The sequence below is a fragment of the Thermobia domestica genome, chromosome 9, assembly GCF_964235325.1.
Source record: "Thermobia domestica chromosome 9, izTheDome1.hap1.1, whole genome shotgun sequence".
Classification (NCBI taxonomy): domain Eukaryota; kingdom Metazoa; phylum Arthropoda; class Insecta; order Zygentoma; family Lepismatidae; genus Thermobia; species Thermobia domestica.
In genome coordinates, this window is record NC_137462.1 from 129,783,561 (window position 1) to 129,927,739 (window position 144,179).

Here is a 144,179-nt window from a genome sequence, read left to right on the forward strand (position 1 = left end):
TGTGGAAAATGTGGAAGCAGCACTTTGCGACCATTTTATTACAACCAGAATTGGCTACAGCTTAATTATTGCTTAGATTCTATTTAATCAATTTACAATTCTGCTATGAATCTTTAGAATCTATGTTCTTTGTTTGCTACTCCGAACAATTATCTTTAATAAGGAATGCGCGACCACCTAGCGAGTATCGAAATAAATGCACGCAAATTGCTCTGCATAAACCAGTATAGGTAGAAAAATAAAACGTTTATATCACTGAAAATATTGACACTACATAAAAATAAATGCCGGATTCGTGTTCAGGGGGTCAAAATACAAAAAAACTAATAATAAGTAATAATAATAAACAAAATTTTGTATACAAATTAATTAAATAAGCTAAATACTATATAAATATTTTAATAGCTTATACAGGGTGCTAATGAACTATATCGACAAACTTTAAAAAAATTACTCCTCACATCAAAATAGGAAAGTATATATGTAGCTCTGGAGAAAAGTGCATAGTTTTAGATCTAGGGATGTCCAAATGCGCCGCAAAAATAAATCGGAACACGCGTTATTTCGAGCACTATGAGTAACGGTCCATACCGACTTAAAGCAAGTTACACATAGAAAAATGAATATTTCAACAATGTGCAATGATTCGAAAGTGTTTCCCCACAGGGTACAAATTCTAGATATGCATGGACTTAAATGTGGATCCAAAGTGCGCAAAAATAATAAATCTTGACAGCAATGAACATGGGATGCCACAGCAAGAATTCTAATTGTTAGAAACCGCCTACTTCGCGATTCCTCGTGATTGGAATAATGTGTGCTGCGATGTGCCGTATTTTTCTACGCTTTGGACTACCCTTGCTCCGAAACTATGCACTTTTTCCCACATGTCCTCAGGAACTTTTTTGTTTCTTATTTTGATCTGAGGAATCACCTCTTGAAGATCGTCGGTGTACTTCATTAACACCCTGTATACAAAAGCAGGTGTACTATTAGAAAATGTTCCTGATAGTTTTTAATTATTAAAAAAAAATTACGTGTTTTCTTCTATTAATGTCAGATGCCAAACTATTTTAACTAACAAAATTACCATTTTAAAAATATAGATACACTTGGAACATTTTGCTTTCGAAGGGACCGAGAGTATAGGGTGCGTAGAATAGTCTGACTAGGAATGGAAGTCTACACTTGGAAAACGTTTAAGACACATAATGTAATACAAATATTGTCACTAGGCATACTTGTTACTGTAGATTGTAGCCGAATTTCCTCTCGGCTACGTGGTTACCATATATCCATTCGTCATGGAAGACTTCGATTTTCGAAGGGAGTTCATACGTATACTTAAGATCCCACGTTAACCTGAAGATTGATATTTGATGTAATAACCTCACTACTGGAAACGGATGTCAAACATAAATCGACAAACCAACTATAGATGGGAGTCCATCTGTAGGTATGAGCACTGTAGTGCTACACACATATACTTAATAATAACACGTTAAGCAATTTATCATAAATGTTGCTAAGAAAAAATTATACATACTAGTTTCGAAAATTTGTATATAAAAGTCTAAGCAAATGAAAAGTAGAAATAATATAAATTAACTTTTACAGTTAAATGTTAGTAACAATTAATGTTCATCATGGTTGATCATGTTAAAAACTGATGCAGACAATTCTGTTGTATCCACTAAGGTGGATAAACGAAAAGAACGTCGTTCTAAACCAAGTCCTGAACGTTCACGATCGCCTCATTCTAAAGAGGACCCCCAGTCGCTTTCACCACGAGCTAAACGACATCACACACTCAGTGAATCATCATCATCAACTACTTCTGGTCATTTCAACATGGATACAGACTTCCCATCACTACCTATTCCGCAAAATCGACCTCCAGTCACAAATCTACAGGCTCCAGCAACTACTTCATTCTTACTCACAAATTACGACCCGAAATATCAAGATCTTAAGCAGCTCTACTTTCGCCTTACCAAGTACGTTCCTCGCTCACAGATCACCCAAATCGTCTCGACCCGTCAGGGTATCATCATTAAGTCTCCTGATTCCAATCTGGCTTCTTCACTTCTTAACACCCACTCATATGAGGTCTTTGGCAGAAACGCAAATCTTTCTAAGCTGGCTCCCTCTCGCACCAAACAACCACCACCACCTCGACGTTCACCAGCACTCTCTGTCGTTATTAGAGGAGTTCCCCCTGACTACACAGATGAAGAGATTGCGGAGGAACTCAAACTCGACGGGCACTCTATTCTTAAATGCATCCGCATCAAAAACGCTTCTGGTAACACCTACATGGTCCGTGTGTTTACTAACTCATCAACAACTATCGACAATCTTCTCTCGCACGGAGCCTATATTTATCGCAAAAGACACAGGGTTGAACCATCTAAATCTCCGGCACCACTCCCTGTCAGATGCGAAACCTGTCAAACGTACAACTCGCACCATACTTCTCAATGCCCGAACACACCTAAGTGCGGTTTCTGCTCCGGACCTCATACTACCAAAACCTGCACGAATCTTCAGCAACCTCCGCTCTGTAGTACCTGTGGTTCTCATGAACATCCCACATACAGCTACAAATGCAAAGCCAGACCCACAGCCGAACCTTTCAAGCCAGAACTCGTTGTCCCTCTGCGTCCTCACGGGACTCAGGATACTACTGTTCCTCCGCCATCATCTGTATACCAACCGATCACTATTAATCAATTCCTGTCTTTCATTACTGTTACTCTTCAGAATATCCACCCTTTCCTTCGACATCACATCTTACAACAGGTTCAACAAACAGCTAAAGCCATCCTTAACGTCGACTTCCAAGCAACCTATTCTGGTCCAACTGTATATTTTCATTCTGATGTGCTCCAGACAGCAGTGTAACCATTTTACGTATCCCCACCAGAAATTCAAATTTTTCATTGCCTTTATCATGGAATTGAACTTTCTATTTTTGAATATTCGTTCCTTGTGCCAAGACCAACCTCTCTTTGAACAACTGCTCAGAGAAGAACATGTTAGTACGTTTCTCCTCAACGAAACTTATCTGACTCCACGTCTCCATCCCCGCATCTCTGGCTATCGGATAGTTCGCCATGATAATGCACTCCAGGCACGCCGTGCAAATGGTGGGGTTGCCATTGGCTTTCCTCCCAGCATTCCTTTCCGACAACATACTTCTGCTGTTCCCAATCTCCCTGAGCATCTCATTCTCACTCTCTATTTTAGAAATATATCCGTCACTGTCGCTACTCTCTATGTCCGCCCTGGCCATCCCATTCCGCACGACTTTTTTCACTTCATCTCTGGAAATTTCCGCTCTTTCATCATTATGGCCGATATCAACTTTCATAGCCGCTCAGCCCAACAACAGCAGGATTTTCGAAATTATATTACCACTCATACTACTGGGTTTATTCATACTCTTCCGAAACCAACTCGCCCTGTCAGTAATACCACACCTGACGTGGTGATCACATCATCCAACCTCTCTCACCGTTGCACGATCTCAGTCTTAGATCCGCTTGGAAGCGATCATGTTCCCATTAAACTGTCTCTGCTCCTGCAACGCTCTCCTGTCAATTATCAATCTCTTCCCGCTCGCACCACCCCTCGTTTCGACAAGGCCGATTGGGTTAGTTACCGCTCCCACATTGATATAGCTCTTGAACCTGTTCTGCCCCCGACAAACGAAACTGAACTTTATACAACTCTTGATACTATCACCGACGCCATTCATCTTGCATCTACGAAATACATACCTCAGTCTACCATTCATCCACACAAACCGCCCCTCCCGCCTCAATACCATCCTTTAATCAGGCGTTCTAGACAACTCTATCGTGATTTCACCCGTACCGGCAATCCCGAATCCCTTAGGCTCCATCGTCAATACCAACGTACTGTCCATAATTACCTAGTAGCTTACAAACGCCGAAATTGGATCAAAACTTGCAATTCTCTCTCTGATAACTCCCGCCCCACCAAATTCTGGAAGCGTTTTCATCAACTTACCGGCAAATCCACACGTACTTCCTATCCACTTCTAGATGATACACTACCTCTTCCCGACGATACTGCTAAAGCCAACGCTTTTGCCACCTACCTCCAGGATATATTCACACCTTCTGCACCAGATCCAGTATTTCGCCGACATCCCACTGACACTTTAGATCTTTCGTCACCCGACCTTCAACTTCACCCCGATCATCCATTACCTCTTCACAATACACTTACAGCTCCTATCACCGTTTCTGATATCCAGCAGACCATCTCCCGAAAGAAGAACACTGCTCCTGGCATAGACAAAATCACCTACCGCCACATCAAGGAAGGTCCATATGTGTTGCTTTACCTTCTCTCTACCATTTTTACTTTCATTCTTCGCACTGGCTTCTATCCTCTACCTTGGAAAACTTCTACTACCTTAATGTTTCTCAAACCTGGCAAACCCCCACAATCTGTCTCTTCCTACCGCCCTATCCAGCTCACCCTTGTGTTTAGCAAGATTCTCAAACGTATCCTCGTCACTCGCCTTCACACCCATCTTTCAGCATATAATTTACTCCCTCTCCATCAAGCAGGTTTTCGTCCTTCCTTTAGCATCTCCGATCAACTCCTCCGCCTTACTACTTTCATCACTAATCAGTTTAACACATCCAAACCTTCCTGCCTCATTTTATTTGACCTCGAGAAAGCTTTTGATAAAGTCTGGCATCTTGGCCTCCTCTATAAACTTTTCTCCTTTCACCTACCCTACTGTTATATTCGCCTCATCTATCAATTTTTCTCCTGCAGACTTAGCTATATATCAATTAATACTCACCTTTCCTATCCTATCTTCCTTCATTCCGAAGTCCCCCAAGGATCAGCCCTATCCCCCCTGCTCTACCTTCTATATGTCGCAGACTTTCCCACACTTCCCCCGAACGTTACCCTCTTTCAATATGCCGACGACACTGCCTTTTTAGCCACAGGGAACACGATTCAACGCATTAATTCTTCTCTCCAACCTGCCATAGATTCATTTCTTTCTTGGTGTCAGAAGTGGCGTTTTACCATCAATGCCGCTAAAACGCAAGCGATTATCTTCTTACCACCTGGAAAGCGCTCCCGTGTTCATCGCAATCCTACCAATCTCCATCTCCGAATATCCCGTACTCCTGTCACTATCAGCAAAACAGTCACGTATTTAGGCATTACCTTCGACCAACATCTTAAATGGACTCCATACCTCAAGTACATCTGTACCAAGGCTTACTCACGCCTTAACCTTCTTCGCCGCCTTACAGGTACTACTCGGGGTCTTTCTGCTGTCACACTTCTTAATACATACAAATCCTTCCTCCGACCAGTCCTTACATACGGCTTTACAGCTTGGATCGATGCTCCCTCTTCTTTCTATAAACGCTTCCAAATTCTAGAACGCCACGCACTCCGACTTGCCTTTCGTATCCGTCTTCCCAGCCCTACTCGAGATCTGTATGACCGTACTCCATTTCCACATATTCTCTACCACCTTGAAACACTCCGCCTACGCTATATTTCTCAACGCTTCCAGAACCACCACCCCTTACTTTTTGACACCATGCACGCCGACGCCACTTTCCCAAAACGAGAACTCCTTCGCCATACACCGTTGTCTCTGCTTTTCTCACTGTATCATTATTCACTGCCACCTGACAGCATTGATCTTCCTCTCGTTGCCGATTTCATCACTCATCTCGATTCACCTTACATTTTCCCATCTACTGCACAGTAGTCCTACTGTCTCAACAGGCCTCCCACTGTCTTCATCACGATCCAGAGTAGCCCTGGATCAGAAGATAATCAGCATTTGTCGAACTAACCAAATACCTTGTGTTGTGACGTCTTCTGCACTCCATCCTCATCTCATCATCACCTAATAGTATGATCATGGTTAAAGGCCATGATGTCCTGCAGCTCCTCCAGTCAATACCAGAGCTGAAAATTGATGCTTCCCCCCTAATGTTATTATGATTTTGAAATAAAATAAAGATTTAATAAATAAATTAAACCTCACTTAACCCATCTATCTTTCTCCTCACCCGAGATTTCCTTAATTCCTCATCCCCTAATAAAGGGTATGACCCTTTGGGCGGGGCTAGTCGTGCGCGGCTAGCAAAAAAAAATGTTAAAAACGATTCTGCATCTGTTAATTCTTCAGTTATTGTATAAGGTTTTGTCTAAAATTTCCTTAATAAGATGGAACGCATTATTATATTTAGTATGCTCAAGAATGATTTTAAGAATACGATTAAGTAGTAAAGAGACTTTCATTACCACTATCTTCAAATTGTGAAATGTGTCAGTATCTTCATCTTCTAAACCTTTTTTCCCAGTTAGCTTGGGTGTGCTTTTCAGGTTGCTGTACCTCAATTGTTTCTATCTTGCAACACTGCAACAACAATATCGTTTTTCACACTATCTTCCCATTTCTTTGGTCAGCCTCGAATTAGCTTCCCGTTCAGTTTTACAGCATCCACACGGTGAGCTACGTATTCTGAAGCATTCTTCTTTTTACATGCTCAAACCATCGGTGTTCCTTTCTTGCAGTTTTTCTACTACTAATTTCACCTCTTCCATTCCTCGGATCACTTAATTCATAATTTTGTCCTTCCGCGTTACTCCACATATCCATCGAACATCTTGAACTCTCCAACTTAACCTTCTGTTCTTTCCTCTTCGTCGTCCAACATTCAATTTATTAAAATATGGCAATTCGCACTATTATTTCGTAAACCTTTCTTTTAAGTACCATTGTTATCTTATGGCCTTTTCTCTTCAATTTGTCCAATTGCTGCTATTTTTGCAGTTTACATCTTCGTCTATTCCTACAGTTTCCTGTAATATTGATCCTAAGTATTTCAGTTTCTTAGTTTTTACCACCTTTTATTCTTCCAGCCATATTCTTGAATTTGTGATTATATTCTTGCTGAATGAACAATGTAGATATTCTGTTTTGGTTTTACTAATTCTAAGCCCTTTTCTCTCCAGTGCTCCTCTCCACGAATCCAATTTCTTTTGCAGTGTTGCCTTGTTCTCATTTACCAGGATGGTGTTGTCCGCGAATAGCATATTTCAAGGTGCAAACTCTTGGATATCCTTTGTAACCTTGTATATAACAACTACAAAAAGGTAATTCTAAGACTCGATCTCTGACGAAGTCTTACTAACTAGGACCTCTATTTTGTTTTCCTCACGCTCTCTTCACTTATGTCCTTCAGTCATCATAAATATATATCTTAAATAAAAAGATGTATGTTCGGGACACATTTTTTGTTCAGTACTCACCAAATAAGATCCCTTGGCATTCTATTATACCCTTTCTCTAGGCAGGAGATCACGTCACATACTTTCATGTATGACATATGAATTGAGTATTGACCACCGTTAACAATTAAGGTAGTAACGGATTGTCTCTTAACGAATTCGGACTAATTAATCGCTCTTGGTATATGTTGCGAAAACCACAATTCAAGAATTCTTTTAGATGTATCTGATAAGGACTATAGACAATCATCATTAAACTCAGGTAAATATGTTAACGAATTAACTCCATTGATAAACTTGGTCGAGATAATCGCTCTAGCTATATTTTACAAAGAAACATAATTCAAAAATTATTTTACATGTATGAGATTTCGTCTATAGGTAGACACACTTAAAGTCTCCGTTATCCGTTAATACATTAACGTACTTACTCCATTAACCTTTTAAGGATTTATGATATATTTTTATACCATGGCGTACCATCTTTTTTGACCACTCATTTAGGTTCTATAACAGGTATTTAAGACGGTTTTTCTTTATTGGTCAAGTCAAGGATGGGCACAAAATCACCCCAGATGAGTTTTGGAACCGGATGGTCAACTTGGCTGCGCCAAATGGGGCGGAGGGGCTTTACATTTTTTTTCTTTTTTAAGGCAAATTAAAAGAAAATCATGCCTTTAGTTTTCACGATATCAGATTGAAACTTTACATATGGATGTGTGTACATTTGGGTATTTCTCATTTTTTTTTCTTTCTTTGAGATTCCTACTTGAATCCGACGTTGGGCTTGAGGGGTGCAAGTGTTCCGAGGGGATGATTTTTTCATAAAAAATTCCGGTTTTTCCCGATTTTTTCGATTCAGATGTACGATACGGATATGTGAGTGATACCTCTCGAAAGGGATTGTTATACTGAAGAAAATGGTGTTTGAACCATGACTCTAGGTTAAATAGTAATGATACGGTACATTTTTGTAGTATTTTGATATATATATATATATATATATATATATATATATATATATATATATGTGTGTGTGTATGAAAAACATGGGCCACCTTCAGACTTTCAAACAGATCAGAATTTCTGTCTTAAAAAATGCTTTTTAAGCATTTACTTTTTAAAATTACTTTTTAAAAAATGTTTCTACTTATTTTGTAATAACTTATTTATTTTGTAATAATTTATGTAAGTTTTATAAAATAAATAGAAATGTTATTTAAAAAGTAGTAAATAAGAAAGGTAGACAGCATGATAAGTCATCAATTACCGTTGAGTTCATTTTTCTAGTCGCTGCCTTTACCTAGATTTTTGAGTAATTCAAATTCTGGTCACACTGTAATTTCTATGGATGGCAACACTGAAAATTCTTCCGATTCGTATTTTCGGATGTAGAATAACATTATCTATTATTGTAGTAAGTTACATTTTATTACCTCTTTCCACTTACGAAAAATGGGCAAAAGAAAAATTATTAGTTTTTCAAAAATATTTAGTAGTCTGCCGCCTTAATACATTACTGTAAATCTTACTGCGTAACCCTAATAAGAGGAAACGGTCCCAGCATTTTCTTTTTAAGTTCCCATCTTAAGAGGGGTATTTTTATACTGTTTTTGTCGCATTGCAATCAATGCTGTCTATTGTTTGTGATTGCATCACGGGAAAGCAGCTTATAAGTTTGAAATTAATTTCGGAACATAGTATCTACCTCAAATTAGATTTTCGTCATGGTTCTTTATCAGAGGGTATCATAAGGAAACAGAGTACCAAATTTATGTCAAAAATAGAGTATCTTACGGGTTTTTATTATTACAAGCTCATTGTGAAGAAACATGACTTCGAATTTCCGGTATTCGATGACAGTGATACTCATACACGTCGAAAATGTTGTATTAAACTTGAGACATTCGAAGATCTCCAAGTCTCTATGTAGCATATGTTTGAACACACATAAACAACTAATGGCGAAAATATTCGAATTTACTACCATTATTCAATTAGTGAACTATGAAATTATTATTATTATATATATATATATTTTATAAAACCCTGTCAAGTTTTTATGCCATGTTTCATATTTTTGATTATGGGATTTCAACTTTATACAGTTGCGAAAAATCGCAAATTCCGAAATTTTTACATTTTGGAATTCGGAAAATGAATTAATGACTTCCTAATGCTAACTATTCGACCACCACTGATTCTTATACAGGATATGTCACAAAACCTCTGGTTGGAAGTGTTTAAAAAATACAATTACGTATGTTTCAGTCTCTCGCGTAAAGTGTAAGGTGGAATGCAAATAATTTCAAAAGAGTAGAACAAATCACTTTACTCAAATTATACAATAAATAATGCATTTTACTCTGCATAACTGTCATCACGCATTAAACATATAAAGCGCATATACAAGTTGGCTCAAATGTAATATACAGTCAAGTACTGAACAGTCATGACATTTTATATCATTTACTTATTGTTATCAATACAGGTATTGATTTAGTTCCTTCCTTATTTGTTCTTAATTTATTTTCACTTATACCTTAAGCTCGGAACAAACCAAAGCAAATAAATTCATTATTTTAATAAATTAAAATGTCATACTTGATAAATGCTAGTCTGTATACGTTCTTTTGGACCACCCTGTATAATAAACAATATACAAATTTAGCAGTGAAGTTGACCTCCCGAATTTGATTTTGTATCTCTTTATGTTTTGAGAAAGAAACATTAAAAAAAACAACCAATAACAAAAGAAAAACATATGATTGATATTGGTTTTGATTGGAAACAAATTTGAAATTTAAAAGGCCAGGGTGAAGTTAGCCACAACCTGAGCTTAATTTTCTAAGCATCTATTTACGTTTTTCGAAACAAACTATTTTTTCTTCAATGCAATCAATTGCAAACAAAGAGCAAATGATTGAATTGGGTTTTGAATTACAATTTGAAGGTGGGGAGCCAGTGTGAAGTTGGCCGTCAACTTTATTTTCCAAATATATCATTAATAACAGTTTTCGGGACAAACTTTTTTCTCAACAACCAATAACAAATGAAAAACAAACAAATTGGTTTTGGTTTTGAATTTAAATTTGAATTGGGGACAACACACATGCTTGTTTTTTTTTTTTTGTGTGTGTGTGTGTGTGTATGTGTTTCGAACACTAAAACCATGCATAATTGTCAATGGATCTCTTTGAAAGGCTGAGAGTAATAGTTTTATTTATTAGATATTCGTTTAATTTAGTAATTTTAATGTAATATTTTAGTTTGGCTATGGATTACTTTTATAAAACTCTAATTGAATGTGGTCTTCAATTGTAGGGAACAAAAGGAACGTTGGTTTCTAAATAAAATCACTTAGAAATTTGTGATGGAGTTTTCAAGTAGTGCAATTTCATGTTTGCTTGGGGGTGGGATGGAAAATCTAGTGGTAGACGGGGTGGAAACTTTAGTCACTTAAAAATAGTTTCATTGTTTATTATTCAACTATTGATTAATATGGTGGAACATTTTACCTTTGTTTAAAATTCGATAACGGTTAGTGCGGAACAGGTGCCATTAGTGGCACCGACCTTACTGATTGTTTGAGGACTTTTTTTCGGACAATCCTTTATCCTGCCCTAACGGACTTAAAGTTTTTACCGTGTCTGGTTATTCAACACGCACAACACCAATGACAGAAAAGCTCCTTGGTTAGTGTTTCGAGTTACCTGATGGTTGTACAATTATTGTATTAAAAGAAACTTGTTGCAATGCCAGTAAATAATTTACTGATGTTTATGACTCAAAGTAAGCCATATTAGCTCAGTTGTTGGAATGAATGTCCTGATTTTGTTCGAAATGTCACGTCAGAGATGATTGTAGACCTAGTCTTTGTCACAATACGGTGTTTTGTACACCTCTTTGCTTATTTTGCTCTGTACGCAAAATAACACAGTACTCACCACGGGAAAGTGGTTGCACATCGAGTTTCGCCCACACACCCACCCGGTAGGTTTACGTTGATCTTTGACACTAGGTTACGTAGTTCATCTTGGTCTCGAAGCAGGGCATTCTTGTTCTAGACTTCAGTTTTACTGTAACGTAGATATCTCTTGCGTCCAGGTCGCAGTTCTTCGACGTTGTCTCGGACACTAGCTTCACTAGGCGTTCCACAGTTTAACTACCGCAAGTGAATGTTATTGTTAGAGTAGCTAAAGTTTTGATGTTTTCTTCAAGCTGCTGGTCCGTGTGATTGGCGGATCTGTATTATAACCATCAGAAAACTCTAAAAGCGATCCCAAGTAGCTTTTCTGTCATTGGTGTTGTGTGTGTCGCCTAATTAGGCATGGTAAAAACTTTAAGTCTGTTGGGGCAGGGTGAGGGGGTTGTCCGAAAAAGCCCCTAAAAATTCAGTAAGGTCGGTGCCACTAATGGCAGCTTTTCCGCACTAACCGTCATCGAACTTCCAACAGAAGTGCAAAACGTTCCACCCTACTGATTAATGTCAAACTCAGGATAATTTCGCCCCTTGAACCTTCTAAATGGCACGATTGATTATTTTCCTGTTGGTAAAGAGATGTCTTTTTCTTAATTTCTCACTGGGTTCCTGTTATGTTACTTAAAGATACTTATAACAAACAATATAGTTTCAATACAAGGTAAAATCTACGTACACGTAAATAAAATTATCATTGGTGTTAGGTGTTATTACCTGTTCGTCTAGTGGTCACAGTAAAATGGCTGTAAAATAATACGGAAGCAATGGGAGCCGAAATATCTTTTTCACACTTCAGATAACTGAACAAGAATGAACTTTCTCTAATCATTTTAGGGTCATAAGCTACAATTATTATGTTATGCCTTTTTTTACTCTCATCGGTCCATAATATTTTGTTAGCTTACAATCGGGAAAGACAATGGCTATATAAATAAAAATGATTTCGTGTAAATACAACAATTACACCATCTTCGGAAAAATTTTTTTTCTTTCTTTTCGAAAATCATTTCGTAGCCGTCAGAAGCAAGAGAATTCAATGTGTTCCATGAAATGTATGATTAAATCTCTCTGAAAACATTTTGTTGTTGTTTCCTTATTGCAATACAATAGTCGTAGTCAACAGTGCGTTTTCAACAATTGTGGTCTGTCTGTACTGCATGAATTGATCTTGCCTGATGGTCTGTGAACCTGCCAACTTTACTGCGTTCACGTGCCGTTGTAGTTGAGAGCAGTGTTCATAGTTCTCAAGGGAAATTTCTCTAATGTAGGAAAATTTCGTATGTAGCTTTAGCGAAAAGGGAAAATGGGATTTTTTTCGATAACACGTGAAAATCCAGGGGAATTCTCATTCAAACTGGCTTACCAATAAAAATATTTAAACTTTTCTTTCTTCTTCAGAAATGAATCAATACAATAGGGCGTTTGTCTGTTCAAAGTACCGTAATTTGTACCAATTCTTGGCTGGGTGTATTTTTCTCTTAAGTTAAGGAGGAAAATGAAATAGTAGCAAAAAACAAATGTGGTTCGCATTTTCTTTAATATAGCTAAATTAATCATATTACGTAATTTGTATCATAGGACTTGGACGCTCAATAAAATAGGGACAATTTGATAAGAAAAGGAAAATTTTGTATCAGTCGAGGGAAATTTTCTTAAGGAAACCTATGATCACTGGTTGAGAGTCCACGTTAATAGTAGATCCTTTTCTTCATAAGGAAAGAAATATAATTTTTACCTATAGATATTGGTTTTTACGTATGTTAACATGACTGCTCGCAGCGGCGAAAGGGGAAACCAGTTGCTGCCTCTGACTTTTCGAAGGACGTACAGCTCTTGGAAATACATATGGAAACATAATAATTTGCTCTCTCATACTACAGTACTTAATGCATTGTTATTAAATATTATAGTACTATGCTATCCCTAATTTCAGCCCAAGTATCCTCAAACACTACTGCACTTCGAAGCTTCTGAAACGGAGAATCTATTCGACACTTCAATCTGGTATTCCTCTCTCGCCTAGCTTCTGTCTTACTCTTCTTTGGATTAGATTAAACCTCTTCGTTTTCAGATGTTGAATGCTTCCTTGTGACGTTGATATGAGCTGTTATATGATATATTCATGTTAGACCGTATGATACATCTCATTGTATAATAAGAAATGTTCATTGAATCTTGAGACGAATATTCGGGCTCAAGAGGAATAGGAATGGGAAATGACGGAAACTTTATTACGAGGAAGTACATAATTTGTACCGTTTACCAAACATTGTTAGAGTCATCAAATCTAGGAGGCTCAGGTGGGTAGGTCATGTAATTAGAATGGAAGAAAGTAGAAACGCTTTCAAAGTTTTAACTGGAAATCCAATCGGAAAACGTCCATTAGCAAGTCCTAGGCGTAGATGGGAGGACATTATTAAGATGGATCTCGCAGAAATAGAAATACAAACTAGAAACGGGATCCAGTTGGCTAAGGACAGAAGTCTATGAAAAGCTTTTGTGAACGCGTCATTGAACCTCCGGGTTCCATAGACCATAGAGTTAGTTATTATAGCACTATAGTTTATTTATTGTAGTTAATAAGGATATGTGTATAAATAATTGCTGTTTTATATGATGCATTGAATTATGGGCACATGTGGATCAGAGTGTGTGTTCCCAAGCAAGCTTTTCTTCCCCTTGGAATCAGTCTGTTTCATTTTAGGAAAAAGTCTTGTGAGCGTTCTTGCACACTCAATTTATAAGCAGAGGGAGAGAGAGAGAGAGAGAGAGAGAGAGAGAGAGAAAGAGAAAGTAACTGATTATAAAATAACAGTATATTAATACAAAAATATTTTTAGGAGATACCAAAATTAAATAAAAGAAGAATACTCAGAAATTGGATAAACCAAATGTCCTTTATTCACGTTGTTCAGTCTCGGGTAGTGTAACTTGCAATATATTAATTCGATACCTAAATATGTTTTTTCTTTCAGTTCCACAAATCATTGGAGGACTACAGTACATACCTCGATATATTGTTTAATCATAGAATCTTTCTTGCATACAGCCTGATTTATTTATCGTATTAGAGCTGAGGAAAATTCGTCATTGAAAGAGTAACAAAATGTAGGATCCAAGCTTTGGGGGCGAGTATCAGTACTACAAGCCACCTAGTCTATGTAGTATTGAACGGGTATTTATTCTCCATCCGAAAACGCGATAAATAATCGTAAAATACTTCCACCTATATTTTCAGGAAAAAAAGAATTGCTAAAAGATTGTTTTTATACGAGAAACGGTACAGATGAAACGTAAGATTAAATTTTCATGCTACAGCAATCATTTCCCTGTTAAACAAATAAATTGAGAAAGTGTACAAATGAGGGGTCCGAAGGTGCGACCCTGCTACTATGAGTAGAAAGACACAAAAATTAATGCTGAAATCTAAACTACCTTCATCTATTCAATAATAATAATAATAATAATAATAATAATAATAATAATAATAATAATAATAATAATAATAATAATAATAATAATAATAATAATAATAATAATAATAATAATAATAATACTTAGTAGTACTTAGATTGCAATTAAGTCTTCACAATAGTTTTAAATCTTCTAATTGACAGCACACCGGTGCCATCTACTTATGTTAGGCACGCAGCGCATTTAACGGAGCTGAGACTGTTAACTATTAGGAATTAGTGTTACTTACAAAATATAAACAATTTCCTTTTATAATAAGAATAATAACACATTTCTTGTAACATTCAAATTTCATCGGAGAAGGGGCTAAATGGCGTACCTTGATTTTTACAATATTTTACAGGAGAGCACTTTGAAATTTCTCGTTGAACTGTACACCCTACTAGGCCTACTCATTGTAAGTTATGTCATTTCCAGAAGGTTCTTATCTTTGTTAATGGGGCTATAAGGAATTCAGGTATGAAATTTTTATGGTTGATAGAGCAGGTTAAATAAGAATAGTTATCATAATTGAAATCACGATTTTTCAAGTTACGCCACTTCGCCTATTCAGCGACGACTTGCCATTTCCGAAGTGCAAGTGAATATGGATAATCATATTAGTATTTAGCGCCGTGTGGACTTTGTGGTGGACAAACACCGTGCTCGTGGGTTTTCTCGGGGTTCTCCCGTTTCCTCCCACTTTCTTCATTCCACCATTTCACTCATCTCTCATCATCACCGTCTCCTTTAGTTTAACCGGCATAACCGTGTGACGTAAAACTTAAAGATTTCATTTCATTTCATATTAGTATTTAATACATAAATAAAAAAAAAAGTCACGGATTAATACAAATATCAAGAAGGCAAGTAACAATTTCATTGTCATACTTTATTAGTTGGGGTATTAATGTCTGTGTGAGTTCGAAAGTATTAAAAATGTACATGAGAGCAAGGGCGCCGATTTCTCTGTAAATTTGTGGGGAGAGCATTGAGATCATAAGGTATGTATACGGGGATTTCAAGACAAATTGCATTCAAATTATGCCAAATATTGTATATTCATAAATACAATAGGGGGCCCACATGAGCTTTGGTGGGGCCCGCCCCCCCCCCCCCCCGCCGCAACCAGGATCGGCGCCCTTGCGTGAGAGACCGTAAAAGTACGCCAAAAAAAGAAGAAACAGAACCTGATATTAAGTTGTAATCCTTCACGAGAATGGAGGAGCAGTGTTCGTAGGTTTCCTGAAGAAAATTTCCCTCGACTGATACAAAATTTTCCCTTTTCTTATTAAATTTTCCGTAGTTCGTCATGTGTCCAATTCCTATGCGATAAGTTGAAATAAAATGAAAATGAAATCTTTGTTTTACGTCCCACGGTTATGCCGGTTAGGCTAAAGGAGACGGTGATGATGAGTAATGAATGAAATGGTGGAATGAAGAAAGTGGGAGGAAACCCGCGAGAAAACCCACGCACACGGTGTTTGTCCACCATAAAGTTCACTTGGCGGGAGTAGGGTTTGAACCCGAGACCCCTATGCGATAAGTTATGTGATAAGATTACTTTAGCTACATTAAAGGAAGCGCCATTTGTTTTATTTATTTGGGTTTTGTATTTTCCTTCACTTATTTTTTAACAAGAGGCCTCGGTGACTCAGTGGTAGAGTGTTAACCTCCGGTGCGCGAGGTCCGTTGTTCCATCCCTACTTGCATCAAGTGGACTTTGTGGTGGACAAACACAGTATTCGTAGGTTTTTTATGATGTTCTCTCTTTTCCTCCCACTTTCTTCATCCCACCATTTCATTCACTTATCATCACCATCGCCTAGTTTAGCCTAGCTAGCATAAGCATGGAGCGTAAAACAGAAATATTTTTAACAAAAAATACACACAAATACACAGAACCAACAATGTACACAAATTATGCTACTTTGAACACACACAAACTTACACAAACTATTGGTATTCTATTGGTTTATTTCTGAACAACAAAGAAAATTTTAAGCATTTATATTGGTTAATCATTCAGCACTAGAATTTCCCTGGATTTTTCAGGTTTTATCGAAAACTTCCCTTTTTACCTTTTTGTTAAATTTCCCTCAAACTACAAACACTAGAGGAGCAATGTAAACATGGTGGTACTAGTGATAAAATATATCCTTAAAAAAAAAAGAGAGGGAAGAGCGTTCTGTTATTCATTTTCTTAAGCAGAAAGGGATCAATTTAACGAAAAAGCCTTGGTCAAAGAACAAAAAGTACACTATGGTCATTCTTTCCTATTAGTTCAGTCAACGTTCAAATAAAGTTTCGAAATTGTATCCATTTTGTACCACAAGTTGGTTCTCTTTGAAGCATGTTGCAAGTATTGTTGGCACTTTAAAGCAGTTTGGTTTAACAAAATTTCTTTTTTAAGGATTTTTTTCCGGAATCGAAAATTTCACTTTCCGGATTCCGGAAAAAAATCCGGAATTTAGAAAATTCCGGAATTCGGAAAAATTTCGGAGTTTGTCAGAAATCAGAATTTTTTAAATTTCCGGAGTTTGTTTATTCCGACTTCGAAATTTTTCCGAAATTCGCAATTTTTCCAATTTTACTTTCCGGATTCCGGAAAGCAAAAATTTCAGAATTGACCATCCCTACTTTATATACTATTTACTTGTCCATCCGAAAGACAAAATAGTGGGAAGAACTAGTCAATTTTAGCCAGGAGGATATAGAAGGTTAAAAGATAACGAAAGAAATGAAATGACATGAAAATATTTCAGTTTTAGATCCCACGTTTATGCCGTGTAGGCTAAAGAGACGATGATAATGAGAAATGAATGAAATGAAGAAAGTAGGAGGAGACGAGAGAACCTCGAGAGCCCTCCCCCTACACACACACACACACACACACACACACACACACGGCGTTTGTCCACCACAGAGTCCACTGAATGAGCTTTTATGCTTAAAATACCAAGAGTAACCATCTGGAATCGAATCAGGGACCCCATGCATCAGAGGTGAACTCTCTACCTCTGAGGCATCGGGGTGCTGTCAAAAGATAGGAATCCAGTTAGTTAGTAGTGGTAGAAGTCAGTCATGTCTGGATTTTACACTGATCACCATAGACAATAAACAGTAGTAGACAGGAAGAAGCTATTTCGATGAAGCATTCCTAAATATATTTCTCTCAGTCTACAAAATACGGAAGCAACAGAAATTCGCTATTACTTCCGGTTTCAACTTTGATCTGGATAGAACAAAAACGAAAAAATATAGCGAGAAGTTATTATTTATTTATTTATTTATTGAATCGATTTAGTGGCCTAGGAATAGGTATCATCTGTTTTAACTCTCTATTCCTCTTCTCTCTCAACATTCTGTTTAAAATTAGAAACCAACCACTTGTGGTTTTAAAGTTGATTGCTATAGATTAAAAACGGTAATAGATAGCGAAAAGCAGTTTTTCTATTATCAATTAAACATACCAAAAAATATATTCCTTCTCCACTCTAATCTCTCTACTTAAAAAAAAAAATATCTACTACCATATCTGGTAAATTCACGTCCATAATTCTGAAAATATCACGTCAAACAAAACAAATTCCTTAAAGTTCTGTACACGTGACACTGCTACTTTTTACACTGCTTTCTTCGCTCTTCTGTAGTGTTTCAACTTGATATCATTCGGTGTTCCAAAGCTCCGTTACACATTTATGGTCTTCATTTGGTTCTCCCTCCTACTTGCACACAGTGGGCGTAACGATAACATGGAAAATGTTTCTTGTCTCCCGAAAGTATAATAAAAACTTATAGAAACTATCAGAAATGTGTTGTAATTAGTTCTATCGCATTATGATAGCCTAAGTAGCAAATTTATGTTATATTTGTCATTTAGCAATTATATTCAACTATTTATCACAGTGATGACCACTCTTTTCTAGGGGAGATAGAGAGAGAAAAGGGAATCCTTTACGTAGCTCAATATTTTATTAGAAACAACGTTGAAAGAGGAACAATTCTCCTAATCCTGAGCATATTAATGATAGACGTTTCTCATAATCCGGTTCGAACTGAGATGCACTGATCCTCAGCAGAGAAAAAGTAAGCGCTATCTCTTAGTCATTTTCTGAAACAATTTTTACGAAGGAACACCATTGCTTTTTTTTTTTCATTCACCCACTAGCATCATTTCAGATTTTGACCGGGGGGGGGGGGAAGGGAGATGGTCCACTGGCATAAGAGTCTCACGATTTTTATTAGTATATTAGAGTACATTTTTTAAAAAAAGCATCTTTTTGAAACTCATGGGGGCAATTGCTCCCCTGCACTCCTCAAATGATGCCCCTGTAATCGTCAGATGAAGAATCATGCCGTGGGCTGGAAAAAAAAATTCAAGGAGCCGCATATGACCTCCAGGCCCATGTTTGTTTATCACTAATTTAACATATGATTTATTAATATTATTTTATATTATTATATAGGACAGAAATTCAAGTGAAATTGAACGAAACGATGCAATTAAGCAATCTTTATTTGCGGCTTATTGAGTCTTCCTCACGCCATTGTTACAGTACAACGATTTTTGAAATCAGACAATTTCATGAAAACAAATTTAAGGAACTTCTTAAGCATAAAAACAGTATGTAGCATTCTGTACATGATAAAATCCCAATGTCATTCTTTCACTGCCACAAAATATCTCGTAAAGTCGATTAAAAGCTACTTGTACGGAAGTGAAAAATATTGACAAGAGATTGATCTAGTGATGAGCGTTAGAGTTTTTGCAAGACTCATGCATGCAAGACCAAGACCAAGACCAGAAATCCCGATGCAAGATCAAAACCAAGACCAAGACTCTTGCGCAAGGGTCTTGCACAAGTACCGGTACTACTTTTTTTAATATAGAATGTAAAAACGGGGAAAAAATCATTACATCTTTTGCTTGAATTTCTTGGCTTCAGTAAAAATGCTGCTGTAGTGAATGTGTTCCCAGTAGTTTATGCAATCCGTATGAGTCGATCTGCCCCTGTAGTACCGGTATATAGCTTCAGTATGTCGTTTTCTGAATTGGTTGTTCGCGTTTTCTGTAGATATTGCTCGTTTTCAAGCCACAAAGGTGTCATCTTGCGCCATGTGAGCTATCTTAGTGGACAAACACCATGTGCGTGGGTTTTCTCGGGGTTTTCCCGTTTCCTCCTACTTTCTTCATTCCACCATTTCAGTCATTTCTCATCATTACCGTCTTTCTTAGCCTTGGTGCATAAACGTGGAACGTTAAACTCGATGCTTCATTTCATTTCAAAGCATATTAGTGGTGTTCTTCCAAAACTAAAGAGAAATATAGTATTGGACATCGGTAATTCCGTACACCATAGGTGCCGACTACATGGGTATGGCCTTGGCTCCGAGACTCAAGCATCCGTTGGGAATTTTTAATGTGTGCTCATAAAATTAATATCGAAATAACATTTTCATGACATTGACAAAAACTTAGTGCATCTGACCGCAAGTTTGATTTCGTGGGCGGATGCTTATACGGTGAATAATTATTTATCAATATAACATTTAGCCTCTTTAGGTATACGGCATATCGAGGATTGAGCGATACAACAGTAAACCTATATTACAAAATTGAAAGTGACTATGTTTGTGACTCCTAATTTCTTGAACCACCCACTCGATCTTGATCAAATTTTCAACATAGATGAAGTTTGGGCCTAGGAGTGTTTTCATCATTTCACTTTGACCATAAAACTTAGGGGAGGGGAGGTTATAAAAAAAATAAATAAAACTTAATAACTCTTGAACCAAACGACCAATCTCGATCAAATTTTTCAACATAGATGAGGTTTGGACCTGAGATGATTTCTGTCATACACTTTGACGGTGCAGCTTAGGAGAGGGGGAAGGGAAAGATATTTTAAAATGAACGAAAACGACCGATATTAGAGTGGAATCGATAGTTTTGGAGGTCGCTGAGATAAAGGTGCATTTCGCCAGCCCCCCACCTTGGAATTTTGAAACAAAACCTATGACAATTGTGTACTGCAAAAGTTTTTGTATTTACCACTTCCAGTACAAAAATATATGAGTTTCTAAACTGAGTTTCTGCCGTTTTCACAGGCCCTCCACCTTGGAATTTCGAAATAAAACGAATGTCAATCGTTTGTACTACGTTTGTACAGGAATGTACCGCAAAAATTTTCGTTTGTACCACCTCTGGTACAAAGTTATAATAATTTTAAAATGAGGGGCTGTGGAAACGGCAGCCCTCCACCTTGAAATTTTGAAACAAAACCTATGCCAATCGTTTGTACTACGTTTGTACCGGAAGTTACCGCAAAAGTTTCGTTTGTACCAATTCCGGTACAAAGATATAACAACTTTAATGTGGGTGGCTGTCGAAACGACACCCCTCTTAGAGTTTCGAAATAAAACGTATGTCAATTGTTTTCACCATGTTTGTACCGAAATATACCGCAAAAATTTTCATTTGTTCCACTTTTGGTACAAAGATAAAAGAGTTTTAAACTAGGGTGCTGTCGTTTCCATAGCCCACCACTTTAAAACTTTTATATCTTTGTACCGGAAATAGTGCAAACGAAAATTTTTGCAGTATATTCCGTTACAAACGTAGTAAAGTCGATTGACTTACATTTTGCTTCAAGATTCAGAGGTGAGGGCTGCCGTTTCTACAACCCCCACTTCACAACCTTTATATATTTGTACCGGAAGTGCTATAAACGAAAATTTTTGTGGTACATTCCAAGGCAAACGTAGTACAAACGATTGGGATAGGTTTTGTTTCGAAATTCGAAAGTGGGGGCTGCCCCCATTTTAGATTTCTTATATCTTTGCACTGCAAGTGGTACGAACAAAATATTTTTCGGTACATTTCGGTACAAGTGTAGAACAAACGATTGACATATGTTTCATCTCGAAATTCCAAGGTGGGAGGGCTTGTGGAAACGACAGCCTCCTATTTTAAAAAATCTTATATATTTGTACGTTTTTTCGAAACTCCAAGATTGGAGCTACCGTTTCCACAGCCCCCCACTTTAAACCTTATATATATATTTAACCGAAGTGGTACCAACGAAACTTTTTGCGGTACATCCCGGTACAAACGTAGTACAAACGATTGAGATACTTTTCATTTCGAAATTGAAAGGTGGGGGGCTGCCGTTTTCACAGCCCCCACTTTAAAACTCTTATATCTTTATACCAAAAGTGGTACAACCAAATATTTTTGCAGTATATTCCGTTACAAACAAGGAACAAAAATTGACATACGTTTTATTTCGAAATTCAATGGTGGAGGGGCTGTGGAAACGGCAGCCCCCTAGTTTAAAACTCTTATATCTTTGTACTGGAAGTGGTACAAACGAAAATTTTTGCGGTACATTCCGGTATAAACGTAGTACAAACGATTGACATAGGTTTTGTTTCGAAATTCCAATGTATGTGTGTGTGTGGGGGGGGGGGGAGCTGGCGAAATGTACCTCTGAGATAAACAGTGACACTTTCGATGCTGTTAAAATCCAAATTCAGCCCCGTAGCTTGGGGAGGGGAACGAAGAAAATATATAAAAACTATGGAAAATGACCATTATCAATGTCGAATCCATGGTTTTCGAGGTCATTGAGATGATCAGTGACATTTCCGATGCTGTGTCTTGCATCATGGGGGAGGAGGAGACATAAATTTATTGAAAATGACCGATATTAGTTACAAATCCAAAGTTTTCGGGGTCTTTAAGATGAACAGTGACATTCTGATGCCGTTTAAATCCAATTCAGCCCCGCAACTTGGGGAGGAGGAAGGGAGAGAAATATAAAAATCACCGAAAATGACCGATATCAGATAGCCCTTTATTAATAGTAAAAAGTGACTGATTAACGAAACCTTATTTTAAAAAAAAATTAAACCCAACGAAATGGTTAATTGATGTTAGTAATCCGTATTCACAAGTGAGACTGATTTTGTACAGTTATTTCAAATAACTTGGAGTTTGATGCCGTTATTTTGTATTTTTAAATAGGTCAAAAGTATTTATATAAATTGAGTTTACAGAAAAAACATAGACAGTTGAGTCTTTTTCACTCAAATTATTCCAAAATATTAAGAGTTTTGATTATAATAATTATTTTTTCTCTCTTTTTTGGTCAACATTGCTAAATATATCATCATCATCATCATAGCTATTCTGCCATTATTGGCAGGTTACTTGCTGCAACTGAAAAACTTCGATGTACGGTGGTCCTCAGCTAGTCTATTTGTCTTGACGTAGCAATTTTCTGTTTTAATACCTTCCTTCAACTAGTCTCCTTCGCTCCCTCCCTCTCTTTCCCTCCACCATTTCCTCTAGCACGTCCTCCTCAGCTAGTATCCTAACCAGTTCCTCTTCCACCTCTTATCAATATCTAAAATTCTTCTTTTTCCCCCTACTGCTAATATTTCTTACACCTTCTCATTCGTTTTGCATTCAACACAGCTAATTCTCTCCTTTTTTCTCCATGCCCAAGTTTCGAAAGTCTGAAATTTTTTCTCGCTTTTGCGTAATGTCCATGTTTCTGCCCCATACAGTAGATATTGGATTCAGTAAAACAAAATTTCAATATTTAATTGGAAGTTTGTTTAATACAAGGATTAGCTAACCGAGGTTGAAAAGAAAAATCTGACGCCTTTAGAGTGTAAAAATAATTTTGCAATTCATGGTATTTCAATATTCTCTGCCGTCTTGATTTTCTTTCATGCGTCTCAGGGGTAGCCTCCCCAGTTTGGGTACCAGTGGAGTGTTGGATCTGTTAAAAAATATAAAAAGATTAAGAAACGTTGTGATTTATCTTAAAAGTAGTGAAGCATAGGCACGAATTAAAAATAAAAAAATAAAGGTCATCGCCTATGTTGTACACTATCATCATACACGAAGATAAACTATCTTGGTCTTGGCCTTCCATTTGCTCATCACTAGATTGACAAGAAATTTCTAAGTGGGTGGAGTAATGTGAGTGTTATATATATTATAATTTTGTATATCGTTAACTGAATTGATACTTCAGTATTCCAGTGGAGACGCGGTGGCTCAGTGGTAGAGCGTTCACCTCCGGTGCTTGGGGTCCCTGGTTCGATCCCAGATCGCACCGTGCGGACTTTGTGGTGGACAAACACCATGCTCGTGGGTTTTCTCGGGATTCTCCCGTTTCCACCATTTCACTCATCTCTCATCATCACCGTCTCCTTTAGCCTAACCGGCATAAGCGTGGGACTTAAAACTTAAAGGTTTCCTTTCACTTCATTTCAGTATTCCAATATAATTCTATGGACCTACTGTACTTGCTTTTGATGTTGAAATCCCTTTACTTATGGCTGGCATGTGTGGCAATACTGCTGGAAGGAAAGCAGTTTGCGCACAAATAAACCTATATGTGATACGATACTCGTATTATTGGTTATACTCGTCGGCAGGGGCACATCCACGAATGTCTACAGGGTACGAACCCTCAAAACTTCCTAACTTTACATACATCTGTACACTTTCTCAATAAAACTATATTTGTTTAACAGGGAAATGATTGATGTAGCATGAAAATTTTCCTTACACTTCATCTGTACTCCTATAAAAACAACTAAGTTCTATCATTTTTTTTTCTGAAAATAAGTTTACAGGTGGAAGTATTTGGCAATTATTTATCGTCTTTTCGAGTGCAGAATATCAGTTCAATACTACACTAACGTAGTATTAGACCCCTCCCCCCCAAAAGCTTCATCCCCTTCCAACAAGAATTTATAGGTGCGCGACTGCTCGTCGCTTATTTGAGACCGTGAATACTCTTAGCAACTGACCGATCTTAGCACATGCCGGTAACTAAAATATCGAATTATTATTATTTAATTTTGATAATTTCTCTGTTTTACTCACAATGAACATTTGGAACTTTTTCCTACAAAACCATCGTAACAAATAATCTGACCTTTCTCATTTAAAAAAAAAAAGGGGGACATTCTGCGAGCCTCAAGTCAAGACGGTCCCCCTGCATTGCAGACCTTGCAGATTCTATAGTTACGCTGCAGTTTACTCAAAAGTAATAATGATTCTACTTATCTTCTAGATATTTAGTAGTAAACAAACAAATCATTTTTTAAACTTGGTGATGACACTCATGAAACCATGCCTCTCGTTGCTGCAAATTTTCAAGATAATTGACTGTTGTTTATAAATTTTACTTCAATTTTAGGACGTATGTACTTTTAAAAATGTAATATGTGCTTCTTTGGCTTTGTATCTATGAAAGTTCACCTCATTTACCACTCCACAAGTTCAGAGTTCTGATAAAATATTATCAAAAAGATGAAAGTCTCACGGAGAGAAAAAAAAAAAAAAACAGAACAATAAGAACAAAACTTCCGAAAAATTACATTTACGTGACAAATGATCATCGGATCGCGTGACCGAGAAAATGTAGCTTGACCTGTAAGCATAAACTGTGAACAACTTAAATCAAAATAACAATATACGAAAAGTGAGCCAAGTCGGACGATATTAATAAGCTACTGATGGTAGCCTTCACTGGATTTCACTTATTTAGCTACTAGTTAATTACCATTTAATGGTATTACAGATTACTTTTAAAATAGTAAATTTAGAAATAGCATTTAAAGAGCAAAGGGGAAGAAAAGAAAAAATAAAAGGGAAGAAAACAGAAGGACCACTATATTTTTATAATATCTCTACTTTGAGCTAAAATTCTTTTCTTTTTTTTAATAACATCATCTTTTGTATGACATCATCCCAAAATGTTTTCTTACTATTTTTTTATTTCTTCTACTTTTTTCTTTTAATCTGATTTAATCTTCATTATTTTTCTTCTGTTTTAAATTCTATTTCAATCTTTTACGATTAATTCCATTCCACGATAATACATACGCAAACTATAAATCTATATATGATTTTATAAATAATACAATTACTGTAAGCATATGTTTGCAGCTTGTGAAATTGAAATCATAGTGTAAAACTCGCTTATCCTTAATTATGCTAATTTAAAAACACAATTATTTGTGTCTTACAAAGTACAGCTGTGCTCATCCAAGGTTCTCAACATCAAAACTTTAATGAATACCGAGACAGGATACATATTCAAGTAATTCCCACTCAACGCGGCATGTTCCTTTCTTTTTTTATTCTTTTTTTAGAGAAATTTTAAATTATATTAGCGGCAATTACTCGATTAGCTGGGTTAAAATACGAAAAATAAGTTTTATGTTTTGTTAGTCACTTTTTATTTTTGCTGAAGCGCTCTCTGATATCAGTCATTTTTTAAAATAATTTTTATATATATATCCCCCTCCCCTTCCCCTAAGTTTCACCGTCAAAGTGAAAAGAAAGAAACCGTCCCAGGTCCGAACCTAATCTATGTTGAAAATTTGATCAAGATCAGTCGGGTAGTTCAAGAGTTATTAAGTCACAAACATACTCACTTTCATTTTTATTTATATAGATAGATACAGTGAAACCTCTCTAAAGCGGACAGCCGTGGGGAATCAAAAATTGTCCGCTATAGAGGTGTCCGCCTTAAAGAGGTTTCAATATTTTGTTACGGGAATTAGTAAACAAGCTAATATTTCAATTAGAAAAGATATTTTTGCATGAATCATGTATTTACGAATATTACCAAAATGTTACGGTCCTGCATTATCCTACCCCATCCAACACTCTTATGTTCGAGGTACAACATGGAAATAAGATGTTATAGTTTTCTTGACTTTACACTTATCACTACTTACTTACATTTTCAGTATGTCGCTTTAATTTGTAGGTTAATTGCAGTCCAGTAGTGTAGCTTTTGAGACAATATACGTACCCACGGGCAAAAAATACCTAACTTGTCTTCTCCTTGGTTAGATATTCCAGCGGGACAGTTGAGTAACGTGCCATCCTAAACGGCGGGTAAATGTCAATAACTTTTGTGTCTAAAACAGGTTGGGTGGGAGTGGAATGCAAGCAAAGTACATAAAAGTGTTGTTAAACAGAGAAGCTTTGTCTGGGTTGCTGAGCAGGCAGTTGAGGAGGCAAAATATTGTCACAATGCCTTCTTGGTGACACATGTATGAATTACTAAAAATGTATTTTACAATACTTTTCAACTTATTTTTAGAGAAAGTGTCCGTAATACGGAGGTAAGTAATACATATAAACGACAAAAAAGACTGTCCTTGTCCGTACTAGAGAGTGTCCGCTTTAGAGGGGTTTGCCAATAAGTCTTCTTCCTATGACTGCGTTCGAGGATTGCAAAATACGTCCGTTACGGGAGGTGTCCGCTTTATAGAGGTGTCCGTTAGTAGAGGTTTCACTGTAGATTGTTGTGATTATCCATCACTGGATAAAACATTGTACATCATGATGGCTTACACAGCTGTAGACAGAACAATATAACGAAACATTTGAATATCTCTGAAAATAGAAATACTATACTTTTCCATTCTTTCTTCACGTTAACTTCATAAACCTACCGAAGACTTTAAACTATTACAAGTCTTACTTGTAAGCTATATTCCAACTACATAATTTAGTCCTTACTAACTGCGATTATGATTTCTATGAAAACTAGTGTTGGCCGCGAGAGAAGAAATACCTTTTTTAAATTCCAGATAAGATGAGAAACATGGTATCGTTTTCTAGGCGAGATGAAAAAAAATCCTCGAGTCTTGTGAGCAACATTTAGTTCACCAAAGTTTAGATCTCAATCACTGTCTTAATTTTTGTAGTTTAGAAACTATAAAATTGATAAAGTAATTGTACGGAGCACAATGAAAAACATTTATCAATGATTAAAGATACACAAGTTGTCACACATACATACTCCAAACATAAATATGGTTTAAATATTGTTATAACACCCTTCGTAGACTTCTCGTGATACTGAAGGATTCTGACAACTTCTAAATTATTATGTTTTTTCTTAAAGTCAGGGCATACTTTACAAAACAAGGTGACAAAATTTCGAGATGAAACGAGAAAAGCTTCCAAGAATAGAAATGAAACGAGGAAAGATTCCAAGAATCGAGATAAAGCGAGAAAAGATTCCAAGAATCCAAGTGAAACGAGAAAAGCTTCCAAGAATAGAAATGAAACTAGAAAAGCTTCCAAGAATCGAGATAAAACGAGAAAAGCTTCCAAGAACAGAAATTAAACGAGAAAAACTTCCAAGAATCGAGATGAAACGAGAGAAGCTTCTAACAATCGAGATGAAACGAGAAAAGCTTTCAAGAATCGAGAGAAGCTTCTAACAATCGAGATGAAACTAGAAAAGCTTTCAAGAATCGAGAGAAGCTTCTAACAATCGAGATGAAACGAGAAAAACTTCCAAGAATCGAGATGAAACGAGAGAAGCTTCTAACAATCGAGATGAAACGAGAAAAGCTTTCAAGAATCGAGAGAAGCTTCTAACAATCGAGATGAAACTAGAAAAGCTTTCAAGAATCGAGATGAAACGAGGAAAGCTTCCAAGAATCGAGATGAAACGAGAGAAGCTTCTAACAATTGAGATGAAACTAGAAAAGCTTTCAAGAATCGAGATGAAACGAGGAAAGCTTTCAAGAATCGAGATGAAACTAGAAAAGCTTCTAAGAATCGTTATGAAACGAGAAAAGCTTCCAAGAATCGAGATGAAACGAGAAAAGCTTCCAAGAATCTAGATAAAACGAGGAAAGCTTTCAAGAATCGAGATGAAACGAGAAAGAATTCTTCGAAATTCGATATGAGACTAGATTTGTACCAAAAAAATACATAAATAAATATTAAAAAATACGAGATGAGATAAGAAAACTTCATTTCTCGTCTTGTGGTCAACAGTAATAAAAACATTAATTTTATTACGGTGTGTGTAGTGTTACAGTTACCTGATATTTTCTATTTTAATATCCTCCTTCAAAAGAAAAAGTAATGAAAATGAAATGTAATTTCTAGTCTTATGTTCCATAGAACAGTTTCATATGCCATTTTGTCTAAAGGTTACTGGATTATTAATGAAGTGAATAATTATGAAAGAATTGATAGAACTAGAATGCGGAAGGAGGCGGAAGATTCTCGAGAAAACCCATGGATACGATGTTGTCTATAACTAGCCCCTATGTCCTGGAATCGAACCAGAGACCCCTTGCATCAGAGGTGAGCCAAGGTGCTGCCATTCAAGCCAATACTCGAATATATTCGTACAATATTCCTGTTTATTAGACAGGGTGCAGCAGTAGATCGGGTAATTTAAAAAAAAAACGTTATAACGAGAAAATGATTAAATTTATTTAGGTGTAACAAGTTGAAATACACACTACACATAAAAAATTTATTTATTTGTGAATATAAATCACCGAACAGAAAGCAGTGTTGCAGAAAATTAAAAAAAACAGTATTGTTCCATAAAAGAAAATTATCACAATGTTTATTTTTTCTTAATAGAGTTTTCTTGTGTCTGTATGTCAATTTCAGATCTGAAACGTTGCATTCACGAAGAAATTCCAAGAATTACCTTAAATATGCTGCAAAGGGTTACTGTATGTGCACAGTAGAGTGGCGGTCATATGCGAAATATCATTTCTAGGCAGTTACGATTTCGGTGAAACATTATTTTCTTTATTGTGTGCCACACTGTTTAGTGACTTAAACTCACAAATAACTAAATTGCAACTTGTATTCCAACTTCTTAGACCCAAATAAATGTAATAATTTTCTCGTAATAACGTTTCTAAAATCGCCCGATCCATTACCCTACCCTGTACATGCATATCTGTTTTTAACTGCTTTTATTTGGCTCTTTTTAAAACTTGGAATTGACACACCTATCATAAGCTCTTAAATATGTGTGGAAAATAATGCGTTATACAAAGTATTTCTATATATGTATTAATTTATATTATCTTGTAAATTTGAAAGAAAAATATTATTTTGCATTTTTTTTTATTTTTTTTTTTGATTTGTTAAACGTCTTTGTATGATACTCAAATATATAGTATGAAATCCACTTTCCTTTTTCTCCACTAGCTGCAACGTAATAATGTCATTATTTATCCACATCATCACACGTGTCAACTTTGTAGACAGAAACTCAGTATGTGGTAATTCATGAAATTTACTATTCGTCAGAAACTTTCCATGTATATCACTTATATTTCTTTTTATTAGCATTAATCAGCTTCTCAGTGTAATTTAGCTCACGCGTTGAACATCAAGCTGCTTTTTTATGTGTTATGATCATGTACGCTCGAAATATTCATACACACTCATGTTTGGATAATATATGGATGCGATACTGCAAAATTATTCTTTTTCAGCAAACATGTTAATTCATAAACTTCATTCATTCAGATAAATCAAACAAAACAGCTTCGCGAAGTATATTATTCAATGTTTAGAGAACAGTGCCGTGAAGACTAAATTACAAGGTATCAGTAGCCCATATTTTTGGTGTTTCGATGAGGAATTCTACATATGTAAGTACATAAATGTCTAAATTTAGAGTAATTAAGTGAAGGTAAAGATTGTAACGTTATATTTATATTTTATATTTTAACTTGTTACAATTATTAGCCCACAGTTCGAATCACAAAATTAGTAAACACGATTAAACACCTTAATTGTTAAATGTATTTTCTTTAATATCTTGAAAATCAAGCATATTAAATGTTTGAAACAACTAACTATTATTATTCTTATTTCCTGAATTATTCTGTTGCCATACCAACAACAGACAAATACCTATTTTTTTAACAACTGACATTACATGATTATCTATATAAAATTAACATATATTCTACATTTTCTTCTTCTTCTTATCAATAAATTGTGCGCCTTTAAGCGCCGTTGCCCAAAATAACTACAAGAAAATGGAAGTAATTTACCGAACATATATACCGTACAATTTCGTTGTATATATGGCTCCCGACGAGGACTTCTTAAATTGTTTACAATTTAAGAAAGGATACTGGACCGTTACCTATTTTACATACATGGTTACCTTACTTTCCGAATAGCCCTCCTATATAAATTACAATACATATATTAATTTCATTTTATATCAACAATAATCTTACATTTATTTAATAATCAATTATATTTTAATTCTATAAATTATCGTCGAAGAGGACTTATTCAAAATGCGATTAACTTATTTAATTATTCAGGTTCTAAAGAATATTCTTTAGTTCAATATCGTGGGAGCTCATTGACGAATCAACTCAATATACGTTGACATACTATAGAATTTATTTCTTCCATTTGGGTAAAAGCACAATACTGATGAGTAAAACGAAATACAAGGAAATCATAACAATAATCAAAGTGAAACAAAATAATCAATATCGTAACAAGGATTAATACAAATGAATAAATTATCATATTAAGAATCAATCTGAAAACTCGATGGTATCTATCTTAATCTTGGATAAAACTTCTGAAGGAACTAATGTCTTAACTAACTGTATCCATTTACTTTCTTAGGATGAAGCAAAGAATTATGATCTGTATAGAATTCAAACAAAGTACGAATAACAAATGAAATCATTAAGATATTTAAAGTGAAATGAAACAAAAATCAATTGAATATGTTTTCTCGGACGCCACTACATTAACTTAAGTTACATTGCCAAAGAGTTGGGTTAAGTTGCATTGCACGCTACAATCTTGTATACAGTTCTACCTATTATTTACTTCAACGGTATTCTTATTTCTATTTTGAGAATTTCTGTCACCTATGAATCTATTATGAAATCTATTTCGTGGAAAGTTAAACTTATTGTTCGCTTGATTCCTAAATGTATTACGATTATTGTTCCTGTTTCTCCTAAAATTGGATTCGGTTCTATTACCGGTAAAATTGGGTTCAGTTCTATTATCGTTATAATGGAACTGACACTAATGTTGCGAACAGGTACATAAGTAACTTGATTACGATTAGTATTGGCTTGATTCCGATTACTATTAGCCTGCAACATAGATCGACTTTCAAAATTTTGCACTATCATAATAAGGTGATTGAAATAAACGCATTATACAGAAATCAACATTTGTTGCAACTTAAAAGGTAACAAGATTCGGATTGATGCTATTACTCTTGATTCCTGTCAGGGACGTACGGAAGGGGGGGGACACGGGGGTCCGGACCCCCCCCAAAATTTCGACTTTTTAAAAATTTAGCCTAATTTTAGGGGCAATTTTAGCAATTTTAATATAAAATAGCTTCATATTTAGTTTGAACCCCCCCCGAAATAAATTCCTGGGTACGCTACTGATTCCTGTGCAAAATCAGTGAGGCTCTTATCAAATTTTGGGTTATAATGTCTATTTCGAACTAAGGCGTCTCTATTGGTCAACATGAAATCGTTTTCAAAATTAGAAAGTAGGGCATTTTTAAAATCTAAATAATTACGTAAATTACTTCTGATCGCTTTGAACCATACGGAACAGTGGTAGTAAAACACGCGGCAGAATTTTCAAAATTTTAGATTTGTCTACTCCAATTAAATCACATTCTTCCTCGAACTTTTCTAAGAATGTGCTGGCCGGGATTTCTTCTGACCTTCCGCTGAATTTTGTTAGAGATCTAATTTCATAAACCGAAAATGATTATTTTTACTGGTATGCTTACGATGTTGGGAATTTACATGAATGTTTTTCGTGCGGTGAGATGAATGATTTCTTCTCCCATCTCTCACGATATTAGTTTCACTATCGTCTTTCTCTGAATATCCTCCGGATGCATCACTATCTTCCACTGCTATTCTGGATTCATAGGGTATATGTTCAACGTTGACAGTACTAAGCTTCTATTTGATCGCATTTACTTCGTCCTGCAATTCGCTGATCTGATTAGTATGTTCATTAACTAAAGATTTTACAACTTCTACGGAACTTTGTACATCAGTAAATCGGTATAAAATCTGTTCCATCTTATAATCTGTTTGTTCTAGTTTAGAATGTATTTGTTGGTTTATTTGCTCCAATTTACTATCCATTTTAGTGTCCATTTGATAAGTTTTCTGCTCAAACTTAGCATCCATTTGCTGAAACTTTAATGCAAATTTAGTGTCCATTTGTTGCATTTACTGCGACAAAGATTGACCTAATTGTTTTATAAGGCTAGCTACATTTGTTGATGTCTCCAAACCTGACGTTCCACCAGCTTCTACATTATTACTTTCAACATCCATTTTAAGATTACGATATATTTTTCTTTTACTTCTCAACAAAATGTACTCCGTTTTGGCGTCTTTTTGAGATTGCTTAATTTTCTTCACGCAACTCTCAAGGTATGTCCTGGGGAGATAACACATCTGATAATGTAACGTTATATTTATATTTTATATTTTAACTTGTTACAATTATTAGCCCACAGTTCGAATCACAAAATTACTAACACCATTAAACACCGTACTTGTTATCTGTATTTTTTTAAATCTTGAAAATCAAGCATACAGAGAAAAATACGTTCTCCGGACAGCGGTATATTTTAGAGATATACGGAATCCTCTTGCTTACTACAGAAATCAGTACGGAGCATAAGATATCCGTACGCTACATAGACACTGCCCTTAGATGTTTCATCATGTCATTGCAGGATGTCTGACACCTAACAGTTTTCCATATATCACATGCATATTCGTATGTTACATTTCTCAGTTATATGTTTTATACGTCCATTTGTATATGAGATCCTGACCGCCTATATTGTTTCGTACGGAAAGTAGAGGTCTGCAGGGGCTCGGGCCGAGACCGCAGATCTAAGCCCGACCCGTCCCGCGGCCAGGACTCAGGCCTACAAGCATATATAACTGCGGGCCCGAGCCCGCAACCATATTTCTCGGACCTTTTCCTGCCTCACTTTGTAAATATACTGTACAACGATATATATATTGCACCGTTCTTTCTGGAGAACTTTTAAAGCACAACTGCAAACAATAAAAATACAATTTTGCGTTAATTATTAAGTTCCTGTAATTCGGGCTTATTTCGGGCTCATTTGATTATCACGCGACCTCGGGCCGGGCTACGGGGGTAAATTCTAAAACATATTTCGGACTCGAGTCGGGCCTCACATTGTAAATTTACGGTCCGGGCCATGCTCGAACTAAAAATTCTGGCCCGTGCAGACCTCTAACGGATAGCACGTATAGATGGAACACTTATACGAAAAGTATTATAAAACATGCGTTTTCAGGTATACTTTTGCTGTACGTTAAGTCCAAAAACTACAGGAATTTTGCATGTAACCTACCTTTTTAAGTACCCCACCTACAATTTTTCTCTCAGTGCAGAGATTAATAAGTAACATAGATGTTTCAAATGATTTTTTGATATTACAATTTTTTAGAGTTGATGGTTTGAATGTCCCTCGCAGTGGCGTATTTAGGGGGTGGCTATCGGGCCCCACCGAAATAAATTTGTTATATGCACAACTTCATTAAAATTTGTTGGCACCCAAAAGGAAAAATATAAGTGCTTATTCACGTGTAGTACACCACCGAAACAAAATCCTAAAAACGCCACTGGTTCCTTTCCACCATCTTAGACGAGATGAGATTAGGCAAGATGGGAGTTCCTAACTCGCTCAAATTGACGAAAATTCTTATCTTGGAGAAATCAGAGCCTGATAAGCCGTTAGACAAGATGGGATTGAACCAGTTTGTATAGTGTGATGTTTTCTCATTGAATATGCAAACTGGACGTGGTAGTAGTCTTCTAACACTTCCGGCCTTAGTAGAGAGATTAGAGTGGAGATGGAGTATATGATTCCAACGCTTAATCAACTGCAGAAAACAGCTTCTCACTAACTATTACCGTTTCACTCTATAACAATCAGTATTGAAACCGGAACGATTTGATTTCTGCCTCTTCCAATTTGAATAAAACGTTAAGACAGAAGACGCTACCCATTCTTAGAACGCTAAATCGAACTCCAAGAAACTGCTTCTCGCTAGTACTTATCATCTATGCTTAGAAACGAATTTTTTGGCAAAAATTTTGATATTTTGTAGCATTAATTATCACAATTTTCGCATTTATGTCGCACTTATTTTTTAATATATATTTTTGAAAAATATGGTACATGTAAACAGTATATACATATTTGGTAGTGAGGTGTACAAAAATGACGATATACCTTGATTAGGTGTACATTCTAGCTAACATGCACACCGACTACATGGGTGCTTCGGGGCTCTAGCACCCACACAAATAATCTTGTGGTTGCGGTGCACACACAAGATTTTTAGTCTGATAGAAACAAAACAAAATAAATATTTCTCATCTGCCATTATCAAAAATTAATAAGCAACTAAAACATTGAAGTTAAAATTTCTAACCTCTAGAACATAAGTGTTTCTTTCATTGGTTAATTGTTGTGATCAATGTGAGATCCAAGAACATTATCTGTGTGGATTTTGTCTGAGAGTGAGGAGGTGCCTTTGATTGACGTTTTTGAGTTGTATGTGAAGGTGCATGATGTGTCCCAGGTGAAGGTAGCGAAATCCGTTTCAAAATTGGTTTTGTGGTTGTCCTATTATAAAGAAATGAAAGCAATAAGCCTATTGAACGTTATAACTCCGAAACCTTCTAACAATGGAATTTAGTGCAACGGAAATATTTTTAAAATTCTTATAAATGGAAAACAATATTAATCAATTAAATTCGTTAACAGATATCTCCATTCAACGGAAAATGATGAAATTTCTTGCCCTCAGTGTCTAAAAAGGTTTCCAACCAGGAAGGGCTTGAATATACACAAGGCGAGGAAACATGTGATATCAGAATCTCAAGTTACTACGCAAGATTTTGCTAAAGAACTTGCAAAATTAAAGTCAACCATATGGCTAATAAAGAGAATTCCAAGAGGGGCTCGAAATGCAGTCGCAAAGAAATTAGCATCTATAATAGAAGCATGTGTAAATAAATATGATTTCCTCTCGTGGAAAAATTTGTTAACCTTTTCGTTTGCCCATCTAAAAATCCCTAAGGAACGCAGCACGAAATCCATTACACAGATTATTAAACACAATTTAAACGAACCTATGTCAACAGATTGTTCATCTCGTCTAGGGAAAAAACACACTCCAAACTTAGCGAAAAGAATAGAAGCAAAAATTTCTGACTTTGATACCAGATGGGCCCTAAAGTTGTTAAGTTCTGATGATATTTTGGCTCCAATAAACGAGGAAACATTTCTCGATCTCAAAAACAAACACCCAGCTCCTTCCAGGGATCTAAATTTACCTGATCCTCTTTGACGACCTTGACCCTAAAATCATAGTGGATATTGGAATGGTGTCAAAAGCTATTTATAGTTTCCCTAGTGGTTCTGCATCAGGGATTGATGGTTTGTCACCTTAACATTTAAAAGATCTTATTTCCAAATCGGCAGGTGATACGGCATCATATCTGCTGGAACAAATCACAAACTTAATAAATCTCATACTGAGTGGAAATGTCAATCTTGAAATATGTAAATACTTTTTGGTGCAAATTTATGTGCACTTCGAAAGAAGGATGGAGGACTTAGACCCATAGCTGTTGGGTGTACAATTAGACGTTTAGCATCTAAGACAGCAGTTTTCTCTGTGTATGCCAAATGCGACTCTTATTTGCAACCTCACCAACTCGGATTTGCGACGAGAAAAGGAAATGAAGCTATTATACATGCCACCCGCAGCTACATACAAGCACATCAGAATTCTAATAACGTAATTCTCAAGATCGATTTCAAAAATGCCTTCAATTCCGTGGAAAGAGATATGCTACAGCAAGTGAAACAAGTATTGCCTCAATTATATCCATTCTTTTGGCAAAGTTATGCTCAACCATCAATCTTATTTTTTGGTGAACGAACGATTCCATCACAAGTTGGCTGTCAACAAGGTGATCCAGCTGGTCCAATGCTCTTTAGTTTGGCCATCCACCCAATAGTTCGCGCTTTATCGTCTGAACTAAACACCTTCTACTTAGATGACGGTAGCTTAGGTGGTTCTCCACAGTCAGTTTACAAAGACATGAAGACTCTAATAGAAGAATCTAAAAAACTTGGTCTTGAAGTTAATCCGTCTAAATGCGAACTTTTTTTCATGTCTGGGAATCCAAGCAAAGAAGTTGAATCCCAGTTTCAAGAATTGTTACCTGGGATACGGACGGTACTTAAAAATGAATTATCTCTCTTAGGATCACCCCTCCTTGAGGATGGATATGAGGAAACTTTTGATGAGCATTTAAATAGATTAAAAATAGTAACTCAGCGTCTGAAGACTTTACCAGCACATATCGCCTTTTTTCTACTTAAGAATTGCCTGGGAATACCGAAACTGATCTATTTTTTACGCACCACTCCCACATGGTCCATGCCTTCCAAGGTACTTCAGCTTGATAATTGTATGAAATATGCATTACAGTCAATCATCAATTATTCTTTGAATGAAAATCAATGGACTCAAGCAAGCTTACCAATTCGCTTAGGAGGTTTAAGTGTAAGAAAAGTCTCAGATCTAAGCCTTCCAGCTTTCCTGTCCTCATGTTTTGGAGTGAAGCCACTTGTCTCCAACATATTATACATTCCAGTTGACAAAGTGGAAATTCATCACCTGGCGGAGGGATTGGAGATATGGAATGGTATCTACAATAATGAGACTCCCGCTGTATTGGATTTACAACAGCATTGGGATAAAATTATATTAACAACAATAATTGATAAAGAATTGGTTCCTGAAAATACATTTGATATTGCCCGTTTTAAATCCTTACAAAGGAAAGAATCTGGTGCATGGCTACAGGCTACACCGTCAAGAAACATTGGCACTCTCTTAGACAACAACACGTTTCAAGTTTGTGTCGCTCTACGTCTCGGCTTAAATATCTGTCACAGTTTCAAATGTACATGTCAAGAACAGGTTGATGAAAAAGGCTTACATGCACTAAGCTGCTCTAGCAATGGAGGTCGAATTTCTCGTCATGGAGAGCTGAATAATATAATAAAACGAGCCCTTGCCAGCATTGATGTTCCAAATATTTTAGAACCATCTGGAATGTCCAGAGATGATGGGAAACGACCAGATGGAGTGACATTAATCCCTTGGAAAATGGGGCAACGACTAGTATGGGACGTCACCTGTGTAGACACATTTGCACCTTCCCATTTAGCTTCATCATGTAAAGAGCCCGGAAATGCTGCTGAGACTGCCTGTAACCGGAAACACACGAAATATTCCAAATTAAAAGAAGATCATATGTTTATTGCCTTTGCTACGGAAACCATGGGAGCTTTTAGCAAGGAAGCTAGGGAATTCCTAAAGGAAATCGGATTGAAATTAAATCTGAAGACAGGAGATCCAAGAAGTGCACAATTTTTATTTCAACGCATTAGTCTAGCAATTCAGCGAGGTAATGCAGTTAGCATTTTAAGTTTCTTCCCTTCTTCTAAAATGGAAGAAATTTTTTATTTGAAATGAACCAGAAATTATGAACATTTTGGAATGAAAATTTTGTAAACTATTTAAGTTTTGTTAGCTGCATGATATTTCTCATGCTACTTCCAAAGATGAGGAAGATGTACTTATTCGCTCTTCTCAATTATGAATAGCCTAGTTTCTAGGTTTTACATTTCAAACAAAAGAATTAGTGTAATGTATCTTCTGTCCATAATTGTCTAAAAAAACATGAAAACTTCTTCGAAGTGAAATCAGAAAACAAAGTATTGATTTTAGAAAATTGAATTGCAAGTTAAAGTGTGTTTTAGGAATAAGTAAAATTTAATATTTCCTTGCAATGATACCAGAATATTCCGTGATAGAGTGATTTAAAGTAAATAAAACAACAGTGTTTCTTTTAAATATGTTTATCCAAAGGCACCAAGCAACACACTTAAGTTTGTCATTTTGTAGCTTATGTTCACAACAAAATCCTCTCACATTTCTTTCCTCAATACCATTAATATTATTTGCTTTTATTATTTAAAAAATTAATTTGTATGAATGTGGTATTTACTTTTTAGGAACTTGATAATATCATTGCATCTTGCAATCATTGTGCATCATGAAAGTTGTTTAAAGTATACACTTAATGTTACGATAACATATGTTGAGAATATTCATTACAGTAACTTATCCTTAACCTATGGGTCAGGATTTGAACCCGTTTCTCTTGGTTTAAGTTAACCGTGTTACTGACTGAGCTAGAGCAGCCCCAACTTTATTTGATGCTGCACTTAACTTGATACCTTCTCAAGTAACTTGAGAAGATATCAAGTTACGTGCAGCATCAAATATTACTTATAACATCACTTTTATAAAGCGAAAAATCTAACCAGGATACTGTTTTTCGCTTCTCCTGCAAAATGCACATAGCTGCAAATTGCCGACGACGAAATATATATATATATATATATATATATATATTAGGGTGGTCCTTAATTTTCGATTTCCAAATTTCTTTGCTCAAAACCCCTAAACTGATTCCATGTCGGACCAAGTTAATCCATGAAAAAAAATTGGCTCAATTGAAAAATATTTAACCGACCCCCAAGCGACCTAAACTTCTGATTACATTTACAATATATATAATAGTATATGGCAAAAGTTTCGAATAGATCCTTGTAACTTTGAAACGACAGATAGGAAAGGGATCATATTTTGGATAGAAGTAATGGAGGTAGATCCACATCTGAAACTGGGTAGTACCATGATGGCGACCATCTTGAAGTCCGCCATCTTGGATTCAGAACCAAAATTTAAAATAGAAATGGTGTCACGTGACATATCGTTTTGTGGTAGCTTTCCATCACAAACACACATCCGTCTTTATTTTCCACTTATATCTGATCATGTAATAATTAACGTGTTTGGAATATAAATATATATGTGGGTCATTTTCTGTAACGATACCAAAATACGCTAGTGTCTAAGGTTTTGGTACCCCAGCTGCAAGTAGCATAGAGAAGGTTGACAGACTAGCAATATTGGTAACTTTTAACGGCAACGAACAATTATGAGGCATTCCTGAAATACCATCATCTACAGGAGAAACACAAGCTACAGCTATTTACGAAGCAGTGGAGAATTGGGGTATAGAACACAAAATACAAGCGTTCTGCATGCTTCAGTACAACTACAAAGAACACCGGAAGAATAAATGGCGCTTGTACAAATCTTGAGAAGAAGTTTGATCGTGATTTACTGTACCAACCGTGCCGACATCACATATTCGAATTAATTCTTCAAAGTAGTTTTCACGCAGTAATGGATGGTATTATTGCTACCAGTACAAGTTCCGGGCCTGATGGCTTTTGTTTGAAAGATTTAGACAATCCTGGTTGTCCATCGACAAAAGAAATTACCGCACAATAACGCACGACTTCATGCAGCCCAATGGAGTCGTACACACATCATGAGTTTCAACTGAAAATTTCTTGACCATCCTTCATATAGTCCTCATGGATGATGATGAGGAAGATATTAACATTCATTATAATATTTATGTAATTTCATTTCATATAAATAATTTAAATATAGGCTGGTGTGTATTTCAACGGGATGTAATTATATAACAACATACACAAATATTTCCTTGTTACATGTATGTAATAGTTAACCTATAAAGAAAAAAAAACAATATTGAAAGATAATAAACTATTATTTCAAAGCTAAAAAGAATTAAATGACCAGAGATAAGTTGAAAATATAGGAAGATATGTTTTTATAATGAAAGGTTACCCAAAAACGATGTCACAAAATATCATTTCCATTTAAAATTTTGGGTCCGAATACAAAATTGCGGACTACAAAATGGCCGCCATCATGCTATTTCTCAGGGTCAGTTGTGGATTACTTTCAATCCTTGTATCCAAGATTTAGTCCCTTTACCTTCAGCCGCTTTAAAGTAAGAAGGGTTTATTCCAGACTTTTCCTATATATGAACATATTTTATATGCATTCAAACTTTAGGTCGCTTAAATATTCTTCGATTGAGCCCATTTTTTTCATGGATAAATTGGGTCCGACACGGAACCAATTTAGGGGTTGGAAGCAAAGAAATTCGGAAAAAAAATTTCGCCATGTAATTAAGGACCACCCTAATATATATATATATATATATATATATATATATATATATATATATATATATATATATATATCAAGAGTGCCCCGAAAACATATAACACATCCTGCCATTGATCTGCACCCACATAAATTTTGAAAAGTCGGAGCCGTTGCTAGCTAATGTATTCACTGAAATGTAGAAATTAATGCAAAAATTTAAACACTTTGTCTAACCTCATCCTTAGTTAAAGGATAATATGCAGCAAGACATTACCAATTCTTTTTAAGTTTGTTCTCCTGTCAGTAACAATCATATTATACTTGGAAAAGAATCTCTCGGCATCAACACTCGAGACTGGCAACCATATTAAACATAACGAGCTGACAGCAAAAAAATCTGTGGTAAACTTTTAAACTGTTTAACAATCATATAATGTCAACTTCCATATCCTCACTGTTAAGAAATTGAGTAACCTTACTTTTAAATCCACGGTAAGCAACCAACAGATCATGAATAATTTCACCACAAAACACAGTCAACGATTTAAACAAACGTTCAGTTTTGTTGATGTCTATGTATTTATAAATTGAAACAGTTTCTGGATCAACTAACTCGCAGAACTTTTCGTAAAGACTCCAAACTGAGTTGTCGTCACTTGGTTGCTTGTAATTTTAATTATTATTAGCAACAACTAACAAGAATTCCACTTTTTCGTTTTTATTCGCATTTATCGCAAGTAATGCCGAATTTCGCAAAAATTCGCAATAATATAAATGTGATTTCTGGTTCTGAAACGAAAAGTTTGAGGTTTCCTGGAACATATACGCATTTTTTTTAACATTTCGCACATATTGCATTAGATAAAAAATGTTTTGTCTCTATCTATGCTTGATGTAGATCAACTTGAAACCGATAGTTGTAGTCCATTTATATCACTTTCAGAAAAAAATGAAACTCGATTTTTTGAAAGCTGAAATTAAGGAGCTCCAAGATAATAGTAAAATGAAAACATTCGGGATAAGTATAACGGCATCAACAAATTTAAAAAAGGATATCAACTTCGTGCTTATACGTATATTAAAGAAGGCCGACGGAACAGTTCTCACTGATACAGATAGCATCTTAAATAGATGGAAAGATTTCTTTGACAATTTGCTTAATACGCAGCTAAAAGCTAATATGCCTGGAGAAAGGGAAACACACACTGCAGAACCGTATATTCCAAAACCTAACCGAATAGAAGTAGAAATTGCTATAGAGAAATTTAACACAAATCATCGGGTGTAGACGAAATTCCGGCTGAGTTAATTTTAGCTGGAGGCGAAAAAAATATTTCTGGAACAAGATACACAAACTCATTCTCCTTACCTGGAACAAGGAAGAATTGCCACAAGAATGGAAATAACCCATCATTGTTCACATTCATAAGAGAGGCGACAAAACTGACTGTAATAATTGCCGAGGCATTTCTCTTCTGTCAACATCATATAAAAATCCTCTCAAACATTCTATTGGCAAGATTGATTATATAAATTTAATACGGGATGATAGAACAATAAAAAGAAGTGTAGAGGTCTTCTTAAACGCTTGCAGGGATATGAGTGTGAAAACGTAATACTGCAAATTATGGGTGCGTTAAAATATCAAATAATAATCTAGATAAAAATAGATAGTTTCAAATATCTGTGATCAATACTAACAGATCCAAACCATATTCACGAAGAAATTAAATGTCGACTGAAAACAAGGAATTCGTGTTATTATTCAGTTCAAAACCTTTTTTCGTCGCGAATTCTGTCCAGGAATTTGAAGCTTAAAACATATATGTGAAAAAATAATCATGCCTGTTATTCTGTATGGTTGCAACTTGCAAGACATGGTCTCTTACTCTGAGGAAAGAATATAGGCTGAAAGTATTTGAGAACAAGATCCTGAGACAATTATTCAGACCCAAGAGGAACGGGAATGGAGAATGGCGGAAACTTCATAACGAGGAACTACATAATTTATACGGTTTACCAAACATTGTTAGGCTCATTAAGTCTAGGAGCCTCAGGTGGGCAGGTCATGTAGCCAGTATGGAAGAAAGTATGAACGCTTTCAAAGTCTTAACAGGAAGACCAACCGGAAAACGACCATGAGGTAAATCTAGGCGCAAGTGGGAGGTTAATATTAAGATGGATATCGTAGAAATAGGATTTCAAAGTAGAAACTGGATAAGGCCCAAGGATAGAAGTCAATGGAGAGATTTCGTGAACTCGGTATTGAACCTCCGGATTTCATAGTCCATAGAGTTAGTTAGTTATAATCAAGTTCTAGATTATTGTATTAGATGGTTCAATAATATATAAATTTATGTAAATATTTTAACTTGATTGGTAAGTCCTTTCCGAAACAAGACAAGTTTACTCAAACCCATTTTGTGTTTCATTCTTAATCATTAGCATCATAGGTATTCGGCCATTATTGGAGGTCTCTTGTTGTGAATGAGAAGCCTAAATGCAGCACGTCGTTTAGTTAACAGTAAGGCCAAATGTCTTTTGTTGCATAGTAGATGAACTTCTAGAGATTTTGTGCAATAAATATTAGATACACATTTGTACTTTTGATGGACCATACAAGAAAAGAAAGTATGGAAGTCATTTTTTTTTTAAGTGAATTTCGTTTCACAGTGTAAAACTACAGGAGGCTTCCAAATGGGAATTCAATATTGAAACTGAAAGTAGTACATCTATAATTACTATTGCAATAGATTGATAAGATCAAAAATAGAACCTCTTTATCGATCAGTGAAACCATATCGAAAAGGTATTACTCGCTATACCTTACTATTTTTTCTATGGCGATAAAAGTTAAAACCGGAAAGCATTAATTTGAACTAACTTCAAATTGAATAAATAGTTAAGGGAGAAGATAGAGCCTACTCTTGCGAAGCTGAATCAATTGAAAAAAAAAAAAAACGCATCTTGATATCTCGTACCGATTTTGCAATACGGAAATCACTACTGAAACCAGAACTAGTAGTAAATTTCAACCACTTCTGGTTTTGGTATTGTTATATATCAGGGCGCAAAATTTCCGGTCGCCAGGTCGCCATTGGCGACTTGAAATTTAAAGCTGGCGACCAGTGTTCAGTAGAAATAATTTCTGTCTAAACTCACAGGGCTGCGCAGTTTCTGTTTCGCACGAAAATAATTGTCACTGGGTGAGAGAAAACATAAAATGTGAAGTCTTCACAACGGACACGGAGAGCGTTACACAAACATGAAGTCTTAAGGTATTTTTTAATATGTATATGAATTATCCAATTCGAAATTGATTATTCTGAATCTAATTGTCTGATTTTGGAATTTTATGCCCTGATATAATCTCTTCCTTTGTCAAAAAAAAAAAAAAAAAGGCCAGAGGGGGGACCTCCCATAATTTGTACGTGAGAGATAATGGCGACCATCATTTTTGGATTGGCGAGTGCGTCTGACTTTGAAATTTCGCGCCCCCGTTATATATGCTATGTACCCTTCCGACCCTGAATCTATTACAGAAAACCGGTTTCGCTATTTATTACCATAAATGTTGAAACCGGAAATGGTTAATTTGAACCACTTCTGGATTTAATGGAGAGTTAAGGTAGCAAATAGAACCTATTCTTGGGACGCTAAATCAGTTGCAAAACACAGCACCTCGATATCTCTTACCGTTTTCATTCTATGAAAATCAGTATTAATTACAGAAGTAGTAGTAAATTTTAACTACTTCCGGTTTTGGCCGAGTGTTGTGACTTGTGACTATATGCTCTTTGAGACATTGAATCGATTGCAGAAAACAACACACCGCTATCTATTATCATTTTTATTCTTAGATGATAAGTGCTGAAACTTAAAATTACTACATTGAACCACTTCCGGTTTGAATAGAGAGTTAATGAAGAAAATAGAACCTATCCTTGGAACAATGAATCGAGTACAAAAAAACACATTTCGACATCTCTTACCGTTTTTGCTGTGTGGAAAATAGTATTGAAACCGGAATTAATATTAAATTTGAAGCACTTCCGGGTTTGATAAAATATCAGGGTTATAGTCATGGTTCGTTGCGTTCTGACGCTGATTTGTTTGCAGAAAGCCAGGTCTAGCTATCTTTCACTGTTTTGGTTCTATGATGATAAACCTTGCAACCGGAAATGACTAATTTGAGTCACTTCCGATTTAATAGAGAGATAATGGGGAAAATAGAATCTATTCTTGGGACGCTGAATCGATTGCGTAAGACCACACCTTGATATCACTTGCTATGCTGTTCTGAAACCAGTCGACTGACAGATGGATAAAGCCGATCTATAAGACTTCCGACACTTATGCATGGCATTATTTAGAAATCTAATATCAAATTAGAGATACGTATCAACGAATTTACACGTTTCATAGCATCTACATACAGAAAATCTGATTTTTCAGACTTCCAAACTATACTATGCATAAGTGTTAGAAGTCTTATAGAACGGGTTTGTCTGTCTATCTGTCTGTCGACATGTATCAGAGCAACATTGCAAGTGAAATCGAGATGTGGTTTTTCGCAATCGATTCAGCGTCCTAAGAATAGATTCCATTTTCTCCATTATTTCTCTATTAAATCGGAAGTGACTCAAATTAGTCATTTCTGGTTTCAACGTTCATCATCATAGAACGAAAACAGTAAGGCATAGCGAGTAATGGCTTTTCGGTATGGATTCAGCTTCCGAGGAACAGGTTCTATATTTCATCTTATTAATCTATTGCAAACAAAGGTAGTAGATGTTCTATTTCAAGTTTGAGTATTGCATTTTCATAGTGTGCAAATCTACCATAGTTTCACTCTGTGAAACGAAATTCACTTGTATATCAATCTGTTTGTCTCTTGGTCTGTCCGTTCTACAGATGTAAATAAATCCACTCGCCTGGAGAGCATACGGTTCAATGTTCCAAGCCCAAAATTTAAGTTTTCAATAAGATTCTCTATAGGGATTTTTCGAATTTTCTCTCTATTCCCGAAGATAAGGATTGTTTACTGTAGAGTGAAACTCAAAATTTTCGTTTTTCTCGGAAATGACTAACGATTTACCGGTAGTTTATATTTCTAAATCAATGTTTTATTAATAAACTGAGAGTGTGGTATAACTCATTGTTGTTCGAATGAAATCCACAACGGGTAGTTTATTCTTCGAGGTGAATTTGTATGATGATGATTTTCTCAAAAATGACTAAGATGATTTTGTTAATATTTCATAAATAACTATTTCTATTAACCCTATAATCATACAACCCCGGTAAGATGAGTAAAAGTTTTTAGCAAGAAGAGTGTAAAAAACTTTCAATAATCCAGAGATTAAATATGATCAGCTTCCTAATCGAATCTAACTGTGATGAAACTGATTTAAGTATCGACCAGGACAAACATCCAGAACTTCTATCACTGAAGACAAGGAACAAAATAATATTTGTTGACTTCAGCTGAAGGAGTCACTTTCGTAACAAGAGTAACTTGTCCGAGAGTGGGTGGAATTTTCGAACCGTAACTTATACTTTTTTCCAAGAACGTAAAGCAGGAACTCACTAATGCTGTTATTCCAGGATCAATCTTAGTACTCATACGTCCGTGCTGGATTAAATGGACATGTTTACTACATCATTCAAACATTTTACAACTTATTCAAACCCACTACTGAAGACCCTCTCCTAATTTTGGATAAGCATTTTTTTTTTTTTTTTTTTGATATGGAAATTTAGCAGTTCTATTATAAGGAAATCCGCATGTCATTATAATTTGTTTAGGAAAACCTCCACTTCTGCTACAAGCTGCAAAATTTCAATGTTAGCACTATGCATCCTTTGAAGCATTATTATTGTGAAGAATTGTATCTACATTTAGGTGCTCACTGTAACCCCATTCAACCCTTATAATGTTTCAAGTTTATGTATTTCTTGGAACAATATGTAAATAGGTTAAACTGATAAAACGAAGTTAACGGATTTAAAATAACTAGAATATATTCACTAATCAATACTAAGTTTGATGAAAGTGAATTATTAAATTCTAATATTTCCACTGCCTTGTGAACTACAGAGCAAAGAGAAAAAACACCACACTAATACCAATTGGAATTGTGAATCATCTACTATACCTACAAGGAAGGAATCGAAATACTTGTTGTAGGCTAAGCTAAAATGGTGTCAAACACTACACACAAGAACCATTTAGAAGCATCTACTACATCACTACAAAGACCAAAGTTCTCAGGACTACTTCAAAAACGTTTACACTTTCGAAGTCAATTAAAACAGTCCACCTGGCAAAGAAAAAAGTAATTAAGATGAGTTAGTAATACTAGACGGCAATACTAGATATAACAGTTCAAGTGGTGCTGGTGCTTATGATGAATGCATATACTGTAATAAATAGTCACTAAGTACAGAAATGTGAGACTTGTTGCAATGTATAGTTTGCCAAAAATGGTCTTATCATAAGTATACGAAGTTTCATTCTGATCCAAGATTGCTAGCTTCAAGCCTACCTTGAAAACATTTTTATATTCACAGATTTGTTTTTTCATAGTTGTTTTTCTTGTTCATCTCTAGTGAATTACTTCTCTAGAGAATTTACCTTTTCTATATTTTTGCTTTATTACAAAGGATTAATATATAAATCCAAGACAAAAGTAATTGATTTGAAACAACTTTGAAAAATGTAGTGAATAAGGCAATTCAATGTAGATAATTACTTTTGTTTCACATAAAATCTTATGTTTGTACTGCCCCTGCTCTAAGTGTTATTTACCCTAAGAATATTGTTTGAAAATATTTCTTTCCTGCCTTTCACCGAAACTGACCAACCATTTTATATTGTTATTATGTTTCATTCTAGTATTCCATGTTAAGATTATGTAGTGTTCCATGTTAGAAGCAGAGTATTCCTAATAGCGGAAACTGAGACTCGTTCAATGTTCTCTTATAGTGTAACACGATTTATATTTGTAATGAACCTTCATACTTATATTTTGGTTGGCAGAAATCTCCCAGTTATCACGATAAACAATGCTTAGCCTAGATCTAGAATCTTTTTTTTTTTTTTTTGAAAATAAAGGAAAGAAAAAAGTACTCCATATTTGTTTTTTTTACCCTACGTTTGATAATGAGAAGTCTTCGTTATTCTTAAGATTAATTTTTTATCTTCATATCCGTAAGTAATTAACGACCGAAAAATCGTAAACCTGTGATTCACAATATGTTCCATCATTAGGCTGATATCTCTGTTTTCAAAATAAATTTTTAAGATACGCTTTCCAGTTTCCATATCGGCACTACGCTCTGACAACCTTTGTGGGCCCGCTAACGTTGATGTGAGTGGTCCCAGGTTCGATTCCAGGTGGGGACACTTGGTTAGAAAAGTGTAGAAGCTTTTTCAAACCAGCCATCCTGAGTGAGGTATTCCTGGGTTTCCCTCATTTATACGAGGCAAATACCGGGATGGTACCTAATATACTGGTCTTCCTTCCTTCCCCATTTCTTTCTTTCTCATCAATTCACCAAGCAGTGTGATCACCGAGGGATGGCATCTCTCATGCTTGATGAGATAACATGGCAATAGCTGCCGAAAGCCCAAAAATCTAATTCCGGCCATCTTTAATATAGAACAATAACAATTGGCAGAGCATGCGGTATGATACAACGCACTGGGACGGCGAGACGAAGAGGCCCTAAACGCGCTACTTCACATTCATTATATTTCCCAAAACTCAGATTACACTGTTATTCATTTTATCTATGTCAGATTTATACATTATAATATTTAAGATTGATAGAAAACTTGTGTTGATTCTCTCCCTCCCTCTCACCCTACCCCTGCTTAAAATGCAATTAATCAAAAGGTAAAAAAAAAAAATCAATTAAATATTAAAACTATGAAATACACAATTCTTGCAGATAGCCAGTTTAGGCTGGGCCTTTGAAATTAGAGTAGTAAAAATGACAAATGATGGTAAAACCGATCATCACCTTATCTCATTGTGATAATAATCAAAGAGTATATGTAATATATTTTTTAAAGCCGACAAATCTGGTAGGCTCACTTGTTTTGTTTTAATGGTGTTATCCGTTCAGTACGCCCAGAATCGATGGGCCAACTATTGCTGCAGTATTGAGAGCCGAAGAGAGAAGGCTTCTTCGAATCAACCGAGAAATTACAATATAAATCTATTCAAGAGGGCCAGTTTTATGGTTTTCGGTAAGGTGATCAAGCATCAAATATCACTCACTGATTGGAGCTACCATGTATATCCTCCGTCACTAGGGCCCATTCACTGATTGTGGACCTTCAAAAACCCTCCAACACAAGGGCTCCGAAGAAATTTGTTACGGCACTGCTTTAGTCTCAAATTTCTCCACGTACTGTGTGAACACCTGAACTCATTTCGAGAGAGAACTCATCGAAAGAATAAATCCCGCTCTCGCCGGGAATCGATCGTAGGTTGCACGCTGCAAATAAACAAGATAACTCATGGATTAAGAAGAAAGTCTTTCTTTAAAAAAAAAAAAAAAAAGAAATAATAGGAAAACGAGATTTTTAGCTTACCGGAGTGTACATGAAAAACAATCTTTTTCGCAAACTTTACCTTGTGGCAATGTCATCAGAAGTTGTCGTGGCTTGTTGTTTACCTCAGGAGACTACGAGAGAAATTAAAAGACATGAAGATTAAAATAACAAAAGTGTCTTTGAAAAGAAAAAAACATGTGAAAGTACGTATATATTAAGAAAAAGCCACTCTATGACAAGTTTAAACGGTTGTTGATCCAACTTTTTTTAAAAATCATCTTATTCCATTGAGGGTTGTTGGTAAAGATTCTGCGTAGTTTCAACAACCATCAAGAAAGGATTCCCTCTAGCATCTATTTCAAGATCTTCAACCTCACTTTTTTTTTTATTTGATTGCTCTCCCTGGTAGAAAGTAAAAGAACCTCTTCAAATATAACAAGAAGAGGATGAAGTACCAGTTAAACCAGCATAAGAAGCCATCTTCACATCTTTTGTCGGTGATGCAGAAGGAACAGCTTTTAACTGTTGTTTACCATTTGCAAAGAAAGATCTCTTTTAAGAAAATGTACCCACAACCACTTCGTTCCAGTGTGTCTTTTATTGTTATAATTTGCAGACAAGGTACTACAACAACTGGAAACGTTTCATATATAACAATCAGAAGGGTGCAGTTATGAATGCATTAAAAAGAAAACTGTATCACAATTGAGAGGTAAATTAAAACACCAGGAAAAAAAAAAAAAAACAGTAATAAGTAGTGGAAATCTGAATTGTGTGGGAAGACGTTCTTAGCGTCATGAATGAAGTAAATGGTTTTATGTTGTGGATTATATCGTAGTAACTGTCAAGATACGAATGGAAGGAAGAGTGATTCACAGTTATTCTTGAGAGAGTTTCCTTAAAACATAACAATAACAAACGGTCATGAAAAAAAAAAAAAAGAATGTTACGAAATGATACCTATCGTCAATTCGACCATCGAGTTGGATATTACGCGTTCTGGAAACAAGAATAGGGAATTGTTTTTCCTTTTTTTCTGAAAAAAAGAAGACAATCGTCTACCTTTTTCCTGACTGGCTGTTGGTGCCTTGACGTTGTGGGTGGGTGCACGTCAGTCAGTCTCTCTCTCTTCGCTCCTTAATACGGTATACACGAGTGCGAGGATATGTAGTATGTGATTGTATGTGTTTGGAGGGAATGATCGTGAGTCCTCTAGCGTGTCGGGAGTGGTTCGTGCTAACCTCCTGATGCGGAGAAATTTCTTCGTTTTTTTTAAATGGCGAAAGTAACGCACTGAAGTGATAACTATAAAAAGTATAACAAGGTCAGGTGGTGGCACTTAGTCGCGCCCAAGCTTTTTCCAGTGATATTCACATTTTAGTCGGCGACGATGAAGTCCTTGGTAAGTTATTATTTCTCTCTTTTTATGATATAAATTACGTATTTTATAGCACATCCTATTAACAAAAGTAAATATTGGTGCTGCGGTATTTTTGTATCAACAAGGCTCATATTGTACAATATATATATATATATATATATATATATATATATATATATATATATATATATATATATATATATATATATATATATATATATAATGCACATTTTAATTAAGACCTTACCTTGCTTACAATTCATGTACCTCCAGGTGTACTAACAAATTTTACACTCTTATCAACAGAGCACAATTTGAAATTTTATAAAATTTTATAAAAATTAAAGCCTCATTTAATACCTAGGTAAAATTAGGAATCCTAAACTAATATAAGATTGATTCCCATGCTATTTTGCATGACGTAAAGCAATATATTGTTGCTAAAATCACTAAATTTTGAAACACTAGTAAGAAATCTTTAGTTATATGTTTTTAAGCTATAATTACCTTATAGGTTTAAGAAGGGAATTATATACCAGATGAATTACAATGGAAGAACTAGTATAATGAGAAGGTAGCAAAAAAGATTGGATAACCCGAGAAAACTCATGAACATAACAAGCGCACATGGGATAGGTTAGAGCCAAAGATCCTTACGCTGTAGATAAGATATTCATCACTGAGTTACTTTACCCTTACCCCAACGTTCTTTGCTTTGGGTTAAAATTTCTGATATTATGCAGTGCATATATAAACGTGTAGCTCTAAATCGTTCCATAATATTTCGTAGGAGTCAGTGCCTAAATTTAGTAAAGAAATGTTAAAATACCGGCCATCTTTTTAAGTGGTGTTAGACGCTTACCTAACAAGCACGCATGAGATCTGTCATCGGGATTTGAGTTCCGATGAATGGATTTGAGCAAAAGAGTGGATTATATCAATCTCACAAGTAATTAAACAATCCTACATTAAACAATCTTGTGTCCTACATGAAATACTCCTAAGACATATGAGTAACGAACTCTTTAATGTTGTTAATGAACTTTATAAGTTATAATAAGATTATTTACTACATCAATTTTTTAAAATGTCATTTAGAGCAAACCAGTTTCAACATAAAATTGAGGATGATATCGAATGTAAGATATGTGGTCATTTTAAAAGAATTCCTTGGCTGAACTGCCGTGTTTGAGCCATCAATCAAACTTCATTTCAAGTTCGATTCTCAGTCCTTAGATACCTCCCCCCCCCCCCATTTACCACAAAGAACTGTAGTTTGTGAGTACTTCAATTTATATTCCCATAGTCAAACACCCTCTATAAAAATTGTTGCGTTACTACCTTAGGATTTTGAAACACGTAATTTTGGAAAGCGTACATATTAGTTCCTAAGTGAAGTCTTGACCCGACTACGGTAGGTCCCATAGTATTGGAGCTACTGACCTTTAAAGTTCATTTTTTTCATGTTTTTGGCAGCCTATAACTCTAAAAGGAAGCATTTGTGCACACCCAGACTAGTCTATACTTTTTTGTCTTATCTTGGTATCAGGAATCATGTCTCAAACGTTGTCGGTGCTGTTTTGAAACACCCTGTATAATACTCTGATCCAACAACATTGCAATGACTTCTTTATATTACATATTTGATTAATTGGTTTTGTTTTATAACATTATGCGACACTGAGTTTCTCAAAGTAGTGTTGCTCACGAGACGTAAAGTTGTCTCATCTCGTCTCGTAATTTATTTTGACAAATTATTGTCTCATCTGGATTCTCGAATAATTATTTCTCGTCTTGTAAGTTCATGTACAAAATGTATGTCCTGACTTCTTTCTTAATTTCATCTACAAGTTTTCAGAATCCTTCCGTGTCACGAGAGGCCTATGAAGTGTGTGATGTAACAACATTTAAACCATATTTAGTATTAGAGAATATTGTGTAATAACTTGAATATCTTTAGCTCATAATTATCTTCATAGTACAATCACTTTATCAGTTTATAGTTTTTTTTTTACTACGAATCATATAACACTATAATAGTGTTTGAGATCTAATACGTGGGTGAACTTGTGTTGACTACGACGAGACAGGGGCGGATCCAGGACCGACTTCTGGGGGGGGCGGTGGGTTGTCATACTGCTACTTTTAAGGGCTCCAAACTTTGGGATTAGTTTTATTTATATATATATATAAAATAAGAAAGTTTCCTCTTCCGGGGGGGGACAATCGCCCCGATCGCCCCCACCCCTGGATCCGCCCCTGCGACGAGAATCGTAAAATTTTCTCCTCTCGAAAATGAAACGAGAATTGTCATGTTTTTCGCCTTGTCTCGAGTGTGAAAATGCACTTCTTGTCTGGTTTTCAACGACGATAGGTATAAGTTTCTCATCTTGTGTGCAAACACTATCTGAAAGACGGGAATGCGCACAAGTCAAGATTTTGAGTTTGTCTCGTTTTTTTTAAAAATGTGCTGTAAAAGTGATGTCTCAGCTCGAAAAATGTATATTTCTCCATTGGAAGAGCTCTGTCTCGACTAGAGTTTTGTCAGGAAAATTCTGTCTCGTCTCGTCTCGTGCACATCCCGTGATTAGGGATGATTATTTTCAGTAAACTCTGAGCTACAATCGGGCTTCACAGAGAGTAGGCTCCTCCTCACCAAACTCCCTCCTTTCCATGGGAATATTCCGGCCGTGACTCAATGGTTAATGTAGATGTCTTCTGTGGGTATAGTGCCGGGTTTGATCCTTGGTCAGGTTACTTGTTTTGGATGAAAACCTTAATAATAGTTCAAAAGTTTCACAGATAACGTTGACACTGAAAAGCAACGTTCAAATCCAACCGGCAAATTCAAAAGGGCTCGATTACTGGACAAAACCCCCAAAAGACCCATTCTATCTTACACATTAAGGGACATCGAAGGAAATCAAACGAAAACAATGCCATTTGGTCAAAAAGCATTGAAAGATATGACATAAAACTTGAAATGAGTAATATTAAACGGTAGGTATCAATCTTATGGAATCACCTCGGTGTTTCTTTGGACCAACTAACTGCACAAACTGCTGATCTATTCGTAACCAAATTTCGTACAATAAAAATAGTCACTGAGAAAGGGGTATGCTGATAAAGTGATAGGAAGTTAGGTGATCTAGACTTTCGGACAACGTATTTAGCAGTGATTCTGGGGGTTAACGAAATCCACTCTTTCCCGAATGACGTTTGTTTGTTTCTTTAAAAGTTAGATGGCATTAGATAATTATATGCAAATTAAGAACTGACAGATTTATTTCGGATAATTTTCATAAGAAAGAATTCGAGAAATGCATATAAATTTTATTTTGAAAATAAGTGTATTGAACATTTATTTATTTATATATATAAAGTAGGTTATTTTTAGGAGCGAGGACAATCAGTTACGGGTAAATTTTAGGCCTTAGCCCATATAAAGTTAAATTTACTTGTAATTTTGTGATATAAACCAAAATTGATCAACGAATGAACAGTGTGACCACCGCTAGCACTTTCGTACTAGATCTAGTACCTTTTATAATATTATAATGTTCTAGTCCGTTTCAGGCCCGCAACTAGAGGGGTCCTGGTCCTCCCTAAACTTTTCGTAGCCCCTTCAGACATCAACACACACACCAAAAAAAAAAAAACACACAATTTAGATATGTGCAAGAGAATTTTTAATGACTTGGCCCCCTGTAACATCCATGCCCCCCCCCCCCCCACCAAACCTCTGTGGCTGCTTGCGGTCCTGGTACGTTCATTAACAAATCTAGTACTTTTCTCTTCCTCGATTCTCATAAAAACATTTTGGAGAGAAAAAGTAATCTCATGAAAATTTATCGATTTTTTGCTGTAACTTATAGTTCATGCTATTGAGGAAAATAGGAAGTACAAAAGTTTCAAAGAACAAAGGGTTAAAACTAATAAATGATCACAGTAAAGAATATTACATATTTGATGATCCGTTTAAACAGCAGGCTATTAAGCAATTAAAACTCGATTTTCTTAATAAGCCCATTTTATGATATTTCTTGTTTTCTCCCTACATCCTCTATATTTGTCAAACTTGTATTACTTTAGTGGTTTTACAGTGAGTTCTAATACGACAATGAAGCAGGAATTCCGCCAAGACTTTTATTTTGGGTATGTAGAGTCAAAATTGGGAGGGTCTAAATGGTTTGCACGGTTTGTATCAAATTTTGACTGTAAAAAATTTAAAGTTCGGGTTGTTTCAAGAATGTGGGAGGTCACTCCCCCATCCAGGTAGGGGGAGTTGGTGGAAACCTTCTAGTAAGATATTAATATCGTAAAATGTCAAAAATAGGTTAAAACGGAAGCAGATAACATTTTAGTACTTTTTCTCCAGATCTAGTAGTTTTTTCTGCATAGGTTAGTACGAAATATTTTTGCTGGGTGGTCACACTGTGAATGAATCCTGTAACCAATGCCCATCTTTCAATGTAAACTTCAATAAATAAATACTCATGACCCAAGAGAAGGTGTTACCTTCTGCGGCCCGCTCATCTTCAGATGGGAATAAAATTGCATTTTTTTAATTTTAAAAAAATGATAATTCAGTTGTGCGTATTAAATGGTGTTACTTCTATATCTAACCGTCAAAATCGAATTTATGGGTAAAAATGATCAAGTAATCGGAAAACATGTAAATATTATCAATTATGCGTTTTGAAGAGAAATCTTTATATGCTCAAGTGGATGAACTTTTAGTTGACATTCTCATTTTGAATTAGTTTGTACAAAAATACTTTCTGCATTCGTTTTTCATGGAATATGAAGATTTTCAGCAAAGTTATCGTTAAACATCCCTTAGTGACATACAGTACATCATGGGTGTTCCAAATTCAGTTCCGCTTAGAAATCACAAGCACATACGTATATTTACGCTGTAGTGAATATTACGGTAAAAGAACAAGAGAAAGAGAAGCCAACCCCAGAAGTGTTTCCAGGAAAGCATACACGAAAATCAAGATTAGGATTACGGGTCAGAATGTAATTAATGCTCTCTCAGACAGACATAATCACTATAGTACAATTCATTTCGATTTGAAGAGCTTAATTGCATTAGAGACCTTACGTTTACGCGCTGGAAACATGGAAAACAGGAACTTAGTATAACTCAAATACTAAGGAGTATATAATACGCATTAAAATCTGAGTCGAAATAATGAAGATAATGTTTTATTGACACATTAAAACATAAGTAATGTTGTACGCAGTTTTCAAATAATCTAGAAACATACCTGCGGTTGTTCTAAGATAATTGAGTATTTTAAAGAAATAGATCACTTTAATATTTTAAAGAAATGAATGCCAAGTTGCCTATCTCTAAAATTGAATTTTATTCCAAATTTGAAGCTCCATTTTCTGAAACAATTTATATTTCTGTTATGTTGGCTGCAAAATGTTTACAAAAAATATTTTAGAAAATATACACATCTATAGAAGTAAATGAAACAATAGTTCTTTTTTTTTTAGTTAGGCCACTTGGCACCAAGGGGTCCAAATAAACACTAAATCCTCTCTTTATATACATATATATATATATACCTCATAAATAAATTATTTACAGCACTGTATCATAACAATACGAAGTATTACTTTACATACGACAGTCCAAATAAAGAAATTATTAGTGACTTTAAAATTAGTAGAAAAACTATTAAATATAGTTATAATTTAACACATTGTACCAGTCAATCACAGGGGAATTGTGATTATCTGTCTAATTGGGATTGCACACAACAACATGTTTTTCTTTTTTTTAATGTCAATTGACGTATTGTTTACGATCTTCCAACACATTTAAAACGGTAAACAATCTTTCTACTTCTATTGATGTAATTGAGTAAGATTTTTTTTCCTTACATGATGTAAGAACATGTAGATCAAACTCACTTAGTCACTTTGTACATTTTCACCTGTTAGCACTTGTTGAAAATCGATTTTAATTTATAAAATGAATTTTAATTTGTCAGATTCCTTATTTGCCGCTATACTAGCTCGCCTTTCTCGCGGAAGTATTTTTCCGATGCATTGGCTAGAATCTTTGGACATAAGTTAGTTTCTATTATTATTATTATTATTATTATTATTATTATTATTATTATTATTATTATTATTATTATTATATTTCTCGAAACAAACAGGAACCTTTCTTGAAACAACAGAGCAATGTAGTCATCCTAACGTACGGAATAGGCAATATATTACATTTGAGAAATAGTATAGATAATATGTCAAATAGAAAATAAAAGTTTTGATGAAATTGAAACAGACATCCTCCTAACGAACTGTAGAGCATTCATTTTTATTATATCTCTTAATAGTGAGAAAGAGGCATTTTGCCTAACATCTGATCTCTATATATCATGAAAGAAAATTCGCATTAGCATAAGGTTGATTTTTTACACATATCAATATTAATTCTTATTCGACTAAATTATTGTTATGAACAAATGTAAATACGTTCTCTAAAATGCAGAAATTGATTTTAAATAGATTAGTTGATAGTTGTGGAGGGAATGATCCCTGGTGCAAAGAGTCCCAGAGTCCCAGATTCGACTCCTATCCATGTTAGTTCGTACTCAACAAACATATGTTCTAGATATTCTTGCTATTGTCATGTTTTTATTCATTTTATCATTTCATCACATGATCCGTAATAATTCTTTTGTATTTGTGAGGCTCGGTGGCTCAATGGTAGAGCATTCACCTCTCGTGCATCGGATTCTTGGTTCGATCCCAGCTCGTGCTAAGTGGACTTTGTAGTGGATAAGTGCCGAGTTTGTGGATTTTCTCGGGGTTCTCCCGTTTCCTTCCACTTTGTTCATTCCACCATTGCATTCATTTCTCATCATCGCGGGACGTAAAACTGAAAGATTTCATTTCATTTCTTTCTTTTCTTTTCTTTCTTTTTTTCTTTTTGTATTTATCTTCCTGCTCGTTTAGCCTGCAACACTTAAGAGTAAGGCGTTAATACTACTTTGTTTCTGTGCTATATAGCTTTCTTAGCCCATTGATTTACACACAGAAGTATTCTGTTTTCTTTGAAACAGTGAGTTTATTTCCATTCTATTTTCTTTAATACTACTTTTATTTTAATAATACTTTTAAAGGTTTACGTTCTACGATTCTACTCTTTAGACTGAAGGAAACGATGAGAAGTGAATCACATTGATGAAATGCGTAGTGAAAGATAATATCTAATGTCCTTGTCCAAAGAGAAATTCAGACCCTCCGACAAAGGAGGCAATCGGAGCACAGGGGAACCAAACCCAGTTACCGAAGTTGTGAGAAAATGAGATATAAATGTGAATATTACGTTTAATTATGTGGAACATATAACGAAATACTTTAGTTTGTATAATATATACCTGTACCATGGGCAAAAAGTGCTCATAAATATGTAATATACTTAGTAGAATGTTCATTTTAAATTAACAGAAAAGAAGAATGTTTTTAATATATGTAAGAGATTATTATGGGATAGTTGTGACTATGTACATGTTATGTGTTGACCTAGTCAAGTGAATTTATGTATTTCACGGTTTTAAAAAGAGAATATTTAAGACATAACAAGCAATAAAGGTGAGACTAATGATCTTTGAATATCTGAGTTGATTTTTGCATAAAGAAAGGTAATTATCGCTTCGTAACTTATATTTTACAAGACGAACCAGGTTGACGACGCTTTTCTATAGAGTCGTTATAAAAATTTGGTTTACCAAACCCGGGACTTTTGAAAATTCAGTTCCCGAAGAAGGAAAGTAGGGCTGAATTTACTTGGATATTACCATTTATGAATACAAACTTAACCGTATTACGAAGCGGTAAGGTCATCAAAAGAATAATGGATAGTGAAATAGTGCAACAGGAATCAAATACCAGTAATCAAGGTGAAATTAGTGCAACACCAAGTTTGTCATCTGAGGATCGACTTTTGTTAGCTGTGCAGCGACAAATTATGCAAATGACGACCGAGATAAAACAAACCATGGAACAGAAGCTCAATGAATCTAACACAAACATGGAACAGAAGTTCTATGAAGCTAGCAAGACCATGGAACAGAAGTTAAACGAATCTAACCAGACCATGGAACTGAAATTTAATGAAACTAACCAGACCATGGAACAGAAGATAGAACTGAAGTTCTATGAAGCTAACAAGATCATGGAACAGAAGTTCAACGAAGCTAACCAGACCATGGAACTGAAATTTAATGAAGCTAACCAGACCATGGAACAGAAGATAGAACTGAAGTTCTATGAAGCTAACAAGACCTTGGAACAGAAGATAGAACTGAAATTCAACGAAGTTAGCCAGACTATGGAACAGAAGATAGAACTGAAATTCAACGAAGCTAGCAAGCAGTATGAAGAATTAAGTAGACGGATAGAACGGATAGAACTGAAATCAGACGATACGAAACAAACAATCGTCCAGGTGATGAACGACACATCCTCACAGTTTGAAGAGAAATTAAAAAGGATAGCCGATGAGTGTCAAGAAAAGCACGATCATCAAAATCATGAAATCTGTGCTGTTAAAAAAGATTTAACGTTAATAGAATCTTCCGTTAAACAGCAAAAGATCCAGTTGGCTACTATGCAGGAAGAAATTAAAACGTTACAGGCTAGAGACAACATTTATCGCAATAATCTGGGCAGTGATCGCTTCGAGTTTCCCCAATCACCGGATATAAATACGCCTTCGCCGGAATCTGAGGAGGATATTATATTAGAGGAAAATTGTCCGAAGATCACTGATGAACGAAATATTGATGGTATCATGACACAGCACGCCACGGATCGGAATTATCCTACCACAAGAACAAGGAGTGAGAAAAGAAAGGTAAAGTTAAGTGTCAAGATGAGCGAAATCAAAGCCATGAGTAAATTTAGTGGTAAGTGCAATGAAAATGCTAGTTCTTTCTTAGAGAAATTCCAAGACGAATGCAATATAATGTCTATCGACCGATCACAATACATGAAATTAATACCCCATGTATTACTCCCACCTTGTTCCTTATGGTTTAAGGCAATACGTGATCACATTAGTACATATGAGGAATTTAAAGCGGCATTGATCGCGAATTACGAAAATGACTTTTTGCTGGCAAACAGAGATGCCACTCTTAGAAATCAACATTTCAATCCTCGATTGCACAAATCTATTGTAGAGTTTGTTGTAAATGTCTATAATGAATTAAAGGTTGTTAATCCCTTGCAATCGGAATCAAGAATAATTGCATCGATTCGCAATTTGCTTCCATTTAAATTACAGCAGATCTTATTTTCCACCCAGTGTATGAGTTTCAGTCATTTATTAATGCTTGTGCAATGCTACGAAACTCAATATCACGCTATGAATCTAACACAACCAGGAATGGGTAAAAATAAGAATACTTCAGATCATTTGGTCCCTGTTCGGAATTTGGATATCCGAAGTGTGAATAATACTGAACCGAACCTAAGACGAGTATACTCTAGCAATCAAAATGAACAAAATAGACAAGGCTATGTAGGGAATCCGCCTAACCTAATCAACCGAAGTAGACACAAAAATAATAGAAATACATATCGAAATCCTAGAAATGCTACCAATCCTATGTATAGACATAATCATTGTTCACGAGATGGTACTTCGTATCCAAATGCAAATCACGATGCAAGACATGTACAACCTAATGTAGAACCTAATCACGATTGTGCGGTACAGTGCACTTTATTAGATTCATATGCCAGTGCGAATGTAACATGATTACCGTTAACGAAATTAGGTTAAACCCATGTTGGTTATAGATTCTTGTGAATTTTCGTTTTAAAGTTTGTGTTAATATTAATAATGAAAACGATTGTTATAAATATTTGAAATGCATCTAGTTAAAGAGTTAGTAGCACCCAACATTCTTGATCAAATAAATAAGAATGAAAAATAATAATAATAATGAAAAATGTGTTTATATAATAACAAAAGGGTGTCTTTTGTTTCTGTAAAATAAATTTATTTACTTCTATTTGATTATTCAAACGTAGGTTATGTTTAATTTTTATTCTTTCTTATTAATGTGAAGAATCATAATTCAATTTATAATTAGTTAAAGGCAAAGATTATTTATATTAGATTGATTTGTGTTTAATTGTCAAAGATTATGTTAAGAATAAGATCCATCCTATAAAATCAATTATTCAATGACTACCTTGAATGAAATTCTCCTTTATTTATGACATCTTAGTGCTACTATGTATACATTAAAATTGCAACATCTAACTTATTTGTTATACAATGCGCCCTAAAAGAACAAATATTATTTGTCATATCACCGTTTGTAATAATGTTCAAAACTAGTAATCTTCATAATTTGTGTTTCACCCTCGTTAATTATATTTATAAGCGACGATGTTTTTAATAGTAATAAAGAATAAATAATAATGTAATAAAAGATAAATATTAATGAAATCAAAGATTTATTGTGAATGATAATAAATAATATTTTATATATATGAGGGTTAACCAAAATGTAATGAAGATATATATATGAGGTGTGATCAAAATATAAAGAACATATGTAATGTACGAACATTAATGTAATCAGACCAGCGGTTCTTGAATATAAAAGCCAAGCCCACTCATGACTTTTATATTCAGTCCCTTTATCGGGCGACATTTTCTATAACGAAATACTTTAGTTTGTATAATATATACCTGTACCATGGGCAAAAAGTGCTCATAAATATGTAATATACTTAGTAGAATGTTCATTTTAAATTAACAGAAAAGAAGAATGTTTTTAATATATGTAAGAGATTATTATGGGATAGTTGTGACTATGTACATGTTATGTGTTGACCTAGTCAAGTGAATTTATGTATTTCACGGTTTTAAAAAGAGAATATTTAAGACATAACAAGCAATAAAGGTGAGACTAATGATCTTTGAATATCTGAGTTGATTTTTGCATAAAGAAAGGTAATTATCGCTTCGTAACTTATATTTTACAAGACGAACCAGGTTGACGACGCTTTTCTATAGAGTCGTTATAAACAGTTAACACTGTTTTACATTATAAGAGTTATTTACTATGACAGGAGCTCCATTTCCTGAAAGGAACCACAGATAGAGATCTTAAAGATGAAATATGTCCAAGACGATCAAAAGTGGACTTGATTCCTTTGTTTCTTACATTATAAATGTTATTTACAATATCTGGGAATGGAGCTTTTAAGCTCTGAAAGGAGCTTCAAATAGAGATCTTAAAGATGAAATATGTCCAAAATGACCAAAAGTGGACTTGATTCCTTTGTTTCTTACATTATAAGTGTTATTTACAATATCTGGGAATGGAGCTTTTAAGCTCTGAAAGGAGCTTCAAATAGAGATCTTAAAGATGAAATATGTCCAAAATGACCAAAAGTGGACTTGATTCCTTTGTTTCTTACATTATAAGTGTTATTTACAATATCTGGGAATGGAGCTTTTAAGCTCTGAAAGGAGCTTCAAATAGAGATCTTAAAGATGAAATATGTCCAAAATGACCAAAAGTGGACTTGATTCCTTTGTTTCTTACATTATAAGTGTTATTTACAATATCTGGGAATGGAGCTTTTAAGCTCTGAAAGGAGCTTCAAATAGAGATCTTAAAGATGAAATATGTCCAAAATGACCAAAAGTGGACTTGATTCCTTTGTTTCTTACATTATAAGTGTTATTTACAATATCTGGGAATGAATCTTTTAAGCTCTGAAGGAGCTTCAGATACAAATCTTAAATTATGTCCAAAATGACAAAAAGTGGACTTGATTTGCTTATGCGTGTCAAATTGATGTTGTGATTGTCAAGTCTAATTCAAGTCTACTTAAAGGCTGGTCTTTACTTTACAAAATAATGCATTTATATGAATTTAATATTAGTTTAAAATTAAATTTGATTTATAAGTAATAAAATTATATATTACTTTTTTTGTACACAAAATAATGCGTTTGATGTAGATTTGAAAAGAAAATCAGTAAAATTAAGCCATTATAAGTTTCTGTTCATATCAAAGGAAGAAGAATGTTTGCACATTTAAATCAACAAAGAAAGTACAAATAGTGAAAGTTTTAAATTACATATTTCATTTCATTTCCAATCCAGTCAAAGCTCCCACCGAATGAACTTCACGTGACGACACTGATAGACACGTTCAAATAATTTGTTTAATCAAAGATGATGGTACCTAATCTGGCCGGTTTTTCAATAGCTTTTATCATTCTTGAAATATGGGATGAACGAGCCATTATGCATTTCTCGATGGCTCTCTTTTCTTTCTCAAGATACAGAGGCTTACATACATCATATGTTTCTCGGTAGCTCTTTTCGTTCTCGAGATCCAGGTCGTTACATGCATGATATGCTTTTCAATAGCTCATTTTGTTTTTGAGATTCAGGGCGTTACACACACACACTTCTTGAAAGTTCTTTTCGTCTCCGAGGTACAGGGCAACACATACTTCATACATTTCACAATAGTTGCTTTCGTTCTCTAGGTTTTCGAGATAAAGAGCGCTACAGAAATAATAAGAACATTCAATCGAATAAAGAAGAAGTATTTCTTTGTGAAGCATGCATGTGGTAGGTAACTCCACCGACAAACTTTGGGAGGTGATTCCTTATATGAAATGAAAGAAAAAAGTTCTTATAAACATAGGTCGAAAAACGTCTCATTTCAGAGTTATGAACCGCCGAAAATTCGAAAAATCATATTTCGAAACGCCCTGCCTTAGAAACTATAGGACCTATCCCAAGCGGTTTAAGGAATTACACAGGAACTAGTATGCGAACTATCTAAATATCCATGTTTTACCATCGTCCGTTATCTGCGAAACGAACGCGTTATTAGTACTTAAAGGAGTATCCCTATACCTCAATTTCCTCTTTACAGTTCGTTTCGCCAACTCTGAACTCTGAAAGGAGACGTTTTTTGTCCCATGTTTATTAGAACTTTTTTCTTTCATTTCATATAAGTAATCACCTCCCAAAGTTTGTCGGTGGAGTTACCTACCACCGTGTATATGAGCTGAACGAAACAAACTACCTTGGTGATAAGCTGCATATCTAATTTGTGTTTACACAAATATCTTCGGAATTTTATCTTCCAATGTTCAGATTTTGTGGTTGTATAAAATAAGTCAGAAAAAAGGAATGTAAATTTGTACTGCTTGTAAATTGGCTAAGATTGAAATACAAGGAGGAAAAATTGTGATTATCGTAAAACTAGATAGAAGTCAACGTAAATATAGTAGAGATCGTTTGCGTGTCTAGGTTTTAATATCCATCTGTTCCACTGAGGTTACACTTGTGACATGAGTCTAGAAGGATTTAACAAAATGAGTATCCAATGAGATTTAAAACCGAATTCCACGAGATAAAGCAGCATTAATAATTTAGCCACAAGAACTTGCCTGAATTTCTGCGTCATCTTATTTATTACATTCACTCATAATAATTTGCTCATTATGAGGTTTAGACTAGTCTTTTCTAGTGGTTGATGTCTAATGGAATCCTATATTTAACCCTTCAATGAAAACTTTTTTTGTGAAGTGATAGTTATGTCCTACCTTTTAGTTATTTTATAGTGCAATATATATACATGTCTAGAACTAAAAACAAACGATATCCACAAAGTAAATATTTTAATACGGGTTCGAAGTGTAAATTGCATTACATAGCTACAAACACTTAATAATGAATTATTATCCTAAGTTTTGATCTTAGTGTTTTAAATTTGTTTTCCTATAATTTACAACATTAAATTCTACTCATGGTATTTTTTTCAAAATAAAAAAAATAAAAAACATGCATTCAAGGGTTAATACTTTTACATTATTGACAATCAATTATCAATTAAGAAGCAAAGAGGTTGAAGCCCATTTTTAACTAATATCCTAAAGTAGGTATATATGGGTCTTTTGCAAGCCATAGAATGATTTTCTGCAGATTTAGATCAATTAAGATTTTCTGGGGGGAGGTGAGTCAAAATTTAACTTTCGTAATTAAGAGTACTTTTCTCAATTCTCAACGTTACGAACAAGGCTATTCCAGGAAGAAAGCTATCACGTTCTCAAATTTAAAACACCATTAAATATATGTGAGTCGTTTCGATGACAATACCATCCTTCACTTCTATATTTGGTTACCGTACTTTTCAAAAAGATTTTTGTAAACAGTAAATTATGAAACTGTTAACTACATAATTATGATTTTGGTTGCCAACATAACAGAAACATAAAATTTTCATGAGACGTTGAACTTCTAATTTCTCTCCTGAAAATAAATAAATTTTGGACTTGAGGCACTTGCCACCCAGGCAGCTCATAATGTATGTGCATAGGCGGACATAATATAACCAAATTAGAGGCAAGACTTCAGGAATGAAAGGAAATAAATTTCCCTTAAATACCTAACACTTTCTCAACCGAGTAAGTGACTTCTCATCAATTTCCAGACAATACTATTGCTAAAAACGTCAAATTTTGAAGAAATAAAAAACTTTCGTCACGAAAGCAAGGAATAAAAAAGAGTTTATTTTTTCAAATACGCATCGTAAGCTGGAGAGTAACATAGCATTCTTTCTTCTTTTTCTTCTTCTTTTTTGCGTATTCACGACAGGAGAATGAATCTTTAGATATAAACTTTCATTTAAAATAACTAGAAACATGTTTCAGCATTATCGAGAATTTGACTTCTTGAAAAAGCGAAGTTAGAGCAATCTCTACAATATCTAAAATTTCCAACATGAGAAATCGCTTAATTTTGAGATATGAAATTCGGTGTATAAATTCTTTATTAAAAACAAGAATTTTAGGAATGATTTTAAAAATGCATAAAAAAGTTGCAATATTGGCCAATAATTAGTTTTTTGATCAGGGGGCTACAAAAAAATTTTTGAACGACCCCCCTAAATCGAGTTTTCGTATTTACTATGGAATATGGACATCATAGTGAGTTAAGTGATAGTTTGGGTTTAGCTACACTATATGTGGTTCTCTAGAAATAAGGCATACAAGATTTTTTTTATTGAAATATATTGGATCTTGTGATTCAATCAGAGAATACGTGTTTCAGATGTTTTTTTTTTTTTTTTAATTCCTTTCGAAAGAGGGAAAGAAATGCAATTTCTATACTATTCATATTTTCTGATTTAATATTTATTAAACCATATTCTTCCTGTGTGAAAAGCAACCACTTCTGTTAGTGCTCAAATAAATTAGAGAAGTATGAAGTCAGTGTTTCTCCATTTCCCCACATTTTCACTTATCTATATGTGATTTTCCTTTTAATCAAGTTGCAATCACTGTTATAGAATTATGGATATGCTATTACTAAAGGTTTATTTAATATTACTCGTAAAAGTTTTCTTTAAGCACCTTTCGTGGAGTTCAATGACAAACTTATATCCATTTGTTATAGATTTTTGTTACAAATTAATTAAAAATAAATTACTTGTTTGGAAAAGATAATTTGAATTCCCAAGTCTTTTGCATACTAATGATTGTCTCTTTTCACATGTGTAATCTTGTCATTCAAATAACAAATCATTGCTACTGAGCCCAAGAAAGGGAATTTCTTTCATTACGTGATAATAAAGTTGACTTTAATGATGGATATTACAAAGAATTTATCAGCATTTGTGGGAACAAAAAAAGAAAGCAAAATTGCTATAAAAAGTTATACAAAAGAAAAATCGATTTAGAGATTTCCGGAAACAAATGTTATATATTTTTATACCCGCCTTTCAGGACTTTCAGGAAATAATTTATGTTTGAAATTATTATAAGTGAAAATACTCTACTGAAGATACCCATCTTGGCTTAATTCTCTTAATGTAACCAATATGAGAAGGTTCTCAGGATATGTCATCATCATAATAACTGTAAAATGATTTCAGTTATGTATTTACTGCTGATGAGAAAGAAAATTATTATGTTTCTCAGCATAATTGAACATTAAAGGCATTACAACAGTTACATTGTAGCAAAATGAAGAATGATGTGATTGTGTCAAGGTGCAATTTAATTTCTGGAATGCCCATGTAGTGTCACTGTGTGGTGATTTGCTTAAAATCATATGCTCAACTTGTTACCTCCAATTACTCCAAAATGAAATAATATTTCCAGTTTTATGTTCCAGATATTATATCCTGAAGTCTAAAAGACACGGATGATTAATGAAAATAAATACATATAAAATAATTAGTCGAATCAGAATATAGGGAAAATTTGGAAAATTTCGAAAAAACAAAACCACGGGCACGATGTTATACAGTACAAATTTACATGGCCTAGAATCGAACCAGTGATTCTTTGCAGCAGAAAGGAATGCACTATCACTACCATTGCAATTTCTTCAATATAAGTTGTCGTACGTTGCAGTTTTTTTTTTTTTTTTTAATGTAACTTCAAGGTTGCTGAATAGAAATGAAATGAAATCTTTGAGTTTAACGTCTTACCATTATTCCTGTTAGGCTACAGGAGACGATTATTAAAGCAAATGAATGATGATGGAAGAATTGGTGGAATGAGAAAATAGGAGGAAAACGAGTGTACCCCGAGAAAACCCACAGAGACGATGTTGTGTACCATAAATTTACTTGGCAGGGGGTCGAACTAGGGACCCCACGCACCAGAGGTAACCTATCTACTACTGAGCCACTGTTCCCCCAAAGTTGCTAAATAGAATTCAATGATGCTTGTATTCTATCATTGTATATCTTATGGATGGAAACTGAATATAATTATATATATAAAAAAAATTCTATGCGGCTAGTGTTGACCACGAGACTAGAAATAAAGATTTCTTGTCTTGTAATTTTGTCGAATTCTCGTCTCATTTTGATATTGAGAAGACCTTTTCTCGTCTCATCCCGAAATATTCTAACAAACTCTAAATGAACACCACATATACGCTATTGTCTAAATATTATCAATGTGAATACATCATCCCAAAATCCTAAACTTAATGTATTGTGTGTAGTATAACATTTTAGTAGAAATCTTCTTAACATCCGAAATGTTGTCACAGACAATTTTTACAACCTCATTCTGCCAGGTATATATGCGTTACGTTCCCGTAACGCTTCCTAGCATATAACTAGAACTATCCAACAGGTATTAGTCTAAAATAGTGATTTCCAACAGGTGAGGCGCGCAGTCCCATGGGGTATGACTGGAAATTTAAGAATGTAGAAATAAATTTTCTGACGTACAATAAGCATATAAGCTTAGACTGTGTGTGACGCATTACACCCCGCCTCATTAAACCTGTATTCCGAAAACGTTTGTTGAACTCTAATCAATATATATATATATATATATATATATATATATATATATATATATATATATATATATATATATATGTTAAAATGTTAAATTTATTACATATATGTGTGAACAGTGATGCTATGATGCTATATGAGACGCGAATCTATAGCTTAATGCAGTGGTGCCCACCCCCCCTTATGTCCATGACGCACCCCCCCTCAATTGTCTATCCGTAGGTGTTCTTCCATGAAAAAATCTTCTTTTCGATTAATTTTTACACCCCTCAAACATATTTATATAGATTTTAACCCCCCCAAATATTTCATTGACGGAGTTTGCGTCATAGCCCCCCTTTGTGGGTACCCCTGCTTAATGGAAAATCTGACTCAGATGAGCTCCTACAAGAAATGGAACCCAGATCTCCCGCATCTAATGCGCATATGGTAATTAAATGGCCACGGTAAACGTTCTACTAGTTGCTTTGGCAACGTTTGTAATTTCCCATATTAGGATACAGAATATAAAACTTAGCCTCATATATGTATTTTACCAATTCATATAATTTGACCAATGTTAGCGTTAAATTTACAACTACTACATTTATACTAGATATATAAAATACTAATTATTTTTAAAAACTACTTCTATATGTTTTTGGCTGATATAATATAATGGTCTGTGCTTTGGAAATATTTAATCCTTTACAACTTCCTGTTATCTTTTCATATTTGTTGTTGATGTTCTTAATTCAGGTCAAAGACCTATCAATCAATCGGAAGCACAAAAAAATGCAGTGTACACAAAGGTCATCATGCTGAACCATGTATTTTATTTCTGAGCCAAGACGTATCAGAAACATATTCAAAAGAATACATGCCTACCGTTCTTTTATAATGTATCCATTAATGTGCCACCTTAGTATATTGCCTAACATTTGAGACGTATAGAGATAATATAACGTTCTTCATGTTGAGTCATAACTTCCAATAGAAGTCTTGGACTGGGATACAGCTGAAGCAAACTTCTGGACCACTCGCTTTAACGTATCAGTCACCGTAGATCCAATTAAATGGAAATTACATAGTACTCATAATCAGTTTCTTCTTCTTTTTCTTTCTTTTTTTCATTAGTTAGTTAGTAAATACGCTTACTACGTCGGATGATTAGGTGCAAGAAACTTAAATATCATAGACTCCCGTCACTTGTGTCATAGCTTCTAATTTTTTTTCTTCTTTGCGACATGTATGACACATGGCTTAATAGCGGCTACCGAAGCAATAGCTTTTGGGAGGGTATATCATGGCTCTTTTCATATGCACTTTAGCACTTTCCGCATGGTAGAACAGTGTCATAACAATGGATTTATGGTGGGATGGATAACTGGTAATATAATTAAACACCTACTCCATAACCCACATTACCAACATAAATCGCGTCGAAAGAGAGAGTCAGTGGCTCACAAGACATACAGTATACGTACTAAAGAAGATGTGGGATATGGCAACCTGTGAGAGTCCATCCACACAGAATCTTATGATCAAACGATTACAAGTAGACCGATCAACAGTAAATTGTGCAATCTATCAAAAATTGAGGCTGCACTGTCTCCAAGACCAGCGAACAGTATATCGCGGAGCGACATAGCAAGTACAGAATGCTGTGTGAGCACTAGTTTGAAATTTGTTGTGACAATGGAAGAATCATATATTTACATAAGTGACTGGAAGAGTTCGGGTCATTACCAACAGAGATGCTCATGTAAAAGACCAGTATACCTTTGTACGTCGATTCAAAGGAAGTTTCTTGAAAGGTTTGAAGCTTCTTTTGTTACAGAACAAGGTTCTAAACTCGGAAGGTCGAAGAAAATGTCAAAACTAGTGCTATTTATTAGAACAACACGTCCTCTCTATAGTTTAGAGAGAAGATATAACATTATTGTATAGCGGCAACACCCATCTTGTGGAACTGTTAGGACAAGCCTCAAGCCGAACGGCGAAAGCTTCACTGTCCTTGTACCGATGCATGGTAGATGCGACTAATATTCATGCTATTCAGTTCGAGGATATTCCCGTTAAGTGACTAGATATTACTCCCGTTAAGTGACTAGATGCAAACAGAAAAGGGAAAATCCGTCCCTAGCACAATTGCATCGAAGTTTGCTGCAGCAACATAAATTGGTTAATACCGAGGCCATCACCTCGAGCATGCTAGATGGTGATGTAATTTATTATTTTACTTGGCAAGAACTGAAATTTGTTCTGATTGGAACAGATCAGCCTCTATAAACATCAATGGCTGGAAACTCAGAAATTCAGATGTAGGGTACCCGTGAAAGTGTCTTGTTCAATTTCTACTCTTGGAAATAGCAGGAAAAACATCGCATCGTTAGTATTGTTTCTAATTCTTTCATTTTCTCAACGCTTTAATTACCACGAGAAGAAACAAAATTAATTAGTTATTTAAATGGAAAAGTTTCTTATATATATATATATATATATATATATATATATATATATATATTTATTTATTTATTTATTTATTTATTTATTTATTTATTTATTTATTTATTTGCCAAAGTTCCAGATACAGCAAGGCAGCCATTTTACACTGAAACTATATAACATAGAATATAAAATTAACAATAACAAGTATAAACAAAAAGCTATATAAAGGTCCATAAGTGTAGCAATAACAAATTGAAATAAAACTATATATAATATATGAAATATATATGAAATATATATAAATTTTGAATGACAGTATATGAGAATTTTCTTTGTTTGTAGATTACTCTTTAAGGTACGAAAATTTAAACCGCGTGCCTCGATTGGCATGCGTGAAGTACGTTGTCAACCCTTTGTGTACAGTACACTGTATATTTCCTAAACTCACGCGGCAAGTCACATGTGATAGAAAGAGGACAGAAAGAAAGTGAGAACAGTGCACGTGTAATGTGTCATCAGGGAAGGGAAATAAAAAAAAGAAGAAGATAAATGCCTTCTTTCTTTTTATCAGCGAAGGATTAAATGTTATTGAAACTCGACCTCAAAATAATAATAATAATAGTAATAGAAAAAACTAACATGAACAAGAACAATAAAAAGACAATTACTTTAGTAGCTTATGAACTTCTTTTTTATATTACATTTCTTGAAAACACAATCAGAAAGCGAAAAAGAAAGGGATATTGTTTCCTGTACCAAACTATGTATCATTGTTTCCAGGCAACTGCAAGATTCATTCAGTTTTCTTAAGAAGGGAATGATGCTCAGCAAAGAGTACTGGTTTTGGTTAACAGCAAGCAGTAATGGACATGGATGAATTAACAGCTTTGATTAACATGGAAATGATATCTTTTAGTTTTACGTCCCACGCTTGTGCCGATTAGGCTAAAGGAGACGTTGATTATGAGAAATGAATGAAATGGTGGAATGAAGAAAGTGGGAGGAAACGGGAGAATCCCGAGAAAACCCACGAGCACGGTGTTTATTCACCACAAAGTCCACACGGTGCGAGCTGGGATCGAGCCAGGGACCCTAAGCACCGGAGGTGAATGCTCTACCACTGACCCATCGCGCCCCCTTGATTAACATGGATCATAAACGATTTTTATTATAAACCTGTATATCGGGTTTAAGAAGTTTCTTTCTTCCTTTCAACAAACTTAAAAAGTTCGTTACTGAATTCTCTATGTCTCTGTGTATGTGTGTGTCTGTTACTTGCAAATTTCTCAATTTTGAGCTCTCCATTGGATAGAGCATCAATTTTTCGCATCACTCTTACCGTTCCCGAGATATTGGCCAAGAAGTTCCGATTTTGGGAGATTTAAGAAGTTATATCTCGGAAACCGTAAATCATAGAGAGATCATATTGGGGTTGATCAATACCTAAGAGGATAGTGAACATCTTGGTATCAAATAGTAACTGGTGGCCTCTGGCTAACTGACCACTGTTCCACAGATATATAACCAAAATAAGGTCGGATTTCGGGAGATTTAAGGAGCCATTTCTTGGGAACCGTAAGTCATAGAGAGATATTTTGTTTTTTTTTTTTCAATTTTGATCTCTTCATTTTGAGCATGGGTCTTCATAAAACAACACATCGTAGAACGTTTTAACAGAATTTTTAAATAAAACATATGGAAAAAATTTAGTACTCAAGGAAATTATAAAATGGACTAGCTGAACCTGCGCTCTCCACATAGCGCATCATTCACATATAAGCATGAATCTCCTTGTCATTCCTCACAACATTTATACATGTTCCTTTACAGCCACAAGTGAAAGACGTCTTGATTAAAAAAAAAAAAAAAAAAATCGGCAAGGGGTACCATAAAGAGGAGATTTTTTCGATTATTTTTTTCAATATCTCGCACCGTTTGCAAGATTGAGCCTACTTCCGGTTGGAGTTTCTAATTCATGTATGATCAGTGTTTTCTTTCTTCTTGGATGCAGTGTGTAATAAGCAAATACATTACATGCACAATTAATTATAATGTCGGTGATATATGGTGTTCATTGGGCAAAGCACTTCAAACGATAAAGATTCATCTTATCCTGAAAAAGTGGTTGTCCTTCGTTTTCCATTATCTTTTAGCCATTAACAAACACCTGAGAGGTGTACAACCCCTGTATACAACCATGTTGTGTTGGAATGTATAACTCATAGGATATGATTTTTTTTAAAATTTCAACACTTTTAGTGTATCCCTAAAAATGTAATAAAGAAATAACGGTTACGTTTTTTTTAAACATTCAATTAGAAGTGGACAATCTACACAAAATTTGGAATCGACCAGCGAAAACGGCACCTTTCTAGCAGTTGTGGTTTTCGAGATCTCATTGTCGAAAGGATTGGAGACAAATATATAAACCTTTCTTTGGAGTCATGTAAAAGCTGAATTACGAGCCAGAAGCAATATATAGATAGATAGATAGATTACAAGAATTGTTTAATGAGCAAAATAATAAAAAAAAAGTACATAGAACAATTGGTATAAAACCTGAAGAAGTTAATAAGGAAAAAATAATTCTTTTTAAGTTCGTTCTGGCAATGCTCTTGGAGCATTCTCAACTGGTTTCTTCTGAAAAAAAAATGACAAAATAGTTTAATGTAAACAACAAATACATACCTACCAAAATTTTCTCAGTTATATAGAAAAGTCGAAAACTGAAACGTATTTAAAAAAAAAAAGCTAGAAATGGGGAAAGATGTATTTCTGTCTTCATACTCTCTAGTTCCCTTCTTTTTTTGACCCGACTAATTCTGTGTTAAAAGAGAGTAATAATTGTTGCACAAAAGTTAAGACATGTCCGTTATCTGTGGACTGTAACGTGTACAATACAAGAAATAATTACAACGCACTGATTACACAAGAGAACTGCAGCGCATGTCCGGAATAAAATTCTTCATATCCTGCTACTATAAGAAGTCATGTAAAAGCTGAATTACGAGCCAGAAGCAATATATTGTGAACTTTCGGCCACGGATTAGTGATCTAAAAAGCTAAATTGGCAAACTCGTTGCATGTTGGTTCATGAAAAAAGAAAGGAAAGGAGCTGGTAAAATAATTGTAGTACCTCAGATCCTATTAATATAGAACATTTTTAGCTTTACCAGGAAACAAGTACAGTAAAATACAAGTATATTGAAATTTTGAGGGCCTCCGAATATAATTTAAGTTAAATATGTAAAATGCAATGTAGTAATATTACTTCCATATTACTATATTACAAAAATTTAAAATATGAAACAGATGTAATTTACCTACTAAGATGTAATGTAACATTTTTAATTTATTATAGTGAAGTTTTATTACTGAAAATATTTCAATTTTCAAGAACTCCCTGTTGTTACATCCACTGCAGGATCTGCAATACTTGCACATAAATTTACAAAAAGTACCTTAATATTTGTAACAAAATTTTGGACATACATATACACGAAGTAATATGGAATTCCCTCTATATGATTAGTGTACGTGCCTTGGGCGTGGGAGGCCCGGGTTCGATTTCCGATGGGTACTCATATGATCCGAATACCACGTTGAGTTGTAGTTTCACGTCTCATATAGCCTTGATGCTAATTGGAATGCTAAACTTCAAATGAACTAGCCAACGATGTGATATGATTTATCGTAATTGCAAGAAGTACAGTATTTCTGTGATTTTTCATCATATCGTATTTTTACATTGTATGCAATGATTTGGAGTTTAATTTTGAAAACAAAATCTGTGATAAGACACAAAAGATCATTTGAGATAGGCGCCAAATTAGCACGCGAATTTAACACAGATTATGGCCACTGCCTTCTACATCCGTCCGCTCCCTCTAGCTGCCTGCTCAATCAGCCAAAAAATGCGTGTACCTTTCGTCACGAATTCGCCACTAGATGGCAGGTCTTACCATGCCATCCTACCGTTTGACAGTCAATCCTGTAGCGTTGCAGTTTGACATTTGTACGTATACAATACATGTTAATATAAAGAATGTAAAGAAATCTAAATGGTTTGCGTAAAGGATATAATATGCGGTAATCATTGAAGTACCAAAAAAAAAAAAAAAAATGTTCAAATAGGAACACATTTGTTGATGTTACAGCTGAGGCACAAAAATGAAAGAATACGCACAATCATATATTGGCCTAAATAGAATATATATATAATTTTATGCTCTCGTGTGAAGGAACTCTGATGCTATAATCAAGGGTGCCGATCCCGGGGCGGGGGTCCCGGCCCCCCGCATGGTACTTATGAATATGCGATATTTGGTATAATTTGAATGCAATTTGCCTTAAAATCCTCATATATGTCTTCTGCATCTGAATGCACAGGGTGGCTCAAAAGTAGGTATACGCCTACACCCCGGAATCGATCAGGTATATCATTCTAGCTTATAGGTTGATTTGTTTCGGCTGTTCCGAGCTTAAGATATAAGTACAAAGACATTAAGAATAAATAATAAAGGAACTAAGTCTACCTTATGGATAGCAATAAGAAATGATATAAAAAGCAATGGATTGATCAGTAAGTTACTGTATACCTACTTTTGGGCCACCCTATATATAATAAGGAAGTTTAAACCCCAACAGTAGTCATTACTAATACAAATGTGAAACACAAAGAATTGTACATTTTCCAATACACTTTCCAGACTTTGGGCTATCGCAAACCACACCACAACATGTTATATAGATTGTTTTTACTCTAAGCTAAATTGTACATTGTTTTAGTATTAAAATTAGTGTTGCCCACGACACGAAACAGCAACTGTCTATGAGAAACGAGATGACAAAACTGTCTCACAATATAGAACAGCTTCTTGAGATGAAGTAGCTTAAATCTTGTCTCGAGAGCAACAATATTCAAAATTACAAGTGAGTATCGTTTCAGACAGTGAAACTACAGTAGACTTCCAAGCTATGCAAATTGAATACTATATTGAAGACATGGAGTACATTCTTGGGACTGAATCGATTACTGGGAAACCTTTCGCAAAATCTCTTACCGGTTTTGCTATATGAAAATCAACATTGAAACTGGACGGAGTACTGAATTTCTTCAACTTCCAGTTTTACTAAGATATAGGGGTGCAGATGGGTTATTTCCCTGAGACCATGAATCAATTTCCGAAAACAGTTTGTGGCTATCTATCACCGTTTTGAGCTATAAGCTTTACTGTTGAAACCGGAAATGGTCGATTTCAACCACCTCCGGCTTAAGTAGAAGGTAGTCCAAGGAGATGGAAAATATTCCTGGGACACTGAATCGATCCCCGAAAACTGCATGTCGTTAGCTCTTGCCGTTTTTGCTCTGATACCTGTCAACCGAAGGACATAGCCGTTCTATAAGACTGCCAACACTTATACATAGTATAGTTTGGAAGTCTAATACTGGAGATCTTTTTTATTTCATAACTCCTCATCAATATACCCACCCCATTGTTCAACTCATCAAATGTGGAGTATACAGTTAGTTTATTGACTTAGAGAGTTTCGTATATGCAACTGCCAAAAGCTTGAGGAAGAAACGGAAAATCTAGTATCCCTCATGTATTCCCCTATTAATTTTCTTACATAGTTCATTATCGGATGGTATTTCATGAAATAACACTCCATTGTATTCCAACTTGCCTTTTCTTGCTTTGCAGAATGATACCCAACAATATAAGACCATTTTCTTTTCTAAACTATTGGAAAAGTGTGGTCATTCCTATGCAAACCATAGAGATTTACTCACAAAAATGGGCAGTACGTGCTGCACTCTAGCGTCGAAATTAGAAAACAAGCGTTCACGCGGGAGGCAATGGTTTTTGAAAAGAATGAACAGGCAGGTAAGTGAATCGAGGAGGCGGTGATTATGGCACATCATTTCGTCACAGAAGAAAATCTTGACTATATGTCACATTCGTTGTTTGCACAAGACTTAGGCTCTGTCGAATATTTTCCTCTTGCAGCTTATCATTACGAGGATATCAACCAACATTATGTCTAACATGATTTCGTCATTTTATATTACACATCAGGAACATACCCAGGAATTGAATTTGGTGGGGGGATCCCGAAGATTTTCGTGGCGATCCAAATTCAATATGAAGGTAAATTAATTAAAATTTGTAAAATCACCCCTAAAATTACACTAAATTTACAGAAAAGTTGGGATTTTGGGGGGTGAGTTCCGGACCCTCAGAATCTACCTACTGGACATCCCTGATACACACGTATTGTGAGACAGGACCATTTTTAAATATACTTTGAAAACTCAAAGTTAAATACAGACCAAAAGACAAAATTCCATTCATTATATTGAAAGTTCAAAATTCGTTAAAATGAAGTAGCTATTATAACACACATTAAATAAGAAACAGGGAAGAGGCCTAAAATAGGGTGACCAGACGCCTCATTTTTAACGGGATTGTTTCTTTTTCGGAAAGTCGTCCGGTGTGCCGGGAAAAGTACGAACAAGACGTAAAATGTTTGTTTAAAAGAGGAGAGTTCAGTTCAATTGGCTCGTAGTTACGTATAGTTTTTACGTGTTTTCAAACTCCATGGTTTAATCTTCGTTTCGAAAGGTTCGAAAATTTTATTAAAAATTTCATATTTTTCGGACAATTCACGTAGTATACTGTATGTTTTGATATTTGATAACCTTCCGTAATCGAACGTTACGCGTTATGCCAGTGTACCATGTGTCCGTTCTTTATTTTGTAAATTTGGTAACCTCAAAAATAATTGCACAATTCTCAACATTTAGTTCTACTGGCGTTCGTTACAGCGACTTTTCACTATATACTGTACTCTTTTCATTATAAAAACCACTTCTCATAACGAAAACTATGATACATCATACATCTTTAGCTCATCGTAATCCCTACTCCTTCGTGGTGACCAAGTGGGTAAAATCAAGTTCTTTCTTTGCATGTGGTCCTGGGTTCGAATACTACTGGAATTACTTTCCTCGAATATAAATCCAAGTAGATGTTAGGATCTCAAATTAATCAGTAGATACTAATATATATAACATAGATATTGAAAAGCAAGACATCCCTATTAATCGATCAATCATAGAACGACAAACCAGAAATAACTTTCTCAAAACACTTTACGCCCAACACTTGCTCGTTTTCTTAGCGCCAGAGAGTTGTTAGACGACTGTGTTGACATATTGGAATGAGAGATGTCGCGAACTTAGTTTAAAGTTTAAGGAATGTTACAAACTTTATCTAAAACGAAACGGTTGGACAATACTAGAAAGCTTACTATTTGAAATAAGTTGTTTATCGAGAAAGAGCCAACCCCTAGGGTCTTAGATGTGTTCGGGGACAATTTAGCATACACTAAGTGATTTATTACCTTTTCATGTTCTTACCATGTATGCTTATTTCTTTTCACTCTTACTACATATAATTTATATATTTTTTCTTGCAGTATTAATTCATTTGTAATAGCCGTTTCCCATCAGCCTTCAGTCAGCTGTATGCTATAGGTTAAAATTGTGATTAAAGCTCCATTATATATTTCACATAATTTTCACGGAGATATTTGTAATTCAATGAACAAGACTTTTGATATTCCATGATATTACATAAAGTTAGATTTCGCGCTCGCTCCCCCTGGTCACTTTCTGACAAGGTGTGCCCTATTAGTAGGACCGTCATGCTTCAGCTTTAGAACTCCAAAAGCTGCACTTCGTGGCATATTTTTAGGGTGTGAAGAGGTTGAGTTGAGTTGATTTTGAGTTTAACTCCCGTTCAGCAGCGAGGCTATATGAGACGTGGACCTACTGATTAACGTGGAATCCGAACCACATGAGCTCCCGCCGGGAATCGAACCCGCGCCTCCCACGCCAAAGGCGCGTACGCTAACCGCTTAGCCACGGATGAGCTCAAAGTATGAAGAGGATATAAAAATTAAAATAATGAAGGCAACATGAATTTGTACTTGGAAGATATAATTCAATAACAGAGAACAGGACCAAGAACCAAGAAAGCACATAAAAGTTGATAGAGAGTTATTTTATACTAGAAAATAACATTATAACATTGCGAAAACTAGTATCATTGCTTTGAATATAATAAACCTGAAAAATTAGCATAAAATAAAAGAAATAATTTGATGTAATGCTTTAGAAACACAAAGAAAACTTCTCCTTGCCTTTCATGCGCAAATTTAATGTAGCACCAAGATAAAAGTGCTGGAGAATATGTGGACGCTGTTACCTCACTTCCAGAAAATATCTATGGCGTCCCTCCACTTACTAAAAATTACAATGGGCAAAGATAGGCACGGGGGACTTCTTGACGTCATGCGTCCACCTGCCTTTTCAGGTCCACTTTTACCCACCCCTGTGTAGCAAAGTTTCTTATAGGCACAGCATTGCGAGTTAGATGAATTAAATCGCAATGAGAAACTTAGTATGTCTTCTTGATCCGAAAATGGTTCTATTCTCTTGAATCTGAAGAGGGAGCAAGGCCATGTGATATGTTTCAGTGCACAACTTATGATCATAGCTTTTCTTTTTTATTCTTTTTCTTTTTTCGTAACCTCCCATTTTCGAGTTGTGTTAATCCTTCCACAATCGTTGACGTAATAATAATATTCTTTGGTTTGGCTTATAGAGTATAGACGTGGACTATCTACAGAAAGAGAAGGACATCTTTACTTGTACTATGGAACAAATATTTTTGTTGACGAGTATCGACGAGTGATGAAAGCGGGACTTTTAAAATATCGTACGAATGATTAACTTGTTTTCGAGAAATACAGAGACATTTGAGATTTCGAACAATTCCTAGAGGAGCAGATGATATAAATACAGAACTGTCCCGGCTGAACCAGCACGTTGAGAGCTTTACACTGATGAGAAGAAAGTACGGCGCTCTGATTCGAAATTGTATGCGTAAGAAGGGATAATTACCGAAAGCCCACTTCCTCCCATAAAATTCAGTAGAAAGTGAAGAATGGCGTCAAATCACGTGTGTATAACCGGTGCCCACAGCAGAACAAAATTTTCGAACATAGAAAAAAATGTGAGGAAACTCATTTCAAATGCTTCTGTGAACACAAAATTTTTCTTTTACGGGAATATTAAAGATACTTCCAATTACTTCTGTTAGTTATTCTCGTTGCTCGTGGATACAATCTGCCAAACACACTTAGCATTTTCATTTTCCCAATTGAGAGATTTTTTTTTTCAATTCATTGTATTATTTAGAATCAATGAACAGATTTTTCTCATTATTGTTTGTCATGAGTCGCAGTTCACTTCAATTTTGAGTTTTTCGAAACTTGCCTAGCACTAGATAACTATACGCAGAAAAATTGTAAGTGTAATCTTTAATTCTAGTATTGTTGTGGAAAAGGTGGAAAGTATGTTGGAGATTGCATTGCGTTTGAATTTTGTGTTTTACTTCGTTATGCAACACCGAGATTACAAACAAAAACAACTTTGAATTACATTTGAATTTTACGTCGTTGTATAACACTGAGATTATAAAAGAAGACAAAGCTTTGAATTACGTTTGAATTTTTGTGTTTTATGTCTTTATGCAACACCAAGATTATTAAAAAATAAAGCCTTGAATTACGTTTGAATTTTTATGTTTTACGCTGTTATGCAACACAGAGATTATAGAAAAAACAAATTTTACTATTAACGTGGACTCTAAAGCATGACCAGAGCTTGAATTTGATGTAGATGGTGATGTGTAGATCATAAACAAAGATCAGCCTTGAGAGTATACGCTCTTCCCGTATCACACTACCTAGCCTACAAGAGGACTCGATTACAGAACCACACCATAAATCCTGGCGTATTAGAGATTGGTTCACAATGCAAGAAATGCCTGAATAATATTTATCTATAATTAGTATAACAAAACTAACTGAGTGAAAATAACTTGCACTCATCCCTTAATTGGTAACTTCAAAATTTGACACGATTACTGTTGTAAATCAAACTTTCATCTCGTCCCTTATTTGGTTACTTCAATACTTGACATGATTACAATTGGAAATTAAACTTTCTTACCTTTTTTTAATTGGTAACTTCAATATCCGACACGATTATGTTGGAAATCACACTTCCATTTCAAGTTTTTCAATTTGTGATATTAACTCTGTTTTCACGACTAAACACATTAATTAGGGATATGTTAACGGTATTGAAAAAAAAATCATAAAAAAGTACAGTTGTTCTGTTAGTAATGAAAAATTGTTTGTAGGAATCTTATCAAGTATTTCATTGGAGGAAATAATAATAAAAACAATTATAAACCATAACGAGTAATTAAAACAATAATCTGTAATTATTACTTTTTTAATGCTAACAATTTGTTTTTTCTTCTCACTCAATGCGTAGAATGTGTTGATAACTTTTCATCCATATAACTTTCTTCTCGTTATTTGTGGATCTCTAGAAACATATTTACATATGCGTGCGCTCAATTGTTGTTTGTTGCAGTTAAATTGTGAGTTTTTATTTTATTATTAACAACACCAAATGACCATGTATGTTATAATGATTTTTTTTTTTTTTTGCAAGACTTTTCAATTAACTATATTTTTACGTTGACTTTCACCTTAGGCACTTGGCATGTTTATGCTTTATTTTCGTATCTAGAATTTTTTTATACCTCATATTTCCAACTTTAGAGGTCATATACCTGATAAAGTAGGCACAAATATAAACTTCAATGAGCTTGTCAGTATAAATATTAAAAAAAAAAAAAAAAAAACTTCCCATCCACTATAAGAAATGAAACGAAATCTTAGGTAAACGTCTTCGAATTATCACTTGCTGGCTATTGGAAATAGGTGACAAATGCTAGTACCGTATATACTCGAATCTAAGACGCACTCTTTCTGCCAAAGTTTCAGGTATAAAATAGGTGGGTGCGTCTTGGAATTGCATACAAAACCGCTCCAGTAATGGGGTTGACTAAAGTGTGTGCCGCCGCTCATTTCCTGGAACGCACACAGCCAATGATTTATCTAGAATTTTGAACTTAGGGGGGTGTTCAAAAAATCTGGGAGGTGCAATCTTGCATTTTTTTAATACAAATTTTAAAATTCGTTGATGCAACGAACGATTTCATTGGATTTCCATCCTCAGCCAGAGCCGATTAGCGTCGACTTTCTCATGTTTGGTGTGACGTCGGGATGAAATCGTTGTGAATCGATTGATCAAACGTTGTTGTGACGATCACAGCTTTGTAAAGGTTGATTTCCATTCAATCTTGCGTTGCGTGCTTTGCTTGAAAATTTATCTTGTCGAAAGTAAGTTGTTTTATTCTATTTGCACTTAAAAAGAAAATCAAAATAGTAAGATTTTCAACGGTGTCTTCCCGTTCTGCCTAATCTTTCGAGACGGGGAATTCTGTCCATGGAGGGATTTCTTCAAGAGAATTTTTCGTAATTAAAATGAATGGTCTAACTGTAATATGCTAAACGTATTTCAAACGTATTAAAGATATGATAAATAGGAATACCCATAACTTTTCATATGAATATGTGTGAAAGTAATTAAAGCTAATCTGTACTTTTAGTACAACTTTTTTTACGCATTTTACGAGTTTTCAGCATTTTAAAAGAAAGAAAGAAAAAGTTATTTCAGCTGAACAAATACAGATAACATTTTAGAATACATGACAATTAAAGGGAAAAAATAATCATATAGGGTGTGCACTGGTACATCCAATATATACTCCTGTGATTTTGTCCTTTGGATTTTGTCCTCGTCAGAATTCTCCTTGCATTTTGACCGTTTGGATTTAGTTCCCACACTCGTTACTACAGCCATTTTATACATGAGTTCCGATCTGCATACAAACACGCTAGGAGTCATGGTTTTCGGTACTGCATTTCCCTAAGAAGTTCCTCCTCTCATAGAATTCAATGTCTACAAAGTTTAGGCAGAATGGGAATTCCCGTGTAGGCTTGCCTACGCAACGAGGGTTCAGGCTAATCTCATCTCGGAAAGTGTCTCTGCTACTATTAAGAAAAAATAAAACTGTCTCATGTCGTCACACGGTTAACTCTATCCTCGAGACAGAATGTTGGTGCTCTTTTAATTAAAGCAGATACACTTCCAAAGACGAGGTATCACTTTCTGAATATCTTTTCGAAACGAAATAGCCTCAATTGTAATTTCGTCCACAACTAGGCAGAGTAGTGTTAGATCTCTTCTTTTTCCATTCCGTTAAATGTTGCCTATGATTAACTTGCAACCTACTAGTGTATAGGCCGCTCTGGCCTAGATCGATGATATAATTAATTGTTGACTGCATATAAACGCGTAATCTGTCCCCACTTAGTATTCTAGGGAGGAGGAGTTAGGATTTACAGATGCCCATTTGTTCAAAGTTATCATGTATTGCTGAATATACATAAATTCTGTCACTTAAAAGTGAAATTGGGAACTAATGTTTCACTACAAGAAGAAATTCTTAGAAGAACACAACTAAAAATTGTGCGATCTTTTGTGTATGAACATTTTAAAAAAAGGTAGTGAGTGCTCTCGTTAATTATTTACAAGTTCTGTCATATAATAAACAACTCACAAATTTAGTTCAGTGAAAATATTTCGAAGAACATCAGTCAATACGTGCTAACTTAATTTCTCACTTTGCGAAAACAATACTTTCGTATTTCTGACTTACAAATCCAAAACTCATGCTAGGTTGATTGAAATGTTACGCTTATTTCAAAAGAAATAAACATTAAGTCAGTGACGAGGAAGTGATAGCTCAGTGGTAAACTACTCATCTCTGATATGCTGAATCTTTGGTTCGATACCAGTTCCTATCAAATAAACTTTGTAGTGGACTTTCCCAATTCCTCCGTAAAACTATTATCATCTATCTCATCATAACCACCTCCTTTAATCTCGTATCAAACTTAGAGACGTTAAACTTAAAGAAGAATCAAGTCAGTGGTGATACTCTGATTTCTAGGCACCACCATCGCAGCAAGGGTTTTCTATGGGTCATCAGTCTATATGACTAAGTATGATTACACCAATTTATAACTTTAAAATATAACATACAAAGAGGTATCAAGGGCAGATATCTCCACTGAAAATGATCGTGAGTTTACTCACAGTTTTAACAGAAATTTGTCTTCTTTTTAAAGTATTTTGAAACAGCAGATAAGAATATTACTTTTTGTTAAAAATATATATTTCCGATATATTTTATTGATAGTTCTTAAGAAAAGTTAATATCGGTAAATATTAAATGTTATTACTAAGAGGAAAAAACTTGTCCAATGTACGAGACTTAGCACGTCAGGAATTTTTTTTCTCCCTTAGTTTGTAGCTATAATTTTTTTTTTTTTTTTTTTTTTTTTTTTTTTTTTTTTACCGATGTGACTCTTTTTAAAAGCCACCACTAGTTTTGGTACATATAGTATTTACATCACTGCTTAGACAGTATAATTCAAAGTAGAAGGCTACTGATGATGACATACTCTGTTTCCTCATGTTGTTCCCCCATTTACAACTAGGGGCTCCTCCGTGGCTAAGCGGTTAGCGTACGCGCCTTTATCGTGGGAGACCCGGGTTGGATTCCCGGCAGGAGCTCATGTGGTTCGGATTCCACGCTAATCAGTAGGTCCACGTCTCATATAGCCTCGCTGCTGAAAAGGGACGTTAAACTCAAAATCAACTCAACTCCATTTACGGCTAAATTTTACTAGAATTAATTCGTGCGATAACTACCAGATATTGTTTCGACTCCAACATTTTAAACAAAATTGTAAGGATATCAAACAACTGAACAAATTCAATTCTTAAGATTTTCTAAAAGCAATCCTTCAGAAACCGAAAAATGTTCCACATCATATTACCATAATTTCCATCGCGATATTATTTTCTCGTAAAAATAAGTTATTTTCTAATGCGGTACGTCCAAAGAGAGTTAAAGAGCTCTTCAGAAGTTTGGGCTTTGCTCTCTCATATAGCACAAATAATTCCGTTGGAAGTCAATTCTGTGGGACGTCCCATTCTCGCCAGTAGACAACCCGTGGATATTCGGTGAGAATCTAGATGTCCTCTTTTGTCTTCTGCGACATTCCTGTCAATAGACATAAGACGACATTTGGACATTCAAATCTTATTATGGGACGGACACATTCCATTGAAATCCAAGCTACATTTTGTGGATATTTCCATTATCCTTAAAGTTTCTACTGAGAACACTAATGTTCCGTGACAGGCACTTAATGGGATATCCCACTGATCGAAGGGAAATCCTGTGGATATTTCCATTATTCTCAAAGATTCCACTGAGAACTCTAATGTTCTGTGACGGGGATATCCCATTAAAATCCATTTTCTTTAAAGTTTTCACTGAAAGCCTAAATATTTCATTAAAAGCGAAGGGAAATACAGTGAATATTTTCACTATCCTTAAAATTTTCACTGAGAACTCTAATGTCCCGTGATAAGCATATGTCATTGAAATTCAAAGAAAATTATGTGAATATATCCATTATTTTTAACGTTTCTTACTGCGAGCCTGTATGTTCCAGGACGGTAAGAGATTCTTTGAAGTGATAACAGGACCATGGGTATCATGCGATTATGTAGGCTGTTACGAGACTTTGTGCTATAGTAGGTCCGCCACTGAATTCTGCTTACTCCTTCCGAACACACACACGCAGGACCAGATTTATCACTAGACACGGGGCTAGGGCCGGTGTTGGACAGAAACTTAATAAAAAAAAGACGAATAAATTGCGTAAGATGAATAATAATAATTTACACGATTAAAGTAAAAGTACGTCCTCCAGGAAATAATTCCATTAACGAATCTACTGGCTTTAATCATTGTTGGTTGAAATGTCGTGGAATTCTAATGCTGTACTTGTTGTATTGATAGTTGCATAGAGCAAAGAGAGAATGCGTAATGCTGTTGCGTGACGTAGGTGCGTGACGAACCCTCGCAATGCTCTTGCGCATGTGCGCCTTACAACAATCTATCATACCAAAATTCATTAAAATTTATACGAAAATTTTGAAACAAAGATATGCATAAAATAAGTTTATTTTTTAAAAAAGGTTTCTATTGTGTTAAAATTTTATCGATATGTTAGGGTTAGGGGCGGCAAACAACTTTCGACCTAAGGGAGACAGCACATTAAATCCGGCCCTGTATACCACGTACAATCCAAAAGAACTCACTTGCAGTATTACGAACTAGAGCTGATTGCAGTTGCTGTTAATTCTACACCTTACTAACGGCTTACTACGAGAGAAAAGAGCACGAAGTTGGGAAATCCATCTTACAGAAACTACATGACTTTTGTCCATGTTTCTGTCAAAAAAAAAAAAAAAAAAAAAAAAACTAATTCCGTAAGTCACTGGGGAGAATCCTTTACACTTCGTCACCAAGCACTTGCTTTTATTTAACTTTTTCCCCTTCGTTTGATGATGAATTTCTTTTGTTTCCTGCGACGATTTAATTCCTCACGCTGCTGCATCACGTGGCATTTAAGGATAATTCGATCTGCTTGGCTGCAGTACCGAAACTTACAATACAAAGCAACGGTAATCTTATATGTTACATCCGGTTTTCATTTTGGCATTTAAACCTCTGAATGAAATAAGATAAATCTTACCAAAATAAATAAATAAAAGAAATTGTTTTAATAATTTCTTAACAATAATTTCTGTGGCGTCTCTTGAGGGAATTGGTAAAAATTAAAGCTTTTGTCACCACGAACCAGAGGAAGAACACTTACCTGCAGTTCCAAGTGTATCTCCTTATGATCAATGGTGAAAGCGCTTGCTGTCTTTGCACTTGGACTGTGGTTCGGATCTCGCTTCAAACAGCAGGTCTCGTCCCTAAAAAAGAAAATTAAAAATCCAATCAATCAATAAGGAGCCCGAAAGTTTAGTGACGAGTGAAGAAACACTTCTCACAGAATTTAATCCTGTGAAAGCCAAAATTAATGCTACCAACCTCTCTAAAGATTCTGTTTTATATTCTTCTTTCATTTTTTTTTCTGGTTGGGGACACGATGACTCATTGGTAGAGCGCTTTCCTCTGGTGTGTGGGGTCAATGGTTCTATCGCCGGTCAAGTAAACTTGTGGTGGACAACATCGTGTCTGTGGGTTTTCTGGGGGTACTCCCGTTTCCTTCCACGTTCTCATTCCACCAATTCTTTCATCATCATTCACTTGTCTCAATCATACGTCTCCCTTGACCTAAACGGCATAATATTATGAGACATTAAACTTAGATTTTAATTTAATTTTTCCTGGTGGGAGCCTATCAACGACTTTTTCCCCACAGGGTTTCGAATTACATATACTGAACGTGTTCCAATGTGTAGCTCAGTGGCACGATAGCTCAATTTAAAGTAAAAATATCTTCTACAATTATCTTGTCGTTTGTAAATTTAACTATTAACACCATGGTATCGTTCACACTAATACAAATTTCTCTTCAATGTTAGTATGTCTTTTTCAATTGTATTATTCACTGTCGCATGTAAAAAAAAAAAACACACACATTTTTGTAACTTGTACTATAAAATACATGGCTAAATAAAATGAATAACAGAAGTGGTTAAGCGATTGCATCTGATGCTCGGGGTCACTAGTTCGATCCCAGGACACAGCGTGTAAATTACAGGGAAGATAATGGGGATCTTCCTCTTCAATCACTTTTTAATTCCACTTAAACAAATCAACTCAATCATCCCTATCCCTCCAAAAAAGCATGTTTAGTATTAAAAAGTATGAGTGTTTTCATGAGCCTTTTTTTTTTTTTTTTGTCCCTTTACGTAATGTTAATCTACAAGCTGTACGTCGAAATGAAAGATATTTACTATTAACTATTGCCTTACTAGCTGTACCTAACTAGTAAGTAAAAATCTCAAATCCAAGAACTTTTTATAACGGAGTATATGTTTCGTTATGTAAAATTGACTTCAAATTGTAATGTAAATAAAGTAAAATTTGTTTCCATGTTAAATCAGAAGCAGAACTACAAGTAATTAACAACCTTTAGAGAAACGTGGAACTGAAAATAAAAAGCATAAAAGTCAGTAGTTTATTTTAAGGTACACTATGCAAGTATGATTTTCCCAATGACATTGGATTCATTATGGACAACCCAATAAATAAATCATTCCTTGCAATAAAATAAAATATACAGTTTCTGTGAGTAGCATGACCAGATGAACAAACGTAGAGCCGAAGTACAAGATTATACACGAACATACTATGTATATTAATGAGAATTAGTCTTATGAACCCTTCTATTTTTTATGTTTTCCATGTATCTGCATTCGTTTTACACTGGTTTTACATATATTTTTTTCTTTCTTGTATATTTCCAGATTTTCGTCGTCGTTATATCACTCGTCAGTACTTCCAACCTTGCTGAAGGTACGGAAGGAAAAGTCTCGGGCAAAAGAGCTTCAACACCAGCCACAACCAACAGCGGATTGGCTGGCCAAAAAGAAGAGGACTCTCTAGCCAGCGAGAGTGGCCAGAACTTCCGCGTAGAACATCTAGATGGCACAAAAGGTTCGGTGAAGGTTACTGGGTTTACATCTACTGTATATCACACTGGATACGGCATAGATAGCAAACCCACAAAACGCACAGCAAAACACTTAAAACACTCAGACAAACACGGTAAAAAGAGAGATACTTCTTCTGATACCATTTTGCCTGTCACTTACAGACCATTACTTCTTGGAGTATCTGATATTAACGTTGGTAGTGCCAAAGTAGCGAAAGAATTAGATAGTTCCTTTGGAAGCACTTCTAATTTTGACCAAAGACACAAAGGGAGATATGAGGAAGAAAAAGAACAAAGTGCTTACAGAAATAGTGAAAGCAGAGTTCAGCAGGCTCCGACGAGTCTTCCTCAACAATATAGTGAAAGATCGCCAATAGGACGAAAAGTTCCTCAAGCTGTCAGCTATTCAACTATCGATTTTGGTATCAACAGTCCTTTAGAATCACCCCAAAGACACCCAGCTTATTCTAAACCGAAGTCGCCAAGAAAACATACGTCTCACGGAGGTTCTGGACAAGAAACTCAAAATGTTCAAAATTTACAAACACTATATTACCAGAACAATGGTCAAAAACAGCAAAGAAATTATAATAAACCACAAGGGCACGGAATAGAAATCACAAATGTTCAGAAAGTTCCTAACAAAGATGTTCGTCAAATTGTATACAACATTTTCCAACAACGAGGGTACTCAGGTGCACAACAAATTCTTCCTAGTGCACAAGCTTTAACTCAGACAAGCAATTCACAAGGAAACTATGGTTTAATTAGTGCACAACAACAAACGCAACATCACCAAGGGTCAGCTCGAAATATCGTCCAAAATTCTGCCAGCCATGGAAGTACAAAATTCAATAATAACGGCAATGATGGATTGACAGAATATACTGTGAGTGTTCAACATACCCCTACCAACACGCAATTCAATCAGAAAAAATCTGATAGGATATCAGGAAAGAAACCTTCTGGTTTAACTAAAATTAGACAAGACACTTACAGTAGTTCAGGAACACAGGAAGTTGGGTATACCTTAAACAATGGTTTTAGTCAAAATTCATTTGGCAACCAAGAGTCTGGCTATTTCATTCAGCCAGATAGTGGATCGGGCAATACGTACAAAATTTATTACACATCTCCTACTGGTGGAAAAGAAACCGGAAATTACATTATAACCAGAGGAAATGCTGATTTCAGTGATAGTGATAATAATAGTGGTGTAGGTAGTAGGGGAGGCGGTGAGCAATCTTTTACGGTTACTAGCGGATATCGAGTACAGACTCCAGCTAATGCTCAATCAAACTTGGGTTATTCAGGTGGAGGAAAAGGTTCCTATAGTGCGGGTACCCAACCGATAGCTCATTCCGCGGGTAGAACAAGTGGTAAATCCGGTAGAACTGTTACAGTGTACAATCCTTCTTCGGGGCAAAGTGGCCGTAATCCTGTATCGGGCGGTCAGTACACACAGGGAATAGTGCTAACTGCATCACCTGGAGCTCTACAACAAGGACAAATCTTATCATACCCGCTTACATCGGGTGGACCAAGTGCCGGAAACGTACAGTATACTAATTTCGGTGGAGTGTCAAATATTGGTCAGTCATATACAGGTTTAAGTTCTTCAGGAGCTCATCCAGGTCAAAATCAATTAGCAGTTAATACCGGTGGTTCATATAGTGGAGCAGGTAACATTCCTCTAGTTCCTGTTTCTTCTCTAGGAAATACAGCACTTCAAGGAAGTGGTATTACAGGAGGTGGAAATCCAGCTCTGCAATTCTCTCCATACGCAAGTGGTGGGGCTCAAAATTTTGCCTCGTTTGGTTCAAATTCTGTATCAGCACCAACTGGCTCACCAGGTCTCCAGTACAGTAATCATTTTCAACCACTCTCAGGATCCGCTACCGAGGGACGATATTCTCGAGCAAAGGAACCACGAGATGATGGCAGTTTCATTCTTGGCAAAGGATACGCAGCACCTCCAGATGAACTAAATGCAGCGATTGAAAATGTTCCTCAAGTAGTAAATCAGTATGCACCTGCGGGAGGTGGACGTTATCAGACGATATCAGGAGAAGAAGAAGAATAGATCTGTGTAAGTATGAAAATGATTTTTCTTTAGTTTTTAGTTAGAATCTTTTCATTGCTTTGTACTGTTCACGCCACGAAATAATTGTGTATTTAAGACTGCCATTAATAAACACTATTTCATAACAGTCGAGGTGAACAGCCATAAACGGGATAAGCGCGAACTTGAGCATTCATAGACCGTCTTCGGTGGGACATTTAAATTGCCTCTTCTGCACAATTTATCCGTGGCACTTGTCTCGTTATTGGTCGCATGTTTCAGTTAATGAAACAGTTAGAGGCGACAATTTCATGTTCCATTACTTTTTAAATATGTACTCTACAGTTTAACTATAATGTTTTCATCATACCGTATACGAAACATCGATTAATATATTTAGATATGAATAATCAATCTTTTACGGCGTGGATATTTAAAAAATTACTGTTTAAAACAAGTTTATTCATAGAAAAGCATTAGCTGATAATTATATTTTTTTCGCAAGGTAGTGTAGGATTATAGTTAATCGGAAACTGAAAAACAGTAAAAGAAAAGGTTATGAAAGAAAGATGGCGAATATGGTAATCTAAGTGAACTCGTTTATATTGTCGAACTATGTTTTGGCAGACATGACTCTCTCACCCAACATATAACCTAAACCAACTAACTTCTTGTCTTAGTAAATTGCCTCATGAGAATGTCTCGATGGACCTGACACCATCGTGTAATTGTGCCACGATTGCCTCATTCTTGAAATTATACATGCCTAGTGTCGCTTTGCCATCGGTAGAAGTGCTATATTCCTACATAATCTCTTCACCGTCTCCTTTAGCCTAACCTGCATAACAGTGGAACGTAAAACTCAAAGATTTCGTTTCATTTCAAAATCTCTTCACTTCGTGCCCGCTTGCCGATGGCACTAATGAAAAGTGTTAAAACATGAATACCTTCATGCTGTTGTAGTGGCTCGCATGCGATCCAGAGTTCGATTACCAGTGAAGGAGCATTGAAATTTGGACACATTATGGTGGATCGAATTCCACTTTAATACTGTAAATTCATGTCTCATATAGCGTCGCTACTGAAAAGGATCGCCAAACTTTCATAAGCAGATAAAGTATGAGATTTTGACTTCACAATATGCAAAAACAATAGAAGCTCGCATTCGTATGGAGCACTGTATGATGGTTATCGTTGCGTACTACCATTAGCCTGATGAGCCTTCCATCAACCGTCTTATTTTGCGAGTGACCGAGCATGCTCTTCATTGACTCGCCGAACCAGCAGCTGCTATTATCATCCTGTTGATCACTTGAGTTATTGATCACATCAACGTAAATTTTAATGATCCGACAACTTTGGCAACCAATTTCTCACGGAAAACAATACTAGTAATAATTTATTACTTTCTTTTATATTTACTACGATTATACTTTGGCCACCATATTCCAGTTGAGGTTTAAGAAAATCTTAATTTAGAAATTATAAATCAACTCAAGAGGCATAGAGAATCAGCGATAGAGCGTTCGTCTTTAATATGAAGAGTTTTTAGATCTATGCCAAGTCATGCAAGTTTGTGATGAACAATAACGTGCCAGTAAAAGCTTCTCAAGTTCCCTCAGAATTCGTCCATAATCATTTACTTGTATTTATAATCTATTACATTTTTCTTTCCCAGGGGATATCTAAATATTTGTCTATTACAATGGCTATTGGAAAATTCCATATTCGACATGTAGTAGATTTTACGCGAACATTAATTCTAGTTTTTTACAGAACGAATGGGAATAGAACTCAAAACCTTTAATTTCCGATACAGAGTATATACAGTATATAGTGGAATAATAAACTAAACAACCTTTTACTATCACGAATAAAACTGTCAAGCATGCATCAACGACCACGAACGTTGTCAAAGTAACTAAGGGTAAAGATATGCCTAAGATACCTCGCGGTCGCTGCCTCGATGATGGCACAAACACATAGATTCAAATTGGTAAGCGCATGCCAGAGATATAAGGCTACATCGCGATCCAGAGGTCGAACGCCATCGTGAATTAGTGGCGCGGTTGCGGTGATAAACAGCTAAGTATGCTTTTACATCGATGTTCAATAGAAGCATCGCTGTGGTTCGTGTTCTCATTGGTTTTCCCAAGGTCTTGAAGTGCTGCACGAAATAAAATCTTCATTTGTTCAGAATTTCATCTGCAGAGAATTGAACACGCAAGGATAGGATTTTTACCAGGAGGGAATATTCAAACGCTTCCCACAAAGCGAGAAGTGCCTCAACCGATATGGAGACTGTCGAAAAGTAACCTAATGTATATACAATCTATTGGCGGTATTAGTTGTATGAAATGATATTTACACGTTTTACTGCAGGTTTTGAAATATTACATTCTGATCACCCCTCGTATTTCTTCCTTTATTCAATCATGCTTTTACAAGTCACTTCACTAGGTCTTCTGTGTTGCCTCCTTGATGATCTACTTGCTTATCAACATATAGTTATCCCTCTGGGCCGTACGAGAGCATGGGAAACCATGGAGTCGACACGAAATCCAGGTTGCTAACTACGATTTAATTCAAAATGTTCGTATAATATTCTACGAACAAGAAGTAGCTTTTGTAGGTGAATTGAAAAATATTCTGAAAGGAGATATCCTGAGTCGTAGACAAGAACATGAAACAAACGCGGAAGATATATGAACATAGTGAGACTTGGAGTCCGCACGGGCATCAGGTCCAGGTGGGCATCATAACCTCGACCTCGGCCGCGAGACATCTTCGGCATGTCTTTACCCTAAGGGTTAGCCACTTGCTGCGTTATGCATAAGGGTTACTGTTTAGCTGTTTCCTTGAAAACTGTTATCTTTAAATCTTGACCTCAAGGGAAAAAGTTGGTTGTCTTCATGTGGAAATTTTATATATATATATATATATATATATATATATATATATATATATATAGATAGATAGATAGATAGATAGATAGATATAGATATAGATATAGATATATATAAAACGAGAGAGAGACTTAATTAATCCTAACTCTTATTTCTTTTTTCATCTCTTTACAGGAAGTTTCCATTTTACCCACCGTAGTGCAGCTAGTTTACTACTGTTAATCAAATGAGACTGCGTTCACATCATCATTGTCGAATAATAGTCATCATCATCATCATCATCATCGACATCCATTGTTTGTTGTGCACAACAGTTAGAACCATGGTTATATATATTTCCATTTTTGGTTGTTGTTCATGTTAATTTTGTATTAATAAAACAATTTTATACAAAAAAATATTTTTATTTGATTGAAAATACTAGAAAGGACGGAAGAGTGAAACTATTATTATAACTCAAATACGTCCTTAATTAACAAAGTTATTCTAAATTCTATTTGTGTAGTTCTCTATTCAACCTAAATATACAGTAGATAGTACTAAATGCGAGCATCTGAAGTTCTACAAGAAGTTGTATGTCCTTACTCCTAAGTAGTAATATGACTAAACGAATAAGGTGTACGGATTGCTTATGCAGCCTCCATCATAGATCACCACAGTCAAGTATGAACATCATTATTTAAAAAACAAAAGAAAAGAAAGAAAGATCCATTAGATCAACATTCATTATCATCTCCTTCAGAGGAATATTTATTTTTAACAGTTAAAAGTCTCTAACAAGACTAAGTTTTAAAAAAATAATAATGCCGTTCAAAGCCGTAAATAAAAGACAACTTTTTAGGTCTTACTATATTAAATACTACTCCGGAATTGCATTCCAACATCATAATATTTACTATAAAACGTAATAGGAGGTATTCTTACACCATTGATAGCTTTACAATCTATCATCCAATATTTTAACTATCCTATTTCTTCACCTTGCAACGATGACTATTTTCTACGAGTCATAAAGATATTGATACAATATACTTAATTTTTGGGGCATAGTACGTCGCTTAGTAGGTATAATACTACGTCCCTTAGTCTTTTCATTTTACAAGAGCTAGATTGACCTGGTAGTCTAATTGATGATTATCAAATTTCTAATGCATTAGTTACTGCTCATGCTTTTATTATAATTTTCTACATAGTTCTGCCCGTCTATTAACCTATTACCAAAAGTAATCTCATCTCAAATAGTTAAGTATTCATTGATGAGACATCATTCTGACCATCCTTGTTGATGTATTACGAGTACAAGCCGCTCTTGCGTTTCTGGAGAAAATGCAATCTTACAAGAAGTGCATATCTTTTTGTGATATGTATGCCACTGTTAGAAGTATGTGTATCACTGTTAGCTATGTGTGCGTCACTGTTAGCATTATATGTGTCATAATTAGGAGTATGCGCATCACAATTAGAAGTATGTGTGTCACTGTTATGATTACGAACGTCACTGCTAAAAATACGTGTGCTACTGTTATGTCACACTGCTAGGTACATGTGAGCCTCTTTTAGGATTATATATACCACTGTTAAGAGTATGTACGTAACTGTCAGAAGTATATGTCACGATTTGAAGTATGCGTGTCCTAAGTAGAGTATGCGCATCGTGATTAGAAGTATGTCCGTCACTGTTAGGAGTATTTGTGTCACTATTAGCAATGTGTGTCATTGTTATAAATAGATGTCCACCACTGTTAGGAATATATATGCCAATATGTCCGCCACTGCTGGGAGTACATGTGTTACTATTGGGATTATACACGACCTACGTAGAAGTATTTTCATCACGGGAGTATATATGTGTCACTGTTAGGATTATGAATGTCACTACGTCACTGCTAGGATTAGGAATGTCTTCTATAAATATGTGTACCACTGTTAGGACTATGTGTTAAGAACATATGCGTCACAGTTAGAATTATGAACACCACTGTTAGGAATATATGTGTCACTGTTATGAGTATGTATGTCACTCTTAGGAGTGTGTGCGTCACTGTTATATGTATGTCATTTTTACAAGTATATGTGTTAGTGTTAGAGGTATAACCATCTCTGTTACGATTATGAAGGCCACTCTTAGGAGTATAAGCGTCACGATTAGAAGTGTATGTGTCAGTGTTAGGATTATAAATGTCACTGCTAAGAATGTTTGCCACTATGTTAGGAGTATGTGTGGCACTGTAGGTAGTGTGTGTGTGTGTGTTACTGTTAGAAGTATGTGCTCCACTGTTAGGAATATATCTCACTTTTAGGAGTATGCATAGAAATGTTGTGAATGTGTCCGTCACTGTTAGGAGTATAAATGTCAGTATTGGGAGTACGCACATACCAAGAAGAAGTATTCGCATCATGATTAGGAGTATGTGAGTCACTGCTAGGAGTATATGCTTCACTACATCACTACTAGGATTAAGATTGTTATTGCTATAAATATGTGTGCCGCTGTTAGGAATATGTATGACACTGTTAGGAGCATGTGCATCACTTTTAGGATTATGAACGCCGCTGTTAGGAAAATTTGTTTCACTGTAATGAGTTTACGTGACACTCTCAGGAGTCTGTGCGCCACCGTTACGTGTATGTGCGTCACTGTTAGGAATATGTATGCTACTATTAGGAGTATATGTGTTACATTTAGCAGTGTGTCGATGTTAGGAATATATATGTGACTGTTAGAAGTATGATTATCACTATTACGAGTATGTGTGTTACAGTTACGATTATAAACGTAACTGTTAGCAATATGTATGCCTATGTTAGGATTGTGTGCGTCACTATTAGGAGTATTTGTCACTATTACGAGTATGTGTTACGATTAGGAGTATTTGTATCCGAAGTAGGAGAATGCGCGTCTCGACCTCGACATTGGTGGTTCATCATACAACTTCTGTAATACTCTCAATCATGACACATACTCTGATGTGGATCAGTACCATCATTTCAGATTTTGCTTGGAAGGGGCAAAATTCTCCAACAACATAAGAGTTTCAAGTCTTGCTAACACAGTAGTATAAATGGTTTAAAATTATGTATTTCTGAAACTCAGAGAGGGCAATTGTCCCCATCTGCCCTCCCGAGGTTATACGGCTGGTAGTGAGCATTGACGTAGAGCAACATGAAGGTATGGACAATAGGTACAGTGTATTCTACCTCAATTGATGTTCGGCTCATGTACTATGAATCAAGTGACTCAATACATAGTATTGTCCATGAGATGAGAAATTTCTTGATTTGTCTCTAATTCTTCGGGAATCGAAATGATAAAAGCTTATTTGTTATCTCGTGGGCAACACTACTCGTAACGATAGATTAGAATGGTCATTTCCAACTGGATGCTCTGCCACGTCATCATTTACTTCTCCCATTCTCAACAAACCACAGAGATAGAACAAAGAGAACACGCATTTGAATTGATAAAGATTAATGGTGAATGGTGAACAAGAACTTTGATGGCGAAGTCGGTTGTTTCACAGATATACTACTCGTAAATCCATGACTACCAATACTCGTTTTATTCAATACCCTTTCAACTTGGTTCCCCCTCATTTGTTCCATCTGTTATATCAGTCCTTTCTCTGATCGTAAAAGCCTGCTCCTAGACAAAGAGAAAAAACATACTAAAATGTATGTTACATGCGTAAATTCCGGACTTACCGTAGCTACAGCTGTATGTGACACTCTGCCTTGGACATACAGTTCAGAAGTCCGTAAATCCTAAGTATCATGACGTCATGTGCTGCAGTAATAGTATGTGCAATAAAATTTCGTTTTCTGGCTTCTTACTCCCATATGTAACATACGGATGAAGAATAGGTAAAAATACTTGTTTTTGGAGTGCTGTATGGAAAGAAGAAAATATGTTTCCTTCCTTTCTACCGGAGGATATACGAAATGACCAAATATACTTAAGAAGTTACCTCCCGTAACACTTCATTAAAACCGTGTCACGGAATCCCATAAAGTAGGTCGCCAAAATTTACAATTTTAAAAAATCATGAAGCATATAATCAGTTAGAATCAATTTTGAGACAGAATGTACACTCCGCTTCAAACAAATTGCGACAGCTAACGCCGTGCAGTTAGGTCACCCAATATACACCCAATATACACCTTCTTATTCCATAATCGTGTCAGATAAAGATACCCTCTCTCTCTTCTCCTTTCTTCACGCCCATGCTAAAATTTACTAACAACATGACCGCAATTCTAATTTCAAACTACACATGTATTAGTTTCGATAAAATGAAATAACAAAACCGAGACGAAACAAGATTCATAAGTTGATGTAGGGGGAAACTGAAACACACACAATGAAAAATTGAAACCAATGGATGTCTATTACACAGAGGATCAGAAATGAGGCAGAGAGAGAGGGGGGAGAAGAAGGAAATGAAAAGGAAGAACAGATAAAAATGTGGAATTTAAACGTAGTAAGAAAAAAACCTAACATTATAAAGTTGTGTTTCCAGAAATCCAACAGTAATGTAGAAATAACGTTTGTTTTTACATATTTTTTCAGAACTATTCAAACATATAGAGGATGCTTTAAATATTCATAAAGTCACTTTCATAAAGGATAGCATACTAAATTTCCAGTAGAACTGTAGATTTCCTAGACACAACTACGATAATGTCAAAAAAGTTAACACACATGCTTTGTTTCCGCGTGGTCCGATTGCGAATTCGGTATGTTTATTGGACGTACTGATCCAAAATACATTCTAATAAACCCAGTAGGTAGCGTTGGTCATATCCTCAATTTCAGACTACTAATGAAAAATGAACAAGAAAAATGGAAGCGAAAAGAAAAGAAAGAAAGAAAGAGAAAATTGAATAAGTGCTATTTTACTGCTAAATTTCTATCAGATATACCCTGTATTAAAAGTCCAAACTGCATCGTAATGAAAAGTTATAAATGTTCGAAAGGAAAACTTTATATTCCTCATGTTTCAAATTTCAACGTAAATAAAACATACTGAACTATAGGAAAATCACAGAAATAAAAAAAAAAAACATATTATGCAGCAATTTCAGCATGCAGAGATACATATGTAAAAAATGAAAATGAAAGTGACTGCTTTTGTGACTTCACCCTACTGATCTCGATCATATTTTCAACATATATGAGGTTCGGGCCTAAGATCGTGTTTATCTATTTACTTTGACGATATAACTTAGTTGTGAGGGGAGGAAGGAGTTAAGAAGAATTAAAAGTTGATAACTCTTGGACCTAACGATCAATCTTTATCAAATTTTTAACATACATGAGGTTCGGGCCTGAGAAGATTTTTATCATTTCACTTTCGCGGGAGAACTTGGGGATGGGAATGGGAGAGGGAGATGTATAAAAATATATAAAACTTAATGATTCTTGAACCATCAAACCAATCTCGGTCAAATTTTCAACCTAGATGAAGTTCGAACCTGAGATAATTTCTGTCATATCACTTTGATGGTGTAACTTAAGGGAGAGGGAACAACATTTATAAAAGAACGAAAAATGACCGGTATTAGTGTCGGATCAATAGTTTTTGGATTAACAGTGACACATCTGATGCTGTTCAAATCCAAATTCTGCCCCGAAACTTGGAGGAGGGGGAGACAAAAAATAATCGAAATAACCAATATCAGTGTCGAATTCATAGTTTTCCGGCTAGCTGTGATGAACAATGACACTGCAGATGCCGTGCCCCACAATATATAAAACTCATGGAAAATGACCGATATCAAAGAGCGCTTTAGTAATAGTAAAAAGTGACTGAGTAACGGAACTTATTACTATTTTTTTCTCAATTTAATGCAGCGAAGCGGGTAATTGATAATAATAATAATAATAATAATAATAATAATAATAATAATAATAATAGACACTTATACTGTAAATGTGTTATTAGTGGGCACTAATTTCTCCCTAGCTCGTCGAACAAATGAATTTCGTTGGGCATTTTGGTGCAAATATCCTTCAGGAAGAAGCCGGTTCGTTCCAAAGATCAGGGTAAAGTATGTAATATTTGACTTGTAATTTAAAGTGTCATGATAGTGTAGGGGTAACGTAATGGACTTATCTAACATAGATTCAAGTCCTGTTCACGCCAAAGTTAATTCTTTTTACAAAGTGATTGTGAAGAATCGACTTATCATACTGGACTAGCAATACGTAAGAATGTAGAAGCAAACACCTCTATCATGATAAAGACGATTTACTAATGTTGGTTGTGAACGGGGAAGGGAATTACCAGGACATTCCAAACACATCATTGATCTGCTGTATACACTTTTCGTGTTATCGTTCTCAGAAAGGAACACTACACCATTTGTTAAACAAAATTTTGCTAAAGCAATTGGTGGTGTAGTGGTAGCGTGCTAGACTTCCAAACTGAAAACATTGGTTCGATTCCCCATCAGGTAGTATGATTTTTTTCGCATAAAATAATGGTTGCAAACAGAGAATTATCTTCTATTGGAGAACCTGCAAGGCATCACTGGCGATAATTCCAATAAACAGTGTGTGCATTCTACATCATACACTGCAATGATATGTTTGTTTCATATTTATATTCGCCCCCTCTCTCTCTCTCTCTCTTTCGTGCTTTTCATGGTCTGGAGGTAACATCTCCAGCAATGGCCATCTCTGACAGAAATACTGTTTAAACGCAAGGAAATAAGAAAAAACTCTTTTCCATCCTCTGGGTTACCGAGTCAGTTGAATTACCAGGTCACTACTGGTTTGAATCCTTGACCCAGTGGTGGTCTATAACCTAACCAACATCATCTGACTGACACGATGATTTGTTTGAGCTCTAGCCTGTTCACTCTATCTGTGCAAATTACGTTATATCCGCAAGAGAGGAAATCGATGCTGGATGTTCGGGACAGATAAATCTTCGGAAAAGACTAGAAAATGGTAAACTCTTTGGTTATTTGAAAACAAAATTTTATTTATACTAGTTTCACAAAATTTGTTTCCATCCTATAGTTCAATGTGTTTTATTCACGTTGAAATTTGAAACATGAGGAACATAAACTTTTCCTTTCGAACATTTGTAACTTTTCATTACGATACAGTTTGGACTTTTAATATAGGATATATCTGATAGAAATTTAGCAGTAAAATAGCACTTACTCGATTTTCTCTTTCTTTCTTTCTTTCTTTCTTTCTTTCTTTCTTTCTTTCTTTCTTTCTTTCTTTTCTTTTCGTTTCCTTTTTTTGTTTTTTTGTTTTTTGTTCATTTTGCATTAGTAGTCTGAAATTGAGGATATCACCAACGCTACCTACTGGGTTTATTAGAACATATTTTGGATCAGTACGTCCAATAAACATACCGAATTCGCAATCGGACCACGCGGAAACAAAGCATGTGTGTTAAACTTTTGACATTATCGTAGTTGTGTCTAGGAGATCTACAGTTCTACTGGAAATTTAGTATGCTATCCTTTATGAAAGTGACTTTATGAATGTTTAAAGCATCCTCTATATGTTCGATTAGTTCTGAAAAAGTATGTAAAAACAAACGTTATTTCTACATTACTGTTGGATTTCTGGAAACACAACTTTATAATGTTAGGTTCTTTTCTTACTACGTTTAAATTCCACATTTTTATCTGTTCTTCCTTTTCATTTCCTTCTTCTCCCCCCTCTCTCTCTGCCTCATTTCTGATCCTCTGTGTAATAGACATCCATTGGTTTCAATTTTTCATTGTGTGTGTTTCAGTTTCTCCCTACATCAACTTATGAATCTTGTTTCGTCTCGGTTTTGTTATTTCATTTTATCGAAACTAATACATGTGAAGTTTGAAATTAGAATTGCGGTCATGTTGTTAGCTAATTTTAGTATGGGAGAGAAGAAAGGAGGAGACAGAGGGGCTCTCTTTACCTGACACAATTATGGGATAAGAAGGTGTATATTGGGTGGCCTAACTGCACGGCGTTAGCTGTCGCTTTTTTTTTTTTTTTTTTTTATGCGGAGTGTGCCAGTTAGCGTCTCCAGCAGAAATTAACTAGACTACTACTACTGCTAGACTAGACTATACTTGTGGACTAAAGTAGGATTGTATGTAGAATAATCCTGTGTTCCTTCTACCTTAATCCTTAGTTGCTACTGCGTATCCGATTACTCATGATCAACAGTAGTGCTCTCAAACGGGTCGGGTTGACCCGACCCGACCCGTGACCCGACCCGACCCGAGTCGGGTCGGGTCAGCTCGGGTCGGGTTACGGGTCGGGTCGGGTCAGGTCAGCTCGGGTCGGGTTGTCGGGTCGGGTCAGTCGGGTCAGCTCGGGTCGGGTTATCGGGTCGGGTCACTCGGGTCGGGTTGTCGGGTCGGGTCAGTCGGGTCAGCTCGGGTCGGGTTATCGGGTCGGGTCACTCGGGTCGGGTTGTCGGGTCGGGTCAGTCGGGTCAGCTCGGGTCGGGTTGTCGGGTCGGGTTATTCGGGTCGGGTTGTCGGGTCGGGTCAATCGGGTCAGCTCGGGTCGGGTTATCGGGTCGGGTTGTCGGGTCAGGTTGTCGGGTCGGGTCAATCGGGTCAGCTCGGGTCGGGTTATCGGGTCGGGTCAGTCGGGTCGGGTTATCGGGTCGGGTCAGTCGGGTCGGGTTGTCGGGTCAGTCGGGTCGGGTTGTCGGGTCGGGTCAGTCGGGTCAGTTCACTTTGGTCAACTAAGTTTAGGTTGAGCTTAAACTCGGCTGGAGTCGAAAACTGCTGTTTTACACTAGCTGCCTAATTAAAAATAACAATTTTCAATTGATTTTATAGAAACCATAAAACTATTTTGAACACTTGCAGCTAGTGTTTTTATGGTAAATGCTTATTTTTGTACTTGTGTGTACTTTAATTTTTAAATGTGGAAGATTGATTTTACCAATCGACTGTAATATTAATATCAATCGATTGTAATATTAATATCTACGCCAATATGGAGTCTGGATTTAGAACAAAACTAGAAGTTGTTTAAGCAAGGCCAAAAGAAAGATTGGATATGGACTACCAAGCCCAAGCAGGGCCGCGGTAGCTCAGTGGTAGAGAATCCATCTCTGGTGCATGGTGTCCATGGTTCGATCCCAGCTTGTGTTAAGTAGGCTTTGTGGTGGAGAAACGCCGTGTAGTGGGTTTTCTCTGGGTTCTCCTGTTTCCTCCCACTTTCTTCATTCCACCATTTCATTCATTTCTCATGGTCACCATATCCCTTAGCCTCAAAGCAGAATCGAGGGACCTTAAACTCAGGGGTGTAGCCAAGGGGGGGCCATCGGGTCCAGGCCCCCCAAATGGTTTCCTGCCCCCCCCCCCCCAAATGACCAGCTTTAAAAACATCATAGTAAAATAATCTCGCTTCCTTCATTTAAAAGTAACAAAGTTATTGACAATTAATAATTTATGGTAAAATAGTATGGAGAAATATTGTTTTTCCATACCGATCGAACAATAGGATACATTTTTGTGACAGCAGATTACACAATTTACTGCGATTTATATTTGACAGTTTAAAGACAAACATTTTAACAAGGTATTATAAATACAGCCATAAAACAAAGGTACTAAACTGATTTGTAAGTACATTATATTTTTATATGCTTTAACAAGTATTTTAAAAGACAGAGAATGGAAAATTTGGTGAGAAACAATGTTTTTATTCAGTTTGGATTTCATTAGATCTCTTTTATTTCTACTCAGTGTAATAAAATAATTGTTTTTTTTTTTTAGTCACGAATAATAAATAAATATTTTTGTCAGGAAACTATAAAGAAATTAAGTGAAATTTAAAGAAAATCAATCTCGTGTACATAGGTTCTGTATACAAGGTCTTAAATTTAAATAAAAAGGTAACCAAGAAAAGTTTTGTTGCTTTTTCACCCACCACCTTCGAACATCGATACGTCACCTAACCTGGAAGATCAAAAATAGTCCCCATCAACATCGACGACCTTCTGAAAACGTTCTGGAAGGCCATGGAATTCATCGCGGTAGAAGTTGGTGGGCCGTGAAACGAAGAAGGTATCAGGTGCATTTTGGACTTTTACTAGGGATTTGAATTGGCGGCCTCTAAGGTGATTGTCCAAAGAATGGAACAGGTAATAATCGGACGGTGCAATACCCGGGGAATATAGTGGTTGCAATATTGTTTCCCATCCAAGGCGGAGAATGGTGTCCTGAGTCATCCTAGCCACGTGGGACTTAGCGTTGTCCCGTAAACGAGGACCTATTTGCAATTCAGAAGTGATGGCTCCAGAGTTTTGAGTTTTTGTTGAGCACAGCTCAACTGCTGACACTACACAGTTGCATTGATACTCTGACCAGCTGGTAGCAGTTCCCGATGCACGATGCACCAAACACACAGAAGGACCTTCTTCTGGTACAGTGCTGGTTTCGGCTGTTTTGAAATCGGTTCATGGGATGCTAACCAATGATGACGGCGCCGTGGAGCTTCGTATAGGACCCACTTTTTATCACATGTCAACGCCCTGTCCAGAAATGGCTCCGAAACAGTAAATAAACCCATGCGACTGCCGCGTTGCCTTCTGGCCCGGAGTCAAAACATGTGAGACCCAACTTGTAGTGCTTCCCAACTTGATGGATGTGCTGCCGAATGGTTTCTCCACACACTGAATTGTAGTCCCAGTTCCTCTTTGTACGTACATGTGTTGGTCTTCTGGCATGTGGTGTTTTCGGGTGTTTGGTCATCGTCCTTAAACTGGTTAAACCATCGCTGCACTGTCCGCGTCGTCACGACACCCTCAACAAAGGCCTGGCATATTTTCTGTCCCGCTACAGCGGCGTTTGACCTCCATTTGAACTCGTTCAGCATACATGCTCTTATGACGCTCTGTGGATGTCCCATGTTCCCTCTGTCTTTACGCAAGTTCACTGTGTATCTGAATTGCCACAACCGGGTAGTATGTTGGATATACCCACACCAACAACTGAGTTCGCCTTATCTCCACTCGCATTCAACTCACGGTGTGAGGTCCAATTGAACACAGACCTCCACGAAAAGGGACAGAACTTTCTGGTTATCTTTATAGTTATGCACAAAAGTATAGCGTTTGGTCCCGGGCAGTAGTTCTTGATTAAGCATAATAAAAACTATCTTGAATATAATTTATGGATAATAATAATAATAATAATAATAATAATAATAATAATAATAATAATAATAATAATAATAATAATAATAATAATAATAATAATAATAATAATAAATAAGATAAAATTGTGTTTTTAGTTTTCCAGAAGGAAACCAAAATTTTCCTTTCTTTTAGGCCTGAAAAACACTAGCAGCAACACATTTTTTGCTTTGTACATTGTAGCCGCCCCCCTCTCAAAAACGGCGGGCCCTTCCTACACGAACCTGCTGGCTACACCCCTGCTTAAAGTGAATATTTCATTTTATTTCACCAAGCCCAAGGACATCGATACAAGAACAAGATAAAGATTGGATATGCAAGACGAATTGCATAGTAATCTTGCTCTTGGCCTTGTTTTGGTGATCACCAAGTAGCGATGAGCGTATTTTCTAGCTTTCCGTATTGTATGAAATACCATAATCAAAATCACACTTGGTCTTCATTTGTACCGATGAGGTGAGCATTCTTGGCTCTTGTATAGCATGAAAGATCACCAAGACTACGAAATACAGGACCAAGACTTGACTGCAAGACAAAGAATAAGACGCAGTATTGATGACCAAGACCTAGGGAACGAATTGTTTGAATTTCATTTGTTGGGCTGAAAGTGATGAAATAAAATTAGTACTTTATAATTAAATATCAACCTGTATTTTTAAATTCATATTATGTATCTTCTTACGTGCAACTATATATACTGTAAAATAAGTTTTAATTACCGAGAAAGAAAAATCAAAGTGGTACGGGTCCCGGAATCATTAAAACCTATTTTGGAATGAAAGTTGAAGGGTTGGAAAAAATCACAGGTGTTCTCCTGTTTCCTCAACCCTTATCATTGTAGTTAAACGATTTCCTTTTGTCTCCGCCAAGAGACTCTTGCTACTGCCTTTCGAGAAGACGCCCTGCCGTCCCAGCAGGTGAGAACACTGACCTTGAAGAAAAATTTCGTCACATAGAACTAAAGAAAAAAAAATAAAATAAAAATAAATAAATAAATAAAAAATAAAAATAAAAATAAATTTCTCCCACGTCGGACATTGGTATCAGTTATAAAAAGAAATAACCAAACCTCAAAAGTGCCAAATATTCATTAAGATGCATATACAAATCCCCGCTTGATCTAGCTAGTGGTTAACGTGTAAGACTTCGGTACACGTGGTCCGGGTTCAATTCCCAATGGGAGTGCATTTTGGTGTTCACCCAGTGTTGTGACCATAGTGCTCTCAAACGGATCGGGTTGACCCGACCCGACCCGTGACCCGACCCGACCCGACTCGGGTCGGGTCAGGTCAACTCGGGTCGGGTTGTCGGGTCGGGTCAGTCGGGTCAGCTCGGGTCGGGTCAGTCGGGTCAGGTCGGGTCGGGTTGTCGGGTCGGGTCATTCGGGTCGGGTTGTCGGGTCGGGTCAGTCGGGTCAGCTCGGGTCGGGTTATCGGGTCGGGTCAATCGGGTCGGGTTGTCGGGTCGGGTCAATCGGGTCAGCTCGGGTCGGGTTATCGGGTCGGGTCACTCGGGTCGGGTTATCGGGTCGGGTCAGTCGGGTCAGCTCGGGTCGGGTTGTCGGGTCGGGTCAATCAGGTCGGATCACGGTTCGGGTCAGTCGGGTCGGGTCGGGTCATCGGGTCGGGTCAGTCAATTCGGGTCACGGGTCGGGTCGGGTCGGTCTTCAACCCGACCCGACCCGACCCGTTGAGAGCACTAATCAACAGAATAGCAATTTGTTTTATGAATCAATAATATCTATCTATCTATCTATCTATGTATCAATCTCTCTCTCTCTCTCTCTCTCTCTATATATATATATATATATATATATATAGTCTCTGAACGACGACAACGCTGAAACAGATGAAACGATGACTATGACTCGCTTCGTTTCACAGCAGTACCAATACGGATTACCGAATACGAATCTTTAATTTAATGGAAACATGTGAGAAACGTGAAACTTCTGATTGATATCTCACTGAACCAGCATTCACTCTGAGAACAGTCCTGATGTGTCGTAGAATTGAGTCACAGAGATCGCGATTGATAGCAAGTGCAATATTCCACAATCCCGCTTGCAGTGTATCACTCAGTTTCATGAGAAGGGATGGATGGAAGGGTCAGCATCGTACCCAAGTTATTGGTGCCCAAAGGATTATAGATCGACTGCCACGTTTCACTTGGATTCGCCACAAAAAAAAAAAAAAAAAAAAAAAAAGGCTTGTCTTTTGAAATTAGATGAATAATGACTCATCCAACCATATGACACGTTTCTAATCATCAGAGGTCCATGTTGCATGTTCGCGGCATCATTGGCGTCGTGCTAAAGTGTTATTCCTTGTCAGCAGTTTCACCCGTGCAACTTGACCCTGTATGCTCATCCCAGGGACGAACTGTGATGGTTGACATATGTTGTAAGGATTACCTCCCAGATGCGTACATTCCCAGATCCGTACTTCTCAAAATGCTTCTCAAATTCGTTAAAGTGCCATGGGCGATGACATGATATGTTTTGACATTGAAAATATTTCCCATTTCCGCACATGTTTAATAACTGAAACTGTTTCTGTGTATTTTTAATAAAGTTATAGCAGAGGAGGATATGGAATTGCATTCTCAAGGAAATACGGAAAGAGTAATAATAATAATAATAACAATAATAATAATAATAATAATAATAATAATAATAATAATAATAATAATAATAATAATAATAATAATAATAATAATAATACATACATACATACATACATACATACATACATACATACATACATACATACATACATACATACATACATACATACACACATGCTTTCCATACTGTTGTCTTTTTCCTTTTAAGGTAGTAACAAGAGAATTGGTACTAACGTAAAACGGTCAACTCCTCGCGTTGAACTCAAAATCGATCAATGTATCCCCGAAATGTGTTGGATATGAATTCACAAATTACACCAAAAGGATACAAAAGTCGTCTCTCATAAAAAGCCTTCGTTGAACTAGTATCTGGATCTTCTATGATCTTGGTTCATCTGCAGCAGGCCGTTTACCGTTGTTATCACCACCTATATATCTATGTAATTCTTATCAACACATGTACACGATTTACAGTTTATAACAACTTATGAATATATGAAAGTGCAACCAAACATCTTCTAACTTCTTTTGAAACATCAAAACTACTCAAAATATTCTTTACTTTTTTTTTTTTTTTGTCGAGCTACTTTCTTTCTTCTTTTACCTTGCAAGTTGAGATACTTTTCGTCTTAAGGATGATCACTTGTCTTGGCTTCTAGCTTGAGAAAACGGACTAATTCGATCAGGGGCGGACTGGCAACCATAGGGCCCACCCTGCTAAACTGAAATGAGGGCCCACTGTATAAAAATGTAAAAAAATGCATTTGGCATTCTTCATATGTATTACATATAAAAGTAATACATCTGTACCATCAGATTAAAAAAAGCAGTAGAGGAGATATAGACATTTGGGAAACGTTAATTAATTTTGAGGCAATTTTTATTGCGTTTTCATGTAAAATAACATATCTGAACCTTTTTTTAAAGTAACCAAACCTGCAAGCACCCTACTTAACGAAGATCCGTATTTTGTCATAGCTGATCTGGGGCTCCCTCCCCCATGATACGTAAAAAATAGTTACTTCAGTCGGGAGTCTGCTCGCGAATGTGCCGCAATCTCTCTCTGTACCTGTCTTTTTGGTGAGAAGAAAATGTTGTAGCCCACATACACAAACTCGTCTAGATATTGCTGTATAATCTCGAGGAAGTACGCCCCGCTCTTAGCAGACAACTCCCCCCTCCCAAGCGTGTCAGGTCGGACAACTAGTGTTGGAAAATTTCATGAAAAGTTTAAACATGAAAAGTTCGCGCGAAAGTTCACCGAAAGTTCGGCTCATTTTTTTTAAATTGTCCATTAAAAAATCCCTGTAAAATTACAAACCATTTGGTATATAACATGGCGATATTAAAAATCGAAGTAAATTTATTTTATTTTATTTTTTCTCTTTCTAATAGTACATAATTTTCATATTTTTTCAAAAGACGTTACGGAGCGTTACAAGCATGTATTTCAAATTCCAAGCCTATATCATAAAACAGTATGTTTTCGGCAGAAACCTTCAATTTTACATGATGCTGACGACCGAAAACTTAAATTTGACTTGCACAAACAAGTTTTTTTTTTTTTTTTTTTAAATCATAAACTCACGCATTACCAATACAAAATTAATCATTTTATTTAATATTTTTTCTTTGTGGAAAGCACTGATTCACTTACAGTAATGTGTTTTACGTGTTTATCCATATCATGTATAATGTCAATATGTGTCAGTTAGAGACCTGCACGGGCCGAATTTTTCGGCCCGAGCCCAACCCAGCCCGAACGTACCTAGGCCCGGCCCAGCCCGGGCCCGAAAAGTTTTGGAGATTTTCGGCCCGAGCCCGGCCCGGCCCGATAAGTTTTTCAAAATTCTTGGCCCAAGCCCGGCCCGGGCCCGATAAATTTTAAAAGTTTTTGGCCCGACCCCGGTTCGATAATTTTTTTTTAAAAATTAGCTCAGGCCCGAATCTTTTTCAAAATTTAGTACTAAATTTGACCTAACACTCAGAAACATTTTCTAAACTCTGGTTCACAACCTGACGCTTGCCTCCCGAATAGTAGGTACCATTGCCTCCTAGAACTTTACCTGTCACCGAGAGAACAAAAACTACATTCCCTGTAACAAAAATCTAACTTAATTGATTTTTAGCATAAAGTGAAGATGGCAATATTGTTTAGCGAGAGGCAAAACATTCCCACCTCTTCTTTTTATATTTTGAGTTCAGTGAAGGTCAAGGTCAGAGCTCAATTTACCGCATAATGCCTGCAATCCTCTATAGTGAAAGTGGAGCCGCTAAGCAACACAAACTGTAAATAGCTATTGCATTGTTTGTAACATTTTTCACGTACAGACTTCTTCAACGTTTGCCTTTATTCCAAGTATCGTTTAACGAAAGTCAATAATTATTAAAGAATTGCAATTGATCGGCCCCAGCCCGCCCGATCTGAAGAGAAATCAGTGTCGGCCAGCCCAAGCCCGGTCCGGCCCAAAGAAATAACAGTGTCGGCCCGCCCAAGCCCGGCCCGACCGAAAGAAATAACAGAGTCGGCCCGCCCAAGCCCGGCCCGTGCAGGTCTCTAGTGTCAGTCCATCTTCTATCATTATGGTGCAAATAATTATACTTAATACTACATAGTTAGCTCACAGTCATTACACTATGTTCAGAATAAGTAATTATATAAAAATGAGTGTCGCTAATTAGTAAATAAAAGAAAGTGAAAGTTCGGGAAAAGTTGCTTATGAAAAGTTCGGAAACGAATTTTCGAAAATGAAAGTTCGCCTGAAAAGTTCGCTCATTTACATCTCTACGGACAACAGACATGCCGTCAGTGTTGGAAACTTGAAAAAGCTGTAACTTTGTGGCCTCAATGCAACACAAAGAATGCGATTGGAGGTAAATTTGCGATAATTTCGAAACGCAAGATTTTCCTTGACATAAGTAAGTCATAATATCATATCTTTATGTCGCAGAAAGATTAGATATCGTCTATCGTCTAGTGTAGTCCGCCCATTCCTCGGCTGGCCCCAACTTCTCTTTTCATATGAATACCTACTTTGCACATCACAAATGATCTTTACATTGTACTACAATTTTATTTTAAATTAACTTTAAATAACTAAAGGGAAGTTAACATTTAGACGATATACACACTGATTTGACTGACAGCATAAGTGCTCAGCACTGTTAGAAGTTACACCAACGCTTACTAAGCCCAGTGCCGGCAGCTAGTGCTCTCAAACGGGTCAGGTCAGGCTTCATCGGGTCAGGGCTCGAGTCGAACCTCCTTGGGTCACAGGTCGGGTCAGGGCTGCTCTAGCCACGGGTCGGCTCGGGTCAACTTTCTTATGCGTCGTTTCGGCTTAAACCTATTAGCGTCATGATTCGGGTCGGGTCGACGTTCAACTTGACCCGACCCTGTCGACCCGAGAAGGATTTAGCCGAAACGGCGCATAAGAAAGTTTGCCCGAGCCGACCCGTGGCTAGAGCAGCCCTGACCCTAGCGTAGGTGACCTGACCCGACCCGTGTCTCAAGCAGGCTTGACTCGACCCCTGACTCATGAAAGCCTGATCTGACCAGTTTGAAAGCACTACGCGGCAGCAAACAGTTCAGTTAATTTCGTGTTCGCCTGTTAAAGTTGTGTAATTTCAAGTAAAAATAGCCATAAAAGATAAGCTACAATTGACTGAAATCATCCAAAGACGTGGTGTATACATTATAACTTATAAACACCTTAGACAGAAAAACAAAATATACCTGGTAACTATCCTGCAGTACTCGAATGTCACATCACGCTCATTTGTTTCTTAGGGCTTCACAGATTCAAATAGCCTACGTTGTTTTGGGTCAGATGCAGCTTTTTGTAAATCACATCTTCGTTTGTGTTCTCGCTTTTTAGCACCACTTTTATATTTTTTCTTTACAGTAATCTTACAATCACTCCCCTGCAATGTTTTAGGGCCTGATTGTTTCATAGACGGAACCTTTCCAAGTCGATAAACGTGAAGAAGAATAAGGTCTGTTCATGAAAGTTTAACTTTACGTCTTTTTTATGCAAAACACAAGTTTGCAGGAGTTACCCTGCCATATTTTTGATGTTGATAGGTTTAATTGAGCACATCTTTTTAAAATTGGTGAAGGGGCCCACCTGTTTGGGGGGCCCACCCTGCATTTGTAGGGTAGCAGGGTGGGCCAGTCCGCCCTTGAATTCGATGATATGAGGAGGGTCGCGGTGGCTCAATGGTACAGCGTTCACCTCTGGTGCTTGGTGTCCCAGGTTCGATCCCAGCCCCCGCCAAGTGAACTTCATGGTGGACGAACACCGTGTGCGTGGGTTTCCTCGGGGTTCTTCCGTTTCCTCCCACTTTCTTCATTGCACCATTTTCATTCATTACTCATCATCACCGTCTCCTTTAGCCTAACCGGAATAACCGTGGGATATAAAACTTAAAAATTTCATTTCATTTTCGATGACATGAAGATTTTGCTTGTTTAACAGAGTATTTAATCTATTATTCTAACCGTTTGCGGGATTATTTGTTCTATGGCGTTTTTCATGATAGATCCACGTGCTTACTGGGACTGTAGAAGTTTCTTGCCACTGGTCAACGAAATAGTCATAGAACTGCTCAAGCTTAGGGGATGAGTGGGTATCTTGAATACACAGCCAACCACTGTCGACCATCTCTAACGGAAGAACAGATTCGAACATGAAGTCTTATATCATTTTTATAATCTGTAACACAGCTCAAATCCTATATCTTACGCCAAAGATACGGGTTAAAGTAAAAATTGCATCTACTTATGGAATCTGAAGGACCAAAAGAATTTATTACTGCTTTCTCGAAGTCTACCATGATAACTTCAGGATTCCAATTCGGGACTTCTTTCTTTACTAGTTGAAAAGAACTTTCATATTTTTATATGCTTTCCCTTATTCAAGAGAAGTCCAAAAACCGCTGGAATAACATTAGTTTCCTCCATTGAACTTCCAACATTTGCATAAATTACAACAATTTGGGGGAATCACGTTAGTTTCCTTCATCAAAATTCCAATATTTGCCCCTGAGGCAAAGCTTCAATCGTGCTAAACAAGGATTATCAGTATGTTGTATTTAAATTCCCCTCCCCTGGGGAAATAGTCTAGAACCATCATTGGTCAAGACAACCAGCCAACTTTTCGACAGATCTTATAGTTCTTGTTCATGTTTCTGGAGCCACGCTTAAGTGGCTTTGCATTGTATGCAAATCATGTTGAGATATTATGCTCGTACTGCCGTACGTAAATTGAATGTGCACTTGCGGGGTTGTATGATATCAAGATAATGACACATCATTTGATTATAGCAAGGGAAGGGGTTGTATTACAGATATAGCTTTCTTCTGTACTATGTATAGGCTACAAATATTCATATCCGCTGGTCTTGTGGCAAACTCTCGCGCCTTTGAGGCACGAAGTACTGAGTTCGACTCCAGATGGGAGAGCATTCGTACGATGTTATAGCCCTAGTTCATATTTCTGGAGCCAAGGTTAAGTTCCCTTGGCTTTGTTTGTAGCAGATGCATTTGAATGCATGCACTGAATGCACTTGAATGCGTGAATGAATTTGAATGTATTTCGGCGGTGCAGATCCACGTCTTATATAGCCTCGGGACGCTGAACATCAACAAACAATTTGAATGGGTCATTCGGAATTATTATCACAACCATGGACACTAGGCCGGACTATTAAAGCACTAGTAAATAACTAGGAGTATGCGTGTCGCAGTTAGGGGCAGATAAATTAAACATTCTCTCCAATAACGTTGTATGACACATTACAGTGAAGCCGAGAGAAACAGAAAAATCTTGAATATACAGCAGCATCATTTAAGATTTTGCTTGGGGGTGGCCAAATACTCACTACAGGCAGATTTTCATTTTTTTCGTTGGTATATTATTATCTTGTGGATTAAAATGTATACAAAGGTCAAACTTAAGAAGTGGTAATCCCCCCTCTGTAGTCCAAAATGACACCCCTGATTTACCACAATGCTTCGTGCAGAGTTTACCAGTATACTAGTGTCATATCTTGAGGAATGGAGAAACAAGTACGTGGGCCATTCAGAAAGTAACTTCCGATTGGTTGGAAACAAGTACGAGGGCCATTCAGAAAGTAACATCTGATTGGTTGGAAACAAGTACGAGGGCCGTTCAGAAAGTAACCTCCAATTGGTTGGAAACAAGTACGAGGGCCATGCAGAAAGTAACCTCCGATTGGTTGAAAACAAGTACGAGAGCCATTCAGAAAGTAACCTCCGATTAGTTGGAAACAAGTACGAGGGCCATTCAGAAAGTAACCTCCGATTGGTTGGAAACAAGTACGAGGACCGTTCAGAAAGTAACTTCCGATTGGTTAAAAAAGAATCACTAAAGTAAATAAGAATAATTTATTATACACATCTGAAAACTACTTATTCGAGCTATTTCTCAACATAGTGTCAACAAACATTCTAGCACTTATCATATTTCTGCACTAGCTAAGAAATTCCAACAACATAAAAATCTCCCGCCTTTACCTTGAACCAGCCTGTGACCGCATTTTCCAACTCATCATCATCACGAAAGCGCTGAGATCCAATCCACTTGTTCATATGCATGAAGAGATGATAATCGCTGTCTGAAATGTCGATTTTCACAAACGTTTTCATCGATTTTCTGAACGAGTTCATCAGTGACCACTGATGGCCTACCACTCCTCTCTTCGTCACGAACGTTTGTTCGTCCACTTTTAAATGAACAAATTCATTCACGAACAACTCTTTTACTCATTACGCGTGGTCTATACACGGCACAAAATTCCCAATGAATAGATGCCGCCGAATATTGTTTTGCTGTAAGAAAACGTATAACAACTCCACTTCGCACTTGGTGGGATTTTGTATTGCAGCACTTATTTTAAGAAACTATAAAAATTGAACTAGTGATCAGACAACCTTCACTCTATCACGGCTAGGATGCAGACTGATCTACCGAACACTTCTGCGCAAAGATAGTAGCACTACCCTACCACTTCACGTACAGTTATTCGGAGGTTATTTTTCGAATTTCACTATACGTCACTCATGTTCTGTAGGACATGATTTCACTGCTAACTCAGTAAATTCCAAAATGTACCATAAAGCGTTATTCAGAGGAAAGCTTCAAATACCAGTATATAAACCTGCTTCCCAACAATGTTTTTTTTTTTTTTTTTTTTTTTTACTTATACAGATGAAAGTAATCAACTAATTATTGGAAATTAACGTTGTTTTTAGCACCATCAAATCCGGTCTGACGATTTTCTCTAAAACTACTCATGAGAATTTACCTTTTAGGATCTACTTTTGCTCAGCTCAATGAAATTTATCGATGTATAGCTTGCATGTCTGATCTTTCAGCATATTTTTTTAGAGTGAAACCCAATCTGAAGTTTAAGAGTGAATAATAAATTTTTTGCTGTACTTCATTAACTATGCTGTATATCGTTCAGGGGAGTCATTTGGAACTCCAGAGAGGGGAATTGCCTTTCTGAGTTTGATATTTATATATATTTTAATCCGGAAGACAGTAATATACCGATAAAAAAAACCGAAAATTTACATTTAGGGTCCCCTCCCCCCCCCACGCAAAATCTGAAAATTCGATCATCGTAGTGTTATCTTCTTAATGTCGTAATGAAGAGCTTCACGAGGGTGGTTTTACTTTCAGTTTACTTTCAGTTTATCTTAATTCATGACATGAATATTATGAAGAATCAGCTTTTAAGTTTACAAAAAAAAAAATAATTTTTGTTCTCGGACTTCTCGAAAACTACGCACGAGTTTTATACTCACTCATATCGTTTTGTTCAGCACTATAAGATCTATAGATTGGTATATGTATAGATTGGTGGTCTATTTTATTGGTATTGGTATTTGTATATGGTACTTTCAGACTTTTTTCTGGAGGTCTGTTTTCCATTGATCCTCACACCGTGACTTGAATGAGAATGAAGGTAAGGTGAAGGTCAGTTGTTGGTATGGGTATATCCAACATACTACCTGGTTGTGGCAGTTCAGTTACACCGTGAACTTGCGTAAGGACACAGTGAACATCGGACCTCCACAGAGCGTCATAAGGGCGCGTATGCTGTACGAATTATTATTATTATTATTATTATTATTATTATTATTATTATTATTATTATTATTATTATTATTATTATTATTATTATTATTATTATTATTATTATTATTATAAAGCACTAAGGAAATAAGAAAAGATCGAAATATGTTGTCGACGTCAGTCCAATGCCAAAACCGTGAATATGCAAATTTTGCTATTTTCACCTAAGGGCAGTTTTGTGTTATTTGGAGCACATAGATTCCAATACCAAAGCCTCATTTGTGAAATATGAGTATATTAGAAGTTATCGTTAATATCCAAAACATGTACCTAACTCTATATACTGATTTTTCGGGGTAAGTTTAATATTAAAATGCTTATAACTCAAAGTCAAATTTAGCACATTCGCGGTTTTGGCATTGGATAGACGTGGGCTTCCTCGTGGCTAACTGTTTCGGTGTTCGGTACCTATGCAAGAGACCGGGTGCGATTCTGGGATCTGTCATTTGAAATCAAGCTGTAAATCCACGTCTCCTATAGCCTAGTAGCTTAAGTGTTCACGTTAAACTCCAAATAATAAAAGCATATGGACAGAAGAATATTGAAAAGTAGAAGAGTGGTGTGTGCATCTAGCAAAAGGTTTTCGATTTCAGAAATTAATTACAAAAATTTATTTCGGCTTTGGAGCTATCGAAGTGTCCTTCTACTCTCTCTCGAATTAAAAGCATGCCATATACATGAAGAAAGCTAAGTCTATATGTGCTTTTATGTGTTCCTATATGTTCTTTGTGTGTCCCTGGCACGCCGTACAGTAGATGAGAGCTGAAAGATTATTTAAATAAAAAAAGAAAGGAAAAGGTATCGATTACTACTATCTGTTGCTTGGTTCGTATTTCGTTCCATGCTAGTGTGACCATTCTGTGGGACGACTTTAATTGCAGTGCATGAGTGTCGTAAGTAATCACTTTAATTACTGATCATTACTACTACTAGGAATAACGGTTTTAGTTATTCTATAGCAAACAAGTTGGTGCGATAAGAGACTGAATTTTGTAACTCAGCAATTGGGCGAGAAAAAGGAAAGTTGCATTATTAAAATATTAAATAAAGAAACTGAAATATAAACCAATTAAATAAATAAAATTGAATAAAATTTATTTAAAGATGTATTTCCTTTCGAACTGCCATTCCATTGCTTTCGTATTAAGCTGTATTCCTCTAAATAGCATATACAGAAGACTTCACATTGCAGTAATTTCAGTAACCATACTTTGTCTTTGATCTTATCTATACGAATGAATCTGAACCAAAAATTACGTAAATTCGATTTTTTGAACACTGTTAACCAAATCCTCTTGGGAGGAATATCTACAAATTCATTATTACATGCGTGAGATCGATACAGCGTATACAACGATAGTTGTACTGTCTTGTAATTCTGGGTTATAAGACATTTTAAATATTTACTTAGGCTGGCTGGTTGTTTGTACTATTAGAAGAAGAAAAAGAAAAGATATGTTAATTATAATGTTAATGTAAAAAGATATTCAAGTGTTTTTAAATAATGAGGTTGTTAATACATGGTTGGCAGGACAACTATATATAAACAAGATATAATAATAAAATGGAAGGATTATGGTAGATGAGTTCGTCATTTTAAAAGGCTCAATAGTAAAAAAATAATAATTTATAAAGAACCAGTGGATGATTATTATTATCGTTGTAAATTGTGCCCGAAACCCGAAAGTGAAAAATAATTAGTATCGCTTTTTTGAAGAATAGTAAAAAAAAAAAAAACTATCAATATTGAGCCCAATACTAACTATACAATTTTAAGAAGTGGTCGTGTTATAGAAATACCATGAGTGTCGCGGATAATGGAACGATGGACACTCCAGCAATTAATTCTTCCATGTTGGAGATGTTGCAAGAAATGTCCCGACAAATTAAGGATCACCAAACCGAACAGTTTACAAAAATGAATCAGCGTTTTGATCAAAAATTGGAACAATTGCAGCGACGCAACGACAACAAATGGGAACAGATTCAGGAACAATTGAACCAAGTAAATCAGCATATTGCTGCTAAATTCGGACATTATGACGAAAATATGGAGAAAATAGTACAGAGATGCTCAGAAGTTCAGGACACAGTAGATATTATAGAATCGGCGGTAAATGAGCAGGCAAATCAAATCAAACAATTACGGGATGAAGTGGATTTTCTTAAAGAAAAGTGTATTCAAGAAGGTGCAGTGCGAGATGGTGGGCACATGAATTCTGTACATTCTACATCTGTCGATTGGGAATTTACACGTCATCCGAGAACAATTCTTGAAGATAACCAATCCTCGAGCTGTAAAGAAGATAGTACAGAAGGAGAGAGAAGAATGAGGCGATCATCCCATCAGAAGCGTAAATACTACAGGTACTTGAGAACAAGCACAGGTAAATCGTTAAAGTTTAGTGATGTAAAATCACTTACAAAATTTAGTGGTGTACCTGAAGACATAACTGCGAGGGGATTTCTCGAAAAGTTCGAGGACGAGTGTGAACTAATGGGCGTAGACACATCTCAATATTTAAAGCTACTACCCCATATATTATTGCCACCGTGTCTAACCTTGTTTAAGGCCATTAGGAATAATCTCCGTACCTATTCTGACTTCAAAACCGCATTGCTAGCTAACTATGAAAATGACTTTATGATAGCAAATAGAGATGCCTTGCTAAGTACGAAGCCCTTCAACCCCAAGTTACATAGAAGTATTACAGAATTTGTAGTTTCGACGTTTAACGAGCTAAGAGCTCCGGGTCATCCAGAATCACGAATCATTGCTTCTATCCGGATATTATTGCCTTTCAGATTACAACAGCTACTAATGTCTGCGCAATGTGTTAACTTTAACCATCTAATAATACTCGTCCAGAATTATGAAAGCCAATTTGTAGTACAAAACTATAGAGAACAAGACAGAGGTCAGGGCAATTCTGGTCGTAATCATAAACGACAAGTTCCCATTCGTAACTTAAGTATACAACCAGAAAACACTTTTAATAGTAGAATGAACGATTACAATGCTAACGGTAATCAGACGCAACCGAATCATGAAAACGTAAGCAGGAATAACAACCGGAATTTCAGCAGGAACAACATTCGTCCCTCATTTATGCAATATCGAGGTTCAAATGGCAGAAATAACATTGATAGGAGATATATGATGTCAGTAATTACACACATAGGAATCCGAGTGCTGTAACAATGCATAATCGCCAAGAAAGTACCCAAGAATGTGCAATACAGTGTGATCTAATTGAAGCTATGAGACACCGTGACCTGGGATAGTTTGTGTTGATGTGAAATGGATTGAATCCGCGTTGAGGAAAAATGAACATACTTTATGGATATGTGAATTGGTTTATTGTATCTTATTTTATGTTATTTAATCTTGAACTTCATGTCTATAATTGTAATTATTCAGTTATATCACCACATGTCTTAGTGTTATGTGTTTTCTTTAATATTTGTGCTTCATATTATTTATGTGTTTTTCTCTTATGATTGCGAAAATGTATTATCAATCACATTATTCGTATTCCGGGTTATTGAAGTACATATATTTAAAAGCATCTTTGTAATATATATTGAAGATATATATTGAATTTAATATGTTTTGTTTTCCATAAGGAATTTGTTGGACATGTAACTTAGATTGGAGTTTCGGCGTCTGAGGGGACCGTACTCAATTGATTTTGCTTCAAACGTCATTATGATTTCATATGTTGTTCGTTCTTGAGTTCATGTATATGATTGCAATTACTCAAATTATGTCTACAAATATCGTAATGTTATGTGTTTTTCTTATGATTGCCAACATATAATATCAATCTCGAACGACTATATGAATATCACATACATCTTTTTCAAAATTTCTTCATGATGCCTAAATAAATAATTAATAACTTGTAACCAGCATTTAATGGACCCGGAAAAGGATCTAAATAACTTGTAAATATAATTTCGAATGTGTCTTATCGTCGTTGAAGTGTATAAATAAATGAAAATGATGATAAAGTTTAAAATAAATATGATAATAAATATGATAATAATATTGTTATAGAGTTAAATATGATATATATGTATATTTATATATGAATTGTAATTGCTAAATATACGAGGTGCATTCGAAAACTCGAATGATAAACAGGTATATGTAAACGGTCCAGAATTCTTTTTCTTTTTATAAAGTTAATGAATAAAATGAAAAGTCCGTCGGACGCCATAATATACAACGGTACGTTGTATATTCGTATTGTAAATCTGTACTGTCTTGTAATTCTGGGTTATAAGATATTTTAAATATTTACTAGGCTGGCTGGTTGTTTGTACTATTAGAAGAAGAAAAAGAAAAGATATGTTAATTATAATGTTAATGTAAAAAGATATTCAAGTGTTTTTAAATAATGAGGTTGTTAATACATGGTTGGCAGGACAACTTTATATAAACAAGATATAAAAATAAAATGGAAGGATTATGGTAGATAAGTTCGTCATTTTAAAAGGCTGAATAGTAAAAAAAATAATAATTTATAAAGAACCAGTGGATGATTATTATTATCATTGTACGTAGGACCGAAGCAGCGTTGGATCGAAACTGCGTAGGGCTGAAACAGTGAACCAACGTAACGATATAGATCGAAACATTGAACAATAGACACTGGTGTAGGATCGAAATCAGTTACCTATATCTATATCTATATCTATATCTATATCTATATCTATATCTATATCTATATCTATATCTATCTATCTATCTATCTATAGATCAAAACGGCGTAGAACCGAAACGGCATATCTCTGTGTTTCGCACCTTGGATGTGGGAGTTTAAAAATTCGTGATTATAAGTAATTCTTATTAGTTGATTAAAGCCCTTCAATATCGATGAAATAATAATATCTGTACGATAAATTTTGTGTATACCAAATTGGAGTACACAAAGTTCCTGTCACTGCAATCTAAAAATGTTGAGTATAGAATTTGCATTTGGAAATTTTGAAAAAGGAAGAATTCTATACAGTAAAGAAACATCACTTAAAGTCGAAAATCTCGTCCAGAGTCTGTACACACGCCCTAAAATATTTAGAATATTGTCATGCTAAATGCAGACTCAAAGCGTTTCTAGAAATACTTGAAATTAGACGGTAACTGGCTATTTTTACCCTAGAAATCGTTAGTTATTTTTTAGACTTCTTCAGATTCAGAAGATTCAAAAGATTAGATTCTTCAAATTCAAAAGAACTAATTTTTACCTTTACAAATAATGTAATATTAATGTCCATCTTTAATGACTTCAGGAAGAGGGGTGATTTTGTTTGATATAATGCATGTTTCTACAATAAGAAAAGCCTATAAGCTAGAGGGAAAGAGAGAAGATGGACAATTTAACTTGATACGCTCTTGTAACTTTTAACAGAAACTATTAAACAGAGAATTCTGAAATTTTGTATGAAGGAAATATGAGCAGGGAACCAGTTTGACTAACTCTTCAATTTTGTCAGTTGAAAAGTGTTGCCACCCCAAGATAAAGTTATTGAAATATGAGAATATACTTTATCAATACTTCAAAGAATTTAAGTAAAACCAGGGGTAAAAGTGAAGGGGAACGTACAGGACGTCATCCCTCCACTTCCCTAAAACATCTATAGTGTCCTCCCACTTCCTAAAAAATTACAATTTGCAAAGATAGGCTAGAGGGATTGCGTGACGTCATGCATCTCCCTACCGTTTCAGATCCAGTTTTACAACTGAGTAAAACTGTTTCATCTAAAACAAATGAGGATTGGAAGAGTTTGGAATGCTCAAGAAGTAAAAGCACGTCTTAGAGGAACAAGTAATAGTAAGATGTGCACGGAAAGAAAGCTTATTTTTCTTGAATTTAGAGCAGTATGAAGCACGGACACGTTTTGTTCTGGTCTCTTTGTAACTTCATTTTAGAGCACTTCGCAATTTAAAAATATTTATAAATTTAGTACCGTAATATTGGATTGAATGTATTGTTTTTTGGATTGATAAGCGGACGAAGTATAACTGGTACAGAACTTCGAATCAATTTCTGAAATCTTGAGGAAAAAACTTTTTTCAGAAAAAAAACTTAAAAATATGAACTGCTTTAAAAAACACTAAAATCCGAAAATAATAAAAGCGCTCAAAGCAAAGAATAATAATAATAATAACACAGCGCTTAAAAGCAGAAAATAATTATTATATGTATATATATATATATATATGTATTATTATATGTATAATTATTATAATTATTATTATATGTAAAAAAATTTTTGAAGTCGTGTCAAGCCGAACAAATTAATGCCTAATATAAAACTATTTCCGTGATTATTTTATGAGATATTGTTTGGTTTGGGGACGACTTCAAAAAGTTCCTACAGATAAATAGTAATAAATTATTTTCTGCTTTAAAGTGTTATATTATTTATTTATTTGCTTATTTTTTTATTTTTTACTTTTTAGTGTGTTTTTGAATTAGGTTATTTTTCTTTTAAAAAGTTTCCATTTCATACTTTTTAGTGTGTTTTTGAATTAGGTTATTTTTCTTTTAAAAAGTTTCCATTTCATACTTTTTAGTGTGTTTTTGAATTAGGTTATTTTTCTTTTAAAAAGTTTCCATTTCATACTTTTTAGTGTATTTTTGAAGTAAATTATTTTTCTGTTAAGTTTTTTTTTCGATTTTTAAAATTACTATAGTAGTTTAGTTGGATACTTAAATTAAAAAAAAAAAGTCTCCTGCAACATGTGTGAAGAAATTTTGTTTTGTACATTTAAACTATTGTAAGAAGCTTCCTTGGGAATGGCTCAATATATTAGTGAAAACCTCATCGAAATATCGCATAGTAGTAAAAAAAACAGTAATCTTTTACGGAGAAATTGTGTCAGTCGCGGCAAGTAAACCTAAAGGCATTTGGCAGTTTATAGTTGAGGCTAGTAGATGTCCAAGAACTGTTAAAATTCTCATAATCAGACGTAAGGTATTGCACCGTGAAGATAAGAGAACTTTACGCAAAACTGTGTTATATTTTACAACTTTTATTTCCATAAAAGCGTAAATACTGTGCAGACTCGCGAATAAGTTTGTAGGTATTGTTTATGGGCAAAGTACGTTATCAAAAGCAAGAACCATGTAGATATTGTTTATGGCCAAAGTACGTTATCAAAAGCAAGAACCAAAAAAATGTTCTTTCGCTTTTTTTCTGGAAATTTCGATATCAAATATGCTCTTCACAATGAGCGACCAATCTCAGAAAAAGTGGATGATATTCGAGCAAGTTATGAGATCAGCATGTAAATAGTCATGACATCACCAATAAATAACCTAAACATTCATAACCGAACAGTGTTAAACCATTTTGAAGAAAACTGATTAAAAAGTATTCTTAACGCCTTAATTATACGCAACCCAACTGACATGGTTTAATTTCTAGTTGCAGCATATTATAGGATAAGTTTTTTATTAGGCATTCCAGGAATTATTTAGCTTTTTGGAATTAGTTAATTATTTTTTTTTAATTATGTAAAAGCCTTCCTTAGTCGTTTAGTGGAAACCACATCGAAATATAACCAACGGTTCTCGAAATAATCGGGTGCAATTCTACAAACTTATATAGTCACAGGTCAAACAGAGAACCGACACAGGTCAAAATTTCACACAGACATATGTTCTTAAGCCGGTTAAAAATAGTAGAGGAATAAAAGTAAATGAATAATACAAGGTGATTTTAAAAAAATCTCATGGATTTCATTTGGGTCTAGAATGTATAAATGAAGTCCGGTTTTCATGTGGTTTGTGGCAAATGATCAAGGAAGGATGGGAAATTTATGGGACTATGTTTACTGCTTTAAAATCATCTTTGAAATATCGAACACGCCTCAAGAAAAAAAACAAAAGCCTTAATGGCATTGACATAGCGCATTTGCACGATGCAGCATCAAAGTTTGGTTTCCTCACCATCCAGGCCTCTTCCTCAGCACAACATCCCTCAACCGCGCTAAAGTGTCTCTGTAGAACTGTTTGTTTACCATCTGATACAAATTCATAACGGATAATGTCTTTCCAATCAAAAACTATAATCAACATCACCTTACTCTTTGACCGACTCATACGTGATTTTTGTTGGACGAGGAGATTCAAAGTGAATTGAAAAGCAATTTCAATGTCTCTGTAAATGTTTTGGCAAGTTTGTAGCAAAATTTCACACAGACATATGTTATTTTTCGAGCTCATTGTATCATCAATCCGATGAACACATTGTGAACATCCTCACTTTCGCGGCTGTAGCTCATCGACTAACGAACGGTCATAGCGAAACGGGGTATATGTCAGTTTGTTCTCTAAATCTGCCGCTAGGTTTACTCAGTAGTCGCAGCGCGCTATTTCTAAAGTTCGGTTTCTTCTTAAACATACCTCGTACATTGATTTTAAATTATTAATATTATTATTTTTTCTTAAACTAAATCCACAAGTAAATACTTGATAACAGCAAAATTTGAAATTTATTCACTTGTGAATAGTGTTATTTGTGTTAATTGTATAGTGTGTGGTAATTATATCACATCACGTCTGCATTGGAAGTAATAAATGCATGTTATTCTGCATTCCCCACTTTGGATGCTTAGTGTTCCTGTCATCTACTAGCAATGATAAGTTCATCAGTGACTACATATAGGTTTTCTTCTTGTATATCTGCCTGATGTATATGTGCCATAAATGTGGCATTTTATGGTACATCTCCTATGGGGTAAGGGATGAGAAATACTGTACCCACGACTCTGTAATTATACTCTATAGAAGACTATAAAGAGTTAGTTAAAATATCTCTAAAAATTCTAACTGCAACTCTAGATTTAATATTTCACGAGACGATATTTTATCTGCACTTCCTTAATATTCTCATATGTTTTTAAAGGAATCTCTTGCTTATTAAGGTAATTATGTTCTTCATCAGAACAATTATAGCCTATTTGTGACAATCCTGCATTGTTGAGAGGTGTTCATATAAATTTTACCACCAAGCGTGTGGGCAGCACATTGAGTTTATAATTTACCTTTACATAAATTTTTGGCTCACATTCCGTGGGCCTTTATATCAGCATTCCTTACATTCACATATAGAACCTTTCCTGTTACCAACTTTGTTTACTTTTCGAAATTGTAAGAGATTTCTCAAAAATAACAAAAAAAAAAAAAGTGCTAAAAGAATTATTTTGGTGGAGTATTTCTGGAAATTTACGGGAAAATTTTTCACGGGAAGTTAACATTTCGGATTCAGTGGCCTCCCCCCAAAATAAAGTAGGCCTAAGCCTATTTGGAGAACTACCATCAATTTTTCTATATTAGGTCCCTCTCTATTGCCTAGGAGGAATTGAAGGCACGTTGCGGCTCCTGGTAATTCAGATCTCTGACTCGATCTGAGCTTGCGCCAAGTTAACTTTGTGACGGGCAAACACCGTGTTCGTAAGTTTCCTTGGGATTCTCTCGTTCCCACCGACTTTATTCTTTCTGTCATTTCATTGAGTCTCATAGTCACCGTCTTCGTTAGCCTACAGTACATAATCGTGGGACGTAAAAGTGAAACATTTAATTTTTCTATTGCCTGGGATAGAAGTATTTTCCAATATCTGAGACACTTCTTGTTTACACTATAAATGTAAAAATGGTTTGTATGAAGTGAGCACATTTGAAAAGTTTCTTTGTTATATGCCCTTGTTCTAATCTAAATGTACATTTACCTATTATACAGAATAAAAACTTTTTTCAAAAGGAAATACAAACCGATTTTCAAAAAAGACACTAAAAACAACGAAAATAATAATTGCGCTAAAAAGAAGACGATAATAATAATAAATCGCTTGAAAACAGAAAGTAATTTATTTCCACTATCTATTAAAAAAATTTTGAACTCATGTCAAGCCGAACAAATTATTGCCTAATATAAAGTTATTTCTATGGTAATTTTATGAGTAATTGATATATTTGGATAAGCACAACCTTAAAATATGTCGTATATGTAATAGTAACAAATTATTTCTGCTTTCAAGCGCTTAATTATTATTATTATCGTCTACTTTTTAGCGCTTTTATTATTCTTTTGCCTTTTAGTACCTTTTTAAGTCGTTTGATGTTTTTAACAAAAGTTTTTCTTTTTTATGCGTTTTTAAAGTCGAATGTTTTTCTTTTAGGAAAGTTTTTATTTTCCGCTTTTTATTATATTTTTTGAAAACAGTTAATTTTCTTCTAAGCTTTTTTTGTATTATTATTTTTCCATTACCCAGTAGTTTAATTAGATACCTAAACGAAAAGTAGGCAAATTCTCTATAAAATTGGTATCCCTATGAAACATGCGAGAAGAAATGCGTAATAGTTAACTATTAAATTATTGAAAAATTATTATTTTTTGCGTGAAGAAATGCGTAATAGTTAACTTTTAAATTATTGAAAAATTATTATTTTTTATTATTGGTATCTGTCTTTCTTAAGAATAGCTCATTTCATTAGTGAAAATCGCAACAAAATATCACGTAGTCTAAAAAGTACCTAGTCATTTGCGCATCAGATGGTGTTAGTGTGCAAAAATCGCAAGGTACATCAGTCCGGTCTAACATAATTTAACAGCTGATAATCGAGGCTAGAAGGTATGCAAAGGGCTAAAATTTTTAGAATCAGACGTAAGGTATTGCGCCGTAAAGATGCGTGACCTTTTCGCAAAACTGCACTACATTTTACAATTTCATTTCGGTAAAGAGGCAAATTATTTAAACCAGTTATCGTCAACGCATTGCAGTTGGACGTTATACCTTTCCTTCAGAGATAAATTCGCCTGGACTCATTTACTTAGAAACTACTCCTTCTATTCACAGATAAATTCACCTGGACTCATTTACTTAGAAACTACTGAAAGAAATGATTGTTCATCAATGATTCATTTCCTTTCTTTTTCAGTTGCTACATGCATATTGTTCATGTAGTACTTGAACACTTTTGATGCCTATTTTGAACGTTATGCCTCTTTTGGCTATTTTATATGCTTATTTTTAAAATTTTTTGTTCTAATATTTTTATCCTATTTCCTGTTTTAAGTGCCTAAATATCCGCAGCCAAACCTATAGGGAGTCACCAGGGCTGGATTAACCCACCTGGAGACCCGGGGCTAGAAAAAATATGTGGCCGCTGCTGACTTCACCTAATACATTTCGGCGAAAGTACAGTAGGAAAGTTAAAGGAATATGTTTCTTATTTTTGATCGTATACTATTTTATAGTGATGATTGTATTTTCATGATTCTTTTTAGATAGCCAGTTGAGATTTTGGTCAGAGTGGAGGTCCCTGTCCGCCTGGAGGCCCGGGGCTATAGCCCCCTATGCTCCCCCTTAATCCGGCCCTGGGAGTCACGATTATACATGTGTAGTGTGCTTCGGACATTTGATCCTAGGCCATGTGAGTGCGTGGAGCGGGCATCATTGAGCGAGAGAGAGAGAAAGAGACATTCAAATGTGAGAGACATAGAAAGACATAGAAAGAGACAACTCAAAGAGACAAAGACCGATACGCTTCTTTATACGTAGTTTGGACGGATACACTCGCATATGCAAGGTTAGGTATCCACATTCTGGGGAAAATTGTGATTTTGTGAAGCATAAGAATCCAACTTTCTCAGTTGAACATGTAATAGAAGTTCAAGAAATGAAAGTTTTTAATTTTTCCCACGGTTATTCTTTAAAGGCCAAAAGTAGTGTTGTAAATAGAAAAAAAAACCGTTCGTATTTTTTCAGAAATGTACGTTTTTTTAGAAAAAAACATTACCTCTCGTTTTTTTCTACATTTCGTTTTTTTTTAAATAGTCATTTTTAATACATCTTACGCCTATTTAATTATGAAATATTTTTATGTACGTGCAATCACCGTAAAATGCAACATAAATTAAACGCTAGATACTGATACGCTACAAATATTTTACAATTTACATGAATACCATACCTATTAACAATTCGGGTTTCAGCAGTTTTCATCAATATCAACTAAGAAATAAAAGTAGAAATGAAATTTTGTTTTTTCGTGAAAGCAGGCCTTAAATAAGTACGAAAATAATGTCACGAACAGTATAAAATTCAAATAACTTGTCTAAAGGTAAAAACTAATACTAATTTGCCTAATAGTATTTTTCTAAATGTCATATATAAATAATTTGTCGACTAGATATATATGATATGCAGAGCCGGCTCTACCATATATGCAACACGGGCATTTGCGTGGAGCGGCAAGTTTGGATGGTCCGGCAAAATCTGTCATAAGTATATTATCTAAATTAAATATTTCTTGTTGGAAACAGACTTCATGATGATGGTAGTTACATTTACTAAGCTGACATTCTATTTGAGTACTACATTCATAAATTATGTTTAGGTCGAATTAAATTCACATGGACAATGCTAAAGCAAATGGTCAAATAAATCCGAGCACAAATTGCTTGATTGTTGCCAAATGCAAGAATTCAATTCTCGAACAGTAGTAAATATTTGTTCCATTTAGTAAGTTATCACAGTTTTGATATGACAACTAGTCTTGTTTTTGTCAGAAACAGGTTCCTTATTATTGAAGATAGAAACAAGTTTTTTTTTTTAAAAAAAATGTTAACAGATATAGAAGAGAAATCAAGAAATCAAGATAAAAGAGCTAGTTGCACTGGAATTGCAAACTGATACATTGAATTGAAGCTCGATAGTGAATTCTATAAAAAGGATTACCATCTTTCCTCTGCAGGTGTGTTTGCTTTATCTTTCACTAACATAATAGATTAACATTTAAAAAAAAACAGACACAACGGGATTGCATTTTTATAAGTATTTAAGCCTTTCTGAGTGCAACTGCTCTTACCCTCACCTTTGTTGTTCATGCTGGAGTAGCATACTTAAAATCATGACTTTTAAGATTTGTTCTTTCTGGAGAAAGTGGGAGGCGGCAAATTATACCATTGCATGGGGCGACAATTTGACTAGGACCGGCTCTGACGATATGTATATAAAAGACATGAATATAGGATGACACAGTTTGAAGTAATGCAGGGTGTTTCAAAATTAATATTAGGGTTTTGAAACCTTGTAGTATCTATTACAATTAACTTACAATTATAAATATTATATCAAATGAAAGAGCAACTCAAACAATTTTGTACGCACGCATGTGCATGCATTGTTTCTTCTGTCTGCCGTTAGAAAGAGCAAGCAGTAAAGATGTAGACTAGAGAGCAGAAATTTTTTTGTGTTTTAATAAAAACTGAATCTGTACAGTGCAACGGTCTGTGTGAAGAATATTAAGGAGACGCTTGCAACTACGTCCTTATCGTTTGCAGTTGCTACAGGTCTAAAGCCTGCAGAATACGGTTTACGTGCCAATTTCGCAAGTGAAATATTGCTGCATAACAATGAAGATTTTCTGGATCGTGTCATCTTCAGTGATAAATCGACATTTCACCTAAGAGCTAATGTGAACACTCATAATGTTTGTATCTGGCCGTCAGCAAATCCTCAGGAGATGGTACACTTGAAACGAGACTCCCCTAAATTGAATGTGTCTAATGCTATATGGCGGAAAGTTTATGGGCCTTTCTCGCCTATCGACTAGATGTGTGCCGTATGACGAATGAATCTCACATTGGACACTTGTAGCAAAGACTGTTTGAGGTGCATTTGAGGTTTGGTCTTTGAGTTGGTGTTTGAGGTCTTTTACTTGATGCATTGCTTATAATTGTACGTAAAATATAATAAGTACTACGAAGACTTAAAACCCCAAAATTCATTTTGAAGCACCCTGCATTTCTCACCAACAGTGTTGGAACTAAAATGTAAAAAGGAGAGAAAATTTTCCTTATAGAGTTATTGTTTACAACGATATTATTATTAGTCGGGACTAACAACGATATTATTATTAGTTGAGACTATAACTACAACAACACGAGTTAGTAGTCAAAAAAATGTAATCAAATGTATACTCGGTGGCCCAGGTGGCCAAGTGGCACATATAACGACTCACCAAGGGTAGTCGTCAACCTGGTTCGATCGTTGATATATGAATCTCGAGTGGTAGTAATAGTTTGCATGTAAAAATATCTTTAATAATTATACATATTATTATTCTCACCTTTTCTATCAAAATTATAAAGTCGGTGAACGGTATCAAATGGTTTATTAGTTGATACACTTTTATGTATTTTCATTCAAATTGTCATGAACACATACAAGATGATTAGGTATTCATAAACAACAATTACATAGCAACTAATTACATAACACTATCCCATAATGTATTTCTTTTACATATATTAAAAACATTCTTCTTTTGTTATTATTAAATTAACATTCTATTAAGTATATTGCTTATGTATGAGCACTTTCTGCCCAAGGTGCAGGTAATTATTAACCTATCGAAAGTATTCCGTTATATAAAATGTCGCCCGACAATTGGACTGAATATAAAAGTCATAAGCGAGCTTGGCTTTTATCTTCAAGAACCACTGGTCCGTTTACAATTATAGTCTTACATTACATATGTTTATCACATTTTGATCGCCCCTCGTATGTATCTTCATTACATATCATAGATATAGATACATTCATAACAAATCTTTCACTTCGTTAATACTTATTTTTAACAATAAAGTTTCAACACAAATTAATATAATGAAAACAATTTTTGTGTTTAATCAATCATGAATTAAATTGTAATCCTTCACGTTAATCAGAAAGAATTAAAATCATTGGAAACTTATCGTTGGTTAATGAAAATCAAAGAAAATAAAATTGACTAAAAATCAAAAATTAAACATAACCTACGTTCGAATGACCCAAAGGAAGAAAATAAATCTATTTTTACATAAACAGTAGACACCCTTTTGTTATTTTTTTTTCAGTCTTCTTCATTCCTATTTATTTGAGCAAGAATGTCAGGCGCAACTAACTCTTTCACTAGATGCATCCATTTTTCCTTTGTATACTGAGTAGGTTTCCAAACCTTTAACTCATCTATATTACGAAGTCCAATTGACGTACCCGTTTTAGCGTTCAACAATTCAAAAACTTTAGGATTTATTTCCTTAAAACATAAATAAGGACCTGAGAAAATGTCACAAAATTTATAAATCTTCTTTAACAACATATTACTTTGTGGATGTTGTTTAACAAAAACTAAGTCATTGACCTTGATCCGATATTTTCCTTCTTGCAAAGATTCTATTTGAGAATTACGTTTCAAAAATTTGTTATGTCTTCGGATTTTTACCATGCTCACTATTTTATTTAATCTTTGAAGGGTGCGAAGTCAAAATCATAAGAAACAAACGTGAGTTACCATTATCCAGGGCGCATTATATAATAATTATATTGGGTGATATTTTAAAATAAACATTGGATCAATAAGGCATCAAAATATAGAAGAATCTCATTCAAGACAGTCGTTGAATAATTAACTTAATAGAATGAATCTTATACTTAACATAATCTTTGGCAGTTAAGTTTTCAACACAAGTCAATCTAATATAAATAATCTTTGCTTTTAATCAATTATGAATCGAATTATGATTCTTCACATTAACAAGAAAAAATAAAAATCATTTGAAAATTAACTTTCCAGTCTACCTAAAACTATATTTAAGCACTTCAAGTATTCATAAGAGTCGTTTTCGTTATCAACATTAACTCATAAAATTGAAAATAAAAGTTCACAAGAATCTATAACTGATATGGGTTTAACCTAATTTCATTAACGGTAATCAGCTTACATTCGTACTTGCATATGCTTCTAATAAAGTACATTGTACTGCACAATCATGATTAGGTTCCATAATATGTTGTACATGTATTTCATCGTGATTATGATTTTGATACGGAGTGCCATCTCTTGACCTCCAATTACTTCTATCCATGTAGCTTGTTGTATTCCTGTAATTTCGCCCTATATTCTGGTTGTTTTTAAGTCTACTTCTGTTGGGTGATCTGACATCAGGATTACCACGATTAATTAGGTTAGGCGTATTCCCTACGTAACTTTGCCTATTTTGCTCGTTTTGATTGATAGAATTTACTCGGCTTAGGTTGTGTTCCGTATCATTCACACTTCGAATATTTAGATTCCGAACAGGTACAAAATGATCTGAATTATTTTTACTTTTACCTACTCCTGCTTGTTGATTCATAGCATGGTATTGAGTTTCATAGCATTGGACAAGCATTAATAAATGGTTGAAACTCATACACTGTGTAGAAAACAAGATCTGTTGTAACTTAAATGGGAGCAAATTTCGAATCGATGCTATTATTCTAGATTCCGATTGCAATGGATTAACGACTTTTAATTCGTTGTATGTATTTACAACAAATTCAACAACAGATTTGTGCAAACGAGGATTGAAATGTTGATTTCTAATGGTGGCATCTCGATTTGCAAGCAAAAAGTCATTTTCATAATTCGCAATCAGTGCTGCTTTGAATTCCTCATAAGTATTGATGTGATCACGTACGGCTTTAAACCATAAAGAACATGGTGGGAGTAATACATGAGGGATTAATTTCATATATTGTGATCTATCTATACACATTATATTGCATTCGTCCTGAAATTTTTCCAGGAAAGAAGTAGCGTTTTCATTACATTTACCACTGAATTTACTCATAGCCCGTATTTCACTCATCTTAACACTTAATTTTACCTTCCTTTTATCATTCCGTGTACTTAGTGGGTGACACTTCCTATCCATGACGTGATGTGTCGTTACACCATCCCTTTTCCGCCCATCTGTCCTCTTCGGATGAATTTCTTCCAAAATAATATCCTCATCAGACACAGGTGAAGGCGAAGTCATTTCTGGTGAGTGGGGAAACTCCAAGTGATCACTACCCATATTATTGTGGTACGTGTTGTCCTTAGCCTGTAGCGTTCTAATTTCTTCCTGTAGAGTAGCTATCAATTGCGTATTTGCACGTATGTTGTTAGAATTATTGATGACCTGAATCTTTTACTGTTGAACAGAAGATTCTATTACTTCTAAATCCTTTTTTACACCACTGATTTCTTGGATTTGGTGGTTGTGCTTATCCTGACAATCCTCGGATATTCTTTTTAGCTTTTCCTCGAACTGCGAGGTGATGTCATTCATCGCCTGGACAATTGACTGTTTCGTTTCATCTGACTTCTGTTCCATTCGTCTACTTAATTCCTCATATTGCTTGTTAGATTCTTCGGACTTCTGTTCAATCTTCTGTTCTATCGTCTGCTTCAATTCTTCGCATTGCTTGTTGGATTCTTCGAACTTCTGCTCTATCTTCTGTTATATCGTCTGTTTCAATTCTTCGCATTGCTTGTTGGATTCTTCGGACTTCTGCTCAATCGTCTGTTTTAATTCGGTAGACATCTGAATCAATTGTCGCTGTAAGGCTAGCAAGATTCGGTCTTCTGATGTCATTCCTGGTGCTACACTATGCTCACCTTCGTCACTATTATTGGATTCTTTCTCAAGTGCCTCACCATTCATTTTTCTTATGATTAATCTACCACTTCTCAATCTTGTGAAATTTGTATTCATTAACTTTATTACAAAAGTAAATTCACCCTTACTTTGCTTCGGGAGATGAATTTACAGCAAGTTCCCGGGTTCCGGCACCAAAATTTTTATAACGACTCACCAAGGGTAGTCGTCAACCTGGTTCGATCGTTGATATATGAATCTCGAGTGGTAGTAATAGTTTGCATGTAAAAATATCTTTAATAATTATACATATTATTATTCTCACCTTTTCTATCAAAATTATAAAGTCGGTGAACGGTATCAAATGGTTTATTAGTTGATACACTTTTATGTATTTTCATTCAAATTGTCATGAACACATACAAGATGATTAGGTATTCATAAACAACAATTACATAGCAACTAATTACATAACACTATCCCATAATGTATTTCTTTTACATATATTAAAAACATTCTTCTTTTGTTATTATTAAATTAACATTCTATTAAGTATATTGCTTATGTATGAGCACTTTCTGCCCAAGGTGCAGGTAATTATTAACCTATCCAAAGTATTCCGTTATACACACACGGGTGCATTTGTTTAATCCGCTCCTGTGTGGACACTAATTAAGATATCGGGATATTATTTTTGCAAAATATGGTTGGACTATAGTTTATCATAGTATTTTTTTCTTCTGGTGTCGAATCTCCTTCTCAAATTTCACCCCAGTCAAAAATTCGAGAATTTTCTAATTTCGAATTTCCTTTACTTCTTTTTTCCCTGTAGCTTCCTTCGTTGTAGAAAGACTTCCTTAAGACTTGCCAGGTAGATACCTCAGATGGATACCTAATTGTTGACATCAATTGGACGGGCCTGCGCACAGTGTTGCCAATTAGGGAAATTAAAATTTTCCTAAGTTTGGGCCAAAAATTAGAAATTTTTGTTTATAAATCCGTACCTATACGTCCGAGTGCAAGTCAACTTACGCCAATCGAACATTTGTCCTTACTTAACAAATGCAAGTACAGATCGTTACAATGGGGTAATTAAGAAACGCACGAAAAATTCGTATTTAGGTTTTAACACGATTTTTCTAGTTTTCCCTACTTTTCTGTTTACCGTAATATTTTTTGGTAATTAGAAGTTTTGTTCCTTAAATATCGTCATAATGTTCGTAGGATATATTAGTGGTGTACCAATGTTTAATTTAAGATAATTTGCGTATGTGTGGTAGCAGTGTTACCAGCTACAGAAAATTTTAATTCCAGATTTTAGGGGGAAATTTTGAAAAAAATTATCTGTTTTGTCTCTATTATTTCCCTCTTGTTAGCTATATAGGACCAAACGTACCAGTATCTGGAAGTCTCATCTTTGCTCTACACAACGCACTATAGAAAGTTTCAATAGGATAATTAGAGGAAGTACAGTTGAGGTTTACAGTACACCTTGTTCTCTAATTGGGAAGATAACTGTGATTTTTAAAAAGGTAGAATGAGCTATTTTTTATTGACATGCTTACTTTATTAGATATCGTCACAATACTTGTAGGATATATTAGAGGGATACCAAAGCTTATTTTAAGATGGTTTGTGTCTGTCTGATACTAATGTTGCCAGCTACAGAAAATTTTAATTCCAGATTTTAGGGGCAAATTTTAACAAATCCCTTTTTCCTTCTATTATTTCCCTCTTGTTGGCTACACTCGAACAAACTACCAGTGTCTAAAAGCCTCGTCCTTAGCCTACACAGCGCACCATAAAAAGTTTCACTAGAATAATTAGGGAAAGTACAGTTGAGGTTTATAATAACCATGTTCTGGAAATGGTAAGAAAATGGTGAATTTCTGAGGTAGAATGAGATTTTTTTTAAGTTTCTTGCTTACTTTGTTAAATATCGCCATGATACTTGTAGGATATATTCTTGGAGTACTAAGGTTTTATTTTCTGATAGTTTTCGTCTGTCTGGTGGCAGTGTTTCCAGCCAAAACAATTAATTCCCGCTTTTAGGTGAAAAATTTGGAAAATTTCCCTTTTTCCCTCTATTATTACCCTCTTACTGGCTACATTGAAACAAACGTACCACTACCTGAAAGCTTCCTCTTTGCCCTACAGAACGCACCATAAAAAGTTTCAATAGGATAATTAGAGAAGCTGTAGCCCCGGCATATTTGATTTTTGCTTGTGAGGCGTAAAAAGTGTGAAAATTTCATGTGTATGACAGAATGTTCTTTCCCCTCTTTGGATGGAAGCAAGCGACTTCAGGATTTCACTGTACCTTGTCAACACACCAAAGATTTTTTTAGATGACTTGAACCCATATAGCAGTAGTGGTACTAGATACAAAAAATTTTGAAATTCGGTTAGGGAATTTTTTGTAAATTTTCACCCTTACATTTCCCTCAATAATTTCCCATCCATTGGCAACACTGCAATGCAACTTACACCAAAAACTAGCCACATCCATTTTCTAAAAAACAAGGACTTAACCATATCAAAAGAATGAATGGTTTTTGAGCAATAAGTCACTAACTGGAAATGTAGGAAAACGCCAAAAATGACCTGGGGCCGAAAGGAATAATCACACAATTTTGCTAGTATATAGGTACAAAGAAACAAAAGATTTCTAAGTTACGAGGGCTTCGACTCAAGTTCTGTTGATTATTTCAATAATCTGCAACGTAAACCAATAAATAAGAGTTGCCAGAAAAAACAGAGATTTGAAAAAAACATGAAAAAGAACGGTTTTTTATTGAAAAAAAATTCACAGAAAAAAAAACGTTTTTTTACAACACTAGCCAAAAGAGACAAATGTTTAATAAAAGTGAATGATTGTAAAATTAAAATTCTGTACTTTTCCACCGGGAATCGAACATAGGACCACGTAATTTGTACGTAATATCAATTTTGAAACGTATTTGGTGGGTTTCTAAAAAAAAAAAAAAAAAAGACATTAATTAACTCGAATGTTGAATAAATTTAACTGTGACGTTAAAAGCCGATTTGATGTTCTACGGAATTTTCCCTGTAATAACGATACTTGGAATGGTGGACTTTTAAATCAACGTTTTTGAAAAATGCCCTTTCAAACAATTACGCCGTTTTTTCAATAATTCAAATCTTCACAGTTGGATGGTCTCCAAGATTTCGAATCACTATTGTAAATTACTTGGAATAGCACACGACTTTATAACTAAACAATATTAGTAGTTGGGGCTTGTAATTCATTAACATACTCAATACAATGCCTATAATATGGGGCAAATGCCGCTCTGGATATATACGTTCTTCACTATGGGCATCTATTTAGCCATGCATCTTATTTAGCTGACTCCTCAATTAATTCCTCACAACGCGGAATGAGTTCGGTTACTTTACTCGAAGTAATTGACGTTAGAGATTCAAGTTATAAGAAAATGTATTTGCCTGCCATCTGTTGGCTCTGAAGTGAACTACAACGAAAAGTCGATCTAAATATTACTTTCGTTGCTTCTTATTCACGTGAAACTTATGACTCACTACGTTTCACCTATATTTTATTAGATGCACACACACATACGCTTTTACGAATTTTGCTCGGAGGTAAAGAAAGTAGAATTGCAAAAGAGCTTTCACGCATCATCATCGTATACGTATATTCTACGACCTTGTCTTGTTTTACCCCGAAGGGAATGACAGGCTGAATTATAGCTGAAATCTGATTAAAAATCCATACAGACTAAGGTATAAGGTTGCACTTGTTAAAAAAGAAAACAAAATAATAATAAAACTTGTTTCCTTTGTTTTCAAAGGTGTATGAACTTGTAGGAAAACCGGAAGTTGGTTTTAAAACGAAAGAAAACAAAAGTAAAGCGAAAGAAGAATATGGTGGCCTGATAAATATCTTTGACCATTCATCAATTTCTCGGTACATTTACCCACGTAATAAATGTTATTACTCCGTCGAAAAGACTTTAAACATTTATTGGTGGTAAAAAACGAGGGAAAAAGGTGATGTAATTCCGTTGTTTATCGTAATTATATCGTGCATTTGAATGCAAACAACATTTTTTTTTTTAAAAAAATGAAACTTTTGTGCAAAAACTACATCTTTCATCACTGTAAGACTTATACACTTTAATCTTCCAGTATCAATCAACTGCATAAGCAATTTTATAATCACGAAATTAACCAAATATGACAGAGAAGATAGATTCTGCAAGATGGAATGTTCATGATACACGACCTATCTCTCCAAACTTATGCTGAATGGATAGATGCAAATGAACATCTTAGAATAATTGAAGTACGATACATGATTGATAAAGTGGAAGATAATTTCACCAAAATTACATGTTTGCATATACTAGTTTATATTAGGTAGATGTGAGCAGATAATCATAAAAAATATCATCTAACAATTTATGAAGATAAGTACGTAAAACCAGTATTATTTTTGCCACCCATGCTTCTGTTAACGATAAAGAAAGAATACATTACCCAGCATTAAAAAAAAATATATGCGACAGGAGATGTGATAGGTGATATTAACTAATTTGCTGTCCCTGAACACGAATTCGTTGTCCGTTTCTACGTATTAAGTCAGGTTTTCTAGTAATATATACACCAAGATAAGAAATATATTGCATATTATAATAAAAAGTACTGACTAAATATAAGTTTGGAAATATGTACAGGGAAACACAATGATATGTTTATACAGTCCCTGACAACCGTTTCATCTATTATAATTGTAAGTATCTAGGGTCGAACCCCAGTACCTGGGAATATACTGACATTCGTGATTCCCGTGACCTAGCAACAAAGTCTAAGCCAATAATTTACCAAAAATTTAATTTATATGTAAAATAACACCTTAGAAAGTACAACTAATGCCACAAAATATGACAACTAATTGTTCCCAAAAAGAAAACTAATTTCAATTGCAATCATTTGATTTTATATTGCCGTAGTATGGAGCTTACGGAGATACGAGGGAATATACAATAACACTTATTGGAAAAATCATATTTTGAAATGGGAAGAAACAAGTGTATTTTTGTTTTACTCATTTCATATCGGTTTTCCTGATTAGGTCAGATAGCATTAACATTGGTTCTTGCGTAATACTGTTTTAACGTCTTAAAATATTTGTTTTAAAGAATCCTTCATGGTAACTACGAAATTCCCTTGTCTACCACTGGCGGAACGACAAAATTCATTTTTTCAGTGTGTATTCTCTGATTACGAAGTGAGCAGATGAATAATGAATTGAATGGAAAAATTGATTACTTTTTAAAAAAGAAATCTTCAGTTTAAGATTAATAATATTATTATTATAACATACATTATTAATTAGTACGTTTTAAGTCTGTTAGAGGCTTTCTCGCAGTAGGCAGAGCTAGGGATTTAATACAGCTAAAATGCATGGTGAGTTTAGATCCCATATGTAGAGTGAATACTTACTCTCTACCTCCCAAATTTGAAAGGTATGTTTTCGATAACTTTTGTAAAGATACAAGATCTGTTTTAGATGTTCATGGAATGTGACATATTTCTTGAGGTTTTAAAAGTATCCCCACTCAATGGTTTTAAAATGAATCGAGAATGAAAATGCGATTATCTCTCGTTTCCTTCCCGTTTAAAAAATATGTTCCACTATAACCATCATCAGGTCCTGAGTGAAACACATTGGGCAGCAAGTTTCCTACACCGACTTCGGTTGTTTGCAGCAGTCCCAGGAGATGTCTGACAAAGTGTGAGGACAAATACTTTAAACCCGTCTTGCCACATATTCCCTCATAGAGGAGTCCATCGAAGTAAGGTTTTGAGTTGAGTTGAGTTGATTTTGAGTTTTCGGCAGCAGCAAGGCTATATGAGACGTGAACCTACTGATTAACGTGGAATCAGACCCACATGAGCTCCCAAGTAAAGTTTTGAATATCGGTGTTCAGACATGGGTATACTTTCCACGATACTCTCATTTAAAAAAAAAAAAACGGTATATATGTTTACTCAAGCTTTCACACAATCCCTAATCTGTGGAGTTTAAGTCGATGGAAAATGAGGCGCCACTTTATCTCATCCTCATTATTGAGAAAAAAGTACGACTTTTGTAAACAGGATTCCCTAATATGACAAACAATAAGAAGAGGACATTTAAATTTCACTATAAGATTTATACTATATTACATGAAATAATCTGTTATTGACGTAGCAAGAAACAACAGCTTCATTTCAAATGATTTACGGAACTAAACATTTACAATACGGATTATACATTTATAAGTTGAAGCAATTGTGTGTAGCCACAAAACCACATTTTTTTTCCTAAGAACTCGTCCAGACTATTTCTAAGGTGCAAAAAAAAAAGAGGACATATCTGGGTATACAAGAGGGAGTTTGGTAACCCTATTCGTGAACAAAAGTCATTCGATTGTGGCAGAAATATGACGGAAAAATTTCTGATCATTCCGAGTCGTCTCTGCTGGTTGGTGTTGAAAAGAGTAAATAGCGAGGGAGTAAAATCCCTCTATTTCAATTGTAAATAAAATATTCCATAACATTTTCTTAAAATACAACAATCAGATTTTTACAAAACATAATGTGTATTTAGCAAGGTGACCAGACGTCCCGTTTTAGCCGGGACAGTCCCTTTTTTCCAACCGTTGTCCCGTTTCTTTCTGATTCTCGAACGGGACGCCTAAATGTCCCATTTTTAAGTAAAAATGACCTAAGTGTCCCGTAATTATTAATCAAAATATAAATCGTCAATGCAAATTCTCCCTTCCGTACCAACACTAGCTGCCAAGGTTCAGCCGTGAACTTCTGAATTTTCAAATGGGAATTGAGTGTTCGTGGTTCAAGTGAGAATTGAGTGGGAATTCTGATTGTTCAACTATTTAAACTAGTTAAAAGAATTGTTGGGTAGAACTTGCAATCGGGAACCATTATTTGAAATTGAATCTTTGAGTTTTACGTCTCACGGTTATACCGGTTAGGCTAAAGGAGACGGTGATTATGAGAAATGAGTGAAATGATGGAGTGAAGAAAGTGGGAGGAAATGGGAGAACTCCGAGGAAACCCACACACATAGTGTTTGTCCACCACAAAGTTCACTTGGCGGGGGCTGGGATCGAACCAGGGACCCCAAGCACCAGAGGTGAACGCTCTACCACTTTTTTAACTTACTATTTTTTTCTATTTTAAACACTTCTCGGGACTAGTAGACACGACAGGGACGCGAACACAGAAACATCGAGGACAGTTAAAATTCCATCCTTGCTCTTCAGAGGGACTCGAACCCCCAATGGGCTTCACCTCACGATCATCAGGCCATCGGCTATACCCACCGGCTACTGAGCCACCGCTGCTCCCAATATCTTAATAATCTCTATTGCACGGAGTTAAACTGAGTCGAGAATAAAGGGGTAAATTTACCGTCCTTCCAATTAAGAAATATGTTCCACGATATCTTTCGGAAATAAAATACGTATTAATTATTTTAATATGACAAATATTTTTTTTTAAGGTTTCCCAATCATGCCTACTACTTGGATTTAAAATCAGTCAATAATGAGAGAGAAATTTATTTTCTAACTTGAGATCAAGGAAATTTGTACCTCGATAACTATCATAAAAATATTCGATTACATAGTGTACGTTTTATGACGTTTTCGCACAATTCCTATTGTTTAAAATTAAAATCTGTTAATAGTGAGGGAATGAATTTATCCCCTCGTATCTTTCACAAAACCTTCGTAAAAACTCAGCGACTTTTATGAAATATAGTGAAATCGATAAAGGGTAAGGCTATGAAAATTTGCAATAATAATAATAATAATAATAATAATAATAATAATAATAATAATAATAATAATAATAATAATAATAATAATAATAATAATAATAATAATAATAGCTTTCGTTTGTTTCTACAATGCACCCCATCCCTAGTGGTAAAACACGTAAAAAATTCAAATGAAGTAACCAAAAATGTGGCTACATATTTGTTCAATCCTAAAAGACAGCGAAACATTGTCTTCAACGATTTGTCCGTCGTCTCGTTATAGCTTGCAAAATTTGTTATATCTCAATCAGCATATTGTAAATGTTCTACTTGTTGCTTCTGAGACAGAATAGGAGTGATAATAGTGATCAAAATCGAATTCGATATATATATTTCGACCAGTTTAATGTCATAAACTATAGGCTACATGTTTAAAAAATCTGATATATGTATGTTTGTTCGTCAGTCGCCTATTTTTCCGTTCATCCATTGGTACGTAAACATGCCTAGATACGTAGTTTTAAGGCCTTCATGGGATTCTATAGAGCGGTTTTTCGACTTCCAACTCTTTCTCCAAAAATAAAAGGAGAATATTACTGTAAAGTAAAAATCAAAATTCGATTTTCTTGGAACCAACTCTAATATTGTTATTTATATTTCAGAAATCACCCTTTCATATTCAGTCTAGCTGACAGAAACTACCAATATTGAAATTAGGTTATTGATTTTCATATGTAGATTCCTAATAAATATTAATGATGACTCTTAATGTAGTACAACAATTACATCATTAGTACAGAAATTCTCTAGTCACCATTTTAGGCAAGATAGGAATTCCCATTTCGCCTAAAATGGCAATAATTTTTATCTTGTACAGTTTGCATATAATTTGCTGAATTAATTCTTCGGGACAATTTTTACGCTAGTTACGCAAAATCTAAAGTCATTTTTTCTGGCGACGTTTTTTTCTGGACCTTTTTTTCGGGGACATTTTTTTCGAGCCCCTTTAGATTATAATATCAGTCCAAAATAAATATTTGTAGTTCATGAAGGAAACAGGTGTGTAGTTTGCAAGAGAATGGGCCTCCACAAATTTAAGTATGTGAAATCTTAAAGGTCTAAAATAAAGTAAAACAATGAATAATATTTAACACCTGTTTTATGAAAATTTGTTTGAGACTTCTCATCATGGAATGATTCAGCGTGCAATTAGGGATTTTTCTCTTATCTATATATCTTTCCGAGCTTTCAGCTTATGTCGCATGACTATATACAATATTCCTAACTTCATTACTTTTCTAAAAATTCTCCCTACATTAATAACCACCGGAAGGTTTGTGGTTCAAAGGTGACTTGTTCGTGATTCATCCTAGCTATGACGTACTCATAAGAAGCTTCTGTGAGAAAATATTTAATCACTTTCTCAAACAATTACAAGTGAGTCAGTGTTTAAATTCAGTAAAAGTGCTATTTGGTCGTGATTAGTAATATGTTTTTGTTTACATTAGGGGGGGGGGGAGTTTCAACCAACAACAAGTAATGTGGGTTATTACGTGTAGTTAATAACAATTACTCACAGGTAGTAAAACTGTTAGTGTAATAGTCCTACGAACACTTAACGTTCCTGTTTATGCGTTGTTTGTTTGTAATATACAGGGCGAAACGTCTTACTACCAACATGACTATATTTTCTTTAGATCTATTGCAATATACTAGTTTTATACTTAAACGTGTTTAGGATATCCATTAAAAATATCCAAACAAACTCATCCATGAGGCGAACATCCGCCAACAAACAAATGTAACCACTGCATACAAGAAATTTTGAAAACAATTTAGGAATGTAACTGACTCATTTCAGTAGAGGAACACCAGGGTTTAACTTGCGGCTATATGGTTAGCGTACGCACCTATGAACGTTTGAGACTCGAGTTCGATTCCCAGTGGGAGCTCATGTGCTTCGAATTCCATGTTAAGATGTAGGACCACGTTTCATATAGAATCCCTGTTGAACGGAGCGCTGAACTCCAACTCAACCAAGGGACAGACTGATAACCAAGGGACAGAGTTGGTCCACTTAAAAAAATTATGGTAGTAGATTGAATTTCAATAAGGAAAGTTCTTCGAAAGTCAGTTAAGAACTAGCTTTTGTCCCTGAACATACGAGCAATCAGATTCTGTAGTAGCGTAAATAGCTTCCTATTAAGTTTAGTACAGTGAAACCTATCTATGTTGGACACCACCGGCTCCATTGAAAAGTGACCAACTTAGACAGGTGGCCAACTTACAGAAAATAAGTGATTGGTGTATTTTAGAATAGGATTTCTAATATTACTTGATTGTAACATTTTATTAAGCAATGTCACGACAGCTACTTTTAAATAATGTGTATAGAATAATCATAACAATATACAGTACTAGAAAAAATTACGACAGTATGTTTAATATATCTACATATCTTTCTCTTCCGGAAAATTAGTGTGGTACACTGTATTATTAAAAAAATGTTTTGAGAAAATCTTAAGGGAATTCATATCTCAAAACCTCCGCTATCTTTCGACAAGCCGTCAGGTACTAATAGTTGACAATTGAGATTGTTAGATTAAGACTTAGGCTATTTGAGAAAGCGTTACCCCCTGTAGCGAACACGGCCAAGGTGGCTATTCAGTAATTTTACTTTCACCAGAGTTGTAAACCATACTATGAGCCAGTCAGGGTTTCCGGGTCTTTTGCCAGGTCCAAGTGTGTAATAGCAGAGTTTCAATACTCTGCACAAACCATCTTCCAAACAGCTGTTTCTTGCTACAATCCCTTTGCCTGGCAACACGCCTTTCCTTTTTAACTTCCTTTTGAAATCTTTTAAACAGCAGGCGGTCTATTGTTCCGAAATGCACCAAATACGCTCGAGCTGACGTTTTCTCCGCGTTTTTATTGCTTTTGCGTTCGTGATTAGCCATCTACATTTAAATACATGGTCAGCGTATTCGAAGCGTACGCATGAACAATAGATACGTTTTGCGATCGCCTCAAATAGCCGGGTACTTAACCTTGAGAATTTTCTGGAATTACTAAAGTTCCCCATTGATGAAAGGAGCCGATATAGCTAATAGTATTACCAAAACAGACAGGGTAAACAAATACGTACAACATTTCCTGAATTCCCGTACGTGCTTTATCTTATTCGCACCTTCCTTCACCACTGCTTTATCAGGGTAGTATTCTGGCTATTGGCCTTCAAGAACAAATCGTAGAAATCCATGCTTCTTTGTCTTCAGACACAAATACAGAACATCTGCCTCTCAATGGGAATAAGAAAAATAACAAAACGGTATTTTGAGTGACCAAGATACGCAGGTAAATTTATCATTATCATCCCATAGATTAAACATTGCTTCAATTCGACCAACTTCCAAGATAGACAGGTGACCAACTTAGAAAGTAATAAGTAACGAATGTCTAATGGGGAAAATGCAGGTTCAAGATGAACCAGGGCAAGATATGCCGGTGGCCAAGTTGACAGGTTTTACTGTACTAAGAATACTTTTTTATATATATAATCTTGATTGACAGGATGTCTATGTTGGTTTATCTCTCATATTTTACGGTTTCTTGCTCAAAACTAAAATCTTACTTTCAGTACAACCGTACGTATATTTTTACTTCTTCTGCGACAATACATATATTTACTATATTTTCTTCATAGCTAATACAAGTTTAGGATTCAAAGGGTACTTAGACAAAAATTTCGATTACAAAAAAATACATTTTAGTTACGTTTTTATTGTAATATATGCATAAGACATCTTTCCAATCTTTGTAAAGCACTTGAATTCTGATACCCAGTCGCGAAGTTCAGCTT

The 144,179-nt window shown here is 35.4% G+C and overlaps 1 protein-coding gene across 1 annotated transcript; it reads left to right on the forward strand.

Moving 5' to 3' along the window:
* The first annotated feature begins 50,436 nt into the window (after positions 1-50,436).
* On the forward strand, positions 50,437-93,481 carry LOC145695019 (uncharacterized). The gene is made up of 3 exons (XM_081771847.1): positions 50,437-50,772; positions 87,931-90,207; positions 93,261-93,481. Exons 1-2 carry the CDS (start codon positions 50,761-50,763, stop codon positions 90,199-90,201), a joined length of 2,283 nt encoding a protein of 760 aa, XP_081627973.1. The 5' UTR covers positions 50,437-50,760; the 3' UTR covers positions 90,202-90,207; positions 93,261-93,481.
* Positions 93,482-144,179: the final 50,698 nt, after the last annotated feature.